The 126,645-nt window shown below is 46.6% G+C and overlaps 6 protein-coding genes across 6 annotated transcripts in view; 4 read left to right on the forward strand and 2 right to left on the reverse strand.

Annotated features, from left to right (window-relative positions):
- Positions 1-5,141, reverse strand: part of GPATCH4 (G-patch domain containing 4) — a 7,911-nt gene extending 2,770 nt beyond the window's left edge. The window contains exons 1-4 of the mRNA XM_026714473.2: positions 5,006-5,141; positions 3,861-4,061; positions 1,333-1,406; positions 759-851 (exon numbers count right to left, since the gene is read on the reverse strand). Of these exons, the coding sequence (XP_026570258.1) occupies positions 759-851; positions 1,333-1,406; positions 3,861-3,981 (288 nt within the window). The 5' untranslated portion in view covers positions 3,982-4,061; positions 5,006-5,141. The remainder of the gene's footprint in view (positions 1-758; positions 852-1,332; positions 1,407-3,860; positions 4,062-5,005) is intronic.
- A 15,291-nt stretch (positions 5,142-20,432) lies between these two features.
- LOC113445341 (fatty acyl-CoA hydrolase precursor, medium chain-like) lies at positions 20,433-49,016 on the forward strand. The gene is made up of 13 exons (XM_026714465.2): positions 20,433-20,620; positions 23,220-23,364; positions 24,001-24,134; positions 37,683-37,836; positions 39,671-39,775; positions 40,286-40,390; positions 40,960-40,995; positions 42,409-42,549; positions 42,641-42,721; positions 43,097-43,244; positions 45,185-45,316; positions 47,917-47,989; positions 48,392-49,016. Coding segments are annotated over exons 1-13 (1,431 nt in total). The 5' UTR covers positions 20,433-20,618; the 3' UTR covers positions 48,567-49,016.
- Positions 49,017-53,691: 4,675 nt separating this feature from the next.
- On the forward strand, positions 53,692-59,216 carry PRSS54 (serine protease 54). Its single transcript, XM_087940790.1, is given in 6 exon segments — positions 53,692-53,776; positions 56,567-56,735; positions 57,685-57,935; positions 58,052-58,099; positions 58,102-58,166; positions 58,720-59,216. Coding segments are annotated over 6 exon segments (1,104 nt in total). The 3' UTR covers positions 59,206-59,216.
- A 3,006-nt stretch (positions 59,217-62,222) lies between these two features.
- On the reverse strand, positions 62,223-79,822 carry CFAP263 (cilia and flagella associated protein 263). Its single transcript, XM_026714466.2, is given in 11 exon segments — positions 62,223-62,601; positions 62,926-63,027; positions 63,980-64,135; positions 65,993-66,100; positions 66,687-66,842; positions 69,649-69,729; positions 71,841-71,996; positions 72,347-72,508; positions 75,862-75,985; positions 79,476-79,680; positions 79,683-79,822. Coding segments are annotated over 11 exon segments (1,314 nt in total). The 5' UTR covers positions 79,738-79,822; the 3' UTR covers positions 62,223-62,592.
- A 121-nt stretch (positions 79,823-79,943) lies between these two features.
- CSNK2A2 (casein kinase 2 alpha 2) lies at positions 79,944-105,923 on the forward strand. The gene is made up of 11 exons (XM_026714468.2): positions 79,944-80,432; positions 82,189-82,300; positions 91,532-91,633; positions 92,134-92,184; positions 94,628-94,687; positions 96,149-96,232; positions 98,722-98,832; positions 99,990-100,091; positions 100,709-100,809; positions 103,204-103,352; positions 104,627-105,923. The coding sequence occupies exons 1-11, from the start codon at positions 80,329-80,331 to the stop codon at positions 104,701-104,703; spliced, it is 1,053 nt and encodes a 350-aa protein (XP_026570253.2). The 5' UTR covers positions 79,944-80,328; the 3' UTR covers positions 104,704-105,923.
- Positions 105,924-108,765: 2,842 nt separating this feature from the next.
- Positions 108,766-114,016, forward strand: CFAP20 (cilia and flagella associated protein 20). Its single transcript, XM_026714476.2, has 6 exons — positions 108,766-109,402; positions 109,558-109,637; positions 109,861-109,972; positions 110,092-110,280; positions 111,959-112,069; positions 112,718-114,016. The coding sequence occupies exons 1-6, from the start codon at positions 109,319-109,321 to the stop codon at positions 112,721-112,723; spliced, it is 582 nt and encodes a 193-aa protein (XP_026570261.1). The 5' UTR covers positions 108,766-109,318; the 3' UTR covers positions 112,724-114,016.
- Positions 114,017-126,645: the final 12,629 nt, after the last annotated feature.

The following is a 126,645-nucleotide window of genomic DNA, read 5'->3' on the forward strand; positions in this document are numbered from 1 at the left end:
AGTCCATGCAGGAGTTTCTCTGTGTGCTGAATCACAAAGTATCTTACCTCACGTTGACCTTACTGACGTTTTCTGGATAAACCCAGGACAAATCCGGGCCTGTCTGCACCAGCTGCCTCCGGTCCCAATGCCCAGGCACCAGGGCAAGAGACCTCTGCTCAGGCTCGCTAGTTTAGAAAAGGCCACCAACTGCTAGCAGCTGTCTCTTTCTGGTGGACAAGCTCGCCTCCCTTGTGCCTACTAGGGATCCCGTCCACTAAAGAATTGGAGCAGGCGGGATCAAGAAGAGCCTTTTCCACTGTAGCCCCAGCCCTGTGGAACATTCTCCCACTGCAGGTGAGAACGGCCTTCTGGAAGGGTATCACCACCTGGCTTTTCAGCTGGCCTGGGCCCCGAGAGGGCACTCATCGCTGGAGGTGGCTAACAGGATCAGGAGACCTCATCCTGCCCAGCTCTTAGCTCTCTTAGTTCACTTTTATCACAGTTCTGAATAATATTTTAACATTGCGCTGTTTTAATCTTTTAACTGTTTTTTACTTGTTTCATGGCCTGTAAGCAGCCCAGAGTCACCTTGTAGGGAGGTGGGGAGCAAAGAAAACAGTGATAAATTCAAAAACCTTTGGGATACTGATCCCTCCCCCACATTAGCATCTGCCTTGTTGACACAGGATCACACCCTGGCTTAAGATCTACCCCTTCGGTGACAAACTGCCAAAGCAAAGCTGTCTCTAGGTCAAGCCCAGCCAGGGCCCCCTTACCTGCTCAGCTTCCACTGTAATGTTGGCAGCAGACGAGTTGAACAGGTGGTCCCACCAGTGGTAGGTGAACTCCTCAGCCGAGTCATGCCCCACCTGGGTCAGGAGGAGGCAGGGTCACAGGTCTGGCCTACAAGCTTCAAGTGCTCCCAAATCATTAAGAACTTCCCATGCTTGAAAGGAACCTTAAAACAAGAAAGTAATTGTCCACCACCCACCAGATTCTCTAGTGTGCCTCCAGTTTGTCCCCACCACCCATCTAACCAGGAGTTCCACACTAAGTGTAGATAATTCTCTGCAGACTTTACGTAAAATCTGGACTATGGTCCAGCAGGCAAGTGCAGAAGCATTTTACAACTCAAGAACATGAAACTAGTGATCCTTAAGGCTGGACTGTAGTTATTTCGGTACTCCTGGCAGGCAAGAACATGCTTTGGAGCAGACCAAGTGAGCCCTGAGTGCGACCTTAGAACAAAAGGCTGGCTTTGCTCAAAAGAGGCGAACGCTGCTTTCCGTTTCCCTGCCCCTCTAAGTGGAGATCCCGCCTCCTCCCACTCAAAGTCCGGCCCTTCCTTACCCCAGCTGTGTTGCATTTCATTTTGACTTTTAGGGCTTCAGCAATCCCATTTTCTTGTTTCCCAAGTCCTTTACCTAAAAAAAAGGGGGAAAAGAAAAACATTCCTTCCTCCTTTTCATTAAGAAACACATTGAAGTGAACCTAAGGACAAAGCAGCATCTCCTCCTTCAAGGAACCAACTTGGAGTACGATTTCTGAGCTAGACCTACACTTGATATTGGTCCTTGACTTTCACCTATAATTGGGACAGGCATTTCCATTGCTATGTGAGGCAAGTTGTTGTTGTTCCAGAATATCTAGAAGCCATGGAAAAGTATGACACTCAAGTAAAATTTAGAGATACTCCACAAGGAACACAGAGCTTAGACAGAAACTTTTTCCAAATTCTAATTTTCTGTCTTTAAAGTTCATGAACATGTAAACAACGATTAGTTCCATTTGGTTTATTACTGCCTAAGAGATGTGCTTAGATGGCTGCATTGCTAAGCTATTTTTATTCCATCTTCACTAAGGTTTATATATTATATAATTAATTTTGGTAATTAATTTCTGTAATTTTTATATTCTTATAACTATAGTTTAATATATGCTTTTTATAAGTAGTTTTATATGTGGTTTAACTCATTTGTTGGGGGAGCGCAATAGCACACGAGGTCTCAAAACCATGGCTGTGTTCGTAGACCTAATTGCAGCATAAAACAGTTTGGAAGGACAGGTTTTTATACAAACTGTGCCATATTATCCCCTGCAAAAATCTCTATCAACTAATTAATAATTTGCTGAGTGATGGGTCCTTTCAGTTAACAATGGGGGACAACCTAAGTAAGATAGTAATAGTCTAGGTGCCATTATAGAGCCCACCTACACTATTCAACTTATATATCTATCTATCTATCACACATGCTAGTGACAAGGGGATGTAAATTTGGATAAGCTGATGATTTGGCCATAACAGTACAAGAAAAACATAGAGGAGGCAGAGCCTCCTGTCAAAAAGATCCCAAAATCTTGGGACAATTCTACACTGACTGGAGGCTCACTCCCAGCACCAGCAAAACAGTAATTGCACACTGCCACTTTAACAACAAACTAGCCTATGAAGTCCTGAAGGTCTCCTTACACCACTTACTCCCTTACAATCCCCATCCAAATTACCTTGGAGTAACATTGCACCAGAGAACAGCAAAAATCAATACACACTGTACTTCAGAAACTATGTGGAACTAAATGGGGAGCTTCAACTGCCACCCTCAGTCATCAGCAAGAGGGTTGGTCTCCTCCATGGTAGAATACTGTGCCCTCGTACAGCTTAACAGCTGCCATGCTAATAAGTTAGATGCCAAACTCAATGACACTATGAGGATTATAAGTGGATATATTAAAACCACTCCGAGTTGCTGCCTTCCTGTTCTGAACCGCACAAGACGTACTAGGAAGAGAATACAGAAAAATTATGAACAACTCACTCCTACCGGTGCATGCCGACCTTCCTCATTTATCAGCCAGAAGACTCTAATCCAGGTCTTTGCCACTGGCCCTTGCGCAACATCTGCCCAGGAACTTTAACATGGATTCCCAATGGAAAGCCAAATGGGTTACCAAACACCCAGACATAGGAAGACATATAAATAACCCCACAACAAAGGTGTTAGGCTTTGAACTACCACATCAGCAATGGACAACCCTGAATAGCAGTCACACCTCATATAGTGTCTGCCGGGGCCTTTGTATCAATGGGGCCTGATACCCTCCCCTCACTGTGACTGGGCTCCCATGTCAAACTGTAGATCACATCCTGATTGGCTGAAAGCTGAGGGCATCTACCAGTCCAGTATCTGGTTTTTTAATATAAATGATGCTGCGCTTCAGTGGTTAGATGGCCTAGAAATTGGTATTTGAACATAGATCTTTTTAACATTTATATTTTACTGTTTACAAACTTAGGTGAAATGTTAACATAGAGTTATCCCATATTTATTTAGCCAAATGCTAAATAAATAATGGCTCATGTGGTTAAAACACTGGGTTGACAATCAGCATTCCAGCCCCAAGTGCTACTGTGTGACGTGGTGAGCTCCCATCCTCTGCTCCAGCTCCTGCCCACGTAAATAGGTACCACTTATTCAGAGGGAAGGTAATAATGTTCTGTGCGTCTCAGCATCTATATTCATGACTAGTGTCAATGTTGGCTCCTTAGGCTAAAAAATGAAGATGACCAATGCTGCCTGAAGTTGTACACAACCGGGGAAACTTTTATCTTTGAATAAGTTACAGTTTGGTGGGCTCCTAAATGGGGACATGAAAGGAGACCCCAACTGGTTGTCCCCTGGGCAACAGTGATGTACCAGCTGATCCTTTCAACCTGGAAGCATCTTGGTGCTGAATGCATCAAGTGACCCATTTGTTACGTGTTGCCCAGAGTTGCTTTTGGTGAGACAGGCAGCCAGATACATTTGATTAAGAAAGAAAGTAAGCAAACTTTCTGCTCTACTTAAGTGCAGAGACTTAAAACAGGTGAAGCCCTGCACCTTTTTTCCATCCATGCTTCTTCAACTGCTTCTTTGCAAATTCCAGCCCTTTGCTTGTTGTCTTCACTGCCATCTTCTTCTTTTTCTTCTTTTCCTTCTCCTCTTTCAGAAAATCACTCATGATTCAGCCGGACAAGCCCCCAATGAAAATCTCTAGTTCTGAAAGGAGATCAGTCCTTATTCTGGCTCCATGATCACCAGCTGTTAGAAAGAGAAAAACATCCAGTGACTGAGAGGCACTCAAGTTCTAGAGTCGTGATATGCAAGCCACATATGATGGGATCTTAAGCCAGAAAGCCTAAGCAACATAAAGTCTCTTTATTCCTAGAATGTAACAGCAACACCAGGGATTGGACTTTAAGTCAGGGGTCCCCAAACTTGGCAACTTGAAGACTTGTGGACTTCAGCTCCCAGAATTCTCCAGCCAGCTACGTTACACTGGCTGGAGATTTCTGGGAATTGAAGTCTACAAGTCTTACAGTTGCCAAGTTTGGAGACCTGTTCTAAGTCAACGTGCACAATTGGAAAATACAGCATATCCGTCCTTCGTGTAGAAGCCAGAGGCTGATGCTTCCTTCCTGGTTTAAAGAAAAGTTGTTCTGTACAAATCTTGGAAGGAAAAGAGCTGCAATAGGGAAATCTCTGTTGCTCCTTTCCCTAAATGGCAAGAAACAAATGGCAAGAAGGAGCCCACAGTCTCTCCTTATCATCTTTCACAGATACAAGCTATCCCGCCTTTATTTATTTTTTTATTGTCTTTTGCTGCACTTTAGACAGCCTGCAGACCTACCTTTTCATTTACTTCCACTGTTTTGAGCAGGGGTCTCCAACCTTGTCCCGCTTTAAGCCTGGAAGACTTAAACTCCCAGCAAAGATGGCTGGGGAATTCTGGGAGTTGAAGTCCGCCAGGCTTAGAGCGGGCCAAGGTTGGGGCCCCGCTGGCTCTGAGGACAGAACTCCCAATCCGCGCAACTACCGGTCTCCGATCCTGCCCGGAAAACAAGGCGCGCTTTCTGCGGTGGATGCAGGCAACCATCTTTCCCAGCCAGCAAGCGGCCTCTGGGAGTTGGAGTCCCCGTCCGGCCCTCCCCGCCGCCTGCCCCAGCCCGGCCCCGCAGCCCAGAGAGGCGGCTCTCGCGGCTTACCTCGCTTCGCCCGGCGATTCTCCCGGCCGCGTGGACTCTCCCTGGGCCCGAGGCTTCCGGGAAGGGCGGGGCCGGGACATGCGGGGCCGCCTTGTGATTGAAACGTAACAGGGATTCGGCCGGAAGCTAGTCTTCGGATTGGCTGGAAGGATTTAGAGGGCGAGAGAAATTTACGTAAGAGGAAATAAGGCTTCGGATTGGCTGGCGGGAATGGCCGGGGGGGGGGGGTGATGTTGGAACAGCGCCCCTGCCGGTGTGGAGGGTCGTTGAGCAAAGAAGCGGCGGGGGAAGCGAAGCGGTCGCCTCGCTTGCAGGGGCGCTGCGCTAGAAGGAGCCTTCCCGCCCTGAGGCGTTGACCCCTCCCCGCACGGCCACAGAGGAGCCCCGGTCTTTAGAAACAGCGCCCTTCCCCCATCGCTTCTGCCTCGTTGTCCCAAAGGTGCTTTTTTTCCAGGAGGCAGCGGGACTTTCTGGATTGTTTTTCTTTGAAGAGCTTTCGCTCCTCATCCAAGAAGCTTCTTCCACTCTTCCCCGCCATCCTGTCAGAACTGAAAAAGTTTCTTGGATGAGGAGCGAAACCTCTTCAAAGAAATAAAACCAGAAAGTCCCGCTGCCTCCTGGAAAAAAAGCACCTTTGGGACACCCTGACCTAGATAACTGAGAATCTTTACAGACTTTTAGCTATACAATTTGGGATGAACACCCTTGGAATGGTGTGGGAGTAGGAATGGATTTCCAGAGAGAGAAAAATTGCAGACTACAGGAACCATTTGCACCACTCAGGTGACCCTGAAGACACAGATAAACCTCCAAATGGCCTCAATAACTCTCTATAAAGGATGCAAATGACCGGCTCTCTGCAAGGAGCATAAATCCTTCCATTCCCCACCATCCTGTCAGAGCTGAAGAAGCTTCTTAAATGAGAAGCAAAACCTCTTCAAAGGGAAAAACAGAAAGAAAAACTGCCTCCTGGAAAAAAAAAAGCGCCTTTGGGAGAACCGTGACCCAGATGGCTGAGACTCTCCACAAGCACCTGCCTTGCTCTCTACCCAAGGAATGGCTGCCTGGCTCTCCCTGGAACCGAGGTGGGCCATTTAGGACAGGGGTCTCCAACCTTGGCAACTTAAAGCCTGAAGGACTTCAACTCCCAGAATTTCCCAGCCAGCAAAGCTTCAAGTTGCCAAGATTGGAGACCTCTGGTTTATGACACCAAAGCACCAAAGGCTTCTATCACCGCCCTTTTCCTGGGGAAAGTGAACTGGAAATAGAGGGGCCTGTTTTGCCCCTGTAACTTGGTTTGCACGCCGAAAGGGCCCCTCTCTGGTGGGCCACCAAGGATGCTGCATCGTGGGTGTGTGGGTGTGTGTTGCACCAGGTGCGGCTAGAGGCCCAGAACTGGGCGGCAGCATTTCTTTCCATTTTTTTTCTTAGACCTAAGTGTACACACCCAACCCCGAATCCCTAAGAAGATGGAGCCTGGGGGAGAAGCTGGCCATTCTGTTCCATGGCTCTCCCATCGGTCATGGGTAGCACATGGGCAAACTCACCACAAGCTCCCTATTCTCCATTTGACCTGGGTGCTGTGTTGTCCCCCCCCCCAGCATACCTGGTTAAGTAGGGATCGGGGATGCCACTGCTGCTCTGCTCCCTGACCACCCCCACCCTGTTCCAGTCCCATGGAATCAGGCGGAGCTTCAGGAGGAGGGAGGGTGCTTAGTGGGTCAGGAAGAATTGGGCTTCTATCCCAGGTCTTGTGTGCAAAGTCTTGGAAGATGCAGAAGTAGCTCCTCTACATGGAGGAGTCCCCTCCTTCCTTTTCTCTCTCAATGCCCACCCCAACCCAAAGCACCTACTTATCACACCTGTCCACTTTGGGGAGCTCAATATCAATAATTCATTTTAAAATTATCAATAATATGTTTCCTTCAGTTGGTATATTGGAGAACTTTGAACATCAGGTCTGGATCACTTATTTTTTCTCCCAAAGCAGGAAGAACAATTGAAGAATCCCCTAGAACATAGAAAAGGGAAGCTAAGGAAAGAAATGGACTCAAGCCTGTTTCCAGAGTCATTTTTTATTTTATTTTATTTATTAATTTTGATTTGTCAATTGCTTACAAGATAATAGGTGTAAGTATATACACAGTTATGAACACATCAAATGGGTACATATAAGAAAAATAAAAAGAAACAATAGGACAGGGACGGTAGGCACGTTGGTGCGCTTATGCACGCCCTCTACAGACCTCTTAGGAAAAGGGTGAGGTCAATAGTAGACAGTCTAACATTAAAGTTTTTGAGGTTTAGGGAAAAAAACACAGAGTCAGGTAGAGTATTCCAGACATTGACCCCTCTGTTGCTGAAGTCGTATCTCCTGCAATCAAGTTTGGTGCGATTAACTTGAGTTTGTATCTATTGTTTGCTCTTGTCTTGTTATGGTTGAAGCTGAAGTATTCATTGACAGGGAGGGCATTGCAATGCATGCTTTTATATACTATACTTAGATTGGACCGAAGGTGGCGTAGTTCCAGGTTTTCTAGGACTAGAATTTCAAGTCTGGTGACATAAGGTATTCTGCAACGAGTAGAGAAGTGGAGAACTCTTCTGGTAAAATATTTCTGGACTTTCTCAACTGTGTTAATATCAGATACATAATGTGGGTTCCAGACTGATGAGCTGTATTCAAGTATTGGTCTGACAAATGTTTTGCATGCCCTAGTTAGAAGTGTGATATTACCAATGAAAAAGCTACGTAAGATTAGGTTAACAACTCTTAATGCCTTTTTGGCTATGTAGTTACAGTGGGCTCTTGCACTTAGGTCATTTGAGATGAGTACTCCAAGATCCTTGACAGAGTTTGGATCATCAACAAGGTATTGACTATTCAGCCTGTATTTTATTTTCTGATTTTTTTTGCCAATATGTAGGACAGAGCATTTATATTTTATTTTTATTTTATTTTATTTGTCAATTGTTTACAAGATAATAAGTATAAGTGTATACATAGTTATGAATACATGAAATGGGTACATATAAGAAAAATAAAAGAAAAATAAAAGAAACAATAGGACAGGGATGGTAGGCACGTTGGTGCACTTATGCATGCCCCCTACAGACCTCTTAGGAAAGGGGTGAGGTCAATAGTAGACAGTCTAAGGTTAAAGTTTTTGGGGTTTGGGGAAGAAGCTACAGAGTCGGGTAGAGTATTCCAGAGATTGATCACTCTGTTGCTGAAGTCATATTTCCTGCAATCAAGCTTGGTGCGGTTAACCTTGAGTTTGTATCTGTTGTGTGCTCTTGTGTTGTTATGGTTGAAGCTGAAGTATTCATTGACAGGTAGGACATTGCAATGTATGATTTTATATACCATGCTTAAATCAGACCGAAGACGGCGTAATTCAAGGTTTTCTAGTTCTAGAATTTCAAGTCTGGTGGCATAAGGTATTCTACAACGAGTAGAGGAGTGGAGAACTCTTCTTGTGAAATATTTCTGGACTTTCTCAATTGTGCTAATATCAGATACGTAATGTGGGTTCCAGACTGATGAGCTGTATTCGAGTATTGGTCTAGCAAATGTTTTGTATGCTCTAGTTAGTAGTGTGATATTACCAGAGAAAAAGCTACGTAAGATTAAGTTAACAACTCTTAATGCCTTTTTGGCTATGTAGTTGCAGTGGGCACTAGCACTTAGATCATTAGAGGTGAGTATTCCAAGGTCCTTTACAGAGCTTGGATCATCAACAAGATCTTGACTATTCAGCTTGTATTTTATTTTCGGATTTTTTTTGCCAATATGTAAGACAGAGCATTTATTTGTTGAGATTTGAAGTTGCCATTTGTTTGACCATTCTGATACACAGTCAAGATCTTCTTGAAGGGTAGCAGTATTGTCTGTGGTATTGAACAGCTTTACATCATCAGCGAAAAGAACGCAGTTGCTCTTAATATGATCACAGAGGTCATTTATGTAGAGTATGAAGAGAGTTGGTCCTAGAACACTGCCTTGGGGGACACCACTATTGACAGGTACAGAATTTGATAGGACACTCCCAATTTTGACCATTTCTTGACTTTTTTTTGCCAATATGTAAGACAGAGCATTTATTTGTTGAGATTTGAAGTTGCCATTTGTTTGATCATTCTGATACATAGTCGAGGTCTTTGTGAAGGGTAGCAGTATTGTTGGTGGTGTTGAATAGCTTTACATCATCAGTGAAGAGAACACAGTTGCTCTTAATATGATCACATAGAGTATGAAGAGTTGGTCCTAGAACTCTGCCTTGGGGGACACCACTATTGACAGGTACAGAATTTGATAGGACGCTCCCAATTTTGACCATTTCTTGTCTGTTTGACAGGAATGCTTCTATCCAGTTATGCAGGTGTCCAGAGATACCGTAAGATTTTAGTTTTAGGAGTAGTTTGTTGTGTACCACTGAATCAAAGGCTTTACAGAAGTCTATGGAGATTGCATCTATTGCTTTGCCCTGAGTTGTGTAGTCCATATGTTTTTACAGTGTAAGAGTTGCAGTTTGATTCACTTTGATTCAATTGAAGACATGCAGATCCCATAACAACATCTTGTGATTGGAAAGCAGTCAAAATGGAGGGGGGGGAAATCATGCTTCTGGGTTGAACTGATTAGTTTTAACCCTGGTTTTGTTTTGTGTGTTTGGATATGTTCCATAGTCAGATGAGTATGTAAGATTTATAAAGCTGCTCCTAATTCAGAGGTTGAGGATGCGATGTGATTTTGATCAATTGGAAAAATAATCCAACTGTCTTTAAGCACCAATAAGGAATGAAAAATAAAACTGCTCTGGAACAACTCCCCCACCCACCCATTCCCTTTCCTTTAAAAAAGGTGTTTTCAGCCCTAGAAATACAAAATATTTCTCTCAAAAATATCCTGTTTTCCATCTTGTTTCCAAGGAGGACTAGCTCTTTGGATGAAGAGTACTATCAGGTGCAAAAAAACAGAAACCAGGTTGTTCAAATGAATACAAATTTATTCCATGCTTACCACTAAACAAGAATCTGAACTCCTAATGGTCAGAGCAAATTGGAGGTAGACAAGAGTCCATGGAACTCAAGGAGGGCCGGATTTAAATCTCTTTTGGGCCGAAGGGATTCCAGACTGCTGACGTGCTTCCCCTCCCCCACTTGGGCTCAGCTTGGTCATCTGCATCGCTCTTCATGTGGAAACTCCATTAAGCTGCTTGAGCAGCCCCCTCCCCCATTCTCAGCCCGACATTTGCAAGCGTGTCATCTGTTAGATGCCCCTACATTCCTCCCTTGGATCAGCTTTGCTTGTAGTTTCTGCTTGGATGAAGACACTTTTTCCTCCACCACACAATGAAGGCCATTTCTTAATGTCAGAGGTTGTTTTCTATCTATCACTCTTCAGGCTAGTTATGTTTTTCAGAACCTTAGGCAAACCATAATCTAAGTTTGCCAGTGTGAATTGAAGATCTCTGGCGGAGAATTGAGAGGGTTCCAGAAGGTCCTTTGGAAGGCAGAAAACCTCCAGAGATGGCTAAGCGGTCAGAGGAGCTTTCGTAGGAAGGGTTCTTAATGGATCAGAAAAGGCTTCACCTGTGCTCCACCTCTGGGCAATTTACATTTGGGACAAGAATCCATCCAAGTTCTTAATTTTTAAAAAAGTGACTCCAAGCCCAGCTTTGAATTCAAAGAAGCAAGCCTGTAGAACTGAGGTCTCCTGGGATCACATAGAAGAGACCAGAGGCTGGTATCGAACCTTATGTCTCCCCATTGAATTTTCCAGGCAGCTGAAGACTATGGTGCTACAACCTATGGATCAATAAATTGGTCTTGTCACAATAGCCCTCACAAATATCTGGCCCTGCCAATAACAAAACCAAAAATTCTAGTTTACAGTTTCACACACGCAGATTCTTTATGGATATTTTATGACACAGGTGAAATTTTCTGGAAATAAACAGTTGAAAAGGATTTCAGAAAGCTTGAGAAAATGAGACTTTGCAAATAAAGTGCTTGAATATGAGTGTTTTCAAATACTGGATGTTATTCAGGTGTATTCAGTAATATTCTAATTGCGGAAATAGAGACTTTGAGTGTGTTTAGAAATGCCACCAGAATATAATAAAAATGAAACAGACTGATTATATTGTAATGCCTTATTAAAAATGAGGTATTGCAATATAATGAGAGTCAGATAATGCTTTTAATTTGCTCTCATAGTTAAACATGAACCTGTGATCTTTCAAAAAGGAAATCCAGGATGGTCTTTTTGAAATATGTTTTTCTAGAATTTCCACATACCAACCCAAGAGCTATCCTGACCTTTCACATAGAATTTAACCCCATAACTCTCCTACTGAAGAACTCCTTTTTACTAGGAACATTCAAAGATCTATTTTTCATCCATTAAAATTTCCATTAAAATTTTCATCCATTGAAATTTCAATTTAACCCCCAACTGGATTGGGTAACTGAAATCTACTATATATTCTTTCTAAGAAAATATCTTGTTGGTGCTACTTTTGGGCTTCCAAGAAGCTGTGGGAGACAGAGAACCATGTGAGACATGCGGGAGAGACGGGGGGACAGATGACAAGTCTTTGGTGGCTGCAGCTGGAAAGAGGTCCAGCACGGAGACACCCCCAGAGCCCGAAACTCTAGTTGCTCAACTCTGAGCAGCAGAGTTCCAGCTGGATCACCCAAACCCACTACAGCTTTAAGGCATATGCTGTAGTTTCCCCAAAATGTTTACATTAGTACTTGCTCCATCTTCCTGTTTGACAAACTTGCTGCCTTAGGAATGATTCCGTTGCTTTGTTGTAAGATAGAACCTTTCCCCTTCGTTTCACTGTTTATTAAAGCATTTTCGTTTTCTTTAATTTAGGGGGAGGAAAAAAGACCGATGCTTGTTCAATTTTGGCATTCCAAATTCCAGCAAGACAAGGAGAAATCTGGCAGGAAGTTTCAACACTCCGGTTCTGTTGAATAATAATCTAATGACATCTCAAAAGGCCAAAAATTTTAGGAATGTTTCTTTATTAGAGTAATGTTGTAGAAAAACCAGTTCTGGAACCGGATGAGCCAGAAGCTTGACCTCTGGCGTTTGTTGGGCCTTGTTAAAGACAAGGCTGTTGAGCAGCTGAAGAAGCAGAACAGCCTTTGAGCCCTGCCAGCTTTCCTTGGCAACTGGGAGCCATCATGACCTCATTGATGCAACAAGTTCTCACCCACTTCCATCATACCCACCTGTAGCTCCAGACCACCCTCCCCTGCCATCTTTTGCCCAGGGGCAGCTTCTGCCCCTTTCTCATCATTTGGCTGCCCCCTTCCAGCTCCCCCTACCATCTCCTCTTTCTCTGGTGAAGGACCAGAACAGCAGTCAGACCACAGGGGCACTCCAGGGCTTAGGTAGCAGTTCCTAATGATTCCTGACACAAAATCATTCAGCAGCCACACCCTGAGCTGACATTTTAATCAAGCGATACACCATGTCCAAAACCCCATTCTTTTCGATGCACCACATATGCCACATTCAGATTCTCTATAGCGATATATACCATAACATTGTGGTATAATTTCATCTGAATATTTATAAATGTTTTAGTATGGGGTTCCTGAAGATTGCAAGGTATGTAAAGCCCAGTAAACTGTAGCAGTACATATTTAGCAAGGAAGCAGACTTTAAAGAGAAATAGTTTCCACATTATATTCCATTGTCTGAATCAGTGTCACATCCCCTATAGGGCACTGCCATTCCAATGGATGGTGGTGGGGAGGAGGCTGTCAGAGCTGGGTTATTTCGATGCTTTCGCTTTTGCTGTACCTGTGGTTAAAGTTGTCTAGATTTAGGGCTATCTCTGAGACAAGGTGGATTTCCACCCAGCCGATTCTAGCCTGACTCCAAGGTCACTGGGTCCTGGGGATGAACTGCTATCAAGCTAACGCCTTGGAGTTTTCAAAACATCTCTGCGGAACTGTATTGGTTGCCAGTGGATTGGTGAAGTGGGGTTGGATTTTGAACTGGGAAGAATAGCTTAATGCTTTGTGTGGGAACCTCAGGTTCTGCCTGACTTCTCTGCTGTCAAAGTTCCTTGTGACAACTACCGGTTTCAAGAGTCATGCTGAGGCAGGTCCGTATCGTTAGTTGTAAATGGAACAGATTAGAAAGGCTGGCGGTGGAAAGTTCTGTTGCTACAGAGCACAAATCTGATCCACTTATCTTTGTCTTTGGGTTTCTCTGTAATCAGCTATATTCACATACACCTATGGTTTCTTGTTGCTTAATTACCATATAAATTTAGCATTTTGTCTTTTGTCTCAAATTAGGGGCGCTCCATCATTGGAGAATTTCAGGAAGAGATTGGACAACCATTTGTCTGGTATGGTAAGGGGTCTTCTGCTCGCACAGGCAGTTGGACTTGAAGACCTCCAAGGTCCCTTCTAATCCTGTTGTCCTATGTTCTTTGTTTTCAAAGTCCTACCTGTGGAGGGTTACTAAAGATGCCCACATATGCTTGATCTGGGGTTGCAAACTCATAATAAATCTTGGAGACCAAAGTCCTATTGTGTTGTTGAAAGGCTTGCAAATGCCTTTCTTCCAAGGGTTCTTTTTTTCCTGCTGGGAGTGCTTTCAGAGTAAGGACACAGACAGACAGCTATTTGGAAGCAAGTTTGCTTTAATTTTCAGGAAGGCAAGAGATAGCAAGAAGTCTGCATTCCCGGGGCTAGCCAGCTTTGTGTAATAAACTCCTGATTTTTATACCTGTCCTCCTTTTGTGTGTGAGTGCTTAAATCCTGTCAGGGGGGGTTGTCTCCATTTCCGTCAGAGGGTAAACTCTGCGGGGTGGTTTGATTGGATTATTAGTTTCATTTCTTATATCTGTTTAGTGGCAATCTCCTGTCTGCTATGTGTCTTTTGTTCTATTTGTTTTGCTGATTTGGCATGGCCTTTCTTCTGTAAGGGATTTGGTCCTAACTTTAATTATTTGTCTAGGGGGCTTCTTTCAATACCTTTTATTAAATCTCTTTTCTTATGCAAGTTTGTTTTATGGCTGGCCTGGTGTTGCCTTTGGGCTTTTTTCTGCTTGGGTGTCACCACTGTCCTCATGAAGTTCCCTTTCCACAGTGTTATGCTTGAGCAGACAGAACAAAGATCAACTTGAGAAGTCACAAATTGAATAAACATTCATAATTTCCCTTTTATTGATTTTTTTTCCTTATAAGATCAACCCTTTGGCTGGAATTCTGCCCAACTGCCAACTACAGCTCAAAACTTTTCAAACTCTTCATTAAATACAACTGGTTTCATTCAGCCTTTCATGGGTCACAAAATTCCAGTTGTCCAGCAAATCCCAGAATTCAAAAATCAAAATGAAAAAAAATGTAAAAACTCAGAATTCCAAATTTTCAACAAACCTGTGAATACCTAAAGGCAAACAAAAGTCATAACCAGAAGCCAACATGAGTTTGTAAAAAACAGATTATGCCAGACAATGTGGCAAAATTAATGAACAAGAGAAATATGATATAATTTACTTAGACTTCAGTAAGCCATTTTATAAAATAGAGCACAACCCAGTAATGTGGGAGGGAAAAAAGGACGATCTCAGAAATAGGATACAGAGGCACTAGATGCAACATGCTCCCCTTGAAATTTAACACTGAGAAGTTAAAGGTTGCATAAGCATTCCTGCTTATTAGTTTTCACTCTCCCTTGAACTTGTATTGCAAGCTCTGAGCACTAAGCTGAAATGAAGCTGGTCTGGTGGCTCTTCTTCTTCCTGGACTTTTGGGGCCTATTTCTGGCAGATGAAGGTAAGGTTACAAAATTTGAAAAGATTTGATCCTCTTGCAGCAATCAAAAATGGAGAACCTCTCATGACAATAAAATCTGCCTTGGGCAATCACAAGACCCTAGGACAGATAACCAGAGTTGGAAGAGACCTTTTAGGTTATCTAGTCCAACCCCTCCCCCCCACCTAAGCAGGAGACCCTACACCATTTCTGACAAATGACAGTCCAACCTCTTCTTGAAAGTCTCAAGCGATGATGCTCCCACAACGTTTTGTGGCATTGATTTGGAAAACTAAATCCTGTTTTTGTCAATGTGCAGTCCCTTGATGAAAAATATAGACTTGTGTAGAAGAGCATCTGCCTGATTGCAGTTTTCAACATTAAATTCGGAGATCAAAGACTAATGAAAGACGCCTTGTTCTCCCTTCGTCTCCCTCACCTGAAGGGAGCTTTTCCATAGCCTCTCCTTCCAGCAGGACCTCCTCCCCAGAGGGTCAGGGCTTCTGGGAATGAGCCACAAAAGACCTTTCATCTGATAATAACATTCTCAAAAGGAGCTGGAGCTTTCGAAAGTTGGACCAAGTCGGGCTGTGACAATCTCTCCTTCTTCCTTTGCATTGCCTGCCTCCTAATGCAGAGAAGATGAATTATACCTCTTATTTCTGTCAAATTTGAATCTCCTAGTCAGTAGTTGCACGATGTTGTAGAGCTATGAAAATCCACTTCCAGCTCTGGCACAGAAGTCTTTCCCAAATCCAAAGCATTTTTAGACTGACAGCCATGTTTATTTTTAAAGCTAGTTGATAAATTAACTGCTAAATGTATTCCTTTTGAGTTGCATTGGTTGTCCTCATTCAGTAACTGCCTCATTTAGATACCATTTGCACTTTTGATAATGATGAAGAAGTAACCTTATGGCAAATCCTTGTATGAATGACCTTTCATACAATGAAATGACCTGGAATGATCTGTAAAACAAAAGAAAGCTGAAGTAACATCATAAACTCACTTGAAGTTTCATCTTGTGACTGCTTCACTTAATGGTTGAGCTGCTCATCCCTACCTGTATGTCTAAATGCATCCCAATGCTAAAACAAAAATGTATTTAATCTTGTTTGATAGGAATTTCAATAACAATTTTAAAATTTGACCAGTCACTCACTCCCAGCCCAAACCACTTCTTAGATTGTGGTTATGGGGAAACTAAGAGGAGGAAGGAATATTAGATAAGTTCTCCACTTAGAATTCCTTATAAAGTAATAAAGACAGGATAAACTTCTAACAAAATAAATAAATCATTTATGAGAATGGTGACCTTCTAAAAGAGAAGGAGCGCTGACTGCTTGTCACATGCCTTACACTACTGCATTTGTTTCATTTTTATCCAATTTATTTTTCTCTACTTTTTGGTTTAATCCGCAATGATAGCATAGCCTGTGAAATTTTTACCTGTCTCACATGCCAGGATTATGTGGGAAAACATCAAGTAAACAGATGTAGCTATTCCACCATTAAGCAGACATTGTCAAACACGGATACAGGGATGTTTGCACGTATCTAATGACCTTGTTTTAGCCAACTGCAAAATGTTTCAATATGATCACGAAACACTGACTGTTGTTACTTTCCATCCCAGGACACGTTAGCTCAGTATGATAAGCATACTTGCAAGCTTGCAAACTATCACATACTTTGTTCTTTGTTCTTTGTTTATGATCTTCTTCCATATAAGGTAAAACTCTGCTACCCCCTGGGTGCTCCCCCACCCGCTTGAAAGAGGATAATAAATGAGGTTTGTGCAAAGCACTCGGGGCTGCTGCTGCTGCTGCTGCCTGGGTCATTCCATCTGCCCTAGGTGTGATGTGCTCCCTCCTATGAAAACAATCGGATGTCTGGTGTCTGTTATTGGTATTCACCCTTGCGAGGGTCCCTCTAAACCTCTTCCCTGCGGGGAATTCCATAGGCAGCGAAAGAACGCCGACGGAACAACGGACCGGTCGCTCGCTGCGACAAACAGATCCACGTGACTGACAGGCAATGGCAGCAGAAATCACTAAGCAGCTACATTAAGACAGAAAGGTGGAGGCACCAGGGTGCAAAAAGTAGAGGATCTCAGGGAGAAGAGAGCTAAAACCCCCACCTTTCATCAAAGTGGCACAACCTAGTCAACCACAGACAGACAGGAAAGTCATCCCGGCCTCTTTTAGGTGCGATTTCCATTGGAAATTTTGAGATTCTTTCCAACTGACAGTGCAAAAATTGTCCCGGCTCTACAATATTGGCGATCTTTTTAATGATCTTTCACTTTTTATCTCGAAAAGTGATAACAGGATTTAAAAAGCAAGTTCAATCATGCCTTTTTCATCTAATCAATTTTGCCAAACATCTCTCCAACTCACAATAAAATAGCACTGTTCCAACAGTTGAGCCACTCCTACAAAAATGAGGGAGTCCACCTATTTTCCAAAGCATCAAAAGGCAGGACAAGAAACAATGGATGGAAACTAACCAAAGAGAGAAGCAACCTGGGACTAAGGAGAAATTTCCTAAGGGTGAGACCAATCCACCAGTGGAATAGCTTCCCCTCAGAAGTTGTGGGTGCCCCATCACTAGAGGCTTTTAAAAAGAGATGGGTCTGAAATGATATAGGGTCCCCTGCTCGAACAGAGAGTTGGACTAGAAGACCTCCAAGGTCCCTTCCAACTCTATTATTCTATGGTCTCTGTGTTCTAAATTGGGTGCTTCACAGCAGAAGCAATACAGCTGGCTGGACCGCACCTGCATTACATTCAGGGCCTGCATGGTCAAGTTGCATCGTTGTCCCCTCCTGTATCCTCCCTCCTCCCCGAAGAAGCAAAGAGTAGCCAAGACTACAGCAGCTACAAAAGGTCTTGGGGAACTCCAGGAGTATCTGCTGATCATATTACTTAATAACATTTATGATGAAAATGTTTGTAATCTTGTCCTTCTTCCTGAAGGGAAGAGGTTAATCCCATCTCTAGATTTATATTATTTATTTATTTATTTGTTTTGTCAATTGCTTACAAGATAATAGGTATAAGTAAAAACATAGTTATGAATACAAGAAATGAGTACATATAAGAAACATTAAAGAAACAATAGGTCAGGGCGGTAGGCACATTGGTGCGCTTATGCACACCCCCTGCAGACCTCTTGGGAAAGGGGTGAGGTCAATGGTAGACAGTCTGAGGTTAAAGTTTTTGAGGTTTGGGGAAGAAACCACAGAGTCAGGGAGAGTATTCCAGACATTGACCACTCTGTGGCTGAAGTCGTATTTCCTGCAATCAAGTTTGGTGCAGTTTACCTTGAGTTTGTATCTATTGTGTGCTCTTGTATTGTTATGGTTGGAGCTGAAATATTCATTGACAGGTAGGACATTGCAATGTATGATTTTATATACTATACTTAGATCGGACCGAAGGTGGCATAGTTCCAGGATTTCTAGGTCTAGAATTTCAAGTCTGGTGGCATAAGGTATTCTGCAACGAGTAGAGGAACGGAGAACTCTTCTTGTGAAATATTTCTGGACTTTCTCAACTGTGTTAATATCAGATACGTAATGTGGGTTCCAGACTGATGAGCTATATTCAAGTATTGGTCTGGCAAATGTTTTGTATGCCCTAGTTAGAAGTGTGATATTACCAGAGAAAAAGCTACATAGGATTAGGTTAACAACTCTTAATGCCTTTTTGGCTATGTAGTTACAGTGGGCTCTTGCACTTAGGTCATTTGAGATGAGTACTCCAAGATCCTTGACAGAGTTTGGATCATCAAATATCAAATAGATAGATGATTGGTGGGTTTTCTGGGTGTTTCCCTGCCCTAACCTTGTCAGTTTCTGTTGTTTATTAACTTGATTCAAGGCATGAGCCAGCTGCATTCCTGCGGTTTTGTTATCCCAACTAAATAGCCTTTTAAGTGGTTCTTGGCTGTCTGCCTGGAGCTATGAACTGAAGAGAGAGAGAGAAGAAGAAAAATCTCTTTTGCACTTTATTTTCATCTGGTTCTCTGAACAGCACAAGCAGTTCAGCCAAACAGGTGCAAACCAGCTGAATCCCCCCACTGGTTAAACAGGTGCTAAGGAAGCAGCAGCCTGGTCTGAAAGTTTAGTTTCATCACCCCCTTAACACAAATGCACATTTTTTGAGTGCAGGCAATTTATGTGAGCCCAGAAAAAATGAGACTGTTACAGGAGGAGAAGTGAAGGCCAGGAAGTCGCCCGACGTCTCTTCTGCTTTGGATCTGGAGCTATACAACTCAAGAACTAGGTGGGCCCCAGCTGCAGTTTGGCGTGACAGTCATGTGTAAGTGCAGCCATGGATTTGTGGTGACATCTGAGGGGCAGATTTTGTGGATCACACTAGCTGGAGTCTGCAATGTAGAGACTTTGGCCTCTCTTGGCTTCCTGACCGAAAGGTGCTGTTAGGTTAGGGGTAGAGAGAATGAAGGACTGGCTCTCCCTTGCCCCCTTTGTCTCTACTTATCTGCTCTTGTGGAAGAGATGGCTAATTGGGGTTACTTGCTTCAGTCTTTCTTCTTGGGGGGCGGGGGGGGGGAAGCAGTGCTCCCTTCCTGTCTGACTGGTGGCAACTGGGCGTTTTCATCTGTTGATGATGCTCTGGGACAGGGCCTCCAAGCTTGGCCACTTTAAGCCTGGTGGACTTCAACTCCCAGAATTCCTCAGCCAGCTGGGAGTTGAAGTCTGCCAGGTGTCAGCCTTCAAGACTCCTTTCTTTCATTATCCTTTGGGCTGCCATAGTAAGGGGGGAGGGTAAATCAATTGGGCTTTGTGGGGGGAGGGGAAGAGTGCTGGAGGTCTTAGAGAATGAACTGTATAACTTGGGGAAAACTTTATTGTTTATTCTTATTTGCTGCTTACTGGGCAACTGCAGCTCTTTATCAAACCAGTTCAAGGTCACTGGCCAGATGTCTGCATCACCACCTGAAGATGCCCCACACGACATTATACACATTTTCGATTGGATGGACCATTCGAACTAGTGTAAGTGAGAACGTTGCCATCAATTTGTATATGTGATTTCCACGCATAAATTCTCATCTTTTGATGCTGTCACTTGATTTCCAGTAAAAGTGGCCAAGGTTGGAGACTCCTGCTCTAGGGTAGATTTTATTTAAGTAGAAGAGGAATCATGGCTCTCATTTTACATTCATAAATACAGAACACACCCCAGAGGTGGCCTTCAGCATGTTCTGACCAGTTCTGGAGAACTGGTAGCAGAATTTTGAGTAGTTCAAAGGACCGGCATAAATCCCACCTCTGACTGGAGATTTTATGGTCTCCTTCTCCTGCCACGCCCACCAAGCCACGCCCACAGAACCAGTAGTAAAAAAATTGGAATCCCACCACTGACACACACAGTATTCTACATTCCTCCAAAGCAACCGTTATGTTTCTTTCAACCACTCTATTTTGGAGTTTATTTTTTTTTTAAGCAAACAAACATGAAAACTATAGTGGAGCTTTCCAAGAAAAAGGTTGACAGCCCAGCCCCAACGAACTCTATAAGACCATACACGGTGCAACTCTCTTATCTCCTGTGCAGGAAAGCCAGTGAGGTCTCTGGCTGGCCTTCTTAATCACAAGTGCCCTCCCCGGGTCCTCACCACAAATGGAGAACTCCAAGGACAGCGAATCAGGGTGAGAGGAGCTGAGAGGGATGTGGAAGTTTTCCTCGGAATTCCCTACGCAAAACCCCCGGTTGGATCTTTGCGGTTTTCCCCTCCACAACTGGCAGAACCCTGGACTGGCGTCAGAGATGCAACCTCTTACCCTCCCATGTAAGTCAAGAGCTTTTGCAAGCCAGAGACGGTGCTTCCCTCTCTGCATCTGATCCTGGAGTGATGGCTGTTAGCCATCTAGAAAAGCCTATGGCTCTTAGGTGGTCACCCAGAAGGATTGCCAAAGGGTTATAGCGGGGGAAAGAGCGTCCATTCACTTTATTTCTTCATGAAACTTGAGTTTCCTGGGTGGCAAATTGGGGGAGGGGATATGATTGCAGGGTTTTTTTCCAGATCCCAACCTTTTAAAAAGATCCCTGCCAGTGCCATCATCTTGAGGTTGACCTATATTTTATTCCATGGATGATACATCAACAAAATTCCCTTTGTCCCCACCCATACAAGCGATAACTTGCCAACCTTTTCAGCAGCAATCTTCTCACACATCCATTAGTATTTATGAACATCTGGCTGGCAGTCTGAGCAAACTCTCTTTCTTGTAAAAGTTCCCCTTTCCCAAATGTGTCGACTATCCCAGTTGTGCCCAGGTTAGTTTCAGAAAAGCAAAACAATAACAAGAAACAAAATGAGGGATGGAAGTGTGGAGCTCCTTGGCTTTTTTAACAGGAAAAGATCAAATTGAACATTTGTTTTTTTCTTGGAAAAAAGCCAAGGAGCTCCCGTCTTCCAGCCCTGATTTTGTTTCTTGTTATTGTTTTGCTTTTCTGACTGTTTCCTAGTATGATTTGATTCTTATTGTACCCTATGACTATCATTAAGTGTTGTACCTTATGATACTTGACTCTTGATGAATGTATCTTTTATGTATAATGAGAGCGTTTGCATCAAGACCATTTCCCTGTCTGTCCAATCACACTTGGCCAATAAAGAATTCTACTATCTACTATTCTACTAATGATTTAAGTTAGGATGGATTTTTATAAGTTCGATATATTTATTGAAAGAAAGCTCAAAGAATAGAATAGAATAGAATAGAGTAGAACAGAACAGAACAGAATAGAATTCTTTATTGGCCAAGTGTGATTGGACACACAAGGAATTTGTCTTGGTGCAAATGCTCTTGGTGTACATAAAAGAAAAGATATATTCATCAAGAGTCAAGAATCTAATCTAATCAAACAAAGAAGTTACATAATAAAATACAATAATAGAATATGTAGAATTTTAGAAAATAATGAATATATAAAGATGTATTTCTTTTTTAGTTATCATATCTATAAAATGTTTTTAGGATAGATTTGGGAGGATTATATGAATTGTTATAAAATCAACTAAGTAAATTATAGTTATCTTGCAAAATATGAATGAACAAAATTATAGTCAAATGATTGATTAATAATGATACTAGGGTATTCAATTTTTGATTGATAATATGAGTTATTATGCAATGTAATTGTAATTGAGATTATGAAATGGATGCACAAAAAATTTGTAAACCAACCGACACACTGCTTGTACATTTATGAAAGAAAGTTGGATGTTTTTATGTTTTGTTTGTTTTTGTTTGTCTTTAAAAACCAATAAAACTTGTTTATAAAAAAAAAGAATCATAAGGTACAACACTTAATAAAAGGTAGTTTTGTATTTATAAAATGAGTTTGTAAATATATGTTTTCTGTCATTTTATGTAATGTTGAATAATTCCCAAAGTTTGTAAAATATAATTGATCAAATTTGCAAATAAGAGAAGAAAAAGATTTCACTCAATGAACTTCAGGGAGAGATATAAATAATGAGCTAAATTTGAGTTAAATGAATTTTTATTGGTATGATATATATAATTGAATGAAAGCTTTAATGTAGTTTTGTGTTTTTTGTTTAAAATGAAGAGTTTTTTCCCCCTTTATATATAATGGTTGAGTGATTTTTAAAGTTTGTAAAATATCAAAACTTGAAGAAGGGTTTTCTCCCTTTAGGGTTAAAACAATTGAAATAATATAGGGATTCTTTTAATATAATTACAACAGTTTATTAATCAGTAAACAGAAGCATATAGTAACACCCACAGCAAGGGGAAGCAGAGATGGTCAGACTGACTCTTTTATCCAAAACTGGGTATATATTTAATTTTGCTTATATTTGGAAATTGCTTCCGTGCTTGCAATGAAAAAAAATATGAAACTTTGTTTTTGTTGATTACATAGGTGTGTTGCTGTAGAAATGGCTAGTATATACTGTTGTGTAAAAGTAAAAAGTTGAGGTTGTAATGTTATCTTCTACTATGCTAAGGAGAGTTGGGAATCCATGCCTTTTTCTTTCTTTTTCCTCTTTACACCATAATTTCTTTTTCCTTCCCCACCTCCTAGTTTTCTATTACTTTTTAAAATTTCTCTGTGTATTTTATATTTTGATAAACTAATAAAAATGTGTTACAGGAATTATTTCAAAGGCAGAAAAGCTTAAACAGGGATCCCCAACCCCCAATCATGGCCCAGTACTGGGCTGTGTCCCATTCAGAATCAGACCGTGCAAAAGCGGCAGGTGAACGTGCGTGCAACTCCCTGTGTGCAAGTGGCGGGCACTCTCACATGCACAAGAAGCTCCACTTGTGCAAGTGGTGAGCGCACCAGGTCAGAAAAGCCGGGGACCCCCACCGGCTTAGACAATGCCTCACGTGCTTTTGCTTGGTCTCTACAAGGTGCCTGCAGGATCCCCTGGTGGGACAAGCTCTCTCGGATGCCTTTGGCAACACAGGGCAAAGGATCTCCTTGCGCGTCACGGAGGACTGCTTGTACCTGAACATCTACGTGCCAGCCCACTCTGATAAGGCAGAGCAGTTACCGGTAAGCGATTACTCGGCTAGGCAGTACAGCTTTCTTGTTTCTAGGTCTGATTTGGTCCCGCAGCCTAAGGTGAAATCAAGTAGCTGTCAACTCATAAAATATTTCTCTGGTCTTTTTGGAGTTGCCAACAGAAAGGGAGGGGGGAACAATGTGGCCGCTTGCAAAATCGAAACTGCATCCAATAAATGTGTTCAAAGATGTTTTCAAAGATAGTTTCTGGGTGACTGAAGTTTCTGCCGTGCAAAGTTCTAACTGGAGAGCATGATGGATGACTCTGGGCTATGGGTGTGTCCCATTGGAGAATATGAATTATGATACACCCAGGGGTGGGGGGAAAATCAGGGTCAAGGGTGACAATGAATGATGTGTCTCAGAGTCTGCTACACCCAGGCAGTGCCAGACCTTTTAACTCTCAATAAATCCTTTTGAAGTTTTGGAAGTTTGTCTCAAGGCTCGTGATTTAAATGGGGTTAAGTGCAGGAATCCTGACAGTGGCATTCAATATTGTTTATTGATATTGCATCTAAATCTACGCTTATTCCATTTTGTACACTAAATCTCTCAGTTGTCTACATTTAAGTCAGTTCTCATCTTCCAGACAGTCACTTCCATTGCCCTGTTACATTTGGCTTCCAGGTGATGGTCTGGATCCACGGTGGAGGACTTGTGATAGGCGCAGCGTCCACATATGATGGGTCTGTTTTGTCTGCTTACGAAAATGTAGTGGTGGTGGCAATCCAATACCGCTTGGGCATTCTCGGGTTTTACAGGTAAGTTGATACTGTCATCTTCACCTTCACCTAGATGATAGCACACCCATCTCATCTTTGTTTTAATGCCTCTAAAGAGCTCAGTTTCGAGTTTCATCAGCTGCTCCTGCTGTTCAGATAGGGAGCAGAAATGTACAGCGTGGAGTAGAGGGCACAAGATGCTTGTTAAGTTCGGAAAAGGAGGGAGGCCACACCAGAGCATTACTCATAACACGCTTTATTCAGGGAATAAAGGGGCTGTCGCGTCTGCAGCTAACAGCAGACCTACCAGCGAACAGCAGCTGGCTCAACCTAGCAGCCGGCTTTTATAGCCGACTGTCGAAGGGAGCCAGCCAATGGGGACTAAGAACGCCCCCGCAGGAATTGCGGACCTGATGGGGAACTGGTGTCAGCCCCGAGGACATAACACCCCTTCCCCCCAGATACGAACATGAATAGTCTTTAAGGTATGAAGGCGGTTTGTGTTGCCGTTCTGACCGCCGTAGTTCGGTTGCAGGATTGGGTGGCACAAAGTTCGGGACAGCGGGGGTTTGGTCCATTGGGAGCTGTCCAGCCACCCGATCTTGCTCGCCGGTTGCCGGCTGGATTGTCGAATCGCTTCGGTCTCCCGGTGCGGAAGAGGAACTGCTGGGGACGGTTGGTGGCTCTGTAGGATAGTCACGGTCAGCCGTCTGCTCCCTCGGTTCGGTTGGTGGAGACAGGTCACTCTGCGTGTCCCAGCCAGGTGCTGGATGCGGTGCCTGGAATGTTGCCGTGGCCTCTGGATCGGTGGTGGCGTGCTCATCCTGCCGGTTCCTCAACTGGTCCAGGTGTCTCCGCCAAATGCGCCCGTCTTCTAACTGGACGTGGTACGATCTGGGCCCCGTGATGGCCACGATCCTGCCAGGTACCCATAACGGGTCTCCCGCGTAATTCCTGGTGAAGACTCGATCCTGTAAGACAAAACTCCTGACCCTACTGTTAGATCCAATGGGTGTGTCTGGGCAATAGTGAGGGTGCAGTCTGTCTAGTATTGTCCTTAAGCGTCTGCCCATCAGTAACTCTGCCGGAGACTTGTTTGTGACTGTGCAAGGGGTCGAGTGTTGGCTTATAAGGAATCTAGAGAGTCTGGAGTGCCAATCATCTTGGGTGAACCTGGCGAGGGCCTCTTTGGTTGTTCTGACCGCTCTTTCAGCCAACCCATTGCTCGAGGGGTGAAAGGGAGCGTTAGGATGTGCCGGATGCCCAGGTTGGCGACATACCGGCTGAAGTCCGTGGGCGTAAATTGAGGACCGTTATCTGACACAATAGTGTCCGGGAGACCGTGTGTGACGAACAAACGAGTCAGTGCTTGGGCGATCGCTCGCGTGGTGGTTGAGAGTAGGAGTGCCACATCGATCCATTTAGAAAATGAATCTACTACTATTAGGAACGTCTTGCCATGGAATGGGCCGGCCAGGTCAACATGTAGACGAGACCATGGTGCGTTGGCGCTTTCCCATTTGGTGGGGGGTGACTGGGGGCGCTGGCCGGATTCTTGACAGGGACGGCAGGAGCTTACCCATTTCGCAATTTCGCCGTCCATGCCCGGCCACCATACATAGCTCCGTGCCAACGCCTTCATTCGTACAATGCCAGGTGCCCTCGTGCAATGCCTTCAGGACGGGTCTGCGTAGTGATTCCGGAATGACAACTCTGGTCCCCCATAGCAGACAACCCTGTAACTGGAAAGTTCCTGTTGGTGGACTTTAAAGGGTGAAAATTCGTTAGAAGGGTTACTACCCGGCCACCCCTTCCGTACCCAGTCCAGGACCTGGGCGATCAGTCTGTCCTTCCTGGATTGGAAGGCAATGTCTCTCACAGTGACTGGAATTCTGAACTCACTGGTGTCAAAAATGGCGTGGACTGGGGCCGGATCCTCCACGGGCGTTGGTAGCGGGCATCGGCTGAGGGCGTCGGCATGGCTGAGATTTTTTCCTGGACGGTGAACTAACTTGTATGAATATGCTGCCAGGAATAAGGTCCATCTTGTCATTCGGGGGGACAAGACTTGCGGTGTTTGCTTCTCTCCGGAGAGAAGTCCCAGCAGCGGTTTGTGATCTGTAACCAGTTCGAAGTTGTGCCCGAACAGAAATTCATGGAATTTTTTAACCGCGGCTACGGCAGCTAGGGCCTCTTTGTCGATTTGGCTATAATTGCGTTCTGTCGTTGAAAATGTTCTGGAGAAGAACGCGATTGGGGCTTCGGACCCGTTGGGTAGTCTATGACTTAATACAGACCCAATCCCAAAAGGTGAAGCATCTGCTGCCAAAACTAGCGGTAGATTCTGGTTGAATTGGATCAGTACAGCGTCTGAAGTGAGGAGTGACTTGACTGCCCTGAAAGCGTATTCCTCTTTAGGTCCCCAGTGCCATGGAACATTTTTATCTAAGAGTCTGTGCAGTGGTTCTGCCACTGATGCCTTGTGCGGCAGAAATGACGCATAGAAATTCAGCAGGCCTAGGAAGGCTTGTAGTTCTGGTTTGGAAGAGGGAGTGGGTGCCTCGTGAATGGCTTTAACCTTTGACTCTACTGGGTGGATGCCAGAGGCGTCTATTCGGTACCCAAGAAAGTCCACCTGCCCAGTGGCTATGGTGCATTTTTCTTTTTTTAGTTTGAGGCCATGCTGCCTGAATCTGTCCAAAACCCCTCTGACTCTGAGAAAAAGCTGTGTTCTGTCCCGGGCTGAAACCAAGATGTCATCAAAGTACGGAACCACGCCAGGGAGACCCTGCAGGATCCGTTCCATTAACGACTGGAATATGCCCGGGGCGACACTCACACCAAATTGGAGGCGCTTGCATCGGAAGGCCCCTCTGTGGGTAACAATGGTTTGTAATTCGGCCGTTTGGTTGTCCACAGGAAACTGTTGGTATGCCTGTGACATATCCAATTTGGCGAATATCGTTCCGGGTTCGAATGTGTGCAGTAAGTGCTGGATTACTGGCACTGGGTATGCGCTAGTCTGTAGATAGCGATTTATTGTGGTCTTGTAGTCTGAACACATTCTTATACTACCGTCTTTTTTAAGGGGTGTGACAATAGGTGTCTCCCACTTAGCAAAATCCGTGGGTTCGATTACCCCTTGTTTTAACAATTTGTCTAGTTCCGCATCCAGCTTAGAGCGCAGAGCGAATGGCACTCTTCGCAGCTTCAAGTGGATGGGAACTGCCTGGGGGTCTACTGAGAATGAAATAGGTGTGCCCTTGTAGCACCCTAATTCATCGCTGAAAACGTCAGCGTAATCAGAGAAAAGTGAGTCGGTGTCGGAGGACGAGACAGCATGTACCCCCATTAAGCTAAGGCCAAGAAAGGGGAACCAATCCAACCCCAAAAGACTGGGAAGGGCACCATCAACTACCACTAATGGCAGGTGGCCTTTAAAGGTTCTGAATTTTACTAGGAACTTGCCTGTTCCGATTACTGGAATGTTCTTCCCTTGGTAGTCTCGCAAGGACAGGCGACTCTTCTGCAGCTGCTTTCTGGACAGGCTGGGACGTACTTTCTTGAGTGTGCTCCATGAAATAATCGAGAGCGCTGACCCGGTATCGACCTCCATTAGGCAGGGTTTACCTTCTAAATGAATGGGGAGTTTAATTTTATTTGGTGTTAAGAAGGTATGGTTAGCTTGATAGCATGTAAAACAATTTTCTACTTGCCTGGATGGCCCCGGGGGGGCGTAAGATGGTGGCTTTTGTGGAGCCACATGCGCTGCCTGGCACACCCTGGCGATGTGTCCTCTTCTGCTGCAGTTGTTGCAGGTGGCAGTTTTGAACCTGCACGTTGCCCTGGCATGGGGACCCCCACAGGAGAGGCACAGCTGGGTGTGCCTAGGTGCGTTGCCTTCTCTCGGTCTAGTCCCTACCTGTGGCTGCTTAACTGGCTTGAGACGGTGCACCTCAGATTGCTCGATAGGCTCTTCTTCGTTCACTGCCTTCTCGGAATGCACAGTGACTGGGTTAGTTTTGGGGGTGCTTCCCTGTATTTCAGCCGCTGACTGTATTGCCAACTCTGCAGCCAGGGCTTCTTTGATGGCTTGTGCGAGGTTGAGGTCCTTCCTTGCCAACACCCGCCTCTGAAGCCTCGTATCTTTGACCCCACAGACAAGTTGGTCCAGGAGCATGTCATCAAGGTAGCCTTTAAATTCGCAGTGTAGGGCTGCGGTTCTGAGGGCTGCCATATATTGGTTTATGGTTTCTCCATCCGCTTGCTTCCTCATGCGAAGGCGAAGCGTCCTCGCGATCTGCGACGGTTTCGCGAATAATGATTGGAGAGGGTCTCCAACAGCTCAGACCATGGGACATTCTTGAGTTCTCTTGGGGCGAGCAGTGCTGTTGCTGTGTCAAATACGGTGGCCCCACAATAGCTCAGGAAGAATGACTTCTTTTTGTTGTCTGTAGCGTCGGCCAGACCCACAGCGTCAATATAATGGTTAAATCGGTTTTTGTAAGAGTCCCATTTATCTTCGTCTGGCTTAAATGGCGGGAACGCCGGATTTGTATTCATGTCTGGTTCAGTTTGCGGCAGGCAAAACAAGTCTCACTGGGGATACAGGCCCTGGAAAAGATAACAGCTACCGTTCGTAGTGCTATTTGACGAGTGTTCAGCTTTTGAATTCTCTCTGGGTTGTACAGGTAGCAGCTGCGGCTCGCAGTGCTATTTCGGTCTAGTGATTCAGCTCGTGGAATCTCTCTGGGTTTCTCGCTCTCTGCAGCCCTTGGTGGCTGGGAACAGACGTTATAACTGACTGTTTGAAATTCGCGCCCTTACAAGGGCGAAGCGGCAATGGCTGCAGCTGCGCGCTGACAGCGATTTGAATTTTGCGCCTAGATTTCAGCGGTCGTGAGCGTCGCGCTGGGGCTTCGCTACACGGAATTCTGGCACAATTGCTAGAATACTGCTGGGCGACTGAGGCTCTCAGTGCCCTATTCTCTTGTAGCTCATTTGTGTTCTTGAGCGGCTACACGCTCCGCTTCGCTTCCATTTGAATTTGGCTGACCGAGCTCTCAGCGACGCGGCTACGGCTCAGCGCTTCAGGTTCGTGACATTCAGCTCTTGTATTGCTGCTGGTTGGCCAGATCCCACCCTCGTCGCCAATGTTAAGTTCGGAAAAGGAGGGAGGCCACACCAGAGCATTACTCATAACACGCTTTATTCAGGGAATAAAGGGGCTGTCGCGTCTGCAGCTAACAGCAGACCTACCAGCGAACAGCAGCTGGCTCAACCTAGCAGCCGGCTTTTATAGCCGACTGTCGAAGGGAGCCAGCCAATGGGGACTAAGAACGCCCCCGCAGGAATTGCGGACCTGATGGGGAACTGGTGTCAGCCCCGAGGACATAACAATGCTTCTCTTTAATTTCATTTAATTTATGCTGGCGAGTGCTTTTTCCTTTGTCTTTGCCCCACTTCACTGAGATCCGCTGGAGGATTGCTAACAACTGTCCCCAAATCCTCCCTCCACAGAAACATCTCCATCTTTAGGTTCCAGGACAGATAATTAGTCTCATTAAGGAGCCACAGAAAATCTTCCTCCCATTTCCATACTAGAGAGCATCGTGCTGTCTTTGCAAACCGATAGTCCTCAACCTCTCTCGGGCTCATGAGGAAACCTTTATCTCAAAAAAAATACTACTGGTGCTTCTGGACCCATAACCTGTCAGGGACGTGCACAGCCAGTGACAAAATAGAATCAGTGATGCTGACACAAACTTGTAGTTTTATGTAAATAAATATATTTTACAAATACATACACAGCAACTAGATAGTCAGGCAAACAGGAGCATCATCAGGTAAATCACCACAGCAGGAACATACAGAGCCTGCAGAACACCTGTCAGCATTCCAAGTAAACTGCCCATTGAGTGTGCAAGTAATGCACGCAGAGGAAAAAAGGTGGGAAACAAGGAAACTCCCCCTTTACACTCACAGCAACCAATCACAGCTCAGGTTGCCTCACGCAGTGGCCGGGTCTCTTCAACCAATGAGCTACAACAATGTGTCCTTACTCATTGTCCAACCCTTCACTGCTCCAGCTATTAAACTGGACATCTTAACTGGCTTCCTATGGTACAAGTAGGTGAGGTCAAATCAGGGATGGGATTTAAAAATCCCAGTGACCAGTTGCTGCCCAGCTGCTGGATGGGTTTTGCCATGGTGGGCGTGGCCTACTGGAACTTCTGGGAGGGCCGTTTTTCTCCTTCCCCAGAGTCCGGAGGCTTCCCCGCTGGAGGAGCCTCTGGGAGGGTGAAAATGACCTCCCCCGGGCTCTGGAGGCCCTCCAGAAGCCGGAAACAGCCCCGTTTCCAGACTTCTGGTACTTCTGGAAGGCCTGTTTTCCCCCCTCCCAGAGCCTCTCTGTGAACCCTGCCCTTCCCTGCATTGCATGGAGACTCCTGGGAGGGGAGGGGAGGGGTGGGCTGGTCAGTTGAAATACCAGTTTAGCGAACCAGATTAAACCTTAACATCCGGTTTGCCTGAACCGGTCCGAACCGGTAGAACCCCACCCCTGGGCCAAATAGAGGGGTCCTGGTCGCTTCCTATCTTCAGAAACTGAGATTTCATCCAAGCAACAGGAATGAGTTTGGGAATGAGTTTTCGATCTGTCCTGCAAATAGGCTTCATCATTGTTAATTTTCAAGTCAAGCTCATAATTATAATCATGACTTACAACTGTTCATTTAGTCACTGTTCTGTTAGTAACAGACATTTGGGGCTCAGTTGTGATTGTAAGTTGAGGACTACCTGTACTTAAGGTTTTTACTCCATGGAGTTAAAGGTATCGAGAGGTCTGCTGGTATCTGCAAAGTTTGTGAAGGGAGTTTCTGTTCTGGATTTCACAGGTCAAAGTGATGGGAGAGATCTGGCCAAGGAGATCCCTCAGGACCTTCTGTGGTAGGACTCATCTCTGGGAGGAGGAGTCCGCCTATATAGGTGGACCGGTTGCTTTCGTGGTGCGGAGACAATAACTTGGTCCTCAACACCAATAAGTCCAAGGAGCTTATAGTGGATTATAGAAGGAACAGATCAGACCTCCAGCCCTTGCTTATCAATGGAGACCAAGTGGAGCAGGTGGCTTAAGTTTCTGGGTGTTACCCTAAAAAAGGACCTGATCTGGGGTGCTCACATTCCAGCCCTGGTCAAAAGGGCCCAGCAGAGATTATACGACCTGAGACTTCTCAGGAAAAAAACTGAATGAAAAACTGGTGACCTTCTACCATTGCGCCATAGAGAGTATTTTAACTTATAGCACCTCTGTAGGGTTTGCCAATTGCACAGTGGCAGATAGTGCACTCCAGAAGGTTAACATCATTGCCCAGAAGATCATTGGTTGCCCTCTCCCCTCTTTGGAAGAGCTTTAGAGCTCCTTCTGCCTTAAGAAAGTTCAAAATGGAGTTCCAGTTTTGAACTGCCCTGAAGACGGACCGCTGACCCCGACTGTGCACAGCTTTGGTCCATGCTTCAGCGTTGGAGAGTCCCAATTGATCAGATTTGAGAAAGAAGCCACCTCATAGGTGCGGCAGATGAAGGGGAGACCATCAGCCGGGTAGGGGGGAGTCACAATCCCCTCCTTGGCTTGGCAATTGCTCTCCCCACCGAAGATGCCTGAAGCAGTGGTCTAAAATGGCCACCCTGAAGGGGAAAATTAAGCTGGAATAAGATTGTGCAGGAGAGAGAAAGAAGCGAACAACAGGAGGAACAGGACACTATAATTAAATGGAAGGTACTCCCAGGATTAACATTTCAAAGAATTTTTAAGAAAGGATTTAAAGCGGCAAAGAGAAAGAGAGAAAAAAACGTGTGAATTGCTTTTGACAGTAGTGAGGCTTTGAACCGAAAAAGGTAGAAGCTGGAAGAAGGAATCATCTAATCAATTTGGATAAGTATATTCTGATTCTATATAGGCACTAATAAAGTTGAACTATAGATTGTTAAAGAGAAAATTAAATACCAATTGGATTTAATCTTTTTGTTTGGGAAACTGTGGTTTAAAAAGCTCTGAATAATTTGGATAAAAAAAGAAAAGAGGGGGTGAAGATATGTTATAACAAAGAGTGCCGTCTAATTTAAATCTAACTTGTTCTTCTTTTAAAAGACTCTTTTTCTTAAAAACTGTAAGGAAAATTGATACAATAAAACAAGAACCTTGAAAAATTGAAATATTGAAACACAGAAAGAAACAGGAAGATTCTGCCCTTGGATTAATTGCTGATTCTGGCATGGATTTGGCATTGGATTAGCTGAGGACTAAAACTTGACTGTTGGAAATTTGGATTAACTAGAAAGTTATAAAATGGCGATATCTCTTCTGGAATTAAAAATGGAACTTAGAAGCATGAAAGAAATATTACAAAAGCGAGGTGAATTGTTGGGCTTTGCTTTAAAATTTATGGAAAATGTGATTGCAGAATATGAACAACAAAGACAAAAAACAGAAGAGGAGATGGAACAAATCATAGAAAGGACCATCTTTAATTATCATTGAGAACAAAGAACTCTGGAAAGAAAGAGGAAAAGAGTTGGAAATAAATATAGGAGATTTAAGAAGTTAAAGAGGGGAATATCCAGAAAATTAAAAAAGGGATAAAGAATCAGCAGAAATTCGAAGGGTGGAAGGAAGCTATAAATAAGAGAGGGGGATAAAAACTGGAGTGAAAGAATAAAGGGGAAAATACAGTGGGAAAGAAGGGATAAGAAACAGGATTTGGGAACAAAGAATTGTTTTAAAAAATGGGAAAAATTGTTTAATTAGACAGATTGGTTGATTAATATTTAGAGAGGGGATTCTGCAAGGTGCTGGGCGGTAACATAAATAAATTTATAGTTATGAAATAGGGACATATAGATTGATAAGATGGAAAACAGAACTGTTATTTCTTGATAATGGAATCTAATGCTTCTTTCCTCTATGTATAGAGAAAATTGTAACAAATAATAGAATATGTTTATTAAATATATCAAAATATTTCTAGGACTGGAATGCAGCTTTTTTTATCTAAATATGAATGGAATAATTAGTGGAATATGTATATTAAATATATTGAAATAAATGAAATGATATAGGAGGAGAGCTGAAATGGAATTAACATCAGGGTTTAGGATTAAGTGAGTAGATTAATATGTCCTATTTTTTGAAATTGTAAATAAATCTTATGAAATTAAAAAGGGGAAAAACTATGCAGAATCTGATTTATATATGCTATGTAGTTTTAAAGGGATTATTAATTTTAATGTTTTAGGTAATAAAATGTTAAACATTTAATGGGATTTAAAAGGGGAGATAATTAATGAATATGTAACGTACAGGTGGCACACTTAAACTGATATTTTAGGGGGGAAACCAATTTATAGGAGTGTTTTTAATCAGAATTTAAGATGAAATAGACAAATGTGACAGTTAAAAGTACTAAAGTATAGTAATTATGACGTGAATTAAATAATGAGTGAATTAAATAATACAATATTAAACAATAATTAAATAATAATTAATAATAATTAAATTAAATAATAATTATAAGTGAATTAAATAATGAGATAAGCATTTGGAATAATATAATAAAATAGAAAATGTATAAAAGCATTTTTAAGATAAGAAATTGAATATAAAAATTGAATATGTAACTGTGGTCATATATGTATGTATATGTGAAACCTCACCACTGCTGTTCATTCTGGTGATGGACACAATTACACACGACCTGTACACGCCCGCCCCATGGACGCTGCTCTACGCCGATGATGTGTTCCTGGCTAACCTGTGCAAGGCTGAACTCGAGCACCTAGTCCAACAGTGGCATGACCGCCTCGAGCAGTTCGGGCTCCGGCTGAACCTAAAGAAGTCCGAATACCTGACCACTGATAATGAAATGATAGGCTCCATCCACGTGAACGGGCAGGAGCTACCGCGCGCCTCCACCTTCAAGTACCTGGGAACTATTCTTGGGGAAGAAGGCCTACTACAAACTGAGGTGGCAGCCAGGATCAACGCAGCGTGGGGCAAATGGAAGTCCGTCACGGGCGTCCTCTGTGACAAGAAGATGCCATGCGCCTGAAGGCGAAAATCTATAACTCTGTGGTGCGCCCGTGGCCATACATACGGCGCAGAGTGCTGGCCGGCGACCAAAGAAGTTGAAAGCAGACTCCAGATAATGGAGATGCGAATGCTCCGATGGTCGGTAGGCCTCACCCTACTCGATCGCGTCAGGAACGAAGAAATGCGTAGACGGCTCAATGTCGTGCCCATCCCCACGGTCATGAGGCAGTCCCGGCTACAATGGTTCGGCCACGTGAGCCGCGCCAAGGAAGAATCTATCATCAAATCTGCAATGAAGCTGACTGTCGGAGGAGCGAGACCGCGTGGTAGACCTAAGCAACGCTGGATGGACACGATCAAGGCCGATCTAGAGATCGCGAAGGCAGACCCGACATATGTGGTAGACAGAGAGGTGTGGAAGCAGTACTTAAGGACATTAGCGGACCTCGCCCGAGCGCGAGACAAACGCTGAAGAAAAAGAAGAAGAAGATGTGAAACCTGTAATCATGCTGTTCACTAAAAAGAGATGTTAAAATGTGAAAACTGAATAAAACTTGTTTTAAAAAAAAGAAAGTTCAAAACATTCTTAAAGATCCATCCCAACCTGGGCACCCATTTTTTGAACTATTACCATCTGGCAGACAGTACAGGACAATAAAAACAAGCACAATAGCCTGAAAAACAGCTCCTATCCCAGGACAGTAGCTCTGTTGAATTCTACTCTATAGTGCAGCATTGCTGCGGTGTCGGGGGTTTTCGGTTCAATGTGTGGAGTGTGAAGGATGTGTGTTTGTGTTTATTTTCATAGTCATGATGTGCACTGAAGATGGTGCTTGATTTCATTGTATAAGGTGCAATGACAATAAACTAAACCAGGGGTGGGATTCAAATTTTTTAACAACTGGTTCTGTGGGTGTGGCTTAGGTGGTGGGTGTGGCTTGGTGGTCATGTGACCGGGTGGACATGGCTTGGTGGTCATGTTATTGGCTGGGTGTGGCCAATTCAATATCACTCACATTGAGGCACGCATCTCCTCGCCTGGCCTCTCATGACTGTGGGGATGCTGCAACAGTCGTAAGTGTGAAAAAGGGTCATAAGTCAATGTTTTCAGTGCCATTGTAACTTTGAATGGTCACTCCACACAAGCAAAGTACCAGCAAAGGAGGAAAAAAAAACTCCAGAGAAGTTCCTGAGACACGAAGTCTAGTCCTGCCCAGAATGTAATAAGAGTTAACGGAGAGGCAGTTTCTGTGAGCAGCACCAGAATGCTTCCTTCCTGCCTTCCTTACAGGATTAGCCCTGTAATTTCTTCTAACAACCAGTTCTCCGAACTGCTTAGAATGTTAACAACTGGTTCTAGCGAATAGGTGCCAACTGGTAGAATCCCATCCCTAAACTAAACTAAACTAAACTAAACTCTCAACTTCCCTGTGGCAAGAAAGGCAGGTCTTTCCATAACCTTTTCACTCGTCTCCCTTGAATGGCTTTTAAAAAGTCTTTTCTGGTTTTTACTCTTTGGATACTCATGTTTGTGTTTTTCAAATGGTTTTATTTCTTTTGAGAGACCACCTTGGTCAAAGAATGACATACAGATTTTAATACAATTAAATAAATACTCCAAGGGTGTTTGAGGAGGACTCAAAAAAGTCAAGATGGCCTCTGATCAAAACCTCCTGTGGTATTTTTCATCTGTGCAATGCAGAAACCACATAGTTTCAACACAGGGCCTTACCCAGGGGTTGGCTTTTTACCCCCCACCTCCAGTCCCTCCCCCTCTCCTTCCCCCTCCCACAGCAGAATTTAAGGCTCAGGGAAATAAAAGGATATTTAAACCGGGGGTCTCCAACCTTGGCAGCTTTAAGACTTGTAGACTTCAACTCCCAGAATTCCTCAGCCAGCAAAGTTGTCAAGGTTGGAGACAACAATGTACATGATAAGTGTTCTGTACATAATAGAGAGAAAACTTAGGGATTGGTTACTTGGTTGGTTGGTTGACTGGTTGGTTGATTGAAAGACTATGTGCCATCAACTTGGTTTCAAATCATAGCAAGCAGGAGGATCCATCTTCAATCTGGTCCGAAAGGTGTTTCAATGGCACACCCGCTACCCTTGCATTCCCTTGCTGTTGGCTGTCCTCTTCTTCTCCTTTCTTCTCCCTTACTCAGAATTATAAACGTCTCTCCAGAGATGGATAATGTGTGTGTGAGCATTTCAGTCTGGTCCTTTGTGGCTTGAGTGAGATGATGGTCTTCCTTTCCTATGTGCTCAAGGTTGCATTTTCCAAGAGTCCCATGTGCCAATCAATGCCCTTCTGTAAATTGACTCAGGCTGACCTAATTCTAAGCCAACTGGAAAGTCGTGTCCAGATGGTGATACTATGGCTTGCAAGTATTCAGCCAGGGCTGCAAGCGACCACATCCTCTCACTGGGAAATTTGCTCCTGCTGGGATCTCTCGCCTTTCCATCCCAGGAAAACAATTAATGGAGAGTCGGGATTTTAAGCAAGATCCCCAAATTATTGGCTGTGTAGTGTATTCAAATAGAGACTTCTAAGTCGATGTTCCTATTGGTTAGTTAATGCAACGAAGCGATTGATTAATAACGTCAATATTGGATTGGCCGCCTAAAGCAGCGGGAAGTTTAAATAAATGCCATTGGTTGCGAGCCAAGAGCAGCCGCTATAAAAGGGCTGCCGCGGCTTGACTGCAGTTGAAGTTACTGGTTACTATTAAAGAGCTGAATTCAACTCCGGTCTTCAAGTCTCTTTTACTGGTGATAGAACAGGCTGCCTCCAATCTTTGTTACCAAATTGCCTGCACATGTTAAAGTAGAAGGATTCTAATAATGTGGCAAGCTTTCAACCTTTCATAACCTGGAGAGAAGACGGCTAAACATGACACCAAACACAGCATAATGCTGGTATTTGGAAGCTCATGTTGGGCAGTCACATCTAGTTATATTTTTAATGGTGCTCCTTACATTTTTTCAACTTTGACAGGGCCCCAAACTGGAAAGGTTGACCTGTGCTTCCCCTATAGTGGAAAATGGGAGGCCCTAAGTTGGCCAGGAAGCCTATTTTGCTTACCCAAAACTCAGTTCCTCTCTTCTACCCTGGGAAAGCTCTGGACCTGAAGAGATGACATTGGGGGCTTGTGTATTATTATCACCCTTGTGCTTCTTGGAATTCTTTTCTCCTCTGAAAAGTGGGTTGCATCTCCACATGAATATCTATTGCATTTGATACAAGGTGGATCCAGAGAGGTCAATCTGGCATGGGGGGGTTCCTGGCTGCTGGCTGAGTTATTGACTGCAAACTTCTGGCCCAGATTTTCCTGGGTCACAGCCCTGCAGACCAGGAAGAAGAAGGGAATCTCCTCTTGTTATTCGGGGGCATTCGTATCTGTGAATGTTGGAAGGCCAAGAGGGAGAATGGTCTGACTGCAGAATTATTCTGGATCTCCTGTGGATCCATATTTCCTTGCTTCTCCTTCTCCCCCAAGCACTGGAGATGAGCACGCTCGAGGCAACTGGGGCCTGCTGGATCAAGTGGCAGCTCTGCAGTGGATCCAGGAGAACATTGCAAATTTTGGGGGTGATCCAGAATCCGTTACCATATTTGGGAATTCAGCAGGTGGATTCAGCTCTTCTGCCCATGTAAGTTCACATCCTATTTCATTTCTAATAATTCCCATATTTTTTGGCCTATCTGTAATGGCTTGAGACAAGGTTACTGTCAGACCTGCCACAAAAGTCTAGATCAGGCTTGTCCAACCCGTGGCCCACGGGCCGCATGTGGCCCAGGTAGGCTCATAATGTGGCCCAGTGCCTACCCCAACCTTCATGCAAGAGGACGAGCCAGCGAGGAGGAGGAGGAGAGGCAGGCGCGAGGCGGGGCGAGGTGAGCGCCACGCCAATCAGCAACAGAAAAGGCGGGCGCCGTCAGAGCGCTCCTTGTGCTGAGGCAGCCGCAGCCCAAGAGTCCCGCTCCACCACCTCCTGCTGTTGCCGCTGCTGCCGCTGCTGCCGCCACCACTGCTGCCGCCAGAGGTGTTGTAGCAGCTTCTGCCCCCGCCCCCACCGCCGCCGCTGCTGCTGCTGCTGCTGCTGCACCGAGCTTCCCGGTCCTCGTCTTCCAGTCCTGCCGCATCCAGCCGGGCCATTTGCAGGAGGAGAGGTAGGCGCGAGGCAGGTGAGCTTTCTCTCCCCCCCCCTGCATACCTTTCTCCCTGGTTGACTATTTTTTATGATATCTTATGAAAAAAATGTTTTCTATGGTTTTTTTTTGGATGATCAGGTATCGTTACTGTTATTTTATTTTATGTGTGGCCCAAACCAAATTTTCATCTTCTAATGTGGCCCAGGGAAGGTGAAAGGTTGGACAAGCCTGGTCTAGATAGATATGATAGTTGGCTCCATTTGTTGAGAAAGGTATAGTTTGTAAAGATCAAGTGTGTTGCAGTAGCACATAGCCAGAACTGAAAAATCGCATGCCAAAATCCCTAAGTTCTACTTTTCCCTCCCTTAACTATCTCTTACTGCCCATCCCAGTGTAACCAATCAGATTCAGGCAAGATATCTTCCTAACAGTCAGTCCAAGCGTAGTTTGGTATGTGGGCAGCCCCCTCCTTTTTCCAGCTGGGTGGCCTTGAGGCTTGAGGAGATACGGCATTTACTTTCATTTCCCCAAGTATTTTCTCTTCATTCCCCTACACACCGTTCTTGGCAGTCTGTCACTGCATAGCAGTGAAGCACAAGGAAGCCTAAGGTGGCAACCGATCATTGCAAATTATTACAGTATAACGACTTCTTGGTTGTATTAACAATAAGAATTCAATGTAGCAATGCTAAAACCACAATTTAAAATGCAACTTTTGGTAGATTAATAAAGCATGAATGAGTGTCAAAACTTTCAAAACTAACATGTGAATGAGTGACTTTGGCAGAGGCAGGGCTTTTTGTATAGCTAACTGTCAACGGTCCGACTAGTGGACCCAGAAGAAGTAAATACTCTCGGGAGCCTTGAATTCCCCAAAGTAAAACTTTATTGGATACATCATTTTAGTACTGAAGAATCAAAAACAACTCTGGTTTTTTCTCCTGCGCAAATGCTTTCTTAGTTAAACAGTAGCTTCCCTTTGCCCCCACCCTGGGTGTTCATGTTGTCCAATTACGGTTCGTCCTTTTGCATTGGGAACAACCCACCTCCTTCTCAAGCTCCTGCAGGGGTGACCCAGATGGTTTCCGGGCTCCCACAATCTGGGCACAAACTCTCAGCATTCCTTTCCGCCTTCCTTCCCCGCAAGTCATTGGCATGTTGAATAGTGATAAGGTTCAAAAGAAGCAAAGAGGCTCAGTCTTGACATTAATGCTTGAAGTAAATTCATTTGATAATCTCTTGCCAAATACAGTCAAAGCAAAACCAGTACAGTTGCTGGGTGATGCAATGGGTTGATTGAAAGAAGTGTCTCTTGTTTTCCCCCCCGGCCAGGTGTTATCCCCTCTGTCCAAAGGCTTGTTCCACAAAGCGATTTCAGAAAGCTGTGTTGCCATAACAGACGTGTTGTTCGATGCCCATCCAGGAAAGCTGGCTAAGGTGAGGTTTGGAAGAGCAAGACGGCAATTGCTCTGGATCTGGGAATCTTTTTTTCTGAGGGAAGATGAAAAGAGGAGGAAGACATATAGAAGAAGGGGTTCCCCTGGCCGCCAGGGGAGCAAAGCCACTGGGGCTCCATAGCTGTTCCCTGGGGCCACTAGGGAGTTGGAGACACCGTGTGTGCACCTGCTCCATTACAAGGCCGTTAGCTGGCTGATATCACCTTCAGCCAGATGTTTCTAAACAGCTGCACAAATATTTGTTTCAAGCTTACTACTGGAGCACAAATAGAATGAAGTGTGCTTTTAAATCATTCTGCTCTGCAAATTTGATCCACTGGCTTTGAGCCCAGTTTAGATAGGCAGCCAGAACAGCCCTGCTCCCTCTTCCTTTTAAAAGGCCTCTGGCACCTTCAATCTTCCAAATGCTGGATGAAGAACTATTGCAGGATGGCCTGCTCCTTATTACATTTACATTACATTAAAACTGAATTGTTGGTCTGGATTGCAGAAAATTGCTGGATCGATTGGTTGCCCTACATCCAGTTCGGTGGAGATGGTTCGCTGCCTCAGGGGGAAAACAGAGAGTGAAATCTTATTAGCTACTCTGAAGATGGTAAGAGGCCCCTGCAATACATTGTGATCCTTTCTGGAGAGGAAGAGAGAGGAGTTGGTCCTCCTCTTTTCAAAATATGAGTTGGACTCCAGATGGTGGTCACCATGGTGCTGTAGAAGCCCCACCCGTCTCCTGTGGATGCTCTGTGAAACTCCGAGAACTCCGCAGAACCCTCTTCCTTCTTCCGCTGGTCCCCTCTAGCAGCTCCTGCAGGCCTCATTGGGGGGCTCTTGATAGCACCGATCACCTCTTGATGAAGACCCAGCTGGGTGGCCCAAGACCCACGAGACCTCATCGCGGTCCATTTCTTTATCAAGGCCAGTTCGGGGGGGTTGCCGTAGCTGTGGCTGTTGTGGTCTGGGGTGGGGAGGGGCAGTGGAATCACGTTCAAGATCATTTCATCTCATTCAGTCGATTGAGAATCATACTTTTTCTTGATTATGTATAAAGAGCAATGATCATAAAGGGTAGACAGAGGAGACTCTCCTATTATGTTCCGCAAGGCTGTTGCAAGATCTTCCCCTGGAGCTGTTCATCCTCAACTGACCTCCTTTCTACTGTGATTGCAGGATTTTACCCGGCTGCACCTGGGCGGAGAAGAACAGGTGAGTTCCAGCACTTGCCTCATCAAAGGAAGGCAGGAAGCAATGGGGTAGACCTAGGGGGGATTCTACCTGGTTGGACCAGTTCTATAGAACCAGTTGTTACGATTCTGCACAGTTCGGAGAACCAGCACATTGTGCCACTAGCTGGCCCCGCCCCACCCTGCCCCAACCCCGCCCATTCACTCCTTACCTGGAATGTGCACCATCCAACTTGCCTGCTTCTGCCTTCGCCTAATTTATGGAAAGTTGCTATTTTCCCCTCCCCCCTGACCACTAGCTGTTCTGACTATCAGTTGTGCTGGGAGATTTGGATTAGCTAGAAAGCAGGAAATCATTGGATTTCTTGCATTCTAGCTAATCTAAAAGCAGAGCTGAACCTTCCTTAGGACTGAAGCTTCTATTTTTTAAGTGCAGACTCAGGTAGCAGATTGCAGAAAGGTAGATAGATCTCTGAGTGAATCTGTGATTCTGTGAGCAACTCAATCTGCCTGCCTGCTTTGTCTGATTTTGGGTAAAAGTTGCTCTCTTTTTTATAAAAAAATCAATATTGACATACAAGCTATGCCCAGCCAATCATGTGACCACCAAGCAACACGCACAAATTAGGCCATGCCCACAGAACTGGTTGTTAAGAAATTTGAATCCCACCCCTAGGTAGACCTTCCCCCTCAGGAAAACGCTCTGAGCAAATCCAAAGCAGACCAAACCTAGAAAACTCCTTTTCACCAGAACGGCAGAGATGGAAATGCTTTTCAGGCAACCAGCTGAGTGGAGGCGATGGGACAAGGAGCAGCTAAATCTGTAGAAGTAATGGGGGCCTGGCAGGGGCCTCAAAAGAGACCCTCCCTAGTTTCTTGGACTGTACGGACAAGGAGGTCGGGGAGATGCACTTTCAGACTTGCACGATTCATACTTCTGAATGTCCTTCTGGTCGGGATTACCTCGCAAGGCTGACAAGCCTTACTACTGTCCATGCCATTTTTAAAAATTATCTGTTAGGAACTCGATAGAAAGAAATAGACAAATTAGAAGGAAAAATCCCAACCCAAGAAAGAAATACATGAAAGACTGCAAAAAGCACAATGGCGGAGGAAACAATTGACTATGTAATCTGAAGTTCTGAGGTGAGCAGAATTCCACTGAACTCACAGAAGGTTCCTTCTGACTAAGCACATCTCAGATTTAGGACTGTTCTGTATAAAGTGACCAAAAAATGAAGGTGAGAATTTATAAAAATACTGTATTGAACTGTAAGTTGCAGAATTCAAGTTACAACAATTTAAAACTGTAATTAGATACAGAAATTAATAATGTTCTTCCATTTCTATTGACCATAACTTAGGAGGGGTTGATTGTGATTTCCGTGAAAATAATATTTTAACAGATGTTAACTGATTTCTTTTTCCTCTCCAGCACGTTATCTTTTTCCCTGCAGTAGTTGACGGTCAATTTTTTCCGAAGAGTCCCAGAGAGCTTTTAGCAGAGAAAAACTTCAATAATCTTCCATATATCCTTGGGGTCAATAATGATGAGTTTGGGTGGATGCTCCCTCAGGTGGGCCTTTTCCCTTTGTTGAAGAAGCTCTTCCTTTTGGGGTCCTCTGTCCTCCTGGTTCCACTCAACTGTTTGGTTTTACCCTGTCCAGCTTGTCCAGTTTCCAGACTTCACAAAGGGACTTGACAGAGAGACAGTGAACCTCCTGCTACGCAGCTCAGAGCAATTCACAGTAAGAGGCACTTTCTCGGTGCGCCTGAATTTATCACCAGCCTCAGCCACGCCTGCTTTCCCTCGGAGCCTGGTGGGATTCAGCCATGGCAACGGATTTCCAGGGGCTTCCTGACCAGCCGTTGCAGCTCCTGAGGACTTCTACACCTGGGAGCAAGGAGGGAGGGAGGCCCAGTAGGGAAAATCAGGAAAAGGTGATGAGTTTGATCCTTGACACTCACTACAAGTCTCTTGTTTCTCTAAGTTTCTTTATTTTTCTTGGTTTTACAGAATGCTGATAAAAAAAGTTCTCTAGACACATAGGCAATTGTTCTTGGAAACCTGAAAACCAGGGTGGCTGCAATATTGATGGCCCGCCTTTCTTTGACTGTTACAGAGCGTTGCTCCTCAGGATCTTCCTCTGGTTGCCGATGAATATTTCCAGGATCTCCAGGATCCGGTACAACTCAGAGATCATTTCCTGGCTTTATTGGGGGATGCCGTATTCCTTGCTCCAACCATTCTCACTGCCAGACACCACCGAGGTCAGTCACTGTTGGAACTAAACTGGGTTGAGCAGCCTTAGCGAGATCTAGGGCAATGACTAGGAGCCAGATTACTATCCCACGGTACAACGGTCATAAGTGCAAAGGCGAGTCATGTTTTCCAAGGCCATCATAACTTTGAACCATCATTAAATGGACAGTTGTAAGTCGAGAACTGCCTGCAGGATTGCTTGGGACCATCTGCAGGTTTCCAGCAGACTGTTTTCCCCTGATCTGCCATTTCTGCCTGAGCTATTGGCATTATGCAAAACAAAAACAAAAAACAAAAATTAAGTGAGGTTCTAAAACCACAACTCAAAGGGGTGCTGTAGTTTGGTGGAGAGGGGACGGGCTCTCTTCCCCAGTACTGGCCTAAAATGCACAGTTGCTGTTGCCTGTGCCCCTCCTGCATTGCACCGCTAGTCTGAAGGTGTCCAGAAGGGATAAAGTGAAATATCTAGGGACTCTTTTGAAGTTTGCTACCCTCCAATTTTCTGGTAGTTGTTTACAAGCAGGAAACCCTCCCCCCAAATGGATGGATACAGGAGGGCAAAGTAGGGCTGCGGCTTGGGAGCTGGTGAGTACTGACAGGCATCTGTGCATCATTCACACCAGAAGATTGAATAGGCAGCTTATGTCCCATCCTGCAGCCCCTCAACGGCTGATTAGGAGCCATGGGAAGAGGGGGGGTTCCAGTCAAGTCAGGGCAGAGACCTGGAAGGCCCTCCAGCCCCTCCAGATCATCTCCCCCACCCCCATATGCATGGCAGACCGTGGCCAGGGTGAGCACAGGCCCCTTCTGAGCACTGAATGGGGAGCTTTATTTCTTTGATAACAAATTGCACATTGGGACTGTTCCATATCAACAGACTTGAAACCCTGCGTTCCTATTGGTTCAATTAAGTGCTACGTGATTGGACAACCTGGGTGACTGTGATTGGCTTGCTAAGAGTCTGCCGTGATTGGTCAATACCAAGCGCGGGAGACTCGAAGTGAAGTCATTGGCCGCTAAAGCCCCGGCGAGCTCTATAAAAGAGCTGCCGCGGCTGCTATTATTCTGAGCTGAATTTAACCGATAAATAAAGAGCTGTTGTTACTGAACCGGAGTCTCTCGTCTTTGTGAGCCCAACCCTTCGAATATAACAGGAGCAATTTCTTATAAAAGGAGGAGGAGGAGGAGGAGGAGAGAGGCGCCCCTGCTTGCCTCAAACTGTAGAAATTTTATGCTGGAAGTATAAGAGAGAACCAGTTCGAGAGAACCGGTTGTTAACTTTCTGAGCAGTTTGGTGAACTGATTGTTGGAAGAAATTATTAGGGCAAAGAACTGGTTGTTAAATTATTCGAATCCCGCCACTGGCCATAGGGGGTGACAAGTGGCTTGAAGAGGCTTCTTTTTGTTACAGCAGAACTTCTTTGTCCAGATGTATATATTGCAGATAAAGCAGTCCCAGCTGTGTTCAGCTGCACACAACCATTTCCGTTGTCCAAAGGCTCCCTGCGTGTGCGCCATCTCCCTACCTGCAGCCTCATTCCCTGCCACCCAGAATGGTGTTCTTGAGGGTCTGGCTGTGGTAGAGCAAATCCTGGAGAATAAGAGATGGCGTCTCTGTTAGAGTTTGCAGCAGAAATTCAAGTCCAGAAAACACAGAGATGTCTGATTCAGCAGGATCATTAACTTCTTTATAAACATATTAACATGAGTAAAGTTTACAATACCATTTATAGATTCTTTCAACGTAACGTAAGCAAAAACACAAGCAGCAGCTCAGAGGAAGTTTCAGTTCTCAGCAAAGCACATAGACCCAAACCACACCCAGTCTGTCACCTCCCATTGGCTGGTCTTTTGCCATGCTTACTCACTTGCTGACTTGGTTGGTCGTGTCTCTACCAGTTAATGGATATACTCTGACAGTCTCTGTGCCACGTTCTTCTCTTTTCAGACGCTGGCAATCCGGCCTACGTTTACGAATTGCAGCATCGTTTGAGAGAACACGGCAGCTTTAGGCCAGACTTCATCAAAGTGGATCATGGGGATGAAATTGCCTTTGTCTTTGGAAAGCCCTTCTTCATGGGTGAGTCTGGAGCACTCCAGGAATTAAGCACTGGCCCAACCTGGACGGGGTGGGCACATTCCTGCTGAGAGAAGGGACACACCACGTTTTGTGGATTACTGCTTTTGTTCCACCTGCACCTTATTAGCAGGCCAACCTGGTCAATATGGGCCCAAAGGAAACCAGGTTGATGAAGGAAACCAAGAGTTATGATGATGATGATGATCAGGAAACTAGATCCTTGTCAGCAGGTTATTTGGCCTTGGAAAGAAAAGCCTGATGGTGCCTGCAACGACCCATCCGAGGAATACCAAGGTCTGTTCCCCGGGGTTTCAGAGGACAAGCAAAGATCTTAAGACAGAAGTTGGGAAACGGGACTTTGGCAAGAGCAATTTGATGGTGGAACCAATGACCTGAGAACTCTTGGATGTGTTCAAACTGCGGCTGGGGCGATTCCTGTCTAATGAGGGGGCCGAATGGAATTAACAGCCCAATTCAAAGATTCCAAGTCAACAATAATTTCAGTCACAATGAGAATAGATGTTCGTGTAATGCTACACCATGCAAGACAGTGATCATACTTTCTTGTATTATTTGTGAAATGCCTAGCAGGTGACAATGCAAAGTTTTTTTTGCCACTGCCTCCCACTGCCCACTCCTACTAGTTTGTGGTACTTATGTTGTCAGGAACCAGAGTATTGGTAGTCCCAGGTTGGGCTTATGGAAGACAATTGACAAATAGAAATCCCTTTGTCTCTTCCTGGTAGGGCTCAAAATGTTGTGTGGTGTTGCCTTTTTGCTCCTCCTCTTGGCTCTGGGCTTTGCTGTGGGGGTTGGGCTCATCCAGGGGTGGGATTCAAAAATCCCAGCAACGGTTCGCTGCCCGGTTGCGGGGTTGGCCTGGCCATGGTGGGCGTGGCCTACTGGAACTTCCTGTTTCCAGCTTCCGGTGGGTCTCCAGAGCCCAGGAGAGGCCGTTTTTGCCCTCCCAAGGGTCCAGAGGCTTTTCTCGGGCCTCTGGGAGGGCGAAAACAGCCTCCCTGGGCTCTGGAGGCCCCCCAGAAGCCAGAAAGAGGCCCGTTTCTGGACTTCCGGAATGCCTGTTTGTCCCCCTCCCAGAGCCTCCGCATGGCTACTGCACTTACCTCCACCAAAAATGGGCCACATGGAGACTCCTGAGAGGGGCGGGGTAGGGTGGGTGGGAGCAGCCAGTCAGCGGAAATACTGGTTTGGCAAACCAGATGTAACTTTAACATCCGGTTCACCTGAACCGGTCCGAACCGGTAGAATCCCACCGCTGGGCTCATCCCAGAGTGAAGTGTCCTTATTTCCCAGGAAGGGGCTCCTCAGACTCCAGGCTAGAGACTGCCTCCCCACAAAGGATGCTAAAACTGGCCTGGCAACATGGAGAACCACCTCAGCCAAGACGCGAAGACAGATCGGAAAGGGCTACTTAGGGCTTCCAATTCGGTCTCCTAACAGATGCTCGAGCCTTTGCTGGAAGCTTCTTAGGTGGTACAGTAGTTGCATTATGACTGAAGTGGTTTCTTCTGCGTGTGTGTGTGTGATTGAAGCCATCACATACCACGGCCCCTCTCAGTTCTTTTGTCAACTCGCACATTTGGCCCAACCCAAAAAGAGACTCCTAGCACGAAAGAACTACCAAGAGTAAAACTTTGTTAAAAGAACCATTTAGGCACAGCAGAATCAAAGTCAGCTCTGAGATTTTCCCGTGAAAACCAAACAGGTAAAAACCCCTTTTCACCCCTGGGCCACCCACAGTTCATTGTCCACCAATTACACTCAGCACTTTTGTTTTGGGGAAACATTCTGGCTTCCCCATTGACTTCGCTGGTCAAAAGGTTGCAAAAAATGATCACATAACCCCGGGACTCTGCAACAGTCATAAATATGAGTCAGTTGCCAATCCTCTGAATTTTGATCACATGACCTTGGGGATGCTGCAGTGGTCATAAAGTATGGAAAAGGGTCATAAGTCCCTTTTTTCAGTGCTGTTGAAACTTTGGTCACTAAATGAACTGTTGTAAGTTGAGGACTATCTGTAATTAGACAAACAAGGCCTGTATGGAATGCCAATTAGACGAGTACAATGTTAGCTTGAAAACTATACTCAAAATTCACCAGCTATTTCTCATCAAAAAAGGATTTGGCTGTGGAATTCATATTTTTGGGTGTTCTTGAAAATTTTTTGATGCAGATGGAGGACACCTCTGGCTGAGATAATGAAGCTTTGCCAGGGACTCTATTTTCACTCCCCAAATAGCAGTTTTTCCCAATTAGTTGGTTGTTTCTTAACTCATAAGGAGATTTGACTGGGCTGGTTACTGACTGGGCTCCAAGTGTTCTTTTCTGAATTCATAAAAATATCTCCAGATTGGATAATAGTAATAATAGTAATAGTAATAGTAATAGTAATAATAATAATAATAATAATAATAATAATAATAATAATAATAATAATAATACATGCCTGGCAACAAGTTGCATTTTACTGAGATTCTCAAGGTGCTGATATTACTTTTGGATTTTATTTTTTATCTTTTAAACAATCCAAAGCTATCATTATTTTGTTGACACCATCCTTATATTCCTGCTTGCAGACAATGCAACAGAAGAAGACAAAACGCTCAGCAAAGTGATTATGAAATACTGGGCTAATTTTGCTCGCAGTGGGTAAGTCAGAGGGTTTCTACATGTCCATAAATCTACTACTCGGTTAGATTATACAACTGGTGTAAATGGGACTTGATAGCTATGAAGAATTGTCTTCACGGGGAACCCATTGCCTCCCAGGTCACCAGAGCTCTCAGACTTCAGCGGAGAGGCTGGTCGTATTAGAAGTTGTTGGCCTGGGGGAGGAAAGTGCGCTTCCAGCAGATGCTTCTGATAAATTTTGCAACTGTTTCTAGAACATTTTATTATTTTTTGAAAAATGATAAAAGCTCTAGCTGTGAAAGTGGGGAAGAGATTATGGTGGTGATCCTAAGAGAAAGAAATGTTGCTATTTATCTAGGAGTAGATTTAACAGGCCAAACTGATCCTGTCAACTCATTGGCCATTGGCCATTGTCTCTAGGAACCCTAATGGAGCTGGCTTGGTCACCTGGCCCAGATACGACCTGAGTGAGCAGTATCTGGAAGTAGACCTAAAGCAGAAGGTGGGGAGAAAACTGAAAGAGAAAGCCGTTGCCTTCTGGACCGAGACCCTGCCAGAAAAGGTGGCCAAAGAGAAAGGACGCACTGAGCTATAACTTCTTCAGCCACACATGAACTCCAGAATTTGGTGCATCAGAAAACATTTCTCAGATAATGGTCACTCACCACTGGATTGCAAGTCTGGCCCCTTCTCTTCAACTGGGCGAGTGGACGCTGGCCTCCAAGGGCAAGCTAGTCACACCTTCCCAAATGAAGTTGGTCACGGGGTTCTAGAGGAAGGGCCATCGCTTGCTGCAACCAGTGGCCTCCATGACAAAAGCGTGATTGTTGCAAGAACTTTAACCTCAGACTGTCTACTCTGGACCTCACCCCTTTCCTAAGAGGCCTGTAGGGGGCCTGCATAAGCGCACCAACGTGCCTACCGCCCCTGTCCTATTGTTTCTTTTATTTTTCTTATATGTATCCATGTATTCATAACTATGGTTTTACTTATACCTATTATCTTGTAAGCAATTGACAAAGCAAATTAAAAATCAATCAATCAATCAATAAGAAGATAATCCTGCTCTGTCTAGAAACCCTTTAGAACTATCAGCTTTGAATACGAATTGAGATTTTCAGTAGAATCAGCGGAATACTCTGGCAATAGTAATAGTGTCAGGATTCCGGCAGTTACTCCCATTTAAATCATGAGTCTCGAGCCAAACATCCAAAACTTCAAAAGGGAGTTAAATTGGGAGTTAAATTGTCCAGCACTGTCTGGGTGTAGCCAACTCTGAGACACAAAGTCCCTTGACCCCAGTTTCCCCCCACCTCCTAGGTGTATCATAATTCATATTCTCCAATGGGACACATCCATTGCCAAGAATCATCAATCATACCCTCCGGTTAGACTTTTGCATGGCAGAAATTTCGGTCACCTAGTTACTATCTTTGAAAACATTTATGGAATGCAGTTTCGGTTTGCAAGCTGCTGCACTGCCCCCCTCTTTTCTGTATTCTGCACAGAGGTGGATTTGAAGCTGTACAGATGCAGATAGATAACTCAACAAAATGTCCATAACAAAGTACATTTATTGGTTCATCAGGTATCCTCATAACTCACATTTGTGACGAAGTTCTTCTTTAATGACCAATCCTTTGCATATCTGCCTTATAGTAAAAGATGGTTATCTCCTAACACTTATCGTAGCGATAGAAAGCAGCTGCCATGAATTAGGGAATTCAGGCAAAAGTGAGGAAAACTCCCCCAACCCTTCGAGGGTCAATTTAGTGACCAATCAGGATTACAGATGTGGCCACGTGACATGAACTACATTTCCCAGGATACCTTTAACTACATTTACCATGATGCATTCACTTAAGGGGACAGCTCATAATTCCTAAGTAACTATCCAATTCCCATAGACTGGCTGGGACAGCACACCCTCCCTTTCTGTTGGCAACTCTAAAAAGACCATAGAAATATTTTATGGGTTGACAAATAGAATAAATAAGGTCCTTTGAAACTTCGTGAAGCTTTATACACAATAGCAATAGCATTTAGCATATACTGCCCGTTAGCACTTTACAGCACTCCCTGGTCAGTTTAGTGTCAGCATTAATAGCATATTGCCCACAACAATCTGAGTCCTCATTTTACCGACCTCAGAAGGATGGAAGGCTGAACTCCAGGCGCGGGCAGAGTTTGCCTGCAATACTGCCTTCTAACCACTGAGCAAATAGGGCACCTATGCAGTATCAATAGAATATAAAGCAGGTGGTTCATGCAAAAATTCAAAATCATAGAAGAACATAGATTTTGACGAGTGATGGCAAGGATGCTTAACAAATCCTCTGAAGTAGTCTTAAAACAAATCTCCTATTTATTTATTCAGTATATATGCCACCACAAATACAAAGTGACCAAAAACCAATATCAAATTACTACTTGAGGGAAAAACAACATAAACATCACAGGAAGAACTAGCCTTTTCAGCAGCTCATCCATAGGGAGTGTATCCCTGAACACCTGGAAGGTACTTGCAAGTACAAATAACTCCACAATTTAACAACCACTTGGTTAGTGGCCATCTGAACATACATTGGCACTCAAAAAAGTGGCTTATAGCTGATTCTCAGGCCTACAACTGTTGCAGGATCCTTGTGGTCACGTGATCAAAATTGGGGCGCTTGGAAATCAACCTGCTTTTATGGCGGTTACAAGCCCTTGGGAGAACGTGATCACCATGTTGTGACCTTCCCAGCTGGATTCCGGCAAGCAAAGCCAATGGGGGGATCCAGGTTTACTTAATGACCCTATGATTCACTTAACAGCTGCAAGCAATTCATTTAACAACTATCACAAAAAAGTCATCAAATTGGTTGCAATTTACTTAATAAGCAGGTTGCTTAGCCATGAAAATTCTGGTCCCAGCTCTAGTTGTAAGTCGGGGATTATCTGTGTTAAGAAAGATACAAATTTGATCAGAAAAGGGAGTGATTTAAGCCAGTGATGGGATTCACATTTTTTTACTACTAGTTTAGTGGGCGTGGCTTGGTGGGCATGGCTTGGTGGGTGTGGCAGGGTCAGGATACTACAAAATCCCCTTCCCTCCCCACCCCACTAACCTGCTTTCCAGCCCCGTTCTCCTGTGCAGGGCAACAAAGGAAGACCCAGCTGATCAGGTGGGACTCAATGGGAGGCAGCAAATAGATGGGGTCGGGGCAAGTCAGAGGTGGGATTTGCCAGTTTTCTGAACTACTCAAAGTTTCCTCTACCAATTCTCCAGAACTGGTCAGAACCGGCTGAATACCACGTCTGATTTAAGCCATAAATTAGCCATTTGTGAACTGTTATCTAAAATCAATTTCTAATGTTTAATTCTCACATCTGATTATTGTTTGATTCGTTGCTTTCTGACACATCATGTATATTGAATGTATGTATCATTTATCTCTGTATACTATATAAAGACTGGACTGCCCTCTTCATAAATACTTTTTGTTTTTCCTGAATTATTTGGGTTTGATTTGTTGGGGCAGGAGGGCGAAAGTTACCTCATGAGGTTATTGAGTGTTTCTCAGATTCAGGAACCAGTTTTTCTCCAGCTCCACGCCACTTGTGCACCTGGGTTTTAAAGCAGCAACACCATCCTGCTAGGACTAAACCTGTGCCCACAGATCCAAACAGCTCCCAAGCACTGGCACCGGATTTACGCGGATCTCCTGTTCAGCCAGGATTGAGAAAGAGGGCCAGCTTGGCCCAATGGTTGGCCTAAAAGCCAGGGGACTAGCAGTGTTTGGCCATCCTCAGGCATATAGTGTGGATGGGCTCTTGAGCCTGCCCCATAGAGTTGCTCTCCGGAGGGGAATAGAAGAAGGAGCCTCTTGAACCCTGTGCCAATGGATGGCTGCTCTCTGTAGCTTCACACAGGTATTCAATAAGAAGAGTGGGAGATCTGGGGCACCCCACAACAGAGGGTCCTGGGATGCACCCTCCCCTTCCCTGAAGGACCAGGGCCCGTCACTTCTAAGCCTTGCAGCTCACTCAAGAGGTTGCTAGGATGGATGGTACCACAGACACAGAAAGTGTGATGATTCGGGGCGTGGCACAAAAATAACAAAGTCACCAAAGTAGATAAATTCCCTTTAATGCCTCCAACTTGGCCCCCAATGTCCAGTTATCCTTGGAGATCAAACTCTTCCAAAAAACAGTATATGAAGGGAAGAAATGCAGTCCAAACCCAAAGTAAAGATAATTAGAAAGTAAAAAGACCAACACAAACCACGGTGAAGTACTTGACATGACAGGGCAGGATGATAAATGGTAGAATTCCACAAGATAACGCAGCACGGACAGTTGGGAGGATGCCAAAACCCAGATAAGCCTCGAAAAAGATAATGCATGCTTTGCTTCCAGCAACTTTGCCATGCGCAGTTTGCCCTTTTAAGCAGTCTTCCCTGCCGTAACCCATGAAGGGGATCAGGGCCTTCTTCTCTCTCGCAAGCCACATTGCTCCCTTCTCAGTTCCTCCCTGCGTGCCCTAGGATGAAAAGGCCCCGGGTCTTCCTCTGAATGCCCAGCTGGACTGAATACCCTTCCCCTGTTTCTTCCACAGCCACCAGAGCCCCACTCCCACTCCCTGTCAGGTGCTCCACCTCCCCCTCAGAATCGGACTCCAACAAGGGCATGACAGACAGGCCAACAGGACCAAGAGAACCACCTTCCATCTTTTGCCTTGCCCAGGTCTTCCAAAGACTGACCAATGGGGCCATGCTCAGCCCTGAAAGAGAAGAATGCTTGGCAACTGTCTCACATTTAAGACGGTTGCAGCGTCCTGGAGTCACATGGTCCCCTTCTGAGGAGCAAAGTCAATGGGGAAGCCAGATTGACTTAACAACCAGGTTACTCACTTAATGACTACAGTGATTCACTTAACAAATATGGCAGGAAAAGTCATAATATGGGGCAAAACTCACTTAACAAATTCCTCACTTAACAACATAAATTTTGGGCTCAGTTATGGTTGATTATCTGAATAAAATTGAAGAAGACGATCTCATTTACACCTAGAAGTCCTTAATTACCTTGCTGGTATTCTTGTAATCTGTAAGCCAAGGATTTACAAACCTTTCTCACGTAGCGGTAACTCTCAGTAACCCTGATTTATCTTGAAAAGATATTCACAAACACGACTAAACACCGTTTCAGGAAAATGTTAAAATTTTCAAGTAAATGCTACCCATTTCGAGTAATTGTTACATAATTGTTCAAAAGTTACTCCAGATCAGAGCAATAGCACTGGGGCTTATATACCGTTTCACAGTGCTTTCCAGCCCTCTCTAAGCGGTTTGCAGAGTCAGCCTCTTGCCCCCAACAGTCTGGATCTTCATTTTACCAACCTCAGAAGGATGGAAGGCTGAGTCAACCTGGAGCCTGGTGGGATTTGATCTGCCCAATTGCAGTCAGCCGGCAGTCAGCAGAAGTCGCCTGCAGTACTGCACTCTAACCACTGCGCCCCTGAGGCTCTTGGTGAGGTAGGAGACCCCCAGGATTACCAATATCATTGCTTCTGCTCCTTCCCATTTGCAACCCAGCATCACATTCACTTCTTAAGCTAAGCGGTGGAGTTGTTGTAACAATTGTCCGTCTGCAATTGAAAACTTTCTGCTTCTTTGGGCGGCCATAGCAAACTCCCTGAAGTTCACCTGGGGTGATTTAACCCAGACTTGCTGGCCATGGATTGGCAATTGAGACCCAGGAAGCCAGTGGGGAAAAGGGCCAGAAGCTCCTTGCAGAAGCTGCTGGATGAACAGGTGGAAGGTAAGAAAAAGGAGGCCTGCTTGCCTGCCAACACCTGTGTCCCACCTCTCAAGTTGGCTGCTCATGGCAAATGGGGAGGAGCCTCTCTGTCCGTGAGGCAGAAGAGGCAGCATTCTGGTGTCATGGCAACCGTGTCTTAACAGGGGCTGGCAACCGAGCACTAAGTCAACACAGAACCTTAGCAGAAGATTAGTGCTGCAACCCTGGGCACCGCAGAATGAAAGGGACACCCCATTTCCGTCTCAAACAGAGAAAGGAAGCAACTCAGCGATCCCAAGACCCAGGGAGAAGTTCTTCGGTATAAAGCTCTTGCCCTCTGCCTCGGGGGCCCAGTTCCCCCCCTCCTCTCCTTCCCAACTCTGGATTACCAGAGGCCTTTTTCCTCCCCTGACTAATCTCTCCACCAAAGAGCCTCATGCTTCAAAACTAGTCCAGCTTCGCCCTGGCCGGAACTGCTGGGGTCTTGCTGGGATCCACCCACCCAGGGGCTGTGAATGCAGGGTGTAGACGTCACCCAAGCCCCCTCCTTCTAATGCACTCGGCCACTGCAGATGAGAAGAGGCAGCAGCCTCTTGGGTTTGGGGGAAATGTGCCTCCCATTAACCCTTTCTCTTGAGGAAGCCCATCAAATCACGCAAACTCAGCCACCCACCCCAAGAAGCCAGCAGTTTCCAGGCTCAGCCTGCCTAGAAATGCTCCACGGGGAACTGACTGGCAGCTCCTCCGGGGGTGCTGAGGCCGCCCATCCGACCAGAGCTGCTTGGCCTGCAGGTGAGGAGAGAGAGAACTGGCCCCATCCCCCGATTCACCCCCCCTCTCTCTTTGACAGGGCCAGCTTGTGTTGCTTCTCCTTTCTGTCATCACCCTGCCTTCTTCTGGAGGAGCCGGTGAGTGGAGCCCCTGAGCCCAGACGCACCTCCCTGCTCCCAAATTCACAGGAACACAACAAGAGCTTTCGGGCAGAGCGGGAGTTGGCCGGGGTGTGTGTGTGTGTGTGTACAAGGAACACAAAGTAATGGAGTAACAGTGTTGTGCCTGTTGTGTCCACGGCTGCCCTCTGCTGCCACTCCAGATCCAGTCCAGGCAGGAAAGAAGCAAGACTGGATAAACCGCTTTAATTGGTGGAAGTTTCCAATTGCTGGAGCATTTTTCAGTCCTTTCGCTGCTGCTTTGGTGTTGCTAATTTGTCTTCCCTTCAACTTTCACAGTCAGAAACTTTGCAATTGGATTGAGCTGGGCGGCTATAGAAATGAATCAATAGCCTTCTTTTCATGGGTCAGCATTGACAATCCCAATTCTAGGAAACACAACCAGTCATTTCACCCAAATGGGCGCCCTCTCACAATCCTGTTTGTCCATTGTGTGAAATGACAGGTTGTGTTTCCTAGAATTGGGATTGTCAATACTGACCCATGAAAAGAAGGTTATTGATTCATTTCTATAGCCGCCCAGCTCAATCTAGTTATTCTGAGCAGCAAACAGTTATAAAACAGTTATAAGCAGCACAAAAAGAAATATACGCAGCTGCTGAGGAAATTATTATAATTCTCATTGTAGCCAAAAAAATGGGGCTCTTCACACATTCGAAGCCCCAGGCCTGGGCACATAACCAAGTTTTTAAGGCCAAGTCCAGAGCAGGGGTCTCCAACCTTGGAAACGTTAAGCCTGGCAGACTTCAACTCCCAGAATTCCCCAGCCAACTTTGCTGGGAGTTGAAGCCCTCCAGGCTTAAAGTTGCCAAGGTTGGAGACCCTGGTCCAGATGGCAGGAGCTACAGCAGAGAAGGCAAATCCCCTGGTCCATGCCAGCCAATATTCCTTGCCTGACAGGACCTGCAGCCATACCCATTTCTGCCAGACAGGATTGGACAGGTAGAAACCATGGAGAAAAGACACCCCAGGTAAGGCACTCCAAAGCTTGTAGGGTTTAAAGCACCTTGAATTGCATACAGACGCACACCACTAACTAATGATGCAGCCCTGGGTGTCATAGGTATTGCGTGTCTGAGGACTCTTCACCACCTGTGCAGCTGCCTTCTGTTCAGTTGAAGCTCCCAAATGCTCTTCAGAGGCAGCCCCATGTAAAGCGCATTGTAGCAGTCCAAACAAGACAGTACGAGGGCATAAATGACCATGAGCAGAGCCTCTCCGTCTGGAATGGGCACAAATGGCTCCCCTCGGCTGCCCTCTGCTCTTCAAATAGGAGCCTTGAGTCCGGGAGACCTCCAGATTTTACAGTGTTACAAGTAAGTGGGTGCCAAGGGGGCACACTTCTTTCGGGCATCTGGAGCAGAGTGAGAAGGCAAGAGAAGAGAGAGAAGCCACCGGATAGAAGGAAGGACTCGCCTTGGAGCTCTGGAAGGGAAGCCAGGAAGAAATTGGGAGCTCCGTGAGGGAATTTGTGCTGAGCAATTGAAGGAGCAATCAGAAACAAGGGCAACAAGGAGTGCAAGGGACAAGGGATAGCAGAAAGAATCGTAAAATGGAGCTGGCTCCTTTGAGCATCCTGTAGATCACCCCCCCACACACCTTTTGGGCCTCAGGGACCGGTTCCGTGGAGAGAGGTTTTTCCACGGACTGGAGGGGACGTGGTTTGGTGTGCTGCCTGCATCCCACAGATGAGGCTTCGCTTGTTTGTGTGGCCCAGTTTCTCGCATGCCACAGGTCAGAGGTGGTCCGTGGCCTGCGGGTTGGGGAGCCATGCCATAATTGGGGAAGAAATGCAAACGCCTAAGGCAAGGTCAAGGAGGCCCCGATGACGGACTTGCACATCTCTTTCACAAAGTTGCAGGTTGCGGCAGACAAGCCAGCCTAGTTCCCACAAACTCTGGCCAAGACGTGGCTGCTGTCGGTGAATTCCCTTGGCTGGTCTCGCTGCAGGACCAGGGCAGCCATGTTGCGCTTGGTTCCATCCTAAGTCAAGACTGGATCCTAAGTGCAGCCTCCAGTTTCCACCACAGGTAATGCTCAGGAGCTCCTTCCAAGCAAGCAAGTCAGAAAGATGGCCCTTAGCAATCATCCTGGGGTTTTACACACACACACACACACACGGGAATTCTTCCAGCAACATCCTTTCCTTGCGCCTGGGAGCTGGATAAGGATCCATTGTGTTCATGATGGTGACAAAAGCAGCACTTGAGATCCTGGTGGACCATTTTTAAATGATTATTTTGAGATATTTTGGAGTCATGAGCAACCAAGATGGTAAAGGTTCTCAGAATCTTGCCCATTTCCCATCAGTTGTCTGTGCTTCACTCCCTGGCATTCCCCAGGCCCACTGACCCCCTTTTAAAAAAACCACTGGCTCTTGTTTTAGATGTTTGGTTTTTTTTGGAAAAACAAATGCATAGGGCGAAGTTGTAGTTTATGCCGCCATTACTATGTCCCCTGAGGTATACTTAATAAATATGAATGCTGCTTGGACCCATGATGGCTCAGTGGTTAGAATGCAGTATTGCTGGCTGACTCTGCCCACTGCCAGGAGTTCGACCCTGACTGGCTCAAAGTTGACTCAGCCTTCCATCCTTTCAAGGTGGGTAAAATGAGGACTCAGATGGTTGGGGGGTGGGGGAGGGCTGGAAAGCACTATGAAGCGGTATATACCCCAATTGTAAGTGCTACTGCTATTGCTTGGTCCCATTGCTACTTGCACTGGCTAGTGAGATTCCCGTGTCTTCTCTGCTATTTGCACCTCACCCGCTTTAAACAGGCAAATTTTCCTCTACTACTCCATCTCCAGGCAGCGGAAATTCACCTGATAAAAGTTTTGTTCTGCCAGCCCAGGAGATCTGCCAGAAGAAGGTGGCCAAGCCCATCTAGAAATGTGAGCAGGACTCCAGGTTTACCGGACAATCGATGTTTCCTCCAGTAACCCCTTGCTGTTTCTTGCTGCCCCTTCTTTGTTTCCAGGACCCAGATCTCCGCTTTGGCTGGACGTTTGGATCCCAAAGGGCCTGGGGAATCTCTGGTGCCCATCCAGACCATCATCCCCCACGAGGCCTTTGACGAGATAACCCTGGTGCACAACATTGCTCTGCTGAAGACAAGCACTCCACTCCGTTTCAGCGTGACCCTGCAGCCCGCCTGCTTCCCCACCCCAGACTTCCCAGGGGCAGCGCTGAAGAAATGCTTTGTGGTCGGCTGGCCAGACCCTCAAGGAGGTGAGCCGGCACTCTTCCTGCAAAGCTGCCCCAAAGGGAGAGCCGGGAGGCGATGGAGCATCGCCTGCCAGCCGTGACAACTTCATAGAGGTTCTCTACTTCCCTTGGCTCGCCAGGGGTCAGTCGTCTGCGGAGACTCTCGGTGGAAGATGTGGACCCCTGCCCCTGCACAGAACCGTCAGGACCGAGTGTTGCAGCCACCGGGAAGGTGACCGAGTGCCCGGATGCCTGGTGAGGAGACCCTCAAGGGTGCCTTAACCTGGATCCCACGGGGGGCTTCAGAGAGTCACCTTTTCCTGCTCTTTCGAGAGAGCTTGCCCTTAGCAAGAATCGGCCGGAAGGCGAGTAAGCACTCCGCCATGTTTCAAGCCTCTGAGGTTAAGAACCGAGCAACATCGGCCTCTCTGGCCTTTGAACAAAGGAATCTGGATGTGAGAGCACTCCCGTATCCTGCAGAGGACCGTCTGCATTTGCACCACAATTATTCAAGTGGGCAGAGATTTCTGCAGGGTGCTAATTGACAGTCCTTTGCTTCTCCCCCTCCTGTGAGTCTGCGAGGAGCCTCAAGCCCCTTTGGGGTGGCCAAGATGGCCTCCTTTCTTCAAACCCCGCAGACTCCATCTTGCTCACGGGGTTGGTCTTTTCTTCTCCTGAGGGGGGGGGAGGGGGCTGAGTCCCCGAGACACCCACCCTATAGGGGGAGTTGGGATCCAGGAGGTCGACTAGTGGTGCCTCAAGATGGTCCAAAAGGGCCTGGAATTGTGACCGGTGTTTTCTCTCCAAGGGGTCAGCCGGCAACCCGGTCCTGTGTGAGGCGGAAGGAAGGCGGGTGCTGAAGGGCCTGCTGAGCGAAGGGGGCACCAGATGCTATGGGCCCTTCCTCTACAGCCGGCTCGTCTACTACAGTGACTGGATCGTGGCCACCACGGCCAAGTGGAGGGCTCCAGCGTCCCCCTTTCCTGGCCAAAGGTATCCTCCCCTTGGGGGCCCAGCGGAGGAACAGGCGAGGCTGCTGTTTGAGCCCTTTCTGGCGCTGAGAGCCCTGAATGTCTCCGATGGTTCAGAAGAACCCCTCGGCCTGAACCTGGAGCTGGAGGAGGGCGGCCTGGCCCCCCCCAAAGGGCCCCCCGAGGCACGAGGGAAACTTCCGCTCTACTATGACTACTACGGGGGGGAGCTGCTCGCCATCCCGTCAGCAGAGCCCGGCCAGCCCCAGGGGCTGCAGGGCCTCCTCTGCGGGGTCCTCCTGCTGCACCTCCCGGCTTCCTGAACTGCTGGGCAACCCGACTGTACCTGGGCCCCGAGACCCGATTTCTCCTGGGAGGCCCTTTGACCCTCCTCGGTCTCCTTGCCCCCCGAGCACGAGAGGGAAGAACACAAAGCACCAACAACCCCCAGGAAGCTTCAGGACAGCCTGCCTTTGCAGGCCTCGTGCAGGGCGCCGGCCCATGGACAGGTGTCCCCGTCCATTAAATCCCCTTTTTCTGTGTGTCCTATCGCTGATGAGATGTCCTTTACTTGAGCTTTTGGCCAGGACGGAGAGCTGCCTGTTGCTAGGCTGGGACCAGTGGTCACCACGTGTTTATGAGCCACCCTCACCCCCCCCATAATCCCCAAAGGTGGGGATTCCTGCGACACCCTGTGCCAGCTATGGATTTGGTCCTCCACTTTGCACTTAGGGCGTAACTCTGAGCTGCAATCTCATGCCCGAGACCTTTGGATCCCCCCCCCCCCCAAATCTCTGGATTTTAGCACATCTTGCCTAATGAACCTCTGGAGAACAAACTCCTCCGTGGGGACGGGGGTTTTTCTTCCTCGGAGCTCTTTGAGCTTGGCTGTTTCCTCGCAGATGCTTCATTACCCAAACTCATTTCAACCCTGAGCCACAGATATTCTCCTTTAGTGAAACTCTTCCATCTTCTTGGAATGCCAGTTTGGCTAGGCTACCTGTCAAGGCTTTGGCTGCCATCTCTGCCAGAGGTGGGATTCATCTGGTTCTGACCGGTTCTGAAGAACCGGTAGCGGAAATGTTGAGTAGTTTGGAGAACCGGCCAATCCCGCCTCCGACTGGCCCCACCAACCCCATCTCTTCTCTGTCTCCCATTGAGTCCCAGCGGATCGGCTGAGTCTCCTTGGGTTGCCCTGCATGAGAGAACGGAGCTGGAAAGCAGGTTAGTGAGTGGGGAGGGGAGGGAAGGGGGATGTTGCAGTATGTCCTTCCCCTGCCACGCCCACCAGGCCACACCCACAGAACCAGAAATAAAAAACTCTGCATCCCACCACCGATCTCTGCCCTCGTGTTCAAGCAGAGTGCCCTTCAGCACACGGCACCCAGCAGATGCCCGATGGCTGCACCTGGTTGTTCATGCCACAGTTCTCCAGCAGTTAGAAAATAAATCAGAAATAGAATCTAGCAACATACGTTTTAAATGAGGCTAAGTGGCATTTAGTTGGGAGTTTCTTGTAGTGGAACCATTAATCAGAGGGACAGCTTGCCCTCAGAAGTTGCGGGTGTTCCATTACTGGAGACTTTTAAGAAGAGACCAGACAACCATTTGTCCGGAATATTATAGGGTCTCCTGCTATCAGGGGGTTGGACTAGAAGACCTCCAGGGTCCCTTTCAGCCCTGTGATTCTTATAGAAGCCAAGAGCTACAAGACAGAAACTCCTGGGATTTCTTTGCTTGAGGACCGTTGTCCTTCTTAGGGGAGCCCTGGGAGCCGGAGGTTTGGGGGTGCTGCCTCTGGGGGCTCTTTGGGTTTGATGGGATTAGGCCAGGGGTCTCCAAACGAGGCAACTTTAAGACTGGTGGACTTCAATTCCCAGAATTCCTCTCAGCCAACAAAGCTCTGCTGGCTGAGGAATTCTGGGAGTTGAAGTCCACCAGTCTTAAAGTTGCCTCGTTTGGAGACCCCTGGATTAGGCAAAGAGGGGAGCTGGGCGAGGCCCAGGAGACCAGGAGGGAGGAGATGCAGCCTCCATTTCGGGTCTTGCCTCCCTGCCCTCCTCCATCCTCCTCCTTTCAAGGGCGCCATGTGGTTCATCTGATGCAGCTGAAGATTGGGGGCGGGGGCTGGACGGGATGCCTTTCATTTCTGATTGTAAAATCCCAGTGAAACCACTTGCATCTATTCTCAAACATCTGGTCAGGTATTTTCCTTGTACAGGTCAAGAAAAAATGGGGTTATATTTTTTTAAATTGAACATTTCTTTATATTCTGATATTCTAGTGCTCCCCACCAACCCTACATCCCCCCCCAATTTCAGCATGTTTAACTTACAACATGTAAATTTAAAACATGCATCTCCTGCTAAAGAGTTTCTGGAGACCTTTGGATGCTGCCTCCAACCTATCAGTTTTGTTTTGTTTTGTTGTTTCTCGCCCAGAGAAGCAGCCTGTGCTGCAAAGTTCTGACCCAGGACGGTGTGCTCTGACAATGGGCATTTTCAGACGCTTCTTCTCTTATCTGTTGCCACCGAGACATCGCCGCATTTCTGCTTCCAGTGTTTGCCTCCTACTTTTCCAGGGGTTTCAGCCTCCTCTTGCTTGTTATAGTGCAAGAGGAAAGGGGATCCAGCTTAACTGGGGTTTAATTGGGGTTTTCCCTGACATATGTCTAGGGTGAAAGCTCTGGCAAGCTGGATCCCCTCTCCTCTTGCACTACTTTTCCCCTCACCACAAAGAAGGCCGCATCCATCCTCCCGCCCGTTCCTTGGGAATACTGCTGCTCTGGCTGGCTCACCCACGCTTCTTACGCCAGCTAACAGCACGGGGCCCTTTGCAAAGATGACCCAGGGGTATCCTCGGGCTGCTTGGACAATGGCTTCTCGGCGGGTGGAGGACAATTCAAGTCCATCTTCCCATTCCGCCCTTCTCAGGTGTCATCCCCCAACCAACCCGAGGGGGACCCTGACTGGTTAGCTCTCTTGGGGCAAGCAGGGTACAGCCGGTGGCTTGAGCGGCTTCGCCCTTCTTTTGGGTCCATCCAGCAGGCCCCTACCTCGACGTGCAAAACACCGGTGAGAAGCAAGGAGGGCTGAGATCAGATTCCTCTGGGTGTGCAGCAGCAACAGCACTTAAGACTCAAATGCCCTTTCACAGGGTCCTCCAGCCCTCTCTCCATCGGCTCAGGCTCCAGGTCTCCCTTTCCACGTTTTTTTCTGGCAGAGAAATCCTCCTGAAGGCCCAGCCACTGTCCCTGGGCGCTTTGAGGGGAAATGCCCCCATAGCACTGAAGGTTTCAGTCCCCCCTCCCCACTTCCCAAGGTGCTAAAGGGAGTCTGGCTGCATCACCACTCCGTTTATTCATTCTCATGTTGTGGAGTGATTTGAATCAACTCCACAGCTCTGTAGTCAAGCAGGTCTATCGTGATCGATAAATGGCTTAAGACAGATCCGTTTACTAACACACCGAAGGGGCAGAAACCGAGGCCTGGAGGTCAGATGGAGCACGGCAAAAGCCTCCTTCCCTCTCGGTGACCTCCAGGGGCTTTGTGCCTATCCGAAGCCTCCTTGGTCTGGCCCTGGGAGGGGGCGGGGGGGGAGGGAGGGGGGGTCATCGGAATGAAGCTCTGCATCAGGACGGTGGGGGCTGATGGGTGCAGCAGGTGGCTTGCGAGTTTCCTCCCGCTCTCCTCCTCCTCCTCCGGATTTCTCTAGAGTCCCTGGGGAGAAAGGAAACCGGCCGTGACTTCAGCTCAGGTAAGCAGCTCAACTGCCCGGCCCTTTCTTAGTTTCAAGGGAAGAATCCGGGGGGCAGAGAAAATATCATGGGGGAGGGCCCAAAGTCAGACTAGAAGGAGAAGCGCAGGGAGGGGGCCTTCATGCAGACAGCAGGCACCCAAGTGGCCAAGAGAGGCCATAGAAGCCCCCAATGGGCTGGGGGGGGGGGGGCTCCCGGTCCTGTCCTGTCTCACACACACACACACACACACACACACACACACACACCGGTCGAAGGCCAGGCAAGGTCCCCCTTCCCCACCCACCTCTGTCACTTTGTGTCTCTCCTGCTCTGGTAGAAGAGCCTGCAGCTGGTGACTGGCCATCTTCGCCTTATGCCAAACATTGCGGTAGCTCTTCAAGGCCATCTGCGCGCGGAAGAAATTATTAAGAAAATATTGGAATGTGCTGAAATGAGTAGATTGACATTTGAAATCAGAGAACAAGAAGATAAACAATTCTATGAAGTTTGGGACCTTTTCTATCAATGGCTAGATAATAAAATATAATAATAGAACGTTTAGAAACTTAGGATATAATGAATATATACTTCTTTTTTTTTTTCTTTGATACTATTTTTATAAAATTTTATTAAGATAGACTTGGTGTGACTCGATGATTCGTTGTAAAATAAATTAAGTAAATTATAGTTATCTCGTTAAAGTATGAATTAACAAAATTATAGTCAAATGATTGTTTAGTAATGATATCAGGCTATATAATTGCCAAAGTCACAAGGAGGGTGGATGGCCCAAGAACCTGGCTCAGGTCCTTCTTATGGACAAAGGACAATTGGCTCTTACAGAAGATCAAATGCTACCTTGTCCTCGTTTTTATTTCTCAAGCACCTGAGCACCTAACTTGGCAACTCTCATTCTAGGTCTCTTTTTCTTTCTTGCACCTGTCAATGTTGGAGGATTTGTGATGTCCATTCAAAGTAACCAGAAAACCAGCCATTTGCATTTTCCACATGAACGCAAACAAACACCACGGTCAGAACTTACCGACTCTTCCTTTGTTACCGACCTCTTTGAATGCTCGGAAAGTTTAAAACAAAAGTTTCTCTGGAAACAGTGGAAAACAAGCTCCTGCCCGTGGTTACCAACTAGGAAACCTGGTCCTTTATAACAACAGAAGCTTAAGCATATTTATTGACGTGGTTTTCCCATGATGGGTCTTTAGGAGTGCTCTCCAATGATTTTCTTCAACCGGGTGCCACAAACTGCCTTGTGATGCACCACTAGATTGTGTTCCTGGGAGGAATGCAATCAAGTATCAGATGTCTTTCCATCCAAAAGTGACCCGCTCTCACAGCCCTACCTCTGCAATTTCCACCTTCCTCTCCCAGATCCTGAGGCTGTTTTCTAGATCATGGACGGTCATCTTCTCATGAACATAGTTGAGGACAGGAGGAACTCTGTATTCTGCCAGTTGTCGCCGTAGCTTTTTGTTCAAGATCTCAGCCTTCAGCCGTTCCTGGGAAAGAGACAAAGTCCTTTGCGAGGGACTCTGATCTTGGCCCTGGTCTTTTGCCTACCGCTGGATTTTGGATGAAGGATTCTCTGGCAGGTAGGCCGCAGCCAGGAAGGATGGGATCTCACCATTCTTCCACTCTGATACTAAGCACAGGGGCCCTCCAGCTAAGCCCCTTCCTTTACTCTTTGTACACACATGACCACACCCCATTGTATAACACCAACGCAATTATTAAATTTGCGGATGACACGACAGTGGCGGGCTCATTAATAAGAACAATGAGTCTGCTGCTTATAAAAAGGAAGTACAAGGGCTGACACCGTGGTGTAAAGAAAATAATCTTACACTTGACACCAAAAAAAATAAAGAACTTATAATTGGCTTCAGGAGGAAGAGAGGTTTACATTTACCATTGTACATAATGGTGAGGAGGTGGAGAAGGGTGGTAGTTTTAAATTTCTGGGCACTTCTATCTCGGAGGACCTCCTCTCATAACTGTTGCCTTCTGGCAGAAGATACAGAACAATTAAAACTCAGATCACACGTTTCCTGAACAGTTTTTATCCCAGAGCTATAATGGCACTTAACAATGAACTTAAGGACCACCATCGGTGAGCAGTTGGACACTATTCCTTGGTCTGTTGTGTGGAGGTTTGTGTGTTTTTAGGAAGTGGGGAATTTTGGTGGGTGGGGAGGTGTTTGGGGATTGTCGTGTGTGTGTGTATGTTGAGTCTGGTCTCTGGGTGTTAGATGAATTTTGTTGTATGTATGCTGTGTATATACGTACAATGACAATAAAGAATTCAATTCAATTAACATTAACTGGGACTCAGATCTTTACCCATATATAAAATGGCACCGGAAAAGGATTAAACCCATCCGCCCTGATCTTGTTTCTTCCTTAAATACTGAGCCACTTCTTTGAAGACATGACGTTCATAGCACACTAGATGGATTCCTAGGAAATCTACTATTAGTGATCAGGGAATTTCTACACTGTCACCATTTCCACTTTCCAATTTTCTGTGAAGCAGTCTGAAAAAGTCCAATTGTCTTCCCTTCTGCCAACACAGAAATGCTGGGAACAAGGACTGAAAAGCACGGCCTGTTCCAGGTGGCCTCTGTTCTCGCAAGTACTGTCATTCCTTCCCCCCTTGAGAAGAACTGGAGCAGCTGCCCCAGTCCAGGGAAGGAGGAAAAGGATGGTCACCCCTCGGGTGAATAGCGGAGCAAGAGACCCCAACGCTCCCTCCAGGGACAGAATGGGCTACCCCAAGCCCCACAGGGCTCCAGCGCTTCCAGCTGCCAACTGGTTTGGGGGCAGGTCTTTTGGCATCAAGCCTAAGCCGGAAGGAGATCGTCGGAAGAGGCAGACAGTGGCAATCCAGGAAGAGAACAGAAGTTCCCCAGGGGTACATCAGAGGGGAGGAAGCTGCGGCTCCTGGGACTAAACAGGCACCACTGCTTTTTAACCATCTGCTTTTTGAGTCTCCATATTTGCCCTTTCCAGTTTTTAACATTTTATTCCCACCCTGAATCATGAAAGATGGTGAAGCCAGTCATGCCAAGGTTGACTCTTTTCATTTCCTGCCCAGGTTTTAGCACACATGGACCTTGGGTTTGTTGGCTTTAATGTCAGGGCCTGGATGGATCTACAATTAGATCCAAACTGATTGAGGTACCTGAGGAATCAAAGGCATCAAAGGTTAAAGCAAGGGGGGGAAAAGTGAAACCAGGGTAAAGTCAGGTATTCAAACGGCTCTACCTGTGCCTGGAGGCAACCTGGAGCACACACACACACCCGGCCCATGGTCTTTCTCCCCGTGGCCCCTGCTGGAGCCCCCCTCTTCCCCCTACCTCTTCCACAAAGATGGCTTCCCGCGCAATTTTCTCCAGGGACTCCTTTCTCTGGGCAATGTCTTTCACCAGGTAGGTAGCCATGGCCGTTGCATAGTGCAGCTTCCTCTAAAACAGAACACAACCCAGAAAGTGGCATCATTGTCGAAGTACAGAAACGTGAACGTACTTTGGTTGGACAAAACCTCCTGCGAGAGTCCAAATACGGAATGGACTCTGCTTGTTTAGGGCAGCCTTTCAGGTTTCCTTGTTCCTCCTTAGCCACGGTGGCGCAGTGGTTAGAGGGTGGTACTGCAGGCTCCTTCTGCTGCCTGCCGGCTGCCTGCAATTTGGCAGTTCAAATCTCACCAGGCTCCAGGTTGACTCAGCCTTCCGTCCTTCCGAGGGGGGTAAAATGTGGAGCCAGATTGTTGGGGGACAAGAGGCGGACGATGCAACTCTGTAAACCACTCAGAGTGGGGCTGTAAAGCACTGGGAAGCAGTATATAAGTCGAAGCGCTATTGCTATTAGTGGTTCCCAGGAACACCCTCAGTGGCCGCCTATCCTGCCCTAACCCTGATCTCTCCCACAGGACTGAGCGGGAGAGCCGAGGTTCTCTTGGGGCCGACCGATCGGGGTCCATATGAGATGCAGGGATGGGGAGCGTCCTTCTGGGGATGAAGGACCAGAGCCAGGGAGACTCAGCTGCCTTACTTTGTAGAAGTTAAGGATCTGCAGGGTGTTGCCAACGGTCAGCTTCAGCTGCAGTAGCTCTTGGTTTCGTTCATCTATTTTCTCCAGGAACTGAGCATTCTCAATCTTGAGCTGCTGGAAATCGACCTCATGCAGCGCCTCTCCCAGCTCCTCCTTCTGCAAACCGGCCACAAATTGTGATGGGCAGGCACCCATTTGAAGCATTTCAGAGCCAGCCCTGCCTGACCGGGCTGGAGAGAGCTGGTCAGCCCTGGGACCTGACCTTATGCTAGATCATTCATGCTTCACTGCAGGGAAGTCAAATTCAGGTAAACACAGAGCCTTTCCCACTGACAGAAGGAGCTGAAGAGCTGTGACTGCCTAGACTGAGAAAAGCAAGAGAATCTCTGGAGTAGGGTGGAGGGAGGAGGAAAGTGGAGTGCAAATGTGTTGCTCTTCTGTCCTGCAACAACTGAGGTTAGGCCAAGTTTTTAAATAATTTTATTCAAGTCTTAACAATCCATGGTTAATTTTGGCTCTGGTTGGCTCTTTGTGGTTAGTTTATTTCAGGGGTGTCAAACTCACGTCACAGTGGCATCATGTGACACATCAGGACATTTCCCCCATTAGCTAAACCAGGCATGGGTGTGGCCCGCGGGTCAGAAGTTTGACAGCCCTGGTTTACTTAGTTGGGGTTATTCTTTTAAGTATGATGTATGAAATAAGTCCATTTGGCTAGTCTACCCTGCTCAAACTGTTGCTTTGCTTTGTCCCTTGGTATCCCAGTTCTGGACATAGTCTCACTTCAAGGACAATAGATGGAATGAATAACAGAATAACAGAGCTGGAAGGGGGCTTGGAGGTCTTCTAGTCCAACCTCTTGCGTAGAACCCCATGGCAAAGGGATGAAATCCTCTCAACTGACTCAGGCAGGGCCAGCACCCTTGTCGTTAATTTGGCCTTGGACCTGGCAATTATATACATGTTGGTTATAAATATGGGAGTTAAACTTAGATTGTTAATAAATATAGATGGTACTCTATCCTGATGATTATAATGACAAAAACACTGTGGTAAATTAGCAGCTGATTTTAATTAAATAGAAAAAGCCCAATCAACCTTAAGGCAAAACAGTGGATTTTAATAAGTTAAATTGGTATGATTAGGTCCTTGAAAATTCCACAAACTTATGGAAGAAGGCTAAATGTTATTAAAATGAACCTTAGTTCTAGATAACATTTCCTATACTAATTAGTTTTAAATACTCAACAGATCAATACATTATTGAGAATATTTTATAAGATGGAGGGAAGCAGCCTTCCCAGTTTTTTTCTCTGTAAATTGCAGCTTTCATATAAAGATGGCAAATTTTAGTTTCTAGATTTTCAATTTACCACAGGGATTAATCCTATTGGGCTAAATAAAGACTTAGAGGATTTTTACTTCTGTTTGTAATTTGTTTCAAAAAGCGTTAATTATTGGCATAATTAGAAAGTAATTAGAAACAACAAAGGCTGCAAGGTACAGTTGGAGGATTTGGGTGAAAGCTGAAGTCTGAATCCTCTTTGTTAAAACTAGTTTGGAATCATCCCAATTTAAAAAGCTAAACCTACATTTATTTAAATAGATGAATATTGCTAAAACAAGAGAGTAGCGGAAGATGCCATTCAGAATAGGAGGATTCTAAGCAATGAGTCATTTGGGGCCTGGAAGAAGGTCCAAGGTGCTTCTTGACTTCTTCAAGGGAGAACTTTCCTGCCCTGCAGCCGATGCCCAGGTTGGCAACCAAGCCTTTTCCAGCTCTCAGCCGCTCTCAGCCGCGGTGGGCGGCGGCGGGGGCGCATCTGAACTGGACTTGCACTGACTCCGACTGCTGGCTTCCTGCCACGGGGGGAGAGCCACCTGGAGTTTCCTTTGTGGGGGCGGGGGCGCTTTAAGATTTCAGCTCTCTTTCTGAAGGGCAGCAGAGGTGGGGGCACAGAATGGGAGGAGCAGCGGTAGGGATCACCTTGAGAGCTGGAGGATGAGGAAACACCCGGCCGGATGGAAGAAACTGGAGTCTGGGCCAGAAATGTGGTTTGACAAAGCGCCTGGCTGGGCCCTGCCTAGTTCTCAGGAAGACAAAGGGAGGAAAGGGAGGCACACCCCAGGATGTCTTTGCAAGCTTGTAATAAAACCAGGCTTAGTATCCATGACTTTGGTTTCCTAATCTGGTCTACCTCGAAGGGCTGACAAGGTGCTGGGGGCGGGGAACGGGCAAGTAGAGGGCTAAGCCTGCTCTCAAAAGGTGGTTAATAGCCCTTATTCATACGGGGAGAGCCTGGGTGTGGGATCAGTCCTAACTCATCAGAAGATTTCCTGTCATGCTTACGAGACACGGGACAGGCTGGGCGTGAACTTTCATGCTGGAGTTATTTTTGAAGGGATTCTTATACCTATGATTTAAGCTGACCTGTTTTTGTCTAAAATTCACATTATTATTATTATTGATAAGTGTTAAGAAAGAGAAATAAGAATTTAAAATGTTAAGGCGATTTCTAATTATATGTCACAATCTGGAGTTTATCATGAAGAATTTCATCTTATCAATCTTGAACTCTAGTTAAAGTTGTAATTAAAGTTGTAATTCTGGGGCAAAAGGAATTCTCCCTCCAGAGCTGGAATTCTGGGCTGAAGGAAAACGTCCACACCACCACCCTCTGAAGCCAAATTACCGGAATCCCGACTTACCCAATTCCATCGTTGGTGAAGCTCAACTAATTGTTTTTATGCCTTTATTTTAATCCATGCACGTCTTCTTTGATTAAGATCCCCCTCTTTCCCCCTTTTTTTCTGCTTGCTTTCTGTTTGAGATTTTAAAAAGCATCTACTGCGCGTGTGATGCTTTGTAGCCTTCAAGGTTTTTATTGTTTCTACATTATATGTCAAAAATTGAAAGCGCCTTTGCTGGCATTGCCAGGAAAGGGCTGAGAAAGGTCTGTACCTGCTTGAGTTGCATCTGCATCTTCTGCTTCTGGACTTTGAGAGAATCGTTTTTCAAATGAATTTTTTCTTTCATAACATCCTGAAAAACAAAGCAACCTGGCTGATTTTTCAGGCTTCTTCCTCCTTTCGGAAGAATTCTTTCCCTCCCATACTGGATCAAGACAAATACTCAAGATGGATTTCTGCACCCTGGTAAGGCAGAAAGCCAGACTGGGACGACTGGGGCTTGTGTGATTTGTGAAGTTTAGGACTATGCCGCATAAACTATATAGGCAGCCTTGTAAATTAATTTAAAGAAGTAAATAGAAATGAATATACTGAGTGGCTTTGAACGTGGTGAAAATGAATCTTACTTACAAGCCAGGACTGCCTTATCTCGGTCATCATATATGACAAAGGAATTCTGCTGTAAAGTGTAACTACCACAATAATTTCTGAGTTTGGGAATGAATTACAATGCCCTTATTTTCTGTGAAATAAAAATATGTAAAACACCTTATATTTATTTATTTAAGTCTGGCCAGATAATTGGAATTCATGAAAGAGAAACTAAGTAGGTGTTAAATGGATGGTCAGGGTTAGCCACAACCCTCTGAGGAGGACAAGGCATGGGGTCAATGGAAAGGACATTCCTTATCCCAAGACAGATGGCTTGCATTGGCTCAGGGGCTACACTGTTTTTCACAGCTTATAAATTCACATGTCAATTACAAGTCAAGAGCTGCATTCTCATTTTGGGAGGGTGTTTCAGGAACTTTAAGGAGTGATGTCGGTTCCTCGATTATTTGGGAGGCTTAAAGCACTCCGAAGGTCCCAAGCCAAAACTTCTGAACTCCCTCAGCTTGGGTCCCTGAAAAGAATGACCACACTTTTTGCACATTTCACGGCTCCACTGAGAATTTCCCATCTCTCCATGCTGTGACTTAAAGAGAGGGAAGATGTGACTACCATTTGGGTGCCGCTAAATCAAGAAGCATATTCTATTTATTTTGTCGCTGTTATTTTTGTTTATTCCAGTGGTCGCCAAAAAGTGGGCCAGGGACCACTGGTGGTCCGTGAGAAAATTTGGTTGGTCCACTGAGAATTGTCACCCCCCAAAGTACCCCCCAAAGCAATTAATCCAGGCTGCACAGGAATACAAGGCTACGCCAACCACACAGCCCATGGGAACACAAGGCTTCCATTGCTTGCGTTGTGAACAACACGAAGTAGTGAGGGGAATGGGGAAAGGGCAGAGGGGTGGGGGGAACTTCTTTCCACTTCTTTCTTCTTCTGCTTTTGGCTGCACGCAACGAAAGCAGCCAAAGTCTTTCTTTCTCTCCCCCAAACTCCGCCAGAAAGAGACCCTGCAAGGCCTCCTGCTCCAAGAGGCTGTGCCGGCACGACAAGTCTCATTTTTGGTGGAGTTTGGTAGAGAGAAAGAAAAACTTCTGCTGCTTCTGCTGCTTTCCTTGCATGAAGCCAAAAGTTTCTCTCTTTCTCTCCCCCTGAGAACGGAGCTGGAGAAGGTATCCTGCAATCCCAAATAAAAAATGATTGATCGGTAGGAAAATGGGATAGGGAATTTTCCTGCAGATTCTTTTTGGGGGTTTCCCAGGGTCTCTGAGATTTAAAATTATGAGTTTGGTGGTCCCTGAGGTCCAAAAGGTTGGCGACCCCGGTTTAATCAATTTATATCCCCACCCAATTCACCAGCTGCAATTCTAGGAAGCTTAAACAGGATCATGAAAACGCAAAAAATAAAAACAGAGAGCAAAATGCAACCAAGACCAACACAGGCATAATCTCCCCTATCACAAAAATGGCCCTATCCAACCCCTAGTCTAGGAATTCTGTGATATCAGATGCTTGAGCCACATTGCTTGCTTCCATCCTGATGTCATTTATACTCAATAATAGAGGATCAAGTAGACAGAGGGTTTCCAAAATGATGATCATATTTTTATGGAGCTTTATAAAGTGAAAGATTATTTATTTTTGAGGGCGGTCTAATAAAGGAACAATAATTCAATAATCCTCTGAAGGCAATGACAACCACAGATATCTAAATGTGTTTCACTGTTTGGCACATACCAAAGGTCAGGAATACTGTAAGAATGCCAATGAGAAAATAGACCTTGTGTCCACATTCACCAATTTATAAGACTCAAAGGAGAAGAACCCATTAAGAGCCGACTTTCTCTTACTGACCCTAGAGCGAATCCGGTCCTCCATGTACCGCAGCACCTTGTCAGAGGCAATGACGCTCCCTTTCTTCTTAGTGATGGTTTTCACTATGTCTTTGTCAAACTCTATCATAGCTCTCTTAATTTCAACCAAGCGAATATCTGCTTCCTCTAGGATAGCCTGCAGAATTCAAATTACATTGGAAATAAATACTTGTTATATTTCACTTATTTGCTGGGCGGCGGGGGGGAGGGGGGGAGGGCAGACCTGGATGCTCACCCTTACATATAAACAACCACCAGCAGCCACAGTCCCAAAGAATGCTTGGCCTTGTCACAGCTCAGGGATGGGGGACAACCTGTCACCTTCAAGACAGTAGAGTACAGCCCTCTGGAGCTGGTGACACAGAGGCTAGGAAAGACAGTCCAGCCCAGGGTTTCTTAACCTCGATAACTTTGAGAGTTGCGGACTTCCAGCTCCCAGAATTGCCCAGCAGGTGCCCCAAACAGCCACTCAAAGGGAGGTGTTACCAGGTAATTCTGCAAGCTCCTTTCCGAATTCTCCTTCATCAGCTGCAGGTCTTCCTTGGTCTCGTCCGAGTCCCGCTGCACCAGGTCACATTTCTGTTCCACCGTCAGGCATATCACTCGATCCACTGTGATCCGGGACTTCGACTTGCGCCTGCCCCGTGGCTGCAACCCAAAGGGAGGGTCCTGAGTCCCCCACCCTCCAGCAAAAGCCAGATGTTTAATCTTAGGATTTGCCAAACTAGTTTTCAGCTTTCCTTTTTCTGATCCAGTATTAACTTTTAGATGTCTTAAGACAGGGGTCTCCAACCTTGGTAACTTTAAGACTTGTTGACTTCAAGCTGGCTGAGGAATTCTGGGAGTTGAAATCCACAAGTCTTAAAGTTTGCCAAGGTTGGAGACCCCTTCCTTAAGAGACACCGGTAGCAAATATGACACCTCACCATAAAATGTCAACTTAGAAACATATTTTCAAACATGAACATGGGAACAATGAAAACAATTCATTCGACAACTTCAGCAGCAGCATTTTCTACACTGGGCCCAACAGGGAGAAGTCAGAGTCACACCAGGTGTTAAATTGATCTACAGGAATACCTAAAAGGTGTCTTGCTGAGGAGGGCAGGGAACAGGTTGGTCCTGTTACTGGGTTGAGCGCTACGTTGTTACCTAGCTATGTGCTTGTGAGCATCTCAACCCATGTGCTGGGTTCTGCATTGGCTGTGACTCCCCAGGTGGTTTCCTGACGCTGCTCACAAAGTGCCAACACATCAGTCACCAAGACCAAGTTTCTTCTTCCTGAGAGGAGAGACGCCATTGCGTTCCCAGCTGAAGCCTGTCCAACGCCTACCTTGCCACAGATGCAGGGGTGTCAAACTCACCTTGTCACGGCGGCATCACATGATGTATCGCGACTCCCCCCCCTTTGCTAAACTGGGCACGGGCTTGGCCAGTGCGTGATGCATCCGGCCTGTGAGACAGCCCTGATCTAGAGCCTCCAGATCCTCAAGGAGAAAACAACCCCTTCCATAATAGGCATTTCTCCCAAATCCTGAAATACAGCCGGTCTCCTCCATTTTGCCACCACTGAGTTTCAGTCACATCCAGTTCCTTACATTGAGGAGACATTCATTAACCAATGGAGACACCCAACCTTGAGTTCATCGGAAAATATGGCTGTCTACTATTAGTTCCAGAGTTGTGACTGATCCTTCGAAGTATGGAACCTCAAGCACTCCGGCAAAAATTTAAGGTCAACACCAAAAACCACAAAAAACCTTTTTTTTAACAAAAAAGATCAGAATGTATTTCTCTCTGAAAAGTTGTCTCCATGTCAAATCCCAGTCTAAACTCAGAATGAAAAGGATCGTGATCATCTAATTTATTTCCCTAAGTCTGGAAAAAAGATAGAATATTGGACATTAGCTGATACTTAAGATTAAAGGATGATTTCCTAAGCAACAATATCACTGATGCATCCTTAAAAATAAAATGAAAATCCACCTGCAAAAAAGAAGCATTTGGGGAGAAACACAACGATCCTTGGTCAGATGAAGGATTTGGAGGGAGGCTCTTTTGTAAACAAAGCCAGGGAGAGATCCAAAACACAAATGTGAACTTCTTATCCATTCCTTCAAGTAATTAATTGTGAATTTGATTCAAATACACATTACTGATCTGAGCATAATCACAGGATGGCACAATATTGGTCAAACTGGCTTCTTATTCCAAACAGACTGTCCAGATCCCTCATAATGGAGCTCAGTCAAAACCTGAGGGAAACCAAAAGCACAGAAGTCGTGGGTGCTCCATCACGGGAGGCTTTTAGGAAGAGCCTGGACAGCCACTTGCTTGGCATGGTATAGGATCTCCCGCTTGAGCAAGGGGTTGGACTAGAAGGCCTCTGGAGTCCCTTCCAACTCTGTGATTCTGTTATGAGGTTGCCACAATCCAGTGGAAGGATTCAATTTTTTTTTACTACCGGTTCTGTGGGTGTGACTTGGTGGGCGTGGCAGGGGAAGGATACTGCAAAATCTCCATTCCCTCCCCACCCCACTAACCTGCTTTCCAGCTCCGTTCTCCTATGCAGGGCAACCAAAGAAGAGCCAGCCAATCAGCTGGGACTCGATGGGAGGCAGGGAAGAGGTGGGATTGGCTGGTTCTCCAAACTACTCAAAACGTCCGCTACCGGTTCTCCAGAACTGGTCAGAACCTGCTGAATATACCACCTCTGCCATAATCCCACTTGTATTTATTTTTCTTTTCTGTTCTGCTCCACTGCTATGGGAACTGCGATCCAACATGGGCTGGGTGCTTAGCAGCCATTTAATGAAATGTCAGGGGATTCTTCTGATGTTCCATTTCTCAACCCATGTAACTTAGAGGTAGCTGGCCAGGTTTGAGAAATTGCCCCATTTGGGATTTAATAGAATCCCACAAATCTCCATGCGTGAACCAATCTAATCCAGGCTCTGCCCTTGCTGAGGAAAAAGGTTGCAACCATCTGAACCTTACCAGGAACTGCTCCCACCCTGACAGTGTGGGAAGAAGGATGGGGAAACCTCAGTTCAATCCACTCTCAGCTGCCGGTGGCCAGTCCTAATTTCTCAGCCCAAATGGACTGGGCTGTTGTGGCAAAAAAAACAGAAAGAACCCCACATGCCACCCTGAGGCTGTGGAGGAATGGCAACCTGAATCTGGCAAGCGTAGAAGGCTGCCACTAGGTTGCGTTTTCCAAAGGGTGGGGAATCCTTGGGAGGAGGGTAATGTGTTGCACAGCATTTTCAGCAGCGCTCGAGCTGTGCAGCACATTACCGTCCTCTCAAGGATTCCCCACCCTTTAAAGCAAAGCAATGAACTAAGGGAAAATGGTCTCCGCTCTGCCACAGGGACCTTTCCTGAGCCCCCTGCTGGGCTTTTGGCTTGTGCCAGGAAGCCAAACCCGATTTCTGACCCACGCTCTGCCTGCCCCGTTCTCGGGATCACCTGAGTTGGACAGATTTCACGGGTTGCAAAGCTGCAGGAGCAGGCAGAGGCTGCTGCTAAGTTTAGGCTAACATGAACGGGTTGGGGTTGCACTGCTGAAATGCAGGGTCTGACTGCCATGGAGAAATTATATCTGAGTGAAAGTTTTGGGGGAAAGATTTAAGATAAAGCAAATCTTAATAACTCAAGTAAAACAATAAAAATATTGGGGTGAATCTCAGGGTGAATTTGCAAACTAGATTTAACTGTGTGGAGGAGTAAATAAAAAAGGAAGGTAAGTCTACCCAGGTATTAGATGAGCAAATAGCTTAACCAGGTTAGTAAAAACCTAATGGTTGCCTTTGCAACCGTAATTAGATTGGTTTTCACTTTGACAGTGTTTTAAACCCTAAGACATGTGTGAATGCTGCCCTTTTGGGCAAACAAAGATTATGGATACATTCAGTAACCAGTAAGCGTGTGATGTAGTTCAGTCATTCAGAAGCCTACCCCATTACTAAAATGACAGCACAATAAATGATCATATAGCTTACATACGGTGCTTGTCCCATGTCCAGCAATGAACTATGTTTTTCTGCTCCCGCGTCTTTTGGCTCCAATCTATTGAAAAATTTCTCAAACATTTCCGTTTCAATTTTGAGCATGGAGTTGGTGTGGCTGAACACAGAGGAAAAATTCAGTGAGTGAACTTATAGGCACGTGGCTCATCCACATGTCTGAAATGAGAAAAAAATGCCAGCAGCACTTGAACAAATTCAGAGAAAGACAAATTCCTTTCCTCAGTTCAGCACTTTTAAGGGCATGTTGACCATGGAGAGCGCCTTTCAGATGAGGAGCAGCAATTTAAATTCTGGAATGGTGATTATGTGACCCTGACACACTGCAACCTCTCTAGATATATGCTAGTTGCCAAGCACCTAAATTCTGACCATGTGACTGCGGAGCTGCTGTGACTGTCATAAGTGCAAAGACCAGTCACCATTATTTTCAACACCATTGTAATTTTGAACAGCTCTAAAATGAACGGTCCATAAATTGACAACTGTATTCCATAAATATAACGAAAACTAAGCAATACAACAATTCAAGTTACCTTCTATTTATCTCAGCTGAAAAGGAAAAAAAAGCCCTTGGAGAATTCTATTTTACCCACCTGCGCTCCCATTTTCTCCACTTTAAGCAGTTATTTCTCATGCATAGAATTAGAGCTCTGAATATCTCACCAGCCCCCTCTCATTTTATTGAGTTGTTTGCAACTCATAAGGATCCTTAAAAATGGGCTGGGTGAGCTGAATTCTTGGTCTAATGAATTCTGCTGATCAGAACTTTTAACTTTAAAATGGGTAGGGATGGTTTCTTACGTGCTTTTATATTGGGCTTTAACCACTTTTTATTGGATTATTAGTCACTTAGGTGAAGTGGGTAGCCATACAATTTGAATAAATAACAATCAGTCCTTGATTCAGGGAGCAAGATGGAAGTTGGGCATCATTTTCACAACTGAACGTGGCTTCAATTGGACATAGCAGACTATAGTATACAAAGCTGTACCAATGTTCCATGTAAACATGCTGACAACTTTTATGTGCATCTCCCTAATGTTTACTGTGAATGTTTTATAGATTAATCTTCACTGCAAGATGTTACATTTCAAATAACTTTTTTTTCATTCTCTCTTCCCACCTCCACCCTCCCTTTTTTGTTCCTGGCCAAGAAAAACTCAAATGAGGCTACTCATCATGAAATCCTAAACAGATTATACATCTTCTCCGCTGAGACTTTCTTACGGAACTATACCAAGTTGACTGATTATATGTCATCAGGTCAACTCTTGGCAATCTGTTGGATCACTTCAGATTTGCTGCCATAGGTTGGCTGTTTTTCTTATTGCTTGCCATATTTCAGTGGGTATCCATCAGTTCCTGTAGCCTTCAGAAGGGACCAGAGTGTTGATCTCACTTCTAGTAGCAGAGCTTCTTGTACGTAATGGATTTTGACATGTCTACTGTACAGTGTTTCAACATATTCCTTCCAGCTTCCTTCGATCTCCTTTGAGTTGGTTACTATCTGTCCATCAGCCTCCAGCATACCAATTTGAGGTCAGAACTGCCTTCTGAGTTCAGAGATGTTTTGGAGGACCATCCTTATTTTTCCACGTCTCAACATTTTTTTTATATTGTGGCGACCAAAACTGCAGTATTCTAAATGTGGTCTCATCAAGGCCTTCTAAAGTGGTACTAACACTTCACACGATTTTGATTCTATCCCTGCTAGTGCAACCTAGGATGGCATTAGCTTTTTTGGTGGCTGTAGCACACTGCTGGCTAACGTTTAGGTGATTGTCTACAAGGATTCAAAGATTCTTTTTGGTTACCACTATTGAGCCAGGTTTCACCTCATTGTTACCTGTACATTTGGTTTTTCCTGCCTATGTGTAAAACCTTATTTTTCTATACATTTAATTTTATTTTGTTAGATAGGGCCCATTGTTCAAGTCTGTCAAGATCCTTTTGGACCCCTTGCTTGTCTTCTGTGGTGTTGGCTATTCCTGCCAGTTTAGTGTCATCTGCAAATTTAAAGAGTTCCCCTTCTACTCCCTCATCTAAGTCTTCTATGAAGATGTTGAAGAGTGTTGGGCCTAAGATGGAACCTTGTGGTACCTCACTGCTTACTTCCCTCCATGTAGATGTAGCACCATTAAGGATTACTTTTTGAGCATGGTTTGTCAGCCAGTTGCAAATCCATTTGGTAGTGATGCTACCTATCCCACATTTTTCTAGCTTACCAAGAAGTAGGTTGTAGTCTACTTTGTCGAATGCCTTACTGAAATCTAAGGATACTATATCCACAGCATTTCACTGGTCCACTAATTTAGTCATTTTGTCAAAGAATGTGATAAGGTTTTTTTGGCGTGATCTATTTTTGACAAACCCATGTCAGCTACTGGTTATAAGCTTACTTCCTTCTACCGTGTTTCTCATATAATAAGGCCGGGTCTTTTTTTTTTTTTTTTGAGCCCCGAAAAAATGGCTAGGCCGTCTTTTTGGGATGACTGAATTCCCCCCCTTGCATCTTCGGGCAGGCGGCGACGGCTTGGATGTTGACCTCGGCGTTGGTGGGGCACTTTGTATCGGGGTCAACGCAGGCAGCACCATATCCGGGTGTGCAACAAAAGTACTTCCTAATGGCAAGCCCCCCCACCATTCCCATTTCGCATGTTTTAATTTGGGGGGAGGGGCTTAATTTCATTTCATGCCTATAAAACATGCTGGGACTTCCTATTGGGGGAGGCCGTAATGTTGGAGAACAGGGTAGGTACTTGCAGATCTGTCGCATGATTATGATTTAGACAAACTCCTTGTGTGTCCAATCACACTTGGCCAATAAATAATACTTCTATTCTATTCTATTCTATTCTATTCTATATAAAGATTTTATTCTCTTCTCTTCCCAGGTATTGATGTCAGGCTGATAGGTATGTAGTTTCCTGTATTTGTCCCCCACCTTTTTTTAAAAAATGGGAACTACAGCAGCTCTTTTCCAGTCCTCAGGTAATTCCCAGGTGCTCTGGAATCCTTGAAAGATCCGGTTCAATGGTTCTGAGATAACCTCTGCCAGCTCCTTCAGAACTCGGGGATGTGATCCGTCAGGTCCCAGTGATTTGAACTCATCGAGAGTGGACAGGTGTTCTCTTACCATTTTCTTGCTAGAAAAGGGTAAGACCTCTTCCCTGACCTCTTCCCTCTGCCTTATGATTGACGCTCCTTTTTACCTCACCACTGCCCCCCCCGCCCAGGGCAGGGGTCCCCAACTTGGCCACTTTAAGACGCGTAGACTTCAACTCCCAGAATCCTGGGAGCAAAGCTGGCTGAGGAATTCTGGGAGTTGAAGTCCACCGGTCTTAAAGTGGCCAAGGTTGGGGACCCCTGCCCTAGATGGCTGCTGCCCAGCAGCGAGGGGGCCTTCACACCTGGGGGGCGGGCTGCTGGGAGTGTGTCGCTCAGCCCCCCCAAGGGGGCTCGGGCAGGGAGTGGCTGTGGCCCAACGCAGCGGCGGCGGCGCCAAACTCCAATTCGAGGGCCGCAAAGGCAGCCTCGGCGGCCCCCGACCGAGCCGCCCCTTCCTTCCCGGCCAGCGGCGGGCGCACCTGTTCTCCTCCACCAGGGCCAGCAGCTGCTCGGTCGAGAGCTGGGCCAGCTCCACGTGCAGATCCTCGGCCCCCTCGTGCGACTCGCCCGTGTGGACGCTGTCGCGCTCCGACTCCTCGTCTCCCAGGACGCTGCCCGAGACGCGGCCCAAGCTGGGCGGCCAGCAAGCCACCTCCGCCGGGCCGGCGCAGGACGCCCCCGCATCTCCGCGCCGGGCAGGCGCAGCATGCCCCGCGCCGCCTTCTCCCCGAAGGCCTCCATGCCGCCGCCGCGCCTCTCCTGCCGGGCGTCGGTTGCCGGGCTGGCAGCCCGCCGAACCCAAGAACCGCTCTCCAGCCCCGGCCCGAAGGAGCGCGAGATTCTCCCGGACTACGGCTCCCGTCAGCCCTGCCGGCCCGGCCCGATGGCGAGGCATCCTGGGAATTGCAGTCCGAGGCGCCGGGCGTCCTCCTGGGCGTCAAGGCGACCGGCCGGCCGGCGCGAGAGCCGACCAGTCCCCGCCGGAGGTCCGCCCCGCCAGAGGGGTCGCTGCAGTGCCGGGGCGAGCCGGCAGGCACCGCGGCCTTCCTCTCGCGCGGGGCGGGCCGGGCCGTGTTGCTGCCGCCGCCTTTGCCGCGTCCGGTGCGGCGGCCAGCGCCGCGGCCAGGCCAGAAGCGCCCTTCCGCCGCCGCCGGCCGCCCCGGCTTCCCCGCTCGGCCCGGCCTGGCGCCGCAGCCCCCGCTCGTCGCGCGCGCCTCGGGGCTGCTGCTGCTGGCGGAGCTGCTGGGCCGCCGGTGGTGCTGCCGCTTCGTCGCCCCCGCCCGCCGCCCCCGCCTGCTCCTCCTCGTCGCCGCGCCGCCGCCCGGCCCCGCCATGCCCGGCCCGGCCGCGGGGAGCAAGGCCCGCGTGTACGCCGAGGTGAACGGCCTGCGGAGCCGCGAGTACTGGGACTACGAGGCGCCCGTCCCCACCTGGGGGTAAGCGGGCCGGCGGGGGGTGGGGGGACGGACGGCGGGAGGCAGAGGCTCCTCGGGCTCTCGTGAGAGGAGCGCGCCGAAGGAGCGGCGCCTCGGTCCCGCTGGCGTCGCCAGGGAGGGGCTACGGAGGGACGGAGCCCCCCGGGCACGGCCGCTGGGTGGGAAACGCCACGAGGCAGCCTCCCTGCCCCTTCGGGTTGGCGGTGCGAGTCCGCCGGGGACGGTGGGTGCGATGGATGGGCTTGGGGGGGGGGGCTCGGGACCCCCGTGGACGTGGTCTGCGGAGCCCCCGCGTGGGACGAGCGGCAGGGAAGGCGAGGCGTTTCCCGCTAAACGTCTGGACAAAGGCTCCTCGGGATGGGCAGCGGTGCCTGAATGGCTGTAATAGGTGGCATTCATCTTGTGGTTGGGTTAAACTGCAGGGGGACTTCACCCTTGGCCGCTTTAAGCCTGGAGGACTTCAAGTCCCAGCATTCCCCAGCCAGCTTTGAAGTCCTCCTGAAAGTGGCTGAAAGTGGGCCAAGGTTGGAGAGCCCCGCGTTAAAGTGTTCTACAAAGTACAACATGCCTGGGCTTCTGAAATGCGCCAGGCTCTGACTTGGCCAAAAGGGATTGTAGCTTGTTAGATCCGTGTGAAAGAGATCCCCCGCTTCTAACCCCCTTCTTTTGTATGACGCTCTTTGGCGGGATGTGATGGGAATGGGGGAGTCTAGATTGGCACACCCACCCCAGGCTCTCTCCAGGTGCTTTGGGACAGCCGCTTCCAACCCCATAATTCTTAGCCCAGATGGAAAAGACTCTCTTAGGCAAGGGTCGTCCACCTTGGCAAGTTTAAGGCTTGTGGACTTCAACTCCCAGAATCCCTGAGCTAACATGACTGGAGGAGGAATTCTGGGAGTTGATGTCCACAAGTCTTAAAGTTGTCAAGGTTGAAGACCCCTGCTCTTAGGAGAGAATAAGAATTGTTGATAAGAGGAACCTTAAGACAATCTAGAGCAGGGATCTTCAACCTTGGCCGCTTTAAGCCAGGTGGACTTCAACTCCCAGAATTCCCCAGCCAGCATTCTGGGAGTTGAAGTCCACCAGGCTGAAAGTGGCCAAGGTTAGAGACCCCTGCTCTAGAGTGCTGTGCCGTTTTAAACATCAGTTCTACGGCAGGAATGAGAACTCTTCTATGCTGCTGAGAAATTTCACCTTTTCTCTCCAGGCTTCCTGTGGCCCTCAGAAGTTACCCTCAATGAATTTGTCCCCACCCCATTTCACATTGCTGGCAATTCTTTTTCTCTCTTTCTTTTCCCCCTTCCCTCCCAAATTAATCTTGGGGTTTGCTGTTGCCCTTTTCAAAGAGCCTCTGTTTGAACCCTTCTTCCGCATCCATATAGGTTCCCTTTCTTCTCCCCACCAATCAGTAGCAAACACGAAGGGTAAGAAGCCTGAGAGGTGGTGGGCTGTCTTCAGCTCATATAATTCGTTTTATTTATTTAAAAGACTTATCTAGATACCCAACAAATGCACCCAAACCCTGGGCAGTTTACAGGCAACAGTAAACAAGGTTAAAAACCATCATGCTGACTGCCGGCTGGGGTGGTTATAGAATTCTCCTTTCCAGCAGGACCAGTCAAGTGAGAGCCTACGGAAGAGGCAGGGCTGTTGCCTCCCCTGAGGATGTCTTTTTACTAGTTCCTCACTCTGAGGAGAGCAGAGGATCTCTCTGTTGAGTCTCTTCTCAGTCATTTTCCTCCCTCACTGTTTGCAGTAATCAAGACGATTATCAACTAGTTCGGAAACTCGGCCGGGGAAAATATAGTGAAGTCTTTGAGGCTATAAACATCACCAACAATGAGCGAGTGGTTGTGAAAATTCTTAAGGTGAGTTCTTACTAGATTCTTATCATGGAAATTAGGAATGTTTATGTTGATACCTAGTATTCCTAGTATTTTGCAACAGATTGATATACAGGTTATCCTTGATTTACGACTGGTTGTAGTCTGACAGCCATAGAACAGGTGCTTTTTGGCCTGTAAAAGCCTTTCTGAGCATCATAAAATGTTGCCCCCCCCCAAAAAAAAATTATATGCCGGGTGACCTGTTTGCATTTACAATTACTGTAATTGCCAAGTGATCTGCAATCATGTCATGATTTGCAATCCTCCCCGCCAGCTTGTGGAGGGAGGGGAAATCCTTCTGCACCCTGGAGGAATGGGCCTCAAATCTGATGAAAATGCTAGCAAAGCCAAGCATTCTGAAGGGCTCTGGACTTTTTCAGAATTCTGAGGCTCAGAACTTTTCAGAAGGCTGAAGGCTTCATTAGCGTTTTCTTCTCCAAAGAAGAAAGTGTTAGTGAACAGCATCCTCTCACAATGGTTCAGAAGGCCCCTTTCTCCAAATGGTGTAATTTTGGGAAGGAGAACCATCCCAAGAATGGGGCCCACCTGTACACTGGAACATGGCAACAGGAAGGTAAGTGGACCTGCACCTGTGGATGGGAAGAGGGACGGCATGCGCTGGGCCTCCCTGAGCCTCCCCCACTGACACTCACATAATGGCCACAATGGGAGAGCTCAGAGTTCGTTCGTCATGTGGGTGCCTCAATTAATGATTACAGTCATGACCAAAATTCCAGGCTCAAGTGGTCATAAATTGAGGGCTACCTTTAGTAAATGAGTTCCCATTTTGTATGCAAATTGAAGTGCTGGTTTCTACCTTTGGGCATAGAAACTTTTATGAAAGAAGTATTTCTCCTGTTTAAAAAAAGGGTAAAACCACATTTGGAACACTTCTGTCATAAAAGCTTCCAGAACAACATTTTCCAGTTTGGAATGATATTACTAGTTTAATTGAATTTTATAAGCACAAAAAGAATAGAGTAGCGTTCTATGTAAAATAGCGAACGTCAGATATTTAAAAGGAGAAATGCATGGCTAATTGCCTTTCAACATGGAAATAATCAGAACTTATACCCAGAATTTCCCTATAACAATGAACTTTGAACCATATTTTACTACCTGTTTGAAGTTTCTGCAAATTTGTTGGTTAAAAGAAAATAGCCATTCTCTTTCACTGCTGATGTTAAGAATAATCATAATTGGAGACCATGTTAAATCAGTCAGTAATTTTTTCAAGAACGAAAATTTAACTCTGCAGAACTGTAAATTAGAATAGGCATGGGGATTTTGAATAGATTTTCTCCAGAGGTTTAATGTAATTGTGAAACATCTTTTCTGTGTAAATATAACTGGCACTGACATTATAGTAGTTTCAATATTAGTAAAATGCTATTTAATTAGATTATTCTGCTGGATGTTGTAGTTCAGTATATGCCTGTAAATATCTCGTTTGCTATCCCTGTCCAACTTAATTTTAAAGCAAAATATATCTAAATACATTTCAGCCCATCAATAGCAGGGGAACATCTTCACAATCTTTTCAGCAAAACATTTTGTAACTATCCAAGCTAACGATTACAAGATCATTGTGGGACGGATCCCCTCCAAATAGCCATGTTGGGAAACTGCTTCTAACTTCTTCCCCCAAATTCCAGAATGTATTACATTTATTAAAATAGTATGGCATTTTAGTTCATGTAGTGTGCAAAAAGGAAGGAATAGAAAAAAGCAGCTGCTTCTGTGTGTCACCTTTTTGGTACAGGTAGTCCTCAATTTAGCACCACAGTTGAGCCCAGAATTTTGGTTGTAATGTGGGTGGTTATGAAATGGGTCCCCCCATGACCTGAATCAATTTTATGACTCTTTGTGATGGTTGTAAAGCATTTTCACCATAGATGTTAAGTGATTCATGTCTTAACCATGGTGAACCATTTGTGAGATGAAATATCTTCCTGGAGAAAAAGTGGACCAGACAAGAAAACCAGGGTTTCCCAGGAAAGAGGCAGCACGTTCCAGGCAAAGGTCCTGATTAAGAGACTGCCCCATCCCAAATTGGGTGAGGGGTGGAGAGGAAGAGGTGAGGATTAGCCACGCTGGAGAATCTTTCAGGATGTGTCTGCTAGGGGAGAAGGTAATCGGTTAGTCTGGCAAGATTCCGTCCATTGGTGGAAGCAAATAAAGGATCGGGCTTGAAGGGATTTCACAGTGCCGTCTTTGGGTTTGGGCCTCAGCGTGTGGCTGCCTAGTGAATGTGGATGTTTCCTATCAGGGTATAGCAAAAAATGTCATAAATCACGATCAAATGAGCCCAGGACTCATTGGAACTGGTAAATTGTAATACGATTGCAGTCAATGCAACTGCTCTTAAATGCTAGCCAGTTGCCAAGCAGCGGAAATGTGATCATGTGACCACAGGGGGTGCAACTTTTTACATAGGTAGGATGTATTTTACAGGCGGCAAAGCACTCTTTCCGAGGCTGTCATAACTTTGAAAGGTCATTAAGCAAGGACTTAGCTGTAGAAGGTTTGCTACAGACCAAAAGTTTTTTCAAAAGTGATACGAAAGTGGGGAGCCCCTATTTTTTGGTCCCCCATCCCTGGCTTACTAAGGATTCACAATCCCCAGTCGCCCTCTAGATCTTTAATTTTTCAACTGTATTTTCTGCTTTTGTGCTGCACCTGCTGGAAGGAAGTGAGGCACCTGAGACCTGAGTTCTTTTTGTGCTCTTTTGTTGGCTCATAATATCAGTATTGCTCAATTGAAAGGAGTTGCTTGTTTGTTTGTTTTTTTCCCTAGAGGACCTTTTCTGCAATTTTTTTTTAACTGCTCAGACTCGGGCTATTTCGGCCAGACCGCTTGCTCTGAATTGTTTCATGTTCGGCCTTTGGGCTCATCCCATGCAGCCCCTGTCTCTCCACGGCCTTGAATCCCTGACATCATGAAAAACAGTTCCTTTTCCTTGGTAGTATCCCTCATTTCTCATGTGAATGTGGTGTTTGTGCTGAATTAATTAGAGTTGCCCTGAGTAGCGTTAAGAGATGGAGTGCTAGACTTGCAGAGATTCAAAAGCAGAAGTCGCTCTGTCTCTTTTTTTCAGCTTCAGACAAGCAGGTGGGCTTTGGTGGTTGAAGTTTTCTAGTCTTATATGGCTACCGTACCTGCTCAATCCTTGATGAGGAATGTTAGATTATGGTTAGTAGGGAGAGGCAGATGAGTTTTGTCTCCATGTCTGACAAAACTGTTTCCCATTATGAGATGGGGAACAGTTAGGCACAACAAATTGTTTATTTATTATTCCAGTTTATGTAGCTGCTTATCTCATATATATGACCAGAATACAACAATTAAAAATGATAAAAAAACAGTACAAAAGCATATTAAAAATCATCATAAAATAAAATTCATAGCCCAGGTAATCCTATCGCTACAACCACTGTGATGGTTCAAGTCTTTTCCTATCATTCATTCATTTTTTTTTCTCTTTTACATGCCTGAACTCTAGGGAAGGAAGAGCAATAGGGCTTCTCTTTCTCTCTGTTCCTCCATCCTCACCACACTGAGTCTCTTCAACAATGCACATACCCTGCTGACCTGCACCTGCTTCCTGTTGTGGCCTCCTGTCACGTGTCTCCCATTCTGGAGTTGCAGTCTGGTCACACATCTTCCATCCTGTGGCTAAAATCCTTTTCCTGTGACTCCTGTCTCTGATCATTGGCCCTGTGCATTCCCCTCAGAGCCCATGTGGGAGCCATTGGACATCGGTTGTGAGCTGCAGCGAGGTTATTCTTAGTGTTGCAAATACTGTAATCGTATTTATTTGATCAGTGCAACAGGTGCTATTCATGCCATTTGACAAAGGATAAATAATTGAAAAGTTAGAATCCTATATGGAACCAAGCCTGTGTTTTTGTTTTTGCAGGAAGTTGGAGTGGCAGACTTCCAAGGTCCCTTCCAGCCTTACCTTTCCCTTCTCCAACCTCATTGTCTTCCTGGGTGGCTGTTCTAATCTTACCTGAAATGATTCTCCTACATCAAATTTAGCTCAAATTAATCTGGTAATTCATGTCTTGGAGAGTTGCTAGAGGCATCCAAGAATTCTGTCAAGATGAATTCTTGAAATGCTGTGTTCTCACTCCCGTGCTGCTAGGATCAGTACTAATAGTGGATTCCTCTTGGATAGGAAGCAATCACTTTATTTGTGTGGGCAAGGGCTTGTGGAGAGCCGTTTAGTGTTTTAGTTTATGCTAGGGAGACGTAGGTTGATTGCTCTTGACCTTGGAGTTCACTTTGGGCCTCCCTCGTAGGGTGACAGTTGGAAGGATCAAGTAAAAGCAGAATATAAATATAAGAAAGATGATCTACCTCAGCTGATTTATTTAAAGACTACTGTAAACTAATAATTCTATCAGCTTGCTGACAAGATTGGTTTGTGTAACTATAACAACACTCAGCTTTCCCTCTGTGCCCACCAAGTTCAGGTCCCACTTGCTCTGAGTAGCTGTGGGAGGCCCATGCCGTCTTTCTGATCACAATTTCTTTGGATCTTGCTGTCCAGCTTCCCCTCTTTCTCCTCTCTTGCTGTTCCTCTCCAAAGCAAGTCTTTCCTATAAGTTGGCTGAAGTTATCTGTTGGCTGCTATGAGTGGAAAACAAGGCGATTTGTTAGTTAAGATGGTGTGTTGGGTGGCCGGGTAATGAACAAGGAGAGACCCTCACGAAACCGTCTCCCAGTCACAAATGATGCTACTGTCTTTCATTAAGTCTGAAAGAAGATTGGACTTTCTGTTGTTAAAAAAGTGACTGAGTTCGGACGCACTGCTTTGAACATTTGTGGGGAAAGGGTGAAGTAAGAAAAAGAGCCAATTTAGTCTAGTGGTAGGGGACCGGGCTAGAAACCAGGAGATGGTGAGCTCCAGTCCCACCTCAGGCATGATAGCCAACTGGGTGATTTGGGGTCAGTCACTCACTCACTCTCAGCCCAACCCACCTCACAGGGTGGTTGTTATGCGGACAGTAGGCGGAGGAAGGAATATTAGGTACGTTTGATGCTTGTGTTATTTATAAACATAATAAAAGGCAGGAGGTGTGTGTGTGTAAAGGAGACCATATTTGCAAAAAAGGCTATGCCTGCACTTTTACAGGAATCATGGGAATGATCTGCATACAGTATATGCATATGGTGCCCTGTCAGGTTTAGAGATAGAGTTTAAGTTTGTATATTAACAAGGGAACTCTTATTTCAAGTTGGAAAGACGGTGGCTGAACCAGATGGGGAGCCAAGGTTGCTTATTTTATCCCAGACAGACAGAAATGTCTGAACCAGCCCTGAATCTCTCTCTGAGGTCATTGCAATTGTCTGTGGTACTGCAGAAAAAGCATTGCCATTTCTCAGCTTACCTGTTCATACAATTAATTATACACCTTGCCCCAGAACAATCTGAAAACAAACCCAGTCTTAATAAGGAAGATGAAAAAACTGCTTTATCAGTGATAGACATAAACATCCCCTAAGCTTCACACTTGTCAGGCAGGTGTGAGAGAGGACCCTGTGAGGATGGCCGTTACTCTCTGGGGCATTCTTACTGAATGGACTGGTCTGGCCTGGCTAGGGGATGATTTAATCTAGGGACACGGGGGGGCAATGACCGTGTTGTGCTGGAGTTCTTGATTCAAGGGAATTGAAAACTGACTACAGCTGAGGGGTATCTTGCAGAGTAAGAAACCGGATTGTAGTAAATGTGGCAATAAATTAGGAGTCCATGGCTAGAGAAACGACTGGAAAGGAGCTCAGGATTGATCGAGGGCATCATTTCTTAGGGATCTTAGAATGGAGCAGTCAGCAGCAATCCAAGCTACTGCTCCTCCTGGGGTGCAGTGGTGGAATTTTTCTGGATTATTTTTTCCTCACAGCTCCTGGGCAGATTTGGTCCATTGGCAAGCGCAGACCTCTTTTGCCACTTTCTGTGCCATGTCAAATGTTATCCTGTTCTGTTTTCTGTGAACAAGGAAGCTGGTGGTCTACAGAGAACTGTGTGCTTCTATATAATTGTCCAACCTTCCATTGGGTTGGAAAGGATGAAAGGGGCTTCTTCAGCTATCTTCTGAATAGAGGGAACTAAACAAGCAACATCCAGGCTGCTGTTTAAAAGCTGCAAAATGTTGATCAGTCATAAAGAAGAGGGAAACTCCTTGTTTCTATTGTGGTTCAATGTTTTCTTTAGTAGAACTAAACTTTAAAATTGATAATTTGGCCAAAGTGTACCTCTTTACTTTGAGGGAATTTAAATCTCCACAGCTAGATAAATTACATCCTATGACTGAAGGACTTGGCTGATAGTCTGGCCGAACATTTGTGTATTTTCTTTGAAAAATCCCAAGGAACAGGAGCATTTTTCTAGAAAGGGGAAAAACTCGGGGTAGGGCAGAGGGGAGGACAACATACCAGTTGCCCTGATAACATTATTTGTGTACAGTAGACCACTTACAAGATTTAATCTTAAGGAATTTACAAACAAGACACTAATGGATATATGCAGAGCAAATCTTGCAAGGCAGGTTTAATGTCACTTTTGATCTGTCTGATTTCAGTGAGGCATTTGACAAAGTATTTCAAATCTTCTGATTAGAAAGCTAGTTAAAAGTAGGCTGAGTGGCATGAAAATTTAGAAGGTACTTGAAATCGTGTGTTTCTTCATCAAGGGAGAGATACTTGGTGGCATCCTACAAGGGTTGACTCATTGCTCATCGTCTTTATTAACGACTTGGAAAGTTGAAAAGAATATTGATCAGATCTGTAGATGACACCATCTTTGGTGGGATACCTAACATCTTAGAGCAGGGCTGTCAAACTTGTGGCCCACCGACCGGATGCATCATGCGCTAGCCATGGCCATGCCCAGTTTAGTGCAGGGGGAGAGGAAAGTTGTGATACGCCACGTGACGCCGCCATGACAATGCGAGTTTGACACCCCTGTCTTAGAGCATCAAAATGAAATTCAGAACTTGTCAGTCTCACCAGGTAGGCCAGACTAGGAATCAACTCTACAGAAAGCTTAAAACTGCTTTTATTAAGAATGTTTATAATAACAGAATCTCACAAGTCTGATTGTGCGGTCTTCCTCCTCTTCCTTAGATACAGGGTAAGAGTTGCCTCACTTGGCAATAGTATTTCTGAAAAAGATCTCGGAGTAGAAGTTAATTGCAACCTGAGTATTATAAGCCACAAAAAAGAGAAATGCAGTTTTACATCGCATTAACAACAATATAGTTTAATTTCCAAAACAGAGGAAATATTTTGCATCAAATATGGAGCCTAATACTCAGCATCATATTTTAAAAAGGATTCCGATAACTGAAAGTAGTTCAGAGAAGAGCATCAGGGATAATTAAGGCAACGTAAATTAGACCTGCAGGGGAAAATGGTGGAATATGAGAAGGGTTGGGAATCCCTTCTAACCATCTCATCCTGTGACCTGAGTCCCATTAATAGCTAGAGAGATTCTGGGTAAACAAACAGACTTCCAACTGCGTAATCCAACTTTGTCGTCTTCTTTTTGAGTCTTTGAATTTAAAGCTCTGCACAGCTCTACTAATTTCCATGACAACGAAGGTCAGAATAGTGAGCAGAGTATTTTTCGGTTACAGCTGTACAAAAATCAGAAAGAGCAGGAGGAATGATGGCTTTTGAGAGAGTTACTAACTAGATTACAGAGTGCCAGAAGAATTCATCAGTCCTGCAATAAAGAAAGCCTTGCCTTTGAGGTGATGGCCAAGAAGCAAAAATTCTGCATATTTGGGGCAAGTGCTCTGAGGGATGATGAAGGAGGAGGATATTCTTGGCAGAGCTGAGGGAAATGGAAGGCAGAGCTGAGGGGAAAGTGGGTGGGATGCAAAGGGCTGCCTGCCGGATGCTCCTGGGAAGAGATGGAGGAGGGCCTTTGCCTGAGGAGTGGTCAGAGTGGAGCCTAACCTATCAAATATGGGGAAGCTGTACTCTTAGCTCATGAGATCCCCCAAAAATAATTTTTAACGGTAGTTTGCTAAATGGCCTACAGTGGCTTGTTCACAGATAACATTCTGAAAAAATTTCACAATTCTAAACTATCACAACTGGGGTTTGTGTCTGAAGTAAAGATGAGAGGCTAATTTATTGTTGTAACATGTTTGCTTCGTCCTTGAAATGTGGTCGAATCTCCAAGCTGTAAGACAACCGGGGTTTTCTGATGGAAGCAAGGCAGAGGTATTTTCTCCCTGCCTCGTTGAGCTTTCATCCCTCTTCTCATTATTTCCTTGTACGGGTAAAAATACACTCAAGTCAAGCTGAACGTTGGGTGGACAGAACTACAGCCTGCCCATTTATGGTCATAAGTCATGATGGTCATAAAGCAGGTCGCCCTAAGACTGGACCCATTTTTAATATCATTTTTGCTTAAATTGTTCTTAAGCGAAGCCATTGTTTGCTGTGGGCCAGTTTTGAAAAAAAAAAAAGAAGAAGCTTGGCTTTGGCAAAAACATGGAATTGTTGTCACGCGACTACGGGACACTGCAAACAGCTATAAACGTAGCCCGGTTGCTGAGCGCCCAAAATACAGTCACACGACCCGGGGGGGGCATCCTAACTTCAGAGCCGGGCAGTAAGTGGCTGGTGGCTGATCCATTGTAGCTGTGAACAATTGCTAAGTTGTGTCATAATAGGTCCTACTACCTGTGTGCAGTTTTCTTTGCCACTGTATCAAACTGATTTGCCATTCTCTTTATCTGCATTATTTGTTTAGGTTTCTCAGTTTAGCTTTATTTGCCTTTATGGCTTAAATGGCTGCTGATTTCACAACAGTGACTGTGAAACAAAAATTAAACAGCAACTACAACCATATCGGTTCAAATACCTCCATAACACCTCCTTAAATAGCACATTTGGCTTGGTGTTCATAGCTGTCTTTGAGCCCAGGGAAAAATGTGCCTCCTTTAAGGCACAGCCGACATCTTGAGACCGTCTGTGCCGCATCCAAGGCACGATTGGCAATTTCGGGTCCGAATGATGCGCAGCTCTTGTTCTCCTGCATTTCCCAGTTCAAGAGTAACATATCTGCCACTAATGTGTGGTAACGATTTCCTCCTCCTGATGTTGTCAACATTGCATCAGCCCAGCTGAATTACTGGCTGCAAAGCAATGCTGAAATAAATCTCATGTCTAATCACTCTTTTGTATTTAAGCCAGTGAAGAAAAAGAAAATAAAACGTGAAGTCAAGATTCTGGAGAATCTGCGTGGTGGAACCAACATTATTAAACTGATTGATACAGTCAAAGATCCAGTGGTAGGTATCAGGATAAATGAAAGACACTGAAATTCTTTGCTTCGCCTGCAGAATGGAATTAGAAGCTTTTAAATTACATTCTGATTTGTATATATTTGTTTTATTTGTCTGTACACAAATTCACACATCTGTTGGGAAAGCTGAATGGCTAGGCTGGGGCCAGATTATCTTGGAGAAGGTCTGACTGTGATCAGCTAAGAATCCTCACTGGCTTGATGGTGCATCCTCCATCTCAGTGCATAGAGAACGGTTGGGTTTGGATTTCTAATTGGTTTCTGAAAGGTTTAATATTCTTTCAGACAGAACTCTCCTTCGGTACTCGAGGTAGGTCAGGAAAGAGGAGGAAAGTATGAGATAATTCAGTACTGCTTACTATATCTTCAATGAGAGAAACCAATTTGGTTTTTTAATTTCAACCAATTGAAAAAACAAACCCTTGAAATAATTAGGAAAATGGACTAGAACAGAGTGTAATTAAATTGAACTGTTCTCTCTTTCAGTCAAAGACTCCAGCTCTGGTGTTTGAATACATCAATAATACAGACTTCAAGGTGAGTCAGCTTGGGAGATGAAATGTGGAGTTGCTCTTCTGGCAGGACAAACTGTGGAGCTTTTAAGGCGGTTTGCAGGAAGCTGACCTGCCAACTGGAAGTTGGTGGTGGCTGTGGTGGCACAGTTCAAAGAAAGCTACGCAGAGCCAGTTTATTGCCTTGCTTGGAGAATCAGTCTTAGGAGACCAAGCAGGGGTCACTCCACACTAATCTCTGCGCGGGAATACTTCGCTTATAGTTACGCTCTTCATTTGGGAACTGGGCTGAATTTTGAAGTGTACAGTAGCTCTGGTGGATTTAGTTCAGGTTTTTGGAAAATTAAGACCAGGCCGTAGAATAGTTAGGATCTGGGACAAGTTTGCTGAACAAAACATTGCAAAAAATTATAATATTTTTTTTTTAGAGAGAAAGCCAAAAAGAATCAGCTGCGTTTTTACTGTAAGAAATCCTCAAGCTGGGAATGAGCTCACAGAGACATCAGCAGCTGTTTAATAGGAACAGATAATTATGAATAAAATTGCACACCTAAAGGAAATTTGGAAGAAGAGCAGCAGGTCTGGAGTGGAAAAAAAATGGAACTCTATAATTTTTTTAAAAAGAATATTGATATCGTGGTTGCATTAGAAGCTACATACATTGTAAGAATATTATAGAGAGAAGGAACGCAAGTTTCAGTGAAATAATCAGTGGATATAAAATCTAATGGAAATACCAGTGAATGTGCCTTCAGATAGAGGGCATGGAGTCTAATAAATTAGAAAACTGGAGTAGAACAGATACCTCCACAGGATTATTGAAATTAAAATCCAGCAAGCCAGAAGGATATTCTGCTTGAGTTTCCAGGGGTCGTTTTTGTTAATGAGAGAAATGGGCTGGCCCAATGGTCATGATGGGTTTCTTCTACTGCCATTAATGCTAGTTGGGCAAATACCCAATGCCCAGATCTCGGAGGCAGAGGGTCTTTTCCACATTCACAGCCTGCTTCTTGAGGTTGTGGGTAGCAAGTATTGGGGAAATGAACCCTGTTTTGGTATCCAGTTCAGTTCACTAGCCCTGGTCATACAAAAGAAGTTGGCTGCCAGTGTAGCTAATTAATTAGCGAAAGAAATGAATTTCTGAAGAATGTTATCCAGTCCAGGTATATATAAATATAATACAATATATTCTGGCAGAATTAGCTGACGTTAGCAATTTGGACTGGTAAGAAAGCAAGAAATCCAATGCATTAAAACAATCCAATTTTGTTTTGAATAAAGGAAGCCAGTCAGATCAGCTGTTAAAGAATAAATACATGAAGAGGTTGCTGAAGGATGTGTTTTGTATCTGACTTAACTGAGTATACCGATAGATGCATAAACCCATTTTCTTCCCAAGGAAGAATCTGGGGAACCATGTCTGAGAGAGGCAATGAAGTGAAATTCTAAATACTTGGATCCTTCCAGAGCTCAAGTATGACACATTTGGCCATAGAATAAGCATCTGTGCCACTTCCCCAAGCTGACATTTTGAAGGTAGCCATGGAAGCTATGCACTTCCAGATTTTAAAGTTTTTGTGGATGAGTGTAAAGGTGGAGGTGATCAGGGTGGATATTGTATTCATAAATCTGGCAGGGTTTGGATAAGAGAGCAATGTCTTCTATGGGTTGTAAGTTTTAATTGTGTACCATCCTGACTCATTTGTGAGGGGGCTGCACAAGAATTGCGTAAGTAGAGAATAGATAAATCATTTTAAGAATGGAGATAAATTAAGGTCCTTAATTACCCTCTCTGCAAATGGTGCCATTTAACTTTTTGTCAGTAAATTAGGTGAGGGTTGGAAGCAGGGCAGGGGCAACATTGCTGTCACTACAGTGGAGATCCGATTAAGGGGTTAACGATGTCTATCATAAGTGTTACTTCTATCCTCCCCTGCAGGATAGAAGTATTTCCTTTACAGGGGCACCATAAGCATTGGTGGGCAGGTTTTGGTGCCTTAAGTAGCAATTTAAAACAAAGCTCTAGGTATATTCTGGGTTCTGACTGTTTTGTATTAATACAACTTCTCAGCTGTAACCTGTTAATGTTGCATTCATCGATGGTCAGCTCTGCATGCGGAGATTTCCCTACCCCAATGCCCTGTTAGAGTGCCAGCTTGTTTTTACCTAACCACTTGGCAATCTTTCCAGCACAAGTTCTCACTTTAAGCACCCCACCTATCTCCATGGGAGCTTCACCAGATTGCAGATGGTGGGTAGAGAAAACAAGCTTTAGGATCCTCCTGCCCCGTACCTTGCCTTTCCAGGCTCATTTGGGGCTTTGTCAGTCTCCTCTTAGGGCTCTTGCAGTCCGTGCGGACACCTTGCTGAATGCAGAAGAGCATCTGCAGCCACCCAGTCGGAGGATCTAAGACGTAAAAGGTCCTGGAGTCACAAACCTGACTTATCTTTTCTTGTGTTTCTTTCAGCAACTGTACCAAATTCTAACGGATTTTGATATTCGGTTTTATATGTATGAATTGCTCAAGGTGAGTGTTCACAATTTTAATTATTAGAAATTTTAAACTGCCTAGTAGCAGAAGTTCTTCGTGCGGTTTAAATGAGGGAGCAGCCATTTACATTCATAGTACCTAAATTTAAGTCTACCGAGAGTGGGAGTTGTGTAATGATCACAAATCACTTTTTAAAATTTTCTCCAAAAATAAAGAGAAATTGGAAAGTTTGTAGTCAGGCTTGAGAATGACGCCAATGTCTTTGCTTCAGCATTAAAGGCATGCAAACGTTGGTTGAGATCCAAAACGTGGCAGAATCAGAACTGAACACATGTGGGGTCAAAGCCTTTGGTTGGTTCATATATCGCTCTAAGTTATCTTTAGTCTATTGAGTAAACTCCCAACTGACCTAGTTTACATAATACTCCAAGCTTTAGAGAATAATTCACAATTAAATTTATGGAGCCAAGGTATCAGGTTCTGTCTGTAGAGGGATGCACTCAATTAATGGACCTGGGTACAGATCTCCAGAATGGCCATGCTTTGAATCCCCAGTAATTTGTGTCATTTTAGACTTTATGCTTCTGGACAATGCTTTGTTCCCAGGTCAGTTAATTTTGCATAGGATGGAGCTATGGCACAGCCAGTGCAGCCGCCCCCGCCACACCCCCTTACATTTTGATTTTCTCCTCTGTCCCACTCAGTCCCAAATACCGTATTTTTCGCAGTATAAGACGCACCTAACTTTTGGGGAGGAAAACAAGGGGGGGGGAAATCTGCTTCTGCCTCCCAGCAATTTGCCTCCTTGCAGCAAACAGCAAACAGCCTGGTCAGCTTCAGCTTCTTGAGAACAGGTTGTTACTGCCCGGTTGAGGAGGCTCCCCGGAGTAAGGGCTGGACGTAGATCCCGAGAGCAACTTTCCCTGCTCAGATGCTGGGAGATTGTTGTGCCCAGTCTGGGTTTGCTCAGGCTAAAATCTGGACAACATTGGCCCATAGTTACTCTCTCAGGAGCCAGAAGATAGTTATTTCTCGAAAGCATTGATACTTGGAACTAGGTGTCTAGCCAGATATGATGCCAAAGGAAGGGATAGAAAGAGAAGGGAAAAAGATGAGCCATCGGGCAGAGAGCAGCATCAAGCCCATTGGATGTGGGTCCAAACTGGGAAAAAGGCAGGCTGGTCCTGGGGAGTTGCGGGGGGCCCGGGGAGCTGGTGAAAGGGCTCTCCCATCTGTCCCCCTTAACTCTGCCGGCTTCTCAAATGGCCTTGGGAGGGGGCTTCGCAGTCTTGAACCGGTCTTGGACTGGCTGCTGATTCCTTTGGGAGTGGGGCTGGTGCTTGGTCGTGCCTCCCAGGTTAACCATTATGCAATATTTTTGACCTTTTTTTGTGCTTGATTTTTGTAATTTTTTTTAGTATTGTTATTTATATGGCCCAAAGCATTTGGAGTTGGGCAGCATTATCAGCATCCTTTCTAAGCAAATATTTCTTGCAGGCCTTGGATTACTGTCACAGCATGGGGATCATGCATCGAGATGTCAAGCCCCACAATGTCATGATAGACCATCAACAAAAAAAGGTAATGTGTCAGTGTGTGCTCCCTTCAAAATCCAAGGGTACCCGAAGAGATCTTGAGGCTGACATAATGCTTCTGAAAGGCCTCGGAGGGCCCCGTCACCCTCCCACCCCCGCGCATCACAGATGGGGGGGCACAAATACCTCCAGGAGTAGAATCTCCATTGATTAAGTTACTTAACGACGTCAACTATATAAAACTAATAAAAGTATATCAATAAGATGGAAAGAAAACAGTAGGACATGTTCAGAGTAAGTCATCACCCCTGCAGTTAAACTCAATCTGATCTAAATATTTTGTCCTCTTCAAAATGTCCTTCCTCGCAAAAAGTAAAACGGTTTCTCTTGGATGCTCCAATATTTTTGAGAATCAGAAGGGACCTTGGAGGTCTTCTAGTCCAATCCCCTGCTCAAGTAGGAGACTCTATACATTTCAGACAAGTGACTGTCCAGTCACTTCTTAAAAACCTCCAGTGATGGAGCAACCGGGATTTCTGGAGTCAAAGCTGTTTCACTGGTGAATTGTCCTCACTGTTAGAAAGTTTCTCCTTAATTCCAGGTTGATTAGTTTCCATCCATTGTTTCTTATCCTGCCCTGTGGTGCTTTGGAAAATAAGTTGACACCTCCTCTTTGTGGAGCCTCTCAAATACTGGAATACTGCTATCATATGTCCGTCCCCCCCCCCCAAGTTCTTAGAGTCTAAATCAGACTCTAAGCAAGCAGCCTTTCCTGCAGAGTAGAGTTTGCAGTCAAGATGAAAGTGTTGGCGCTCCACAAGTGCCCAGCCTTTCCTAAAGTGGAGCTCCGTGAAACCTCCTAGGTCTTACATGGGGTCCATTTATTCAGAATGAGCACTAGAACAAGCTCTTTGGAGATGTTGAGGCCTGTAAGTTTGTTAAATATTTCTCCAACGGGGAAGCTGATTTGCATTGAGCCAGCTGCCTCAAAGGCTCCCCACGTGTAAGGAATGCAGTGTCGTCTGGAGCAGCTCCTTTAGACCTGGGTGAGCTGGGAGCTGGAGAGAGAATCCGAGAGATGAGGTTCGGCAGTTGGATTGCCGGTTGCTCGTCTTCCGGAGCAGGTTCGTGCCTGGGAGTCCTGAGCTACACATTAAATGGCACAAATTCCACACTTATCTGCCTGTTTCCCTCCCTCTGTTTCATGTGAAAATGTGAGCGGCAGAGTAGCTGATCACCGTGTTAGAAGACTGCCGTATGCCAGTTCTCTGCTTTATTCTTCAGAAAAACCTGAAGAAAAGAAAAGAAAAACCATTTGTGGAAGAAAATATCAAACCATAGACTTAAAAATATAATTTGCAAGAGAAGGGAAAGATAAACTTATAAAATTAACAAAAAATGAGAAGCCAAACAGATAAGAATGATCAACTAAAACGAATTCATGAAAACAATAAACCAGTTATGAACATGAAAGTATTTTCACCACTACCTGCAGTGGATAGCTGGTTGCCCCCAGTCCTCCTCTGGGAGACTATTTCATAACAACAGCCATATCTTCCTCCTCCCCTCCCCTCCCCCCTTTTGATTCAGATTCCATTGTCTGCCGAAAGCTGGTGGAACCCAGGAAAGGGCAAGAAGCCTAACAACAGAGCTGGATAAGTTACCAGTCCTGAGTGTTTTAGCCACTTGGGTCTCCACTGACCTAGGCAACTGGAAGGGACAGAAATAGCAACTGGGGATTCTCTGGTCACATCTTGCTATTAGTACTTCCTCTTGTCAAAAGTTGGAAGGAGGAATTTCTTGACATGGGAACTATGAAGTAGTGAAATTGCTTGCCTCCCAAAGTTGTGAGAGGTCTATTGTCGCAGGTTTTTAAGAAAAGATTGGACAACCATTTGTCCAAGATGGTCTGAGGACTCCTGCCTTAGGCAGGAGGTTGGATTAGAAGAGGAGGTTGGGTTGCTTCTAGCCCCTTGGTTCTCCAAGTCTGTAAGGCCCTCAGATGACCAGATTCTCATCCCTGAACTAACCAGCCCATAGATTCCTTTTCTCTTTAGGACCCAGCCATCCCTGCGCTTCCCCAGCAGATCTCCTGGCCCTGTTTGGCACCTTCCTTTCCCGGTCTTTGTCTCCATTCAGGCCAGGAAAACGGGCTTTCTGCCCCTTCCTGCCACGGGAATGTTGGGTGCTCCTGGTTTTGCATTAGGAGGAGATCCTTGGGAATGAGGTGGGAAACCCAGCTTGTGCTTAGAGGCAGACCTGGGGTCTTGCAGAGGCTTTCTCCTTGCAGTTGACTGTGTGGCTAGAGGCTGGTGGGAGCCTCCTGGCTTAGATGGTCCCCCACAGGCAGATATCTGGTCCTTGTTTTCTAACAGTGAACTTCCTGCAGGTGAGCCTGATGAGTTATATGAGTCATCCAGCAATTCTCAGTCAGACTGGTAGCACAAGGCTAAATGTCTAAGGCCGCTGCAGCTGCTGGGCAGTCTTCATTTGCCAGAGTGTAACGGAGCAGCTGAGCGTTTTGTCTGTTCGCAGTTGCGGCTGATAGACTGGGGCTTGGCAGAATTCTACCATCCAGCTCAGGAATACAACGTCCGGGTAGCTTCAAGGTACTTCAAAGGGCCAGAGCTTCTCGTGGACTACCAAGTAAGATTTGCCCTCGTTGTGGGTCTCGCTCTGAGAAACTGATGTGTGCCAGTGCTACTTTCCACCCTTCCCCACAGAAAAAAAGGGCTAGCGGGATTTGCCACAAATTTATAAAGAATGGAAATGTTAAAATAGATTTAAAATATGGGACAACAACTCATGAGATCTCATGGAAAGACACCGTGCTGGTTAGTGTGCCTTTTGTAGCGGCCATTTTCCCCCTCCCCGCTCAACTAGTATAGCTTAGATACCAGGAGCTTCAGTTGTGCGCTGGCAAAAAACCTTTTTTTAGGAATATTTGGGAAACAGTTGAGTATCATTTGGTGGTGGTACAGATGTGGTAGCCCCACCCCAAACTGCCTTGTCGTGTCCCTTAGGCCGGAACGTTGGATCTTTTCCAGCCTGCTAGAAACGGGAAGACCAGTTCTCTTTCCAAATCAGTTACTGGCATCAGTGCTTTTAGCCATCTGAACCATCGAAAACCACCTGGCCCCAGACTCCTCCTAGGTGTGCAGGAAATACCTGGTTGCCAAAGGAGGTCTTGATGACACCGGGTGGGAGGGAAGCAAAACAAGGGCCTTAAAGATATGAGGGTTCCAGGTTATTGGTCCACTGCTCGGTCCTCTTTGCCGCGTTAGAATTAGAATTCTTTATTGGCCAAGTGCGATGGGACACACAAGGAATTTGTCTTGTTGCAAATGCTCTCGGTGCACATAAAAGAAAAGATGCGTTCGTCAAGAGTCAGTTAGAGGGTAATTCTGAACGCACTCCCTCAGGAGCTCTGCAGCGGGAGCATCATCCTTGAACCTTGGGTAGGTTTGGGTAGAAGCCCGGACAAAGGGAAAGGAAACTAGGAGGTAATATCAGCACAGAAGAGGCAACCGGCCCCGGCTGCCTCGGGCCAACCCGAGTATGTGCCACGTGTCCCTGATGTGCATTGAAGGCCTCTGGGAAACCGGTGGTGGCCGTCCAGTCAGGTGATTTTACACCGCCTGGAGGGAGACGCAGAGAGCCGTGGCTGGAATTCAGTTTTGAAACCGCTGCCTTCCCTGGTGCTGGAACAGAACTCTTATATCAAAGGTGACAAAGGGGGACAAAAATTGAGCTGAAAGGGATGTTTTCATAGTGTTGTTTCTGCTGTTTCCTCTCCTCCCCAGATGTATGACTATAGTTTAGACATGTGGAGCTTAGGCTGTATGCTGGCCAGCATGATCTTCCGGAAAGAGCCCTTTTTTCACGGTCAGGACAACTATGACCAGGTGAGAAACAGTGGGGCAAGGGCGGCTGGGGTCTCCACCACCCGCCTTCTGCCTCCCAAGATTTGCCGTGCATTTTACTGGAGATCAAAACCGGACCATCTCTGAGTCAGGCGAGACTCTTCGGGTGGCAGCCCCAATGGCGGCTCTCTTGGGGAAAACTGTAATGGAGGTGCTTTTTTTCTGGGCTTCTGGGGCGCATCCCCCGGGGCTACTTTTGCCATGGGATGCCCTGAATGGTTCTGAAACAGCCCGAGAAAGGCGACTTGCTTTATGGCACAGGAAGTAAACGAGAGGTTGGCGGGGGGAACTCAGTGTACTGAATCGGAGAACCTGCTTGGTCTACCAAGAACCACTTTGGAATAGAGATGATTGAGGCTTGAACCTGGGAGCATGTTTCTCCACAGACCATACTTGGCTATAGCTCTTCTCTATCGATGGGTGAGAATAACGTCCAGAACTATCAAGCTGACTGGAGAAAGAGGAAAAATCCTGCATGCAAAAGTTGTATTGGCTCAGGAAAACAGATCATTAACCTTTCCGGATTCTCCCCGTGGAAGAGCAGAGCGGGGCCTGTTATTTGTTTTTCTGGTGCTACACACCTATATTCTCTGTTGCAGTTGGTTCGCATCGCAAAGGTTCTGGGTACAGACGAATTATATGGTTATCTGAAGAAGTACCATATAGAATTGGACCCCCACTTCAATGATATCTTGGGACAGTAAGTTTATTGTGGAATATTTCTCCTCTTGCATTTCCCAGACCGGTGCCCTTAGTATGAAAGATGACACCAAGTGAGGTGGATTTTCCTGGCAGGCCGACCTTTTCTGAGTAGGTGCAGCCTTTCCTTCTTGTGGGAGGATTTCCAAATCCCATACGGCCATTTCTGTAGTCTGTGGAATTCCGGTGCTCAGACTCTCTAAGTTCTTTTTCCTCTTCCGGTTTCATGAGGTTTTAATTTCATGGCAGCCTGTGACTGTCTTGATTGCATCGCTTACTTTGGGATGCCAATAAACGCCACGAGGTATTTGTTGAGGTCTATAGATTGTTGATTGAATCCCCCGGAATTTGGCTCTGCAATTTTTATGGGAATTCCAGATTTCAACATTTCTGGATGTATTGATAACATGAAACGAATATATGTGTAGGGTGCTTATTTTTTTCTTTTCTATTCATTTGTGTCCAATTCTCAGAAGCTGCCTGGACAAATTCCTGCAATTTTTTCGGGAAGGTTTTCAGAAGTGGTTTGTCATTGCCCCCTTCGTAGGGCTGAGAGAGAGGGAGTAGCCCAAAGTCACCAGCTGGCTTTGTGCCCAAGGCAGGATTAGAACTCATGCTCTCCTGGTTCCTAGCCTAATGACTTAACTACTATACCAAACTGGCTTTCGTGATGTTGATAAAAAAAGTTTAAACTTCTTGGATTGGATTGGTTTAGTTTACTTTACTTTATTGTCATTGCACCTCGTACAATGAAATCAAACACCTTCAGTGCACATCGTGACCATGACATTAAACACAAACACACATCCTTCACACTCCACACATTGAACCGGAAACCCCCGACCCACACCAACACTGCACTACGCAGTAGAATTCAACAGAGCTGCTGCCCTGGGATAGAAGCTGCTTTTCAGCCTGTTTGTCCTTGTTTTTAACATCCTGTACCTTCTGCCAGATGGTAATAGTTCAAAAAAAAAGGTTTCCCAGGATGAGATGGATCTTTGAGGATGTTTTGAACTTTCTTAAGGCAGCGGGAGCTCTAAAGCTCTTCCAAAGAAGGGAGAGGGCAACTAATGATCTTCAGGGCAATGACATTCACCCTCTGGAGTGCTTTTCCTATCTGCCATTGATTAAATCAGAAATAGAGTTGTCGCAAAGGTGCTTTTTAAAGAGGCAACTGGACTTCCTTGTTTTTTGTTTTGAAGACATTTCACTTCTCATCTAAGAAGCTTCTTCAGCTCTGATTGGATGGTGGGGAATGGAAGGGTTTATATTCCTTGCAGACAGCTGGTCATTTCCATTCTGTTAGAGAGTCATTGAGGCCACTTGGAGGTTTTATCTGTGTCCTCAGGGTGAACCCTGAGAATCTCTATAGACGATTACAGATAAGAGTTCTGCACTGAATGAGGGGCTGGGCTCATTGTTGTTAATGGCCCCTCTTCAACTTTGATTATGCACCATGCTGAATTGTTTCCCTTTGGCTTTTTTTAGCTGTGATGTCCATAGTTAATTTTGGGCTATGTGTAAAACAGGAACTAACTCTAAGATGTTAGAATCATGGTGTCAATCATTATGTTACACTACACAAATCACAGATAGAACAACCAGATGGAGTGAATGTGTGTGGCTTTGCCTCTCCAGGGTTCTTAGCAATCTTTGCCTGTAGAAGGCAGTAACCAGAATGTTTCTTATGGGATCAGAGAGACCCAGTGAGCAACTGGATAATTTCCACAAGCATTACATTCAGTATTTAAAATTCTCACGGAAACCTAAAACTAATGAAAACTCTGACCTCAGATACTGCAATTGCTGTTCAGGTTTCATTTCATTTTTTGAATTGGGACTTGAAGGGAGACACAGAGTATAACCCACGCTTACTCTAGCTTTCCAAGGTAGTGTTGGAAGGTTCAATAGTAGCCCATAAATCACCTGTTTTGTTGTCATAATCCTTAGTTTTACCTTTTTTAAAAAATTGGTGTTGTGTTTGACTGTATTGTATTGTGGTTTTTCCCCTTGGGAATACCACAGTATACAATATGAAGAAATTGATATTGTATACTGTGGAAGATAGTTCCTATTTGACAGATGTTTCGTATTTAACGCGAGAAGCTTGAGAATTGGGCTTAATGTACTTTCCAGAACACATATTAGGTTTGCCGGCTAGTTAAAATGTAGGTTTAAATGAATACCAGAAAAATATTGCAAGAAGCAGCTGAATTATTTCTGTTATTGTGTTGGCAAAAACTAACGGCCAAGAGAATTTTATATTGTGGCGCTGTAAAAAGGAAAAGGTAGCTTTGCAAAAGAACCCAACTTGCCAACTGCATTGCTCAGCATCTGTTTTCCTGCACCTGCCTCCTCCTGCTCAGCCCTGGCTTCTCCCCTCTGCTTTCAGGCACTCGCGGAAGCGCTGGGAGAATTTCATCCATAGTGAAAACAGACACCTGGTCAGCCCAGAAGTCTTGGACCTTCTGGACAAACTCCTGCGATATGACCATCAGCAGAGATTGACGGCCAAAGAAGCCATGGAACACCCCTATTTCTGTAAGTTTTGAGGGGAGGCATGGAAATGTCTGATCCAGCATTTCTCTATCAGAAATGCTGGCTACCAACTGCTTTTCTTTGGAAACTCCAATTGCTTTGCTATGTGGGAATATTTTCAGAAAGTCTTCCACATTCATATTTTGCAAAACCATTTTATTTCGATCCTTGATTACCAAAGTGTCACCAGAGGCTGTTGCAGCAGAAAGATGGGCCTGCTGTCTTAGAAATAAGTATCCCAAAGATGTGGGTAAATTTAGATGAAAAACTGTTTGGAAGACATGTTTTAGAGTTCAGGATGCAGCCCCGATCTTTGAAAATACAAGATGTTCTAAGGGGGCTAAATGTTTGATTTGATTATGTTAATTTAAATGTATTTGGGTTTTGGAGTATGTATTCTCGTAACTGAAAGTTTTAAGTTTCAATTTTCTCCTGCTACATGCATTACAGTACAAATCAAGACTAGTCGCTAAAGTCCTTATTCTTAAGCAGATTTAGATTTAAAAGGCAATGACAACCTCTGAGGTAAATCTTTTCAGGAATGGCATTTTGAGTCTCCCCGTTCAGCCTCAGGAGACAGCAGGAAGGCCCAGGCACTAGTGGAAAATAGGCCGCCAGGGACCCTGTTTGGACTGAGGAGCTCAGCTTCTGTTGGAAAGTCTCTTGCTGAGTTGCTTGGGCTTGTTTGGTATAGACACTTACGGGTTCACATCAACAGTTCCTCGCCATTGATGGTTAGCTGAAAGTGCCAAGGTAGCAAGCAGAAGAAGAATGGGGGAGTGCATAAGACCAGAAGAGCATTGTAAAACTAGAATTGTCCGTGCCAGGGCTTTGTTTCAGTCAGTCTGCAAAGCATTGAAAGTTACAGAGTGAACAATGTTATGTACCTAGAGACTGCCCATTGAATAGTACGTTAGTACAGCTTCATTTATTTCATTTGAAGGCATTAAAATAGTTTAAAGCAAATTCTTAAAAACTCAAAAGTTCTAGGGATACCCCTTGGTTTCATCACAGATGATCTTAGTGTCTGATACTATTCTTCTAAATATGAACTACCTAAACGAAGTCAAGGGTGAATTCTGGCTGAAGAGCATCGTTTCCCCTCCAAATTGCCAGGTGTGGCAGGTCTCCTGGCAGAAATGTTTGCATTGGATAAGTCTTGCTGGTTGGGTTTCTTGGAGCTCCAGGCTGGAAATATCCGCTACCCCAGAGCAGAGCCGGGTGTATCACGGTGGGTTCTTTGGCTTCCAGCAACTCTCCTCTCTTTATCTCCTCAGACCCAGTTGTGAAGGAGCAATCCCAGCCTGGCTCTGACAGCCCTGTGCTCTCCAGTAGCCTCACAGCCACACGATGAAGTTTGGGTAACAACGGGTAATTCCAGAGGTTTACAGATAAAAACACACCCTTCTGTCACCTAAGGAAGGGATGAACCCAGCCCCTCTCTGCTCAGCAGAAGCCTCATCTTGAAGAGAGCTAAGGCTTAGCTGCCCTCTCTCTTCAGCACTTGTGGCTATCCCAACTTTCTTTGTGTGTTACCAAAGTCCTGATCCCAATGGCTGTGTAAGATTTACATGGATCCGAGGGTATCCAAAGGTCTGCATGACTGACTCTAGGATGATTCTGCAGTTTCCTAATCTGCCTTTCCTAACCTCCCGTTGGGCCACCTTCGTTTTCTCCCCTCCCATGTGCACTGGGATGTAACCTGTCTGCCTAGAGACAGACCCTGCTCGGGTCATTAGCGAGTGCAGACCTGTGCACGGGGAGGCCTCCCCTCCTCTTCGGTGGTTTGGGCCCTTCACCCCCCACAAACAAGAAGTCTTGGTAATGAATTGAGTCGGTCAAGTTAATCTGCATCAAGACCCATTCAAAACAGGCAGCCATTGAGGGAAACCCAGTTACTTTTTTCCCTTGTAGGGAACTGCCAGCCTGAGCTTGAAGAAAAGTTGTTCTTTGAGACGGAACAAGAGCTTTTTTCTAGTGAGGCATGTTCTTATTGCTAAAAAAAAGCCAACGGGGCCATTCCCATCAATGTCAAATTTAGCATTGCTTTGACAACAGCAGGTTTGAATATGTGAAGAAGCAAAGAGGAGGAGTTTCTGCCAAGAAAGCAGTCAGATTCTGGAAGCAGAAACCGGGGGTCGCTCAGAATTGGCCTGCAACAAATGTGCCCTGTCGCATTTGCACATGTCCAGCCCTGCCTTGGAGCCCTTGGGGTGCAGTCCTCTCCCTGGGGGTGGGTGTGTGAGATGCTCCTTTCGGTTTCTTCCCCCTCCCCCTCCCCCCATTGGGTCTCTTTTGAGCCCTTTAGTTCAACCCCACCTTTGGGGAGATTATATTGTGTGATTCTGGTGACTTCATAAACCCAAATTCACACATTTTTGGTCACCATGCCTAAATGCAGAATTTTTTTTCTTGATTACATTGTCAGATATTTAATTTTAAATGATGCAGTTAGACTGTTTCTATTTGAAGCATCTGTTTACATTCCATATCCCAGTAATGATATGTTGGCATTGACATCAGGTCAGGTCCATTTGTACGATTCACTGGAACCAATAAATCTCTATGTACAAACTTGTGTTTTCCTTCCTCTCATCTCCGAAGCTTCACTGAAGGGAAAGGCCGGTTTGGGTTTTGCGTGGGGTTTTAAGAGGAATGTCCTCCATTTAGCATTTAGCTGAGTTTGGCAGACCAATTCGGTAGCTGCTTTCCTGGACAGTCCACTCTGGTTCCCAGCTATTTGGAGTTTCTAAAGGGTGCAAGAAGGAAAAGTCTTCCGCAGGCTCTCAAAGTAGTCTGAGCTGTGGCTCTTTCTCTCTTGCCTTTGTGGTTTGCAAGTTTGTTTTAAAACAAAAACACCTTTATTAAAGATGTATAAATTCCTGATGTTATTAATACATTTATAAGTTTCTTTTTTTCCCCTCTGCCTGGGAAGAATGAGAATGAAACTGCTATCTCCTGTAGCTCAGGCTGTTTGAAGCAGCCCTTATTTGTGTAGTCAAGTGTTTCAGGATCTAGAACAGTGGTCACCAACCAGTCGTCCGTGAGAAAATTTTGGTGGTCCGCAGAGAAATGTCACCCCAAAGCACACACACACACCCCAGAAATTAATCCAGGCTGCACGGGAACACAAGGCTGTGCCACCCACATGGTCCCCAGGAACGCAAGGCTTGTGTCGCTTGCGTTGCGAAGAACAGGAGGGAGGGGGGGGAGGGAAAAAAGGGTGGAGGGGGGAACTTGCCCCACTCGTTTGGCCTGGCCACCGGGCTGCTTCTTTCCGCTTCTTTCTTCTTCTGCTTTTGGCTGCACGCAAGGAAAGCAGCAAAAGTCTTCCTTTCTTTCCCCAAACTCCACCAGAGATGAGTCTTTGGGACCCTGCAAGGCCTCCTGCTCCAAGAGGCTGCGCCAGCAAAGACTCATCTCTGGCAGAGTTTGGGGGAGAGAAAGAAAGACTTCTGCTTTTCCTTGCATGAAGCCAAAAGAGTCTCTTCTTTCTCTCCCCTCTCCCCCCGAACAGAGCTGGAGACGGTATCCTGCGATCCCAAATAAAGAACGATCGATCGGTAGGAAAACGGGATGGGGAATTTTCCTGCAGACTTTTTGTGGGATTTTCCCAGGATCTCTGGTCTGTGAGATTTAAAATTATGAGTTTGGTGGTTCCTGAGGTCCAAAAGGTTGGCGACCCCTGGACTAGAAGGCTAGGGTGATGGGGCACTTTGCAAGCTTTGTGCACTCTTGGAACATTCAGGAAGGATGCAAGACTTCCGCCTTTTCGCCAGCTCTTTGCTCCCAGAGCTTCGAACAGGGGGTCTCCAACCTTGCCAACTTTTCAGACTTGTGGACTTCAACTCCCTTTGCTAGCTGAGGAACTCTGGGCGTTGAAGTCCACAAGTCTTAAACTGGCCAAAGTTGGAGCCCCCTGGCTTAGAAGCACCACCAGGGGATAGCTTGCAACCATTCATTTGGAAACCGTTCAAAGTTAAAACAGGACTAAAATAAGTGACTTGCAACTGATTTTCACACTTAACGGCCGTTGCAGCATCCCCCATGGTCACGTGATTAAAATCCAGTCGCTTGATGACTGGCTTATATTTATGACAGTTACAATGTCCCATGATCCCCTTTTGTGACCTGACAAGCAAAGCCAGATTCAGTGAACAACTGTGTTACTAATTTAACACCTGCAGTGATTCACTTAATAATTATGGCAAAGCAGGTCATAAAATGGGTGAAATTCACTTAACAACTGTCTCACTTAGCAACAGAACTTCTGGCTTCAGTTGTCATATGTGAAGGAGTTCCTGTAAAGGGATACAGACAGTGTTCCTCTTGGGGAAGTCGAGAGGCCCTTGGCTTTGTAGGGTCCCTGTTCAAAGGATGCATTTGCAAAACTAGCAGCGGGAAGCAAAGCTCCCAGGTGCCCTCAGTCCCAGTACAATAACACATCTACTGCATCCTATTTATTTCCTTAAATGGAAAGCGATTTTCTGGGGGAGCTGCACTCTGTCTTTGTGTGTCTGTGCTGTTTCTGCAGAACTCACAACCCTCCTGTCCCTTGCAGGTGTTGTCCCACAGAAAAATTCAGCAAAAGGACCTGCTTCTTTTAATAGAAATGAATGGGTTGAGGAGGGGTTCAGTCCAGTGGTGGGATTCAAAATTTTTTGCTACCGGTTCAAATTTCCGCTACCAGTTCTCCAGAACTGGTCAGAACCTGCTGAATGCAACCTCTGGTTCAGTCCTCATTGGGGCTAGAAACACTTAACTTGGAGGGAGGGCCCATCTCTGCTTGCTTTGGGCTTGCTTGTTTGTGTATCTTGATGAGGTATCCTCATAGCTCACCTGGGTATCAGAGGCAGCATAAGCTGCTGCAAATAACAGGAAGGGCTACTTCAAATGCCTTCAAATTAAAGAGAAAACCACACCAGGAGTAGAAATCGTAGTGGAGGCCAATCTGCGCCAGGACTTTTGAAAGTAATCGGCCTGGACACCTGGCAGCAGTTCAGCCTGCCTGGTTGCAGGTGTTGGATGAGATGCCACTGCAAGGCCTCTGCCTGGCTAGCTGCCCATTCCAGGCGTCCCGGCAGGGAATGAAGCCACAGAAAGTCAGGGTTGGGCCCAGCCAAGCACCCTTGACCCCTAGGCAAGAGGCAGAAGCAGCCCCCCCTGTGCATTGGTGGTGGTTTTATGTGACCCAGGCCCCCTCCTTCCCCACCTCCCCTCCCGCTCATAGGAGCCAGCTGTTGGGGCAGCTTTTGCTGCCAACATTATTTCCAATGACAAAAATGGGTAACATTTATCAGGTCGAGTTATCCCACATGGATTGTCCCGTGGCGCGTTGTCCTAGATCAGGGGAATCTCCAACCTTGACCACTTTAAGACTTGTGGACTTCAACTCCCAGAGTTCCTCAGCCAGCTTTGCTGCTGCTGCTGCAGGAGAAACGTGCTGGGCGAGAGAGCAGCCCCCTCCCTCAGGCTGCGCAGCTGCAGAACGAGGTACTTTTCCATTCAGAGGAGAAAACAGGGAGGCTGCTCACCCTGGGGAATTCTGGGAGTTGAAGTCCTCCAGACTTAAAGTGGCCAAGGTTGGAGACCCCTGCTTTGGAGGCCCGTCAGCCCCGTCATTCGGCTCCGCGAATCCCTCCCACTTTCTGAATTTCGGGGGCGGGGCTTGTGAGCCCCTCGTCCCGCCCCCAGTTGCCGCGGCGACAAGAGGTCTCCCACAACACAGAGCGGGAGGGAGGCGAAACGAGTCCCGTTTGAAAGTAGTCCGTCTCCTGGCGACGCCACCCCCCCCCCCCCCAAGGCGGCCGGCGCTGGCGGAGCGGTTCCTCCACCTCCTCGGACGCAGGACGCAGGAGGCGCTGGTTTCCCTCCGCGCCCGGGGCCTCGGCGTGAGGGAGGCGCGCGCGAGGCGGCTGACGGGCGGCCGGTCGTGAGGCGCCCCGGCGGAGCAGCCCCGCGGCGACGGGATGTTCAAGAACACGTTCCAGAGCGGCTTCCTGTCCATCCTCTACAGCATCGGGAGCAAGCCGCTGCAGATCTGGGACAAGAAGGTGCCGGCCGGTGGCGGGGCCCCGCGGGCAAGGGCCCGGCCTCCTCGGCCTTGGCGCAGCCCGGTTGAGCGGGCCAGGCCGCGCGGGGTGGGGGAGGCTGCCGGCGGAGGGTCCGGCCAGGCGGGCGACGGTTGCTCCTCCCGCTTCCCTCGCAGGTGCGGAATGGCCACATCAAGCGGATCACCGACAATGACATCCAGTCGCTGGTGCTGGAGATCGAGGGCACCAACGTCAGGTAGGAAGCGGCTCCACTGGGCGTCCCGGCCCCGAAGGCCTTTCCGGCAGGAGCTGCCTCGGGACTTTCGCCTGGGCTTTCCCGCTCCGGCCTCTGCTCGGCGGGCAGGCCGGGATTTCGGCAGCTGGGGGTGGGGAAGGGGGTGTTGGGGAGGGGAAAGGGGCAGGTCGGCTGGGGGAGGGTCGCCGGTTGCAGCCTTTCCTTTGCTTCCCTCCCCCCGCAGCACCACGTACATCACGTGCCCTGCTGACCCAAAGAAGACGCTGGGGATCAAGTTGCCCTTCTTGGTGATGATCATCAAAAACCTGAAGAAATACTTCACCTTCGAAGTGCAGGTTGGTGGGCAGAGGGGGGCAGAATCCCGGCTCCCCCCCCTCGGGGTGGGGCTGGGGAGGGTCAGTGCTGGCTCCCCCCCAGGGCACCTCCGTACTAGCGGAAGGTCTCCTTCTCTTAGGTGCTGGATGATAAAAATGTGCGCCGGCGGTTCCGGGCCAGTAACTACCAAAGCACCACCCGGGTGAAGCCTTTCATCTGCACCATGCCCATGCGCCTGGATGATGGCTGGAACCAGATCCAGTTCAACCTATCGGACTTCACTCGCCGGGCCTATGGCACCAACTACATTGAGACCCTGAGGGTCCAGGTAGGGAGTCTGAGGGCTTCATTCCTAGTGGCGCCCATGAAGTTACTTCCTCCTTAAAAAGCCTTGATAGACCCAAGGAAAGATGAAAAAGATCTCTCTCTCTCTCTCTCTCTCTCTCTCTCTGGAGAGCTGGTCCTCCTGAGTAATTGTTGGGTAATTCTTCCAATCAAGTTGTGTTATAAAACACTTTCTATAGCTATCTCCTTTGTTCTGTTAATTCGTAAACTAAGAAAGTGTGCTTCTGTTCAAGCCAAGGAGTCTTCTGAGGAAAACTACAGGAGAGAACATCTCTCTTAAGGGACCACAGCCTCTTCATTTGAGCCAATCTTGGTTGGGTTTTGAGGATGGCATTTTCAACGATGATTTGAACTCCCAAGATATCAAATAGACACAAAATAATGCATAAAGAAGCAAGACTTGTTTTTCGTAGTTAGAGGGATGAGAGTCTGTTATTTCACACAGACATGATATTCTTCGATTAAAATCGAATTCCAATTTTTGGGGGAATCGCCCCCATCCTTTCCCCCCTTCTCCTCCTTCCCCTCCCCTTGGATGCCCCCTGAGTCAGGAGTTGCTACTGCCGGCGCAGCTCCGCACGGTTTCAGTCCCGCGTTGCCTCGGGAAGGGAAAGGCAAAAAGGAAGAGCCGCGGCGGCACTTTGCCACAGCAGCAGCGGCACCGGAGGCTCAGGCACAGCGGCTCCCGGTTTTGCCTTTCCCTTCCCGAGGCAACGTGGGACTGGAGTCACGCAAAGCCACGCCGGCGGTAGCAACTCCTGACAGCCCCAGCTGGATACCTGAGCGGAGCCCGCTGAGCGGCAGGAAAAGGGAGCTGGGCAGCCACAGACCAGCTGTCTCTCCGTCTGACGGCTTCGGCCGAATCTCTGCCTCCCAGCGCGCTTCGTCCTCCGCCCACAGGATTCCCCGGCCCTTTGCCAAGTGGGTTTTCCGCCCTAGCCCGGCAGGGCCCTCGCTGCCTTCCCCTCGCCTGGCCGGCCGGGCTCCTTGGGCAACCAAACTTGGAATTGCAGCCCACGCAGAACAAATGAATTCAAAGTGAACATCTCAGTTGATAGGATTAGGTAGAAAATGTTTGTTATTAGAACTCATAGTAAATGTTTGTAATTTGTCGAGCAACACAGAATACCCATTTTTCCCGTAAAAAAAATCAGGCAATTGTCTTTTGATAGCGGTGAGTCAAAAACTTCAGAATTGATCAAAGGATCTAGAGCTTTTCATCAAAGGACATTTCCAGTGAACTTTGTTTCTCAATTTCTCAACACGGATACGGGTAGAAGAAACCCTAGAATGGACAAGAGGTTCTTTGCGCTCAGGAGCTCTGGGTCCACCTGAAAGGGAGCTCTTGAAGGGCAGTGGATCTGCAGGGCTGCCACTAGGAGCTTGCTGGGTAGATGAGCCTTGTAGGGAAATCCAAAAGGCTTTGGCTGTGATTGTTGAACCTACAATTTGCATAAGCCCTCTAACTAACCATCCAGAAGTAAAGGTCCAGATTGGAGATGGCATCCAATAAATAAATAGCCCTTTGCCTGCTTGATTTTGTCCCCCAGGAACTATACTGTAAAAATTTGATAATTTGGTTTGAATGAAAATGCCAGGCCATTCTTAGATGGGGCTAGGATTTGAAGCGGCTGCATCTTCAGATATGATTTCCTTTTCAGATCCATGCAAACTGTCGCATCCGCAGAATTTACTTCTCTGACAGACTTTACTCTGAGGACGAGCTTCCTGCTGAGTTCAAACTTTACATTCCTGTCCAGAACAAGGCAAAGGTGAGCAGGTGGGGGGGGAATGAGATGTTCTCTTTCATGAAGAGTCCTACAGCTGCGGCTCTCGTTAGGGCAGTTGGGGGTGAGAGACCTGTTGTATATTTGCATTTGGTGCTCTCAGCAAAAAATGCCTCTGAGGCCAAGAAATTGCTTGCTCTCTGTGGAAGTTGGTACCTTGCTTGTGTTCCCAAAATAAATTCTGGAAGGGCTCCCTTTTTTGCCAATGTTCAGACACTGCTGAGTGCAGGAATTCACTCGGAAGCTTCTCCCCAGAGAGGAGTGGCAGTTTAGCCCCCGTTCGAACCCATCGACTGAAAAAGAGACCAGACTTCTCTTAGTTCCCCCATTGAGCTGCTCTCCCCATTAGAATGTTTTTTTCCTAGCATTCAGCATTTGAGGGGGGCATCTTAGGAAAGGAGTTGGTCTCCCACAGTCTGTGGGCACCGCTGCTGTTGTGAGAATGTGTCCACTTCCGCAGGCCACATTTCAAACCCCGGTTTCATTGTGGTTGGGCACCATGTTCCCAACAAATCCTGCCTTGTATTTCTAGAAATGTATGCTGCCCAAAGAGTTGACTTTTTCTGTCCAGGTAAAAGTTTGCTACGTGTCTATTGAATAACATTGTCTCTTTGCACGTGTTGCCCAATGCAGCAATGATGGCGTGATGGGAAGCCTCCGGCAGAAACAGTGTGAAGATGCTGATGGAAGAGTATTTTTTTAAAATTAGAAACAAAACGTAGGCGTGGATTTCCTGGAGTAACTCTATTTAATAATAACAGTTGGTATCTGTGATGCTGGGACCAAACAAAACAAAATATATCATTGTTCCGTGTGAGAGATGAATCGGGCTCCACTTTGAAGTTGTGGATCACTCCTAGGGAGACCATGAATCGTGGAACTGATTTGCCTGGCAAGTGGAGGGTTTTGTTGAAGCAGTTCTGAAACCCTGGTGCCCACACAGATGCCAGTGGTTTCCTTCTTTGCTCTGTCTCTGTGTTTGCCCTAAGTGCGTGTGAGCTTCTCTTGTCCTGGAAGCTGCTATTAAATATTTGATTTTCTTTGTAAGCCTGTGCTTGGTCTCTCTTGGCCATTTGGAGCCCAAGGTTCCTCCCTGCCAGCGCAGCGTAAAAGCACAGGTTTCCAGCTTCTCTGTACCCCAAGGGTAGGGTCGGGGCCCACAGATCGTGCTAAGCCATTGTACATTTTGCATACATGTGACCCTCCTGAGTCACAGAAACGGGCATTTTATGGATTGGAAAAGCAAAGGGATCTCTGTCTTTGAGGAGACCTGAGGGGCAGGGCTGCTACTAGTCCACCTAGAGCACAGGGGTCAAACCTGCCACATCACGTTGCCGTCACATGATGTTTTGCTACCTTTTTCACATGGGCAGAGGTGGGGTGGGCACAGCCTGCATGTGACGGATCTAGCTGGTGGGCCGCCAGTTTGACCCCCGCTGGTCTAGAGGATAGCCAGGCCCCGAGAAGAAGCCGGGCGGCTCCATCCCTCATAGTTTTGCTGAGCTCCCAAGGATGAGCAGCAGGTGGCGCTATAGGAAGGGCCCTTGCCAGCCTAGAAGAGATTCTGTCTGCAGCTCTTCTTGGGACCAGTGGATGTTTTCCCAGCAGGAGGAGGGAATGGCATTTGCATACCGATTCTCCCCGATATAATGGGAGATGCTGTTTAAACTTTGCTCTTTAATTCATCAAGGGACCATCCCAGGTGGCTCGGCTTGGCTTCTGCTACAGACACGTGACAAGGGACAGAGCTGGTCGATTTTTGTCTTGGTCAGCTTTTGGTTTGCAGCAAGATCAGGGCTTGGATGAGAGGGAACTTTCTGATAAAAAGTTGACCAAATCCAGTGTTGACTGACCGGGATCACTTTGGTTTGGTTTGGTTTGATTGGTTGATTCATATGTTGCAGCCAATAACAAATAAAGGTATAACTAGAAGCCAGCATGGGTTTGTTAAAAACAGATCTTACTAAACCATTCTTATTTCATTCTTTGACGAAGTAACAAAATGAGTAGATCAGCGAAATGCTGTGGACATAGTATACTTCGATTTCAGTAAGGCATTCGACAAAGTAGACTACAACCTACTTCTTGGTAAGCTAGAAAAATGTGGGATAGGTAGCATCCCTACCAAATGGATTCGCAACTGGCTGACAAACCATGCTCAAAAAGTAATCCTTAATGGTGCTACATCTACATGGAGGGAAGTAAGCAGTGGGGTACCACAAGGTTCCATCTTAGGCCCAACACTCTTCAACATCTTCATAGAAGACTTAGATGAGGGGAATAGAAGGGGAACTCATTAAATTTGCAGATGACACTAAGCTGGCAGGAATAGCCAACACCACAGAAGAAAAGCTCAGGATCCAAAAGGATTTTGACAGACTTGAACAATGGGCCCTATCTAACAAAATAAAATTCAATGTATAGAAAAATAAGGTTTTACACATAGGCAGGAAAAACCAAAGGTACAAATACAGATTAGGTGAAATCTGGCTCAAAAACAGTAACTGAGGGGGACCTTGGAGTCCTAGTGGACAATTACTTAAACATGAGCCAGCGGTGGTAGCCAAAAATGCTAATGCAATTCTTGGTTGTGTAAGCAGGCATAGAATCAAAATCATGTGGAGTATTAGTACCGCTTTATAAAACATGAGTAAGAGCACACTTGGAATACTGCATCCAGTTTTGATCACCACATTACAAAAAGGGTGTTGAAACTGGAAAAAGTGCAAAGAAATGACCTCCTAAAGGCTAAAACATGGAGAACGGTTGCAAGAATTAGGAATGTCCAGTCTAGAGAAAAGAAGGACTAGGGGTGACATGATAACCATCTTCCAGTATTTGAGGGTCTGCCCCAAAGAAGAGGGAGTCAAATTATTCTCCAAAGCACCCGAAGGGCAAGACAAGAAAGAATGGATGGAAACTAATCAAGGAGAGAAGCAACCTGGAATTAAGGAGAAACTGCCGAACAGCGAGGACAATTAATCCGCTTGGTTTAATCAGCTGAAGTTTGCTTTTAGAGATTAGTGGGTTCTTCATCACTGGAGGTTTTTAAGAAGAGACCGGACAGCCACTTGTCTGAAATGGTAGAGGGGCTGGACTAGAAGACCTCCAAGGTCCCTTCCAGCTCTGCTCTATAATTTATGGTTTATGATTTACAAAGCAGAATAGCTGGATTCACAACATGCCAACCGAAGGTTAAGCTTCACTAGAGCTTTGCCGTGGTGAGGTCGGGGTTGCTGGTAGCATCAGAGCTGGGGGTGTGATGAATGGCTTTTACACAGAGAAGAGCAAAGCCACAGATCCTTGCCAGAGACTACAGGAAGCTGTTGGTACGGCAGAGCATCTCCTCGGCCAGGCCAGGCCTGAGCCTCCATCCTGCATTGGGCTCGTAAGCGCTTTGGGGTTGAGGGAAGGGGGCCATCCAGCCGGGCTGAGCTCCTTGGTGCAGATTTGAGAAAGGGAGGCAGTCCAGCACAATTTGCAAGGTCCTGTCACTAACAACACTTCCAACAATGTGTGGCGTGGATTTCCTGGTCTGGTCCCCTTTGGGCCAAGGACGTGCGCTGAACGTCTGGCCATCCAGCTGCACCCGCCCACCCAGGCCTCCTGCAGGCAGAGGGGAGTCACAGGGAAGGTTGGCAGGCTGGTACCCCGCTTTGGGCAGGTGGGCTGGCCAGACAAATGAAGCACAGGGAGCCCTTACAGCAGATCACTTAGTGGCCCTTCCAAGTCACAACGGCCCTGGAAAAAAGACAGGACTGTTTTTCACACGGCCGTTGCTGCAAACCCCTGATCACGTCATCAAGATTCAGGCCAACTCATGCTTATGGCAGCCACAGTGTCCTGCGATCATGTGATCCCCTAACCTGGCAAGCAACTGGGAAAGCCAGATTCATTTAACAACCTCATAACAACTGCAGTGATTCACTTAACAACGGTGGCAAGAAAGATTGTCAAGTGGGGAAAACTTAACAGAAAATTTGGGCTCCATTGTCATAAGTTGAAGATTACCTGTATAAGATGCGCACCTGCCAGCTGTCAATGGCCAGGGAGTGAGTTGCTGGAAGTTGTCTTGATTCAGGTGCTCCCTGGGTGTCTCTCTCGAAGGGCTGCTCAACCTCCCCCCTCGTGTGTCTGCCAGAGGCTGTGCGGAAGACGAGGCCATTGCAAGCAGGGCAGGAAACAAGCCACCAAAGGAGACCAAGCAGCCGGTCTCCAGAGATGAGGGAGCCTGGTTTCTGGCTGGACTCACGCCTGGTTCTGGCTTGGGTAGAGCCACTGTGGTGTGGTGGTGAAGGTGCCACCCTAGAAATGGGCGGAGCGTGAATTCTAGTCTCGCCACGGGCACAAAGCCAGCGAGTGATGTTGGGCCAGTCCCGCTCAGCCCTGCAAAGGAGGCAGGTGAGCCACTTCCCCGAAACCTTGCTAAGAAACCTGCAGAGATTCATCCAGGAGTCAAAAAGCCAAAATCAAATCCCGTGTGGTTTTGGCCTCCCGCCCTCCCTCCAGGCTGAAGTGTGGGAGCCCAGGAGTTCTGTCTATTTATGCGAGGGGACAACCAACCACACGTGGCTTTGAGCAATGTACCCTCAGGCCTTTTGTCGAGAAGGTTTCCCTTTTAGCGTGGAAAAAGCCAAAGAAGAAAACGTGACAAAGATGGCCCAGGTTTGGTGCCGGGGCAGGGGGAAAATTAGTCAAAGGGCTGCAGTCTAAATGCCACCAAAATAGAATCCCACCACCCCACCCGACCCGCTTCCTCAACGCTTTTTCTGCTGAGTGGAAAGAGAGGTGAATGTCATGAAGGGGCCATGAGAACTTTGCGCGGATTTTTCCCTGCCAAAGAAGTGCAGCCGCCCTTCTGGAAGGGATGAGTGGGGCAGTTTTCTGTCAGTTGAAGTGGCCACCAGGTGGCGCTCTTCAGGTGTGTCCCTTGAGCCTGTCCAAGGGAGCCGGTTGCTCCTCCTGCAAGTTCTTCCAAGCCTCCCACTTCCAAACCCAGGAGCAGGGCCCCTTCCCCTCGCCTTCCCAGTGCTGGGCGCAGGCTTCGGCCTCTCCTGCTGGGCTCCCAGGGCTCACAAGGGCAACCGTCCTGATGGCTGGTCAAGGGAAAGGCCTGAAAAACCTCCCGGGGGGAGGGAGGGAGGGAGGGAGGGTCAGCAGTGATTCTCTCCAGGGCTGCGTCATCAGCTTCTTCTCTGCTTGGCTAGGAGTGGTCCAGGGTGGAAACGGCCGGCAGCCTCTCGCCAAGGCCTGCGTGGGTTGGTGGAAAGCTGCTCTGGAGCCCAAGTGCAGCCGCCCTGGGAAAGGCTTCTTGGTTCCTGAGCTCCCAGCAGATGTCTGAGAACCGTTCTGATTAGCACCGTGCAGGGAGAACATTGTGGCTGTCTTCACACCACAGGTCCCAAATCACAGGTACACGCTGAAGTCAATGGAGGCTGCCAGGCCAGGGTTCTGGGTCAAGCCAGCCTGCCTTGTGGGTCAGCTCCCTGGAGGAATCCAAACAGGTCTGTGGTGTGGAAGGTCAAGGATTTCAACGCTGAGGGTCAGAGTGTTCTGTCACTGGAGGCTTTTAAGAAGGGACCAGACACGGCCTGAGGTTAAATGCCTCCAAGATCCTTTCCAACGCTGTCGTTCTCTTATTCAGAGTCACTTGGTTGAGCTGGGTGGCTGTAGAAATGGAGTAAAATAAAATTTGGACCTGGAAACAACTAAAAGCAAATTTGTGTTCACAGAGTGTACTTTTTCGTTAATGTTAAATATATGTTAATTATAAGGGAATGTAATTAGTAAAAATGGCATCCTATTGGCAGAGAATGCCAACCCGTAACTTGTGAAGGGGAGGTTTCTGGTCCTCTGATGGGAGCTAGAAACGTTTATTGTTCGATCTCTTCTTGAAACCCTCCAGTGATGGAGCAACCACAACTTCTGGACGGAAGCCATTCCGATGATAATGGTTCTCACCTTTGGACGGAGACGGGGGAAACACCCACAGGTGGCAGCTGTGGGGCCCCAGGCCTTCCTCCTGCCAAGGCTGACCTGCCAGCTCCCAGGGATTTCTGGCTGTCTCAGGCTGAACCTGGTTGCACAGATCTTGCCAGATCTTGCCCCCAGCCTGGCCAGAGCCCCCCCGCCCTTGCTCCCAAGTGGGCTCCTTTTACCCCTTTTACTTTTTGAGTAAAACACGCATCCTTGCCAGTCACAAGCTGGATCTGCCCTCCCAAGTGATTCCCTGGGGAGCCCCTTGCCTCTTCTTGGGATCCCCCAAGACCTGCTCAGCTCCCAGGGCAGGCATCTCGGGGCTGCTATGGGAACAGGAAGACCCCTGCCGGAGCCGGAGCCTGGCCAGCTGGGACAAGGGGGGCCGGCGGGCTGGCTGGACAGCAGAAGGCCCCCATTGTCCTCCACTCAGCATCTGGTGCTGGTCCTCCTGACCTCTGCCCGCTTCCTGGCGCCTCTTTCTCCCCCTCCTGCCCGCCCTCCCTCCCTCCCTCCCTCCGCTGGGCCTGCTTCCCTTTCTCAGAGGAACACCCCCACCCTCTTCAAAGGCCACCAAAGAAAGAGCCTTTTTGCTGCTCCCAGCGGAGCAGAGGGAGGAAAGAGGGCAAGATTGTTCTCTGCGATAGAATTGAGCAGAAAAGGGCGCCCGGGTGGCTCTTTGCTGGCTGGCAGCGCAGCTCTGCTCCAGGCCCATAGCCTGGAAGGGGTACCTGCTGCCCATGGACCAAGCCCTGGGGTGGGAGGGAGGGTGTGGGTGCCTGGGGGCTTCTCTCAGACCCCCCCCGCCAGCCAGGGACCCCCTTGCACAGCAAGGAGACTGGCTGGCTGCCCAGTGCTGCTTCTGAAGGGTCAGCTTTCAGCTTTCCTGGATTTGACTGCATTAGATGAGTAAATGTAGAGTAGAAAATGATGAAAAAATGAACTTCGGGAGAAAGCCTCTCCATACCGAGTGTCAGCGGGTGTCCGAGCAGGACAGAGGAGGAAGGTCTGCTTCTCACAGCGCACACTTTTCTCCAGAGGTTGCTGCAGGACCCGAGAGCAGGACCCTTCTACGCTGTTCCATCGTGCTGTAAATCAGGGGTCTCCAACCGTGGCAACCTTTAAGCCTGGCGGACTTCAACTCCCAGAATTCCTCAGCCAGCTTTGATTTTCTGGGAGCTGAAGTCCGCCTGGCTTAAAGGTTGCCACGGTTGGAGAGCCCTGATTTACAGCACTCTCTCGGGAGTTTACAAAGTCAGCACCTTGGCCCCCCAACAATCTGGCTCCTCATTTCACCAACCTCAAAAGGTTGAAGGATGAGTCAACCTTGAACCCCATCAGCTGAGGGCAGAATTTCCCTGCAATGCTTCTCTGTAGCCACGGGGTTATATGAGGCCAAGGCAAAAAATTGGAACCACTTATATATCTGAATATGGTTGACTGTATTCTTGCTCGGAATAACCCCTTTTATAGTTTCCATCCCAACAGAATGTTGGAAAGACACAATGTAAAAAGACTTGAGACCCCAATTGTCAGCCTGTTGCCGTCAGCTGGCAATAGTCCAAAACCTAAACAGGAGGTGGGCCATATGGCCCAGAACAGGAAAAAGGCTGGCAGGGGGGAAAGGGTACTTGAAAATGGTCCGCTTTTATTTACCAGATCAAGGAAAGAACTGTACCATGGTAGCAGATAGGCACTCCAATGTGCAGCAAGACAGGGGCCAGGCAGAGCTGGCATCAGCCTTGGGCCTTGAGACATTAGTTGAAGGTTCCTTTGGACTTCTGCTTGCAACTGTTCTCTGGCAGCCAAGTGGGCGTCTCAGCAGGTGCCACAAACAGGCCTGCCTGAGGCCTTCAAGTCCGGAGCTGTGTTAACCTCCATGTAACAGTTTGTGGGGTTTGCCATGGATTTAAAGTTACCATTAATTCCTGGGTTTATCTCTTCCTGCAATGATCCATGGTAGAAGCCCCCAGGACTCCATTTCACAGCAGGCCTTTCCCTGGATGGTGGCCTGGGCTCCGGCTGTTCCTCATAAATGCCAGGGCCTCCAGCAGCTGCGCTTGTCCTGCATGTTCCAGCCGAAGCATCACTCGACCTGCAGAGAAAAGCAACCAGGATGACGAAGGGACTGGAGGCTAAAACAGACGGTGAATGGTTGCAGGAACTGGGCACGACTAGTCTAGGGAAGAGAAGGACCAGGGGAGACAGGAGTGCAATCTTCACAGAGAGATACAGAGAATTGGAAGGGACCTTGTAGGACATCTAGTCCAACCCCCCCTACCAAGCAGATCCTACACCATTTTTAACAGATGACAGTCCAGTCTCTTCTTGAAAGCTTCCAAGCGATGAAGCTCCCACAACTTCCGAAGGCAAGGCAAGGCAACAGAGGAGGGGGGGTGGGGGGTGTCAAGCTATTTTCCAAGGTACCCGAAGGCCAGACAAATAGTAATGGATGGAAACTGAACAAGGAGAGATTCAACCTGGAAATAAGGAGGAATTTTCTGACTGTGAGAACAATCAACCAAAGGAACAGGAGTTGCCTTTGGAAGTTGTGGAAGCTTCATCACTGGAGGCTTTCAAGAAGAGACTGGACTGCCAAGTGTCTGCTTGGGGGGGGGGGGTTGGACTAGAGCAGGGGTCCCCAACCACCGGTACCGGTCCGTGGAACAATTTCTACTGGGCCGCTGGTTTGCTGGGCGCCGCCATCTTGTTTTGATGAAAAAGTGCTTCCGGTGAGCTTTTCCGGGTAGAAAGCGGCGTTTGGGTGCTGAAAGAATCCTCGCGCCTTAGTTTCATCGAGGGGGGGGGTGGGCAGCTTCGAACAAAACTAAGGCGCGAGGATTCTTTCAGCACCCAAGGCAAGGCGAGCCGAGTGACCATCCCGAAGCCGTCGCGAAGCCCATCGACACAGGTACAAAGGAGGAGTTGAAGGTGGCGGGGAGAAGCAGGGGACGGCTGGCTGGCTGGTCGCTTGGCTCGCCTTGCCATGCGTGCTGATGCCGGTACCGGGCCGTAGAAGATTTTGTGATGCTGGTACCAGGCCGCGGCACAAAAAAGGTTGGGGACCACTGGACTAGATGACCTTCAAGGTCCCTTCCAACTCTGTTAATCTGTAATCTCACCATCAACCTCCTTCCGAGCATAGAGAAGTTGGGAGTGCAAGTGGTGGGTGCTGGGCACAGGCCAAATATTGGAGAGGCATTTCTCCAACCGGCTTTGCCTAATTATAGACCCCCTGCCTCCCTCTTTGCCTGGCACAGCTGTGGGGTGGTCAGTCAAGAAGCCCAAACATCTGCATCATCCCGTTGGTCCAGAATCCTCTTTGGCCTTAAGCTAATTGGGCAACGAGAAAAATCTTGTTCTGTAGTTTTTGTTCCAAATTGGAAATCATTTTGTCACAAGCACAAGTATTTTTAACTAGCTTAAGCCGCTCTTAGAGGTAACCCCTGAATTAATTAATTTAGTCTGGAAATAACTTTGGCTCCATAAGGCTAAAACCTGGTTTTCCTCTTTCAACTGGACAATTTCATCTAAGGCTTTTTCTAGCTGACCCGGATGTGGCCCGGGGGCTTCTCAGCTGGTTCCGGCAGAGAAAAATAGTGCTGTAGTTTTCTTTCTTCCCCCCCGCCCCCCGGCTCCTTCCATTTCCATTCACCCAACGGCCAGTCCGAGGCAGCTGCAGGAGGCAGCCGTTGTTCTGTGAGCTGGCCGGGTTCCAGACTCTCTCGCTCCGTCTTGCACCCTTACTCCACTGGACCAGTGGCTCCTCCGTGGCACATCTTCCGGCTCCTGGCACTAAACCTGGAAAAAGTTGTCTAGAGATTCTCAGTCCCCAGGTCATGGTTGTCCCGTTTTGTCAGGAGGCCACCGGACTTTCTGGTTTTTCTTTGGCCACTTTGAACTGACGTGGGAGTCGGAATGGATTTCCAGAGGGAGAAAAACGACAGACTACAGGAACCAGAAATACCACTCAGGTCTGAAGAGGATACAGACAAACCTCCAAGCGGCCTCAATGACCCTCTGAAAGGACGCAAATGACCAGCTCTCTGCAAGGAGCATAAACCCTTCCCTTCCCCACCATCCAGTCAGAGCCGAAGAAGCTGCTTGGAGGAGAAGCGAAACACTTCAAGGGAAACCCAGAAAGTCCAGTTATGCCTCTTGAAAAAGCACCTTTGGGCAACCTGGAAGAAGAAGAACTTCAGCTAGTCATCCAGGCTGAATCTGTTTGGCCCCTGAAGTGGATCTGCCAGGGATCAGGTGTCCGTTGCGTTGGGATCCTTCCGTCAGAGCTTCATCCCCTCATTTCCTGCCCGTCAGCCAGGACGCCATGATTCGGGTCCCTGCTGACTGTCGGACCACGTTCACGGCTAAGATGGGCATCAATCCACCTTGCCCAAAATTCCTGTTGCTAAGCAAGACTGTCGTTAAGTGAATTTTGCTCCATTTTTCAACCTTTTCTTGCAGTGGCAGGATTCAAATTTTTTTACTACCGGTCTGTGGGCGTGGCTTGGTGGGCGTGGCTTGGTGGACATGGCTGGGGAAGGCACAATCCCATTCCCTCCCCCCCCCAGCCTGCTTTCCAGCTCTGTTCTCCTGTGCAGGGCAACCAATGGAGACCCAGCTGATCAGCTGGGACTCGATGGGAGGCAGAAAAGAGATGGCTTGGCCGGTTCTCCGAACTATGCAAATTTTCTGCTATTGGTTCTCCAGAACTGTTCAGAACCGTCTGGATCCCACCTCTGTTTTCTTGCCACTGTTTTGAAATGAGTCACTGCAGTTCTTAAGTTAGTAACACGGTTCTTAATCCGGCTTCCCCATTGGCTTTGCTCGTCAGACGGTCGCAAAAGGGAGTCAATCACATGACCCCCAGGACACTGCAACTTGAGACACATAAACGCTGGACAGTTGCCAAGTGTCCAGATTTTAATCATGATTGTTAGTGTGAAAAATGTCACTTTTTCAGTGCCACTGTAACTTTGGTCCCTAAACGGTTGTCAGTCGACCCAAGGCCCGTTTTACTTCTTCCCCCGCCCTGAACCGACAGGGGATCAGCCCATCTCAGGGGGAGGCTGACCTGCTTTCCTCAGTACCAGTAACGGTGTGTCTCCTCAGCAGAGCCAGGATTCAGCCAAACCCTCCTCCCAAATTCTAGCTTGGGCCATTCTGCCTTTGGCTGGAGGTATGCAAAAACGAAGGGTTCTCCGGGTGGGCGTGGCTGTGGTGGGCGTGGCTTAGTTGCCTTCCTGCATCACGCCCGGGGCGGGGGTTGCCCTTCCCAGGCTCTGGAGGCTTTCCTTGAGCCTCCAGGAGGGCAAAAACAGCCTCCTCAGGCTCTGGGGGCTCTCTGGAAGCTGGAAGGGGCCCATTTCCACCCTCCCAGAGCCTCTGCGCACACCCTGCACTCAGGGGTGGGATTCAAATTTTTAACAACCGGTTCTGTGGGCGTGGCTTAGTTGCTGGGCGTGGCTTGGTGGTCATGTGACTGGGTGGATGCAGCCAACTCAATATCACTCACATCGAGGCACGCATCTCCTCGCTTGGCCTCTCATGACTGTGGGGATGCTGCAACAGTCGTAAGTGTGAAAAAGGGTCATAAGTCACTTTTTTCAGTGCCATTGTAACTTTGAATGGTCACACAAGCAAAGTGCCAGCAAAGGAGGGGAAAAAAACTCCAGAGAAGTTCCAGAGACGGGAAGTCTAGTCCTGCCAAGAACGTAATAAGGGTTAATGGAGAGGCAGTTTCTGTAAGCAACACCAGAATGTTTCCTTCCTGCCTTCCTTACAGGATTAGCCCTGTAATTTCTTCTAATAATGAACTGCTTAGAATGTTAACAACCGGTTCTAGCGAATAGGTGCGAACCAGTAGAATCCCATCCCTGCCTGCACTTACCTGCATCCAAAATGGGCCGTGTGGCCCTGGGAGGGGGTGGGTGGGGCCAGCCAGGAGTGTGATTTTGGGGTTCTCCAAACTGCACAGAATTTTAGCTGAGGGCTCTCCTGGACCCCTGAGAACCCCCAGCAGCCCACCCTGGGAATAAAGGGTGAACTTTTTTTTTATTAAAATGACATTTTATTGCATTTAAAACTGCCCCAGGACAAGGGCCAAGTTTTGCCCCAGATTTCATGAGCAAAAAAGGCTTTGCAGATTCCTGGTGGGCTCAGCAATTGCTGCCTTTTGTGGCCGCGTGGTTAGCCGTCATCCTAAGGACTTTGGTGGTTCTTCTTGCCTCTTCCAATAAGTTCTGCACCTTCTCATCCTTCCAGCTACTGAGTGCATCTATAACAGCATAACAATGTCCATAGTCTGCCAGGAATTTTGCTGTGGAAATTTCCACTTCCCTAGGGGCTCATCCTGCCCGCCAGCTGGAAAGACAGTTTGGCATTTATTTGCAGATGGTCTTGGGTGCCCTTCTTTCTTAATTCCATGAGCAGCTGGATGGATTTGGTCTTGTACCATCCAGAGTTCTCTTAAAGAAAGGCGTTAACAGGATGCAGATGATGTATGACAGATATTGCTGGAATGTCCAGCCATCAGCTAAACCGTCGAAAACAGAAGCTGCTCAGTGTGGACTTCAGCAGAGCCCTGGGCCTGTTTCAACCCTGCTCTCCTCCTTCAGGAGGGGGGAAGAAAGCTGGCCTTTGTCTTAGGCTTGTGGGCCAGCTTCAGACTTGAGGACCGGGCAAAATTCCTTCCTTCCTCCACTGTTTCTCATCACAAGGACTTTCCTTTGCTTTGGGGGGGTAGGGTGGGGTGGGGGTGGGCAACAGCATTTGGGCTTCTGCAACTGGAGCTCTGAAATGCAGGATTTCTGTCGAAGGTTGTGTTTGCCTAGTTGTCTTCTCACAATACACACGTTTGAGGAAGCACAGGGTCATAGGAGGTCCCCTAAAGCAGGTCTCTCCAACCTTGGCCACTTTAAGACTGTGGGAAGAAACAGCCTTCTGGGTTCAGTTCCAAGAGGGGAAGAAAGACACCGGAAACATGGTGACTGCTTGGAAAGATGGTTTAATGGTGGGCAGGACCACATGCCCTGGGTGACGAAGAAAGAAGGGAAAAGGCTGAGATGCTGAGAGTCCCTTAGTTATATGCCCTCTGTTGGGCCCCACCGTGTTTCCTGTTCCTGTGCAAGAAATGCATCCCATTGGCTGTCAGACTCCCAGGGGCGGGGTCTTAGCTGGACCACATGGCTTCGCCTGAGTGCTGGATGATGCAATCTTCCCAGGCTAGGTGGTGAGGTGGGTAGAGGCCTTTGTTATGTAGAATACGCTGGCCTAGGCCTTAATGGCCCGCCCATTAACAAAGGTGGTTGTGAGCTTCTGCTTCTAAGGTGAGTTTCTGCTTCTGGGTTTCTACTTCTCTTTTCAGGGGAGATTTTCTGTCTTTTTAATACATCCTAAAACATTTCATTTTCCTAGGAGAGGGGTGGGTTTTAACTTCCAACAAGACCTTAAGCTTTGCTGGCTGAGGAACTCTGGGACTTGAAGTCCACAAGTCTTAAAGTTGCCAAGGTTGGAGACCCCTGACCTAGTTTAACCTTTTGTGCCACTGATGTCCCTCCAGTTTCTGTCTGAAGGCCTCTCCTGCACAGGGCAATTCCACTTAGGACGCCAGAGCTGCTTCTGCTGGCTAGCAGCTCGTACAGTCAAGCCATCCCTCCTCACGCCCAGCCCGGAACGCCTTCCTCATACTGTAGCTTATTGATTGATTGGTCTTGTGGCCTTATCCATAAGATAAAATAAAACACAGGACACAGTCTAATTTTGAAACAAGAAAGGCAGAATTAAAGTGACAAAACACAAGTGTGTTAATACAGAGCATAATCTCCCTTTGCAGGGTATCCCAGTGTGTTCAATGCCATGGGTTCGTAGGATGGCTGCCTTAGTTATAAGCAGTTCTGCGTCCATTATGCACCTCTGAGCCCAGGAGGAATGATGACAAAATGATCCCACTGATCCCACTGAGCTGCTCTTTCCAAAAGGGAAGCGAAGTATTTAAGCCTTATGGAGGCATACAATTGACAATCAAACGAAATACGAGAAATATTTTCAGTGGCTGCTGGATATACAGGTTCTCTCAAAATATGACATAGCTCAAATCTTGCTCTTGAATAGGTCCCTCTTAAAGACTCTGTCAGATTCAATGGCAAGTATTATTCTGAATAAAAAAGATGCTTTTATTCTTTGACCGACCAATCTTTTCAGCCAAGAATTCCATGTTAGCTTGATATTGAAGGCTCTTGGTTTAAAAATGTCCCTTGCCTATGAGGCCAATATGAGAGAGCAGACGCTGGATAGAAAACCCTCTTGTGAAATAATTTTGGACAGTTGGTTGATCCAGGAGTTGGGCTGGGCCACACTCACCTGTTCAGCTCAGCTATTTGGGGAAGGAGGCTCTCAGGGCTCCTTGAATGGATCCTCAGCCTCTCAACTACGTGGCAATTTTAGTTATTAGACCGCTATGTAAGGAATTAATCCTTTTTTTCCTGCTCTGATCGCAAAGGCAGATGTGTTCTTATCCATTTCCAGGACACATTTTAAAAATGGCCTGTACTTGTTCAAGTGGGGCAGCTTTATTCAGCCCCCCC

Source organism: Pseudonaja textilis, chromosome 11 (assembly GCF_049901715.1).
Source record: "Pseudonaja textilis isolate UNSWEBS1 chromosome 11, rPseTex1.2, whole genome shotgun sequence".
Taxonomy (NCBI): domain Eukaryota; kingdom Metazoa; phylum Chordata; class Lepidosauria; order Squamata; family Elapidae; genus Pseudonaja; species Pseudonaja textilis.

Coding starts and splice junctions, on each gene's coding strand:
- LOC113445341 (XM_026714465.2), top strand. Junction 39,776..40,285: donor ATCCAGGAAAGCTGGCTAAG/GTGAGGTTTGGA, acceptor TCTGGATTGCAG/AAAATTGCTGGATCGATTGG. Junction 45,317..47,916: donor TGGAAAGCCCTTCTTCATGG/GTGAGTCTGGAG, acceptor TCCTGCTTGCAG/ACAATGCAACAGAAGAAGAC.
- CSNK2A2 (XM_026714468.2), top strand. CDS start 80,329: ATGCCCGGCCCGGCCGCGGGGAGCAAGGCCCGCGTGTACGCCGAGGTG. Junction 80,433..82,188: donor GCGCCCGTCCCCACCTGGGG/GTAAGCGGGCCG, acceptor CACTGTTTGCAG/TAATCAAGACGATTATCAAC. Junction 100,092..100,708: donor GTCAGGACAACTATGACCAG/GTGAGAAACAGT, acceptor TCTCTGTTGCAG/TTGGTTCGCATCGCAAAGGT.
- CFAP20 (XM_026714476.2), top strand. CDS start 109,319: ATGTTCAAGAACACGTTCCAGAGCGGCTTCCTGTCCATCCTCTACAGC. Junction 109,638..109,860: donor ATCGAGGGCACCAACGTCAG/GTAGGAAGCGGC, acceptor CTCCCCCCGCAG/CACCACGTACATCACGTGCC. Junction 110,281..111,958: donor TTGAGACCCTGAGGGTCCAG/GTAGGGAGTCTG, acceptor TTTCCTTTTCAG/ATCCATGCAAACTGTCGCAT.